At 40.1% G+C, this 144,179-nt stretch overlaps 3 protein-coding genes across 5 annotated transcripts; 2 read left to right on the top strand and 1 right to left on the bottom strand.

Annotated features, from left to right (window-relative positions):
• The first annotated feature begins 26,452 nt into the window (after nt 1-26,452).
• Nucleotides 26,453-94,590, top strand: LOC137078935 (pleckstrin homology domain-containing family G member 1). Of its 3 annotated transcripts, XM_067446785.1 has the most exons (19): nt 26,453-26,627; nt 32,283-32,419; nt 59,227-59,687; nt 70,120-70,220; nt 73,144-73,213; nt 77,057-77,103; nt 81,779-81,929; nt 82,056-82,187; nt 82,816-82,998; nt 84,985-85,080; nt 86,335-86,421; nt 87,023-87,056; nt 87,158-87,244; nt 87,348-87,386; nt 87,512-87,534; nt 87,629-87,799; nt 88,380-88,499; nt 89,811-91,665; nt 91,794-94,590. In XM_067446785.1, exons 3-19 carry the CDS (start codon nt 59,352-59,354, stop codon nt 92,771-92,773), a joined length of 4,512 nt encoding a protein of 1,503 aa, XP_067302886.1. In that variant the 5' UTR covers nt 26,453-26,627; nt 32,283-32,419; nt 59,227-59,351; the 3' UTR covers nt 92,774-94,590. The 3 variants fall into 3 exon arrangements, with proteins under 3 accessions (XP_067302886.1, XP_067302885.1, XP_067302884.1); XM_067446784.1 differs by lacking the exon at nt 32,283-32,419; XM_067446783.1 differs by lacking the exons at nt 26,453-26,627; nt 32,283-32,419 and adding an exon at nt 40,873-41,080.
• Nucleotides 94,591-108,075: 13,485 nt separating this feature from the next.
• Nucleotides 108,076-124,174, top strand: tcp1 (t-complex 1). The gene is made up of 12 exons (XM_067446789.1): nt 108,076-108,281; nt 112,783-112,868; nt 112,979-113,107; nt 113,373-113,470; nt 113,558-113,668; nt 115,127-115,308; nt 115,393-115,519; nt 117,180-117,355; nt 117,444-117,567; nt 120,100-120,292; nt 123,291-123,454; nt 123,743-124,174. Exons 1-12 carry the CDS (start codon nt 108,209-108,211, stop codon nt 123,954-123,956), a joined length of 1,677 nt encoding a protein of 558 aa, XP_067302890.1. The 5' UTR covers nt 108,076-108,208; the 3' UTR covers nt 123,957-124,174.
• Nucleotides 124,175-124,867: 693 nt separating this feature from the next.
• LOC137078939 (inactive serine protease 35) lies at nt 124,868-131,200 on the bottom strand. Its single transcript, XM_067446790.1, has 2 exons — nt 131,069-131,200; nt 124,868-126,969 (listed from the first exon to the last, which is right to left on the bottom strand). The coding sequence occupies exon 2, from the start codon at nt 126,957-126,959 to the stop codon at nt 125,715-125,717; it is 1,245 nt and encodes a 414-aa protein (XP_067302891.1). The 5' UTR covers nt 126,960-126,969; nt 131,069-131,200; the 3' UTR covers nt 124,868-125,714.
• Between the last annotated feature and the right edge of the window lie 12,979 nt (nt 131,201-144,179).

Below are 144,179 nucleotides of genomic sequence, written 5' to 3'. Positions count from 1 at the left end.
GCAGATGTAGGCTGAGCAACGGCTCTACCAAAGACGTACAGTGAAACATTTTATAAAGATGATTTACAAATCATCACCATCAGGGCTTGACATTAACTTTTTTTGCTCACCAGCCACCGTGGCTAGTGGTTTTCCAAAGTTACTAGCCACTCAGCATTTTCACTGGCCACAATTTTGCAGTTTGGAAATTACATTTTATGTGATTAAAGTTGACTTTGGCATGCCTAAATTACCTGATTTTGAGTCATTTTACTTGATTTTGAAGATTTAAAACCCTTTCAAACTTTCACATGCAGAGTGAGAGAGCCTACTCTACGTTAAATGAAGCTTCACTACACTGAAGCTTCCCCCCTATAGGAAATGTAGCAAGCTAAGCTACAGCAACTTGGCAAAAGTAGTTTACTATATCTAAGCAAGATTTTATTTATTTAATTTTACATTGAACCAACTTCATTCCAATCAACGCTATCTCTGTGATCAATAAAATTCGATAGACAAAAAAGCAGATAGACATGCATACTTTTTCAGTTAGGCTATTCAAAAATTGTCGAAATCGATTTGGCAACAAACACATGTGATCCATAATATTAACAAAACCACGTGTCGAGAGTGTGTGTATGCTCATCTGTAGCCTATGTGTATGATATGTGTTTGCATTTATGCTCAATTTAGACTTGGGCAATTAATTTACAACTCAACTCAGCTCAGCTCAAAGTAAGCTACAGTAGCAAAAGAATTAAGACCTGCTCCAAATAGTACCAACATGGCAAAAAACTAAACATGCCTATATTTGTGTGTGTGTGTGTGTGTTCTCCATGGAAAAGTTTCATTCATTCATATCAAGAGGTGGCCAGGCTGGACTCCGATGCTTTTAATAAGAGGTGTTTATTCAAGAGACACAACAGATTCTTTTAAAACTTGAAGACGATTTCTCTTTTGTCACTGCGTGGTTGACGCGTGTGCAACAGCGAACTGAGCGCTCAGAAACAAACGTCAACTACTAGATAGTGCGTGTATCCAGTGCACGCGACGAACCCGTCTTTCCGCGCTCATTGCCAAAGGAGTCCTTTGAAAGGCTCGCGCGCATCTGTGCGCATCTGCGCGAGGCAGAAAGGAAAGTAGAAAGTGAAGTATATCCGCGACTTGGCAGTTGGTTTCCAATTTGAGCTTGATCTTCAGAAATTTAGTGATGCTACTGCCCAACACTGACCAGGAGAACTGATTGTGTGTGTGTCAGAGCTTCTTCATGCTTTTGTTGTCATTAAGCGCGATTCCGCCTATCCCGCCTTCACTTACTGCAAGTTGATCGATAAAGAATTGTAAGACAATTTTAATTTTGTGATACGACAGTCTTCACATTTCATTTGGCTGTAGGCTGAAATTATATTCAACCCGCCAAAGTGGCTAGTGAGAGTGGCTACCTTACCCGCCACAGCTGAAATATACTCGCATTTGGCGGGTTGGCGGGTGTTAATGTCAAGCCCTGATCACCATGCAATTGGCCGTCGGTCCATTTGGCAGCATGCAAAACAACAGTGTTCAATGGATTACATAGGCTGTAGTCTCCAAAGTGAGCCAAGACCGCGACCTTTACAATCACTAAAGCTGACGCTTTGTAAGTTCATCGCAATCTCACAAAGTTCTGTTATAATCAATGAAGCTGCCAACATTGCACAATAAATCTCTTATTTACATTGTGTCTACACTTCGTTTGTTAATAAGAGGTTTAGAGCCTGCATGCAAAAGAAATATTTCATTTTTTGTAAAAGGCCCTAAAATGTTCCCGTCAAAACTTTAGCTGTGTATTTACACGGCAGTGTCATTTTGAGGACCATGCTTTGCAAGCTTTTAAAAACGAGTTTCGACGTGCACGTTTTTGAAAATAATACCGTTATCTTCCTTTTGTCCATCACTTGTGAAAACATGAGGTCATGCAGATCAGCACTGAATAAACCATTTTGAGCGGTGAGTTGATTTAGACTTAAACACCTCTGATTGGCCATTGCGTTCAAGAGATCAACAGCTATGTCTGTGATTAGCTACATTGTTCACCGCTGAAAAACAGGTTGTAAATAAATACATTTGAAGTTCTCCAGAGAGCAATGCATAAATGCAGTGGAGCGTTTGCCAAATCTTTTTTGCCAATATATTATAAGAGTCTGAACCGCGGGTGCTCTTGCTTGTGTTAACTAGCCAATCAGAGCTTGGCAGATCCGGACAGTTCTTTCCTTCTTTGTGTTTAATATGCATTAGACAATGGACCTTCAGCGGTCTGCTGAAAGCCCAAAGTATACATCAGTTTTGACGGGAACATTTTAGTGCCTTTTACAAGACAGTTTTCAACTAAAAATGAAATACTTATTTTGCCTTTTGGCTGTGTATTCACACAATGTGTCATTTTGAGGACAATGCTTTGCAAGCTTTTAAAAACGAGTTTCGACGTGCACGTTTTTGAAAATTATACCGTTATCGTCCTTTGTCCTTTTCCGTTACATGATGTCATGCGAATTATGTGTTCAGTCTAGGCGCATAGTGTTTCTTTACGAAGTGAAATCGTCAACTACTGGCCTGGCAACATAATACAGCTTTTCTGTGCCATTTTTGCAGATCTGTGTGAAAGGGGATCATTTTGTCAACATTGTATGTACATGTCAAATGCAAAGGAAGAACTTAGGGCTAGATTTACTAACAGCTTGCAGCAGTGCAAACCCTCTATATCCATTAAACAACTACTGTCAACTATTTATAAAGACACGCAGTAATAAATAAGAGCTGTAAAGCCATGGGCACAGTTATTTTTGCGGCTGATCTTAATACATATGCATTTGTAGGAGTGTCCTTTTTTGATTCAGCATTTATGGGAGGAGAGTTTTTAAATTAATCATGCAAGATGATTTACTAAGGTTTGCACTCGTCAATTTACTGGTGTTTGCGCCATTATTTACTGCCCAGAAAAGCATGTCTGAAACCAGACGCTGACTTGCGCTGCTTTTGGTAGATTGTGTTGGTCATTATGGAAATAATCTGGCTGCGTCTGTGTTCTTTAATTTGTGCGTCCACTAGATCACATGCAGAAATCAGCATGGGATGCTGGTTGCTGGTCTCCAGCATGGGAAGCAGGATTGCTGTTGACCAGCTACACCAGGTCAGTTTTGCTTGGGACAGCATGACTATTCTTATCCACCAGCTAGACCAAGCACTATACCAGCTCTAACCAGCATTGAGAGCTGTTATTCCAAACACAAGTTTGTGATACTGTGAATGTTCGTTGAAAGTTTCAGGAAACAATGGATGAACTGTTAGTAATGATGGATCTTGTGACCATAGTTGGCTAACGAAGCCTTTGGAAAAGGCACCCCTGGTTAAAAAAAAGGTTGATCTCTGGAGATATGTATTGATTGAGTGTGTGTGTGTGTGTGTGTGTGTGTGTGTGTGTGTGTGTGTGTGTGTGTGTGTGTGTGTGTGTGTGTGTGTGTGTGTGTGTGTGTGTGTGTGTGTGTGTGTGTGTGTGTGTGTGTGTGTGTTGAGTTTATCTTTAAGAGTGTATTAGTTACATTTTAGTTGGATTTTCTCAGAAAGAAGAACACTCTTACTCTGATTCTAGAACTGACGCTCTCTTTCCTCCTGTCTTTCGTCCTAGTTTCCTGTATTCTGTGACAGCACCTTGGGGAGTTATGGGGAGAAAGAGGGGCGAGGAGAACGAGAGCTTAGAGAGTAGCTGTATAGGTTGTATTTAGTCGCTAAAGGTTCAGCTGTCCTATATTAATGACACACTTGAGGCGAAAGATGAGCCGAGCAGTCTATCTGACGATCAGAGCCGTTTGGAGACTAGGAGCTGAGACGACCCAGTATGTGTCAGACTAAAGAGGTGTGTGTGTGTCTTGTGAAAGGGTGGACGTTACAGTTGTTTTCTGTTGAGATTTGGTTTCAAAGGCAGGTGTGTTACTGAGACCCTATTAAAGATACGTGTGGGTGTGGTCGTGTTTAGTTTAGCCTCAGGGTGCCACGTGAATGTCATCATGAACTTTTTGGAAATGAAAGACATAATCCAAACAGCTTGCAGGATCTGAAGATGTCATCTAAGGCTATGTTCAGACTGCAGGTAAATGTGGCCTAAATCTGAATTATTATTATTATTTTGGCTCATATGTGACTGATTTTCTCATGACAGTGTGAACAGCACAAACCACATGGAATCTGATCTTTTCGATTCTGATTTGGGCCACTTCCATATGTGGTCTTAAATCAGATACAGGTCAGCTGTTTTGCAGTGTGATCTCAGTCTGAACAGTCAAATCAGAATCCAATTGTTTTTTTACATCACTCTAGATCATGATTCACAATTCTAGGTCACAATTCTGCACTCATGGTAGTCACTTCAAATATTTTTATACCCAATTTAATCAAGACAGTTGTGAAAGGTAGTCAGTGGAAGGACGACGATATATTAGAGCTTGAGTTAAGTAATCAGATTACTTTTTTTCAAGTTATTTGTAAAGTAACGCATTACTTTACAAATTTACAGCAAAATATCTGAGTTACTTTTTCAAATAAGGAGCGCAAGTTACATTGATTTCCCATTTATTGACTGACAACTCTCCTCCTCATGTTGATAGAAATCATAATTACAGAGTTGTATTTCTTAAAATGAATAAAAGAAAATTGCAAACTCAGAACACTATGCAAACCTCAAATAATAAAATAAAACAAAACAATTTGTATGCATTTAATCTCACTTTATTGACCAATGTACTTGCTGCTAACCTTCGATTATTCAGTTAAACCATAAGCAAAAATGACATTAGATTTTTTGTTTTTATTGGTGAAGTAAGTGTTACATTTCCCTCAGCCTTATTATTTAAAATTTGGCCTGAAAGGGCCTTTACATTTGCCCAAAAATAAAACTTTTTTATATAAAAACAAGCCCATACCAGGTGAGAAAAAGTAACATAACCCATGTATTTTCTTAAAAAGTATCTAAGTACCGCAATTCGTTTTAAATAATTAATGCAATATTCTAATGGATTACTTGTCAAAGTAACGTTCCCCAACACTGGAGCTCATATGTATTACATTGACAGTTGCTGTATATTTTTCACAGTTTTCACACCTGGCTTGCTTGGAGCTTTTTTTTTGCTGAACTTTGTGGATTTTTTATTTAGGCAATCAGAGCCGCACAAATATCCACACTGAAAGAAAGCAATCTGACCCAATGGACCCACAAACCAAGCTGTATCATAATTTGGTAAAACTTTAGAATAATGATCCGTTATTAATAGATAACTATGCAGGAAGTAATGCAGGACTAATAAGAAGCACTACATTAACACTTCAGCTACTACTATTAACTAATATAGAAACAAACTGAACTAATCAGTAAGTAACATCGGATTTAGGAGATAGTTCCTTATCAAGTAATCAATAATTAATGACAGAGATTAGCCTCATTAATAACTGTTAACTAACTGACCAATTATTACATAATGTGTGTGTCTGACATGTAATTAATCATATTCTTTACTCTGAGTAAAGTCATAAAATGTATTACTTATTACTTTAAATGTTACCTAGTCATAATGCAGGAGCTACTAGTGATCTGGACCATTATGTTAAAGTTGAAAATATAGTTTTTCACTTTAAAATAAGGGTCCAGATCACTAGCAGTCCTTGAAGAATGATTGGGTACTTGAGTAATTAGTAATGCATTTTACTTTATTCAGAGTAAAAAAGGGCAATTTTTAAGAAATAATAGTGATCTAACAATGTTTTCCTCTTTAAAATAATGGTCCAGATCACTAGAAGTTCCTGCATAATGACTAGGTAACACTTAAGCAATTAGTGATGCATTTTATGACCACATTGAGAGTAAAAAAAGACAATTTCTCACATCTCAGACATGTAAATGTTGCAATTAGTAATTAATTAGTAATTCTTTAACATTTTTCCTTGTTGACTATTAGTTATTAGTGACACCATTCTCATTCAGTCATTATTAATTACCTAATAAGGAACTATCTTAATCCTGAATTTAATATTACTTACTGATTAGTTTGTTTCTGTATTAGTTAATAGTAGTAGCTGAAGTGTTAATGTAGTGCTATACTTATTAGTCCTGCATTACTTCCTGCATAGTTATCTATTAATAACGGACCATTATTCTAAAGTGTTACTCATAATTCCTAATGGTAAATGTGTTAAAAGCAGCCATTCTGTGGTGAGCACATTAGTTATCACAGTTGAAAATCGAAGATCTTAAAATGTCTGATTGATCTTCTCTGAAATGCTGTCCCAAAAACGCTTATTGATTGTTTTGGGGAGGGGGGTTCTTAGCATTGTGTCTGTCAGCCAGCCATCAGCAATGGATCTATAGGTCGGCTATCTGTTCAACCCTAATCCATAACATAAACAGGTGCATTCTGACTAATGATGTGCAACTCTGGAACAGAATATCTAAAGGGGTCCATCAAAAAACTCTTACCTTAAATGTCACTTTTCAAGATGTTCTCATGTGTTGATCGTCCCCTCAGGGTAATGCTGGGAGCACCTGGGTCATGAACTGGGTTAGTAACGGTTGTCGACCACTTTCTTCTGTGGTATGTTTACAGTACCTTGGTTTTAGTGTAGCTTGCTAACATTAGAGCCAAAAGCTAACAGAACCATGTTTGTAATTTTATAGCTGTTGTAATTAGTCATTCATCACTTTGTTTTTGTTTTTTAAAGTCATACATACCACATTGAACTCCCCACCCAGAGGGGAATTTTATTGCTCAATCTGGTAAACCTGAGACATTGTTGAGATCCAGCGGTGTAACTAGGATCTTATGGACCCCAGTACAAAAACGCATGACTGAAATGACATCATGCAACAAACGCTTTCTGAATAAAAATTTCCCAAGATTCCCTGGAGCATGTGTCACTTATGCACTTGCACAGGGAGTGGATGAGAGAAAGCGGTGAGAGTGTCCAAAAGTTGAGAAATGCTAAACTGTATGCAAATGTTAAGTAAAAATAAGCCTGGTAGCATGAACATTTTAAAGCATGACAATTGTCACAGAGTTTCTGCTGGATTTTGTGCATAAGTATTATTTACACATTACTATATTTAAGGCATTTTGGATGCATTCACTGTCACTAAACTAACTGGCTTACCAATATTGTATTAAACTAACACAGTATCTTCAACTAATCATGTGTTAATATAATGATTATATTGGACGTGTACTGAAAACCACTAAAGCTTATTTCCATGCCAATATTTTCTTGTCATGGGCTTGGGACAATTAGCACAGACATGTTTGGTGGTCTGTGCATATGATCCACTTGTTCAATGGGGAGGTTCGAGTGACCCTAATTAGAAACAAGGCTTCATTCACCCAAAAGAAAATTTACAGTCTGAATTGTTCAAACCCTTCTAGTCGCTGTCTTAAGTCTGGTCTTGTCTGGTCTACAGCTCTGATAGATTATACAATGAAGATCTAAAACATGGTTACGAGTCTTACAATTTTATTTAGCAGCATACGTGTTCAGAAATATTACGATAAGGGACCCCTTGTTCTGTGGGCCCTAGTGCAATATCCCACCTGCACTGCTGGTAGTCATGCTACTGTTTAAATCTCTCCGGAAAGAAACTTGTAGCAACAAGTGACATTAAAGTGATGATGATTTCATGCTCTGTAAAACAACAGCTCCTAAATGAAACAAAACACACAAGAAATATGAGATCAGAATAAGAATTATAGGCTGTTTAATGTGCAGAACAGCAAGATGACTCACAGGTTCACCATCTGTGTCTACACACACACACACACACACACACACACACACACACACACACACTGCATGTCTGCACAGCATGCGGTGCTACAGCAGATCTGCCTGAAGCAGTTCACCATGTTGATCTGTGTATTCCAGGATATAAATTATACTCAACCTGCAGTCACAAATGCATTGGATCTCTAAAACATGTGTAAGCAAATATTTATACTGGAAACAGCTCCACCAGTTAAACTGGACAATGTCTAGAAATAAATCCCTTTGAAAGAAGAAGCCCTGTGTTTTTGGCAATACTTACTAAATAATAACATTCTTAAAATTTCCTGGCTGATGAATTTTACATGATGGTTTTTGACAATGCACACAAGAACCAAAATAGTTTACTTGAGGGTGGGTTTCTTAAAGGGACATTTCTCCCAAAATGTGAAAAAAATTAAAAATGTCATAATTTATGGGTCCTGCACACTGTGCGATTTTTCAAAATCCTTTGCGAATGTCCCTTGTCAGACTGTACGAACATGATCCCCGATGTAAGCCATGTCACACTGTAAAATCTCAGTTGTCATTAATGTCAGACTGCACGATTGTGAAGGTGCGCTAAAAACGGACGCGGGCAAGAAAACTCACCCGGAGCTTTATATCATCAATGAATGACGCGTTGGGTGACAGTGAGCTGCATTACACGCGGGATTGAAATGCTGGCTACAAATAAATCTCTAGCTCTCGTTTTGGTCATAGTTTGTCTTGAAAAACCGAGATATTTGACTGTCGTCGTAGGAGAAGTCACCCTGCAAGATTCTGTGCCAAATCTTCTGACACTGCCAGAATTTCGTCTGAGGTAAAATTTGATCGCAGCGCTCATTAATCGGCGGCCGGTGAACATGTCAAACTAACGACCAAAGACGTCAGATTTTAGCCTAGGATCTGAGGAATCTTTTAGGATTTGCTAAATTTGTCTCAGACAGCCAAATCGTGGGCAAAATCTCACAGTGTGCACCCGGCTTTACTCAACCTCAAGTTGTTCCAAACCTCATGTTGTTTTCTTTCTTCTGCTGAACACAAAATAATATATTAGCCGTTCATTAACCAATGATGGTAGCAGACAATTGATGACGCCCACTGACTTCCATAGTAGGAAAAATTACTGTGGAAGTCAATGGGTGTCTGCTACCATCATTGGCTAATACCTTCTTTTGTGTAAGAAGAAAGAAACTCATATTTGAGGGTGACTCTGAGTAGTAGTATTTATGAGGATATACTGACAGAAATGTAATATACCTAACTATGTTTTTAGTGGTGTATAGAGACATTACATACTGAAGCGTTATGTTTTTATTAACTTAGAATGAGCCATTTCTATCCCCAGAAAATACACCGCGGGTCCCCGTACAGTGAAGTCGCCATTTTGCGCTGCCATGTTTCTACAGTAGCCCTAAACAGACAAACTGCTAGAGCGCTAGCTACACTCTGCTGTCTCCGATGACGACATCTTAGTCATGTGTCGGACCTGTAGCTTCTCTATGTGCTTTGAAATGGAGGGGTGAAAAAATGGCACTAAACTAAATGCTGCTAAAATTTACACATTGCTGGTAAACACCTTAAAACTACTATTTTTTCGTCTGTGGCGATTACATAATAGGTAGCTCTGAGGCTCCCCCTTCTGTGACGTGGTAATCTTCATTGGTTCATTTCTTCTGTTCAGTCTGTCCAGGTCAGACGTCCACTAGTAACTTGAACACACTGAAGAGCTGAATTATAGCAGAAATTGAAGTTGTAATTCCAAAAGCAAGATAATGACACTGAATTTATTGATTTATTTGCTTTTTGCTTGCTTTAAAGCAATTAATTGGATAAAGTGGTATATAAACCAAGACGTAACGTGACTTTACTAGAGTGCCGAATTGCAGACTGGTGGAAAAATATCCACATCGCTTTGATCAGATGCTTTCTTTACTGCTGTTTTCTCACTGCTATACTTTTTTGTGTGTTTATTTTGTTATTCAAAGGAAAATGTGCAACACAGATTAACATTATCATCTAAACTCTACTCTCACCAGTGTATCTGTGTCTGAAGTTCGCTAACAGTATACTTAATTTAACCACCTAAGGAATCATTTATAACATTGTAGCACCCATCAAGTAATGCCTGCCACCCACAGCATCCCGGTATCATTATGGCAACTTTTGCTCTGGTAAATGCATTTACATTTTCTTCTAAATATGTAAACCTAGTTGTCAGATTTAAGTGTTAGTCTTGTTTTTTCTTTCTTCTTTTGACTGTAGAAGAAAGTCTAGAAAGACTCTTTAAATACTGTTAATGAAATCTTTGGTACATATGCTGTCTGTTTGTCGCTCAGTTTGCTGTGTCAGGACATTCTTTACATTCTGAAATATTCATACTTTTAGCTCAACAAACATCTGGGCCCTGTTACTGCTTTGTGAATGTGTGTACATGTCTAAAAGCAGTTTTGACACAGATAACCCTCCATTAGTCAGACATGTGCTCTCCTGTTTAATGGTTTTGGTCGTCCAGCCAACAATGAAAGCAAAAAACCAAGCCCAAATGAATTACAGAGTTTCTCTCTCTTCGTGTTTTCGCATTTCTGATTTGCTGGGACAGGGAGAGACTTGTGTGCATTGTGAAGTATTCACAATTTTCATTTTCAAAATATTTTATCTGAAAGATCATAGCCTTGAACCACATTCATCCTTGTTCATAATGTAGAAAAAATACAATAATTTGCTTATCACAGTATGTTTAAAAAAACATTTATGCTATGATAAAAGAGAAACTTTCACTCATCCTCACCTGAAAAAGATTAATTCATTGAAATTGAGTAGCACGGCCATCCATAACTTTCTAACATCAAGCATTTGAATTTGTCAATGTCAACATTTTGGACTTACTATGGTTAGTAAGCAACCCTAACCCACCCAGAACACCCTAGAAACTGCATAGTTACACATAAAAAAAGAACACAGAACGTAAGCAACTGCACAGCAACACCCTGACAACCAACCACAACTTCCTAGCAACTCACTAAGAGCCGCTAAGAATCCCTTAGCAACCATAGAAACTTCCTTGGAATAAGCCTTAACACACTAGCATTGTTGTGCTGCATTCCCTTTCGAAAGGGAACTCGTGCTGTGTCCCCTAAAGCAGTGGTTTTCAAACCTGTCCCAGAGGCACCCCAGCCCCGCAGTTTGTGTCTCTCTCATTTATCACACCCGATTCAACTCACCAGCTCATTAGTAGAGACCCCAAGGACTAAATTGGGTGTGTCTGATGAGGGAGACATACAAAATGTGTAGGGCTGGGGTGCCTCCAGGACAAGTTTGAAAACCACTGCCCTAAAGGGCACTATGGGGACTGGTGTCTGAAGAATGAGTATGAACATGACAATGAACTTGACATTAGCAGGCAGCAGCCTATGACGTTATGGTGCGACCGTGAGTATAAAAGGGCAACTGTGAAATACGTCAATCCTCTTTCTTGTCTTCATGAGACATGTTGGTTTGTACATGAGTAAGGAGCATGCGCGTTTAGCTCTTCAAGGGTTAGTTCACCCAAAAATGAAAATTATTTCATTAATTACTCACCCTCATGTCGTTGGACACCCGTAACACCTTCGTTCATCTTCGGAACACAAATGAAGATATTTTTGTTGAAAGCTGAGGGCTGAGAAAGGCTTCAGAAAGGCCTCCATTGGCATTCAGTATATTTCCACTGACCCACTCACAAGACCCATAAAGGCACTAAAGACGTTGTTACAAAGTCCATCTCACTACAGTGGCTGTACAATAATTTTACAATGCGACGAAAATAGTTATTGTGCGCACAAAAAATCAAAATAACGACTTTATCCACCAAGTTATTGATGTGAACTTGACGCATGTGTGAGAATATGATGCAGATCCGCCGTTCAGATACATGAAAAGGGGGAGTGCCGTTATCAAGTGAGTTCACGTCCGAGACCTACATGGAAGACAATAGCTTGGTGGATAAAGTCATTTTTTAGATTTTTTTTGCACACAAAAACTATTCTCATCGCTTGGTAAAGTTATTGTACAGCCACTGTAGTGAGATGGACTTTGTAACAACGTCTTTAGTGCCTTTATGGGCCTTGTGAGTGGGTCAGTGGGAATGTACTGAATGCCAATGGAGGCCGTTCTGAAGCCTTTCTCAGCCATCAGCTTTAAACAAAAATATCTTCATTTGTGTTCCGAAGATGAATGAAGGTGTTATGGGTGTCCAAAGACAAGAGGGTGAGTAATTAATGAAGAAATTTTCATTTTTGGGTGAACTAACCCTTTAAGGGAACTAAATGCATACAATGTGAGGATTTCCCAATGAAAAGCTCAGTTTGCACTGTCCCTACTTTCGCGGGATGTGGGATGCGTATTTGGGTGGAATGTTGTCAACTCTTTGAAGAAACTGGATGCGCTAGGAATGATGTATTCGCAAGACTGACTACAAGCTTTATCCCTTCTGCTCTCTCCTGAGGGATAGTAGCTAGCATTTGCACGAGTGTGTTCGGCTCTCAAGGGAGTTTAAGGCACTCATAGCTATGCATTTGTGTCTGTCTCGTATGATTTTCTTTCATTTAGTTTCACTAGTGCGCTTGACTCTCGAGGAGGTTAAATACATGTTTTTTGTAATGTGGTCGCAGTAATTAGTTCCACCTAGGTTTGACTCTCTCCTGAGGGATGATAGTTAAGCGCCTGCATTCTGCGGTGCGGGTCCCGTGTCTGCCATTACAGTGAGGCGGGATTAAGAGCAGGGGTTGTGGGGTTGTTTGGTACTATACTATAATGAATCTAATTCTGAGTAATTAGAGACAAAAGAGTGTAGTAATTGTCATTATTATAACAATTAGGAGTTATGGAAAGTTATGCCAGCACCAATGACTGATTAGATTTGGTTTTGCAGCATGAGACAGACTTTATGGAAAATACTTCTATCTGGACATAACTGCCCTGCTCCTGTGAATAACAGAGCTCCACCTGGATAGAATTATCGAGTCATTAGGCTTTCTGTAAGCCTCCTTGGAAAGCTGCTCCTGAGCGTAGAACGTTGTTAGGCTTCCTCTTGCTTTAGAGCGCTATGCTGTGGTCTCTGTCCTTAGAGCTCAGCTAGGCAGTATGCTAGGTTGTAGACTCTCTTTAAACCACCTTGATTCTTCTGGGATGGGAGCATCATCAGGCCTCCGCTCACTATAGAGAGCCTTTCTGTTTAGGCCTCTGCTCCCCTGAGCTCCGCCTGCTTACTAGTGTCAAGATGCTAGGCTTTTCGTAAAAGTCATTGGATATAGCTAGGCCTCCTCTCTCTCTCTCTCTCTCTCTCTCTCTCTCTCTCTCTCTCTTTCTCTCTCTCTAGAAAGAGTCATTCTGTTAGAGGCCTCCACTCCCCTGAGCTCCACCCAATATTGTCTCAAGCTGCTGGCTCTATATGATGTAGCCACCTAGTAGGACATAGTGCTAAGGCCTCCGTCTCTTATGCTCAGCCATAATCTAAGTGGTTAGGCTCTTACTGAGCCTCCTTATTATCTGTGAGTGTTGCTTGGCCTCCTTTTGTTATAGATAGTTAGCTTGCTGAGACCTCCACTCCCCATAGCGCCACCAAGATAGCAATTGTGAGTTCTAGGCTCTCTATGAGCCTCCTTTTATGCTATCCTTAGCATAGAACGTAGTTAGGTCTCTTCTTGACTGAGAGAGTTGTAATGCTGAGGCATCTTCTCCTAGAGCTTGGCTAAGCGGTAGGTTGGTAGTATCTCAGATAGTTAGACTCTTCGCTACTAACCTAAATGTGGAGTGTTTCTAGACTTCCTCTCATTATTAGTGCAGTTAAACTGAGGCCTCGGCTCTGCAGAGCTTCACAGGCCAGTTAGACCAAGTAGCTAGCTCTTTTTAAGCTTTTGGCTACTGCCTTTTGGTTAGAGCATTGCTAGGTCTCTTATTGAGCCGCTATTCTTCATTGCTGTCTGAACATAAGTCCAGTGTGTTAGGCTCTCTCTTTGCGCCTCCTTCGATGCTGGCCTGAATAGAGAACATAGTTAGGCCTCCTCGCTTGTAGAGTCATCCTGCTGAGGTCTCTGTTCTTGAGAAGCTCTGGTCTATTGCAATATTCCCTCAAAGATGTTTGTAGAAATAACAAGCTCATAACTTGTCTGTAAGGTGTCTTATAGCTCAGGGTCTGGCCACAGGGAATTAATTGAAATGCTGGTGTGCATCTTAGGGATGTGGGCTCCTTTGTGTCTTTGACTTATGTCAGCCCATCAAGGCACTCATCCCTTCAGCATGGCGGCATGGGTTTGCGTAGCTCGAGTTCCCTTTTGAAAGGGAATATATCTCACGTTACTCATTTAACCATGGCTCCCTGAGAAGAGGAATGAGATGCTGCATCCCTTTGCCGTGCTTCAAGTATTCCTGAACGTGTCTCCTTCGGACAAGAAATGAATGACATATTTTATACTCACGGTCACTCCAGTAGTGACCTCATAGGCTGCTGCCTGCCAATGTCATGTTCATTGTTGTGTTTAGACTCTTATTTCAGTCACCATTCATGCCCCACAGCGTCCTCTAGGGGATGCAGCGTCTCGTTCCCTTTCTCAAGGAACCATGGTTACATCCGCAACCTGAGACATTTTGTACAGACATCAATTACATTGTCTAATATCTAAAATCTAGTTAATATCTCTGTGCACAAGCAAACTTCATAGAAAATCCAACCAGGAAACTCCATTGCAGTGTCCAGTGATACATTTGACTTCAGTTATATTTGGGTTATATTTTAGAGACTGTGGTTTTAGTTTTAATACCAAACATATGGGATCCCAATACTGGCTTACCCACACCATTTTTATAAGTGTGTTAAAAACCGCTGTCTATTTAAGCCTTTGTGCCTAAAATTAGCTTTTTATGTGCTCTCTGTGTGTAGCTCCTGTGAATGTGTCTATTGCACTTTCAGGGTAATAATGTACAGCAGTGTGATTGTAAAGCTTTGATGTATGCAAGTCAATATAAATATTTTTGAGGTCATAATATCACAATATCCATTAATTACTATATGACTGAAGTCTCTCATTAATGACATCACATCTTGTTTACTTCCCAATCTCCAGAGATCCGGAGCAGGAAGTTGGGAGCTTCCCGTTGCAATGTGAACGTGCTCTTGCGGTAGTCACTTGGCCTGTAAAAAGAGCACTTAAGCTTAATGCTGATTGGCTTTCAAGAGTCTTTCTGATGTGTAATCAATGAGTCACTCAATGGCTCATAGCCATTCAGAACAAGATATCTTTGATCCCCCTCCCACCACAATGGTCAAGTATTCAACAGTATATCTATATTTTAGCTGGTCACATTATGATGGATTTCCTGCACATGATTTTATCTGAAATGAGTGGCTTATTTATTTTAACAAGCCAGTCACTGAAAAATGTGTGACGTTATCGGTGGACGGTTGAGTCATTTAATCTAAATGATCTAAACGTTTCTAAATGGTAGACAGTAACAATATGTCACGAATCAGGACGAGATTCAGTTGCAGACACAAAACTTAATTTATTAACAACAGTACTTGCACACAACTGGGCAGATCAGTAGAACAAAAGTTATCAAGGAGAACAGCAGGGGGCGCTGGTAGCTCGGTCCCGTGCGGTCTTCAGGAAGGCCGAAGAAGCAACCCGCGGCGTAGATCGGAGCGCCCGGGAGGGCGGGGCGAAGCGTCCGGCAGCGAGAGAGACAGCTGGTGGGCGAGGAGCGCGGGCCTGACGCGAGGCGGCACAGAGCCGAGGGCGGCAGACAAAGCGGGCAGGAACAGCGCGCGAGCAGTCTGGGGCGGCAGGAGAGGAGAGAGAAAACTAAAAGCAACTCAAACAGGCACTGGAGCCTCAAAACGGGACACAACACGAGCAGTTCCAAGACAGGACAGGAGAAAGGCTGGCCGAATCGCAAGGTAAACAAACACAGACAATCTGGCACAAGACAGCAGACACGAGAGGATTAAATAGGGGAAGTCAGATTGATCACAGGTGAGAGCGGTGCGTGATAGTGCTGATGGAATAACAAGGGGGTGGGGAAAACACCACACTGACGGCAGCGCACATGGTGAACTGTCAACACAAAACAACGAGACATGACAACATGAGACAGATCAGGTCGCAGACATGACAGTACCCCCCCCCCCAGGAGCGCCCCTAGGCGCCCCAGGGAGGGGCTCACCTCGTCGCCGACGGAAGTCCCTGACCAACGTCTGGTCCAAGATGTCCCGAGCCGGAACCCAGCTCCTCTCCTCCGGACCGTAGCCCTCCCAGTCCACAAGATACTGGAAGCCCCTGCCCCGGCGTCTGACATCCAACAGTCTCCTGACAGTGTAAACAGGAGCGCCATCCACTAAGCGAGGGGGAGGGGGGGCAGGGGAAGAAATAACAGGATTAAGATGGGACCTAAACACAGGCTTGACCCTGGATACATGGAAAACAGGGTGAACCCGACCAAGAGAAGGAGGAAGCTTGAGCCTAATCGCCACCGGATTCAGAACCTTGGTGATGCGGTATGGCCCAATGAACCTGGGGGCCAATTTACGAGAGGCAACCCTGAGAGGCAGGTCCTTGGTAGATAGCCATACTCTTTGACCACACACATAACGAGGTGAGGGAATCCGATGACGATCGGCTGCTGCCTTGGTCCGTCTGGAAGTCCGGGCCAGGACCCCCTCAGCCCTCTTCCATGTGCGGCGGCAACGCTGGATGAAGGCCAAGGCGGACGGGACCGCAGCATCGGGTTCCTGTGAGGGAAACAAAGGAGGTTGGTAACCAATAGAACACAGAAATGGGGACATACCTGTCGACGCTACAGGCAGGGAGTTGTGGGCATATTCCACCCACGACAACTGTTGGCTCCAGGAACTAGGATTCTGGGAGGTCAGGCAGCGGAGAGCTCTCTCGAGATCCTGATTAGCTCGCTCACACTGCCCGTTGGTCTGGGGGTGAAAGCCTGAGGACAGACTCGTAGAGGCCCCGATCTGTCGACAGAATTCCTTCCAAAACCGAGAAACAAACTGTGGCCCCCTATCAGAAACCACATCAACCGGAAGGCCATGAATCCGGAACACGTGGTCTATCACAGTCTGAGCAGTTTCCTTGGCAGAGGGGAGTTTGGGCATGGGGATGAAGTGGGCCGCTTTGGAAAAACGATCCACTACCGTCAAGATGACAGTGTTGCCTCTCGAGGGTGGCAGCCCAGTGACGAAGTCAAGGGCCAGGTGTGACCAGGGACGAGAGGGAATGGGCAAGGGTTGGAGCAGACCAACGGACGGGCGGTTAGAATTCTTGTTCTGAGCACAAGTTGAGCAAGCCAACACAAACTGCCTGACATCCGGGGCCATGGACGGCCACCAAAACCGCTGGCGGATGGCAGCCAGTGATCTCCGAATTCCTGGGTGACAGACTAACCTGGATTCGTGGCCCCACCGGAGGACTTCAGGGCGCAACGCAACCGGCACAAAAAGCCGACCCTCCGGACACTCCTCCGGCACTTCTACCCCTCTACCGGCCTCCCCCACTCGCCTCTCGATGTCCCAGCAGAGAGACCCGACCACCACCCCCTTGGAAAGGATGGCCTCAGCCGGCGCCCCCTCCCCAGGAACCTCGAACAGACGAGAGAGGGCATCAGGCTTGACATTCTTGGAGCCCGGCCGGTACGAGAGGGTAAAGTTGAAACGGCCAAAGAAGAGTGCCCATCGAGCCTGTCGTGAACTCACCCTCCTGGCCGAACGGACGTACTCAAGGTTCTTGTGGTCCGTCCAGACCAGGAAGGGCTGCGTCGACCCCTCCAGCCAGTGACGCCACTCACCCAAGGCCAACCTGACTGCCAACAGTTCCCTGTTTCCAATGTCATAGTTACATTCAGCCGGGCTCAGCCGATGGGAGAAGAAGGCACAGGGATGCACCTTCCCATCCTTGGAGCACCGCTGAGACAGGACCGCGCCTACCCCAACATCGGAGGCATCCACCTCGACAATGAATTGTCGATCAGGATCTGGAATAGAGAGAACAGGAGCAGAGATGAAACGGGACTTAAGGACATCAAAGGACTCCTGAGCCTGACTATTCCATCTGAACGGTACCTTGGTGGAGGTGAGAGCCGTTAAGGGTGCAGCTACCTGACTGAAGTTCCTGATGAAGCGCCTATAAAAATTGGCGAACCCCAGGAACCGCTGCAGCGCCTTGCGGGTGTTGGGGACTGGCCACTCGGCTACGGCCCTTACCTTGGCGGGATCAGCCCTGATCCCATCCGCTGAGATGACATACCCCAGGAATGTAACTGACTCGGAGTGGAACTCGCACTTCTCCGCCTTTACAAAGAGCTGGTTCTCTAACAGCCGTTGAAGGACCTTGCGAACGTGCTGAGTGTGTACCTGTAGAGAAGGGGAAAAGATGAGGATGTCATCCAGATACACAAAGACAAACTTATTTACCATGTCCCTCAGCACATCATTGACCAAGGCCTGGAAGACAGCTGGAGCATTAGTCAGACCAAAAGGTAGGACTAAATATTCAAAGTGTCCCGTAGGGGTATTAAACGCTGTCTTCCACTCATCCCCCTCACGAATCCGTACCAGATGGTATGCGTTGCGGAGGTCTAACTTGGTGAAGACCCGAGCTCCCTGCAATAACTCAAAAGCAGACGACATGAGCGGTAGGGGGTACCTGTTCTTGACAGTAATGTCGTTTAACCCTCGGTAGTCAATGCAGGGCCGCAAAGAACCATCTTTCTTCTCAACGAAGAAGAACCCTGCCCCGGCGGGCGAGGAAGAGGGGCGGATGAGGCCGGCACTAAGAGATTCTTGAATATACCTGTCCATGGCCTCTCGTTCAGGACCAGAAAGGGAATATAACCGACCCTTGGGCGGAGAAGTGCCTGGGAGGAGATCAATAGCACAATCATACGGCCGGTGGGGCGGTAGGGACATGGCTCGGGACCTGCTGAAGACCCGATGAAGATCACGGTACCCCGCCGGGACTCCGGTCAGATCTGCTGCCTCCACCTGAGAAACAGGACACACAGAACCAGGACAAGAAGCAGGACCCAGACAAGACGCTAGACAAAACTGACTCCAGGCTAACACAGAATTCCCAGACCAATCCACGTGAGGGTTGTGCTGCACCAGCCACGGATGCCCCAGAATGATAGGAGCACCCGGTGAATTCAGTAGGTACAGCTCAATACCCTCACGGTGATTGCCTGAGACAATAAGACTTACACGAGGAGTGATGTGGGTAATGGTGGAGATAAGCTGGCCCGCCAACGACCACACCGGAATGGGCAAGGAGAGGGGGATAGCTGGAATGCCCCACTGCTTAGCAACCGTGCTGTCCAGGAAATTGCCCTCAGCCCCAGAGTCCACGAGGGCCTGGCAGGAGCTGGAGAAGCCTTCATGCTGGATGGAGACGGGTAACAGCGTGCGAGAACCAGGGGTATTAACACAAGGAGATGCGCCCACCAGGAGTCCCCGATTCACTGGTGGGCTTTGGCTTTTAAAGGGCACTTTAGAGCAAAATGCCCAGGCTTCCCACAGTAAAGGCATAAACCTCTAGCCAGACGATCCTGCTTCTCCTGAGGTGTTAGACGGAGACGGCCCAATTGCATGGGTTCAGGGTCTGCGGGGAGAGGTGAAGACTGGACAGGGGTGACTTGAGAAAAGGAGCCCTCCCCCAACCTCCAGAATGGGTTACCAGACCGACGTTGGCGGTGACGAAGGAGTCGAGACTCAATACGAAGGGCCAGGTCGACCATAGAGTCCATGTCACTGGGCAGCTCGTGGGTGGCGATCTCGTCCTGGATGCTGTCATCCAGTCCGTCAAGAAACCTGGCGCGCAGGGCACCCTTATTCCAGTCGCAGGAGGCCGCCAAGGTTTGGAACTGGATGGCGTAGTCAGTGACGGAACGACCCTCCTGCGAGAGCCGGACCAGCTTGGAAGCTGCCTCATCACCCCTTGCTGATCGATCGAACAATTTGATCATTTCTTCACGGAAGTCTTTAAAACAACGGCAAAAGGGTGCTTGAGCATCCCAGACGGCTGTACCCCACTCACGAGCCTTACTGGTGAGCAAAGTTAAGACATACGCCACCCGGGAGTCTTCAGTGGCGTAGCGGCGGGGCTGCAGTGCGAACACTAGGGAGCATTGGGACAAAAAAGCCCGACAAGAGTTAGGATCCCCGTCGTAAGGTGGTGGGCTGTTGGCATGGGGTTCGGGCTCATGGTGAGGAGCGGGTTGCACAGGGAGGTTGGGCGGTTGAGCCCCCGCGACTCCCTGCTGGAGCTCTAGAACACGTGCACTGAGATCGGCCACCTGAGCAGTCAGAACCTCTACCTCCCGTGAAGTGGTGGTAAGCTGGGTAACTTGCTGGCCTAACAGGACACCTTGCTGGATGAGCGCTGCGCGAACCGGGTTGGTGTCTGCTGAATCCATTGTGGCCAGATTGTCCTGTCACGAATCAGGACGAGATTCAGTTGCAGACACAAAACTTAATTTATTAACAACAGTACTTGCACACAACTGGGCAGATCAGTAGAACAAAAGTTATCAAGGAGAACAGCAGGGGGCGCTGGTAGCTCGGTCCCGTGCGGTCTTCAGGAAGGCCGAAGAAGCAACCCGCGGCGTAGATCGGAGCGCCCGGGAGGGCGGGGCGAAGCGTCCGGCAGCGAGAGAGACAGCTGGTGGGCGAGGAGCGCGGGCCTGACGCGAGGCGGCACAGAGCCGAGGGCGGCAGACAAAGCGGGCAGGAACAGCGCGCGAGCAGTCTGGGGCGGCAGGAGAGGAGAGAGAAAACTAAAAGCAACTCAAACAGGCACTGGAGCCTCAAAACGGGACACAACACGAGCAGTTCCAAGACAGGACAGGAGAAAGGCTGGCCGAATCGCAAGGTAAACAAACACAGACAATCTGGCACAAGACAGCAGACACGAGAGGATTAAATAGGGGAAGTCAGATTGATCACAGGTGAGAGCGGTGCGTGATAGTGCTGATGGAATAACAAGGGGGTGGGGAAAACACCACACTGACGGCAGCGCACATGGTGAACTGTCAACACAAAACAACGAGACATGACAACATGAGACAGATCAGGTCGCAGACATGACACAATATTTTGTAATGTTTTGACTAAAACACTAACCAGGTGTGATAAGATTCCAATGACACGGAATGTGTACATTTTAGCCATGCTTGACTTCATGCGGAGCTGTGCAGACTGACTACAATGCAGACTGTGCAGGTTGCCATCTGACTTGAAGCAGTGCATGTTGGTCAACATTTTTTGAGAGCAATTAATGGCTTAGGCACTACAGTTTCTCCAAAGCAGATGTACGAGCTCTGATAAGGACTCTATTATTTTACGGCTATTTCGCAATTGCCCAAACTCACTGTCAACAACAGCATGTTTAATCTGACACCTTCAATTATGCTAAAATTTGCCCACAAATTTTTATAACTGTTTAATTCTTTTCATCTTAATGTTGTATTGTGTCATGTTTAACAAAATAAAAGTCCCAGTCTATTAGTATTTAACCTATAATATGTGACCTGAACTTTCTTACATATAGACACTTTATTTAGCGGGACATCTGCTGAATGAAAAGAGTTTCTGATCGCAATGTGATGTTTCAGCAGCAGCGCGTTCAGATAATTGACCTAGTCAGCTGGAGAGGAGGCCTATATATAGAGCTCACTTACCTCTGTCCCACAATAGTTTTCCAGCATCCTTCCACCATCCCAAATCCTCTCTTTTGATTGTTGCTATCCCAGTCAGGGATATGGGGGGAAGTACTCTGGGTTCAGGCCAAATTCCAAGCCCTGAGGCCTCCCGTCGGACAGCAAGGCAAATATACATAACTTTATTCTGTCTGATTATATGTAATGTGTATATAAAATTATTTTTTCAGCAGCAAGGCTATCTTTATGGCAAATACAGAATAAACAACAAAAGTTATACAATTAACAAAAAGCTATATAAAATATTTAAGGTTAATACTAGACAGAAATTCTAAAAGGTTTCTCTGTTTAATATGTTTAACAGCCATTTTAGTTTGAAGGAAAGCGTGATGGTTCTTCACCTTTTAATTAATAGCCATTTGTAAGCCAAAGAAGGAATTATTTAATGTAACTTATTTTTTGTGGCATTCATTCCATTCTATCTGCCATGTTATTTGTGAAGTATAATTCAGTATTTTTTTTTATTGGACAAATATCATATCTAATCCACATAAATAGAAACCATCTGACCTCCACTGATCCAACACATCCTCTCAACACCCTCTCTGGTTGCCTCTTTCTTTTTCAGGTCTGTTAAAGGGCACGCTAGAATAGAATGTCCATCATGCATTGGAAGATGAAGGGTACCACTCAGTCATTCATTATGCCTTTGGTATGCCTAATAGCCTTTTCACCAAATCCATTCCAATGCACTCAAAACCATCTCACTTCTACCTCCATGGCAGCCCGGTGGTACTGATCTCTTATGCGTTGAGTGTGTTCAAGCTCAATCATATTCTTTGTTTTTGTAACTACCAAAAGTCGTTTTTCCTCCCCCGCCACTGGGCAACAAAGTAAAACAACCATTTTCCACAATGAAATATGGGGTGGAATGAGGCCCAGGGTATCCAGCAATTCCTCAGTTGTTCACCTTCACATTGCACATTGCTTCACATTGCGTGAGTGAATGAGTCCAGACCCCAGGATACCCTTTTAAATGATCAGAGTATATAAATGGGGTTGGGGTTTTTAACTCAACAATCCCTTTGGTGGGGTGTCCATCGTGGTCGTTGTCTGTTTCCACTGTGCCTGACAGTTCAGTGATCATAACAGGATTTGGATGAACTCATGCCAGGGAACACAAGGGATTGTCCTCCATCACCTTCTCAGCTACTTGCATTGTAGTGTATTGTCCTGACAACTGCCTTAGATGACCTAAGCGGGTTAATTGGGCTGCCTAGACGCAAACTGTGATGTGAGCTTCATACAACCATTCATGGAAACGCTGTCCCGCACACACCAGTGAAAGCTCCAACTTTGCCTGGATCTCTTACTTCAGAGTACTATAAGGAGTTATAGGAACTAGCCACCAGGTTAACTAAAAGTTCCCCTATGGCCATTTTCCTGGTTGCCTTCACACCACGAGTAGGAACTCTAAAGTGACGTAAACTGCACTTATGTTTGTGACTTATATTTTGACAGCTCTGAAAACACCAGAGCCTGAGCACACAGCACTCTTATTCTCCGTCTTCATTAGGTCCCTGTATTTTGCATGCATTCTGCCAATTAGTGTACACTTTTGGTAGCTCCTATTGTACTGGGTTAGACCCTACTCTTAAGTAGGAGCTAAATAAGTTCCCCCAAAAGGAGTTCCTACAAAAATCATTCCTAGTTCCTGTTCCAAAATCCAGGTACTTTCGCCAATAGTTCTAGGAAAAAGAAATGGTTCCTCCGGTGCAAAAGTATAGTCATCATTATTGGGTGGGAATAGAGAGTAGTAGGCACTCTGCACTTGTCCAGTGAGAAAGGGTACTAGTATTCAGCCTTTGACCACCACTTCAAATGTATGTAAGTATGCTTCCATATTATCTTGCTCTGTCAACATTGAAAGGACTGATTAGCTCAGGCATGGTGTTTGGGTATTGCAGTGTGAAACACTGTTTCTAATCTCCTCCGCTCTCTCCTGCCTAGTGTCCATCTGCTCGGCAAACTTCTGCTGGTGGAGGATAATGTCAGCAAGTTGCCGGACGATGTCATCTATGTTAAGAGAGAGAGCTAATCTGTGATGAAAGAAAAATTCTTTGTGATTTTCTTAATATGTTCTCACTCTTTACATTGCTGTACAGACACATTAGGCAGTAGAATTGACTCCAGATGGCTCTTAATTAGAAAAAGGGCTTAGCATATAAATGTGATTGGTGGCGGCAGTGCTGGCTGTGGCTTGTGTTGCGCTGTGCTAAACTTCCCCTAGTAGTAAACCAATTTTCTCATTATCACTTCCCTAGGTACATGATGGCAACAATCTTGTGCTGACTGGGCTTACTCATCACTGGAGTCTAGGGAGGACAGAAAGAAGATAACAGTATTAGCTTGAAACTAACCTCTTTCTTCTGTTTATATGCTTTCGCCTGATGCCCGAACAACAGGTTCCGCCTTGTGTTGATGGGATGTGGCCTAATGCTGATTTTCAATGCATGTGAGATGCTCGCCCTTGTTAAAGATTATTGATATAAAAAAATGAAAAATACCAGCGCAAAGTAGGGTCGTCACTCCCGGACAACTGACAATGGGCAAAATGGCGGGATGGGAGCAGAGCAAAGAGGTGACGTGATGACTAAATCCACCTGCCTCTCAAAGTGACCATGCCATTAATAACAGAGAACTTTAAATGTGCACTATGTAGTATTTTTTGTAAAATATCCAAAAGACACCAGGCTAGTGTTATATATTTTGTTCAGTTGAGTACTTACAATATCCCAAATGTTTCCAACTATTTGTAAATTGTGAGAAAATTGCTATTTTAACTAAGGACCCGGGACGTGTTAGCATAGCGTTTGAGGGAGTCGCCTGCCAATTGCATCATATCTGTGCTACTCTCGGTTTTATTCTGCAGAAGCGCTTTTCTCTTAGCAGTGTGAACATTTCACAGCAGCGCCGAGCAAACGCACAGAGGAACGTCATAACATCATTTTAAACACACTTAAATGTATCTAATATCATAAACAGAGCGGCTTTACCTTATAATCAGGACCAGAAAAGTGGAAATAGTGCAGGAGCCCGGTGACTGTGTCCCATCATAATAAAAGTCCTGGTGTTCGCGAGCCGTGTGTTTGTATAACAATCGCTCCAGCGGCCGTGCTCAGCCCCACAACACTCGGTCCTGCTATGCTTCACACTACAGTAACGTTAATAACCGCATCTATGAAAGTGATTTCTGCCCGATTCCTATTTTCCACCGGCTGTGAAGTGAAGACCACATGTCCCAAGAGACTGCGTTCAAACTTGGCGTCATCAAACTACACCTTTGTTTTGAATAGGCAATTCAAAAAACTAGTGGACAAAAAGTTGCATAGTGCACCTTTAAGGCTTTATATAATGTAAACAAATGAGTTAGCAAGATGGCAACATAAGTTAATCTGTAATTAATTTAAACTCTACCTGTTCTATCTTCATGCAGCAGATATTCTCTGGCTCTGTAGGTATTATTGTCCGAGTTCAATTTGAACTAAACATCATTCGTTTCAGGCATGTTCTTTTGTTGTTTTGCACGAGTTCTTGAAGCTCCGCCAAAGAACAGGTAGGGAGCCCCAGCTCATTTGCATTTAAAGGGATATACACAACAACTTTATTTTTAACAGCCTATAAAACATGATACGTGGTGCATTTTGAGTTAAAACTTCACATAAACACTCAGAGACTTATTTTAGAAAGGGGCATAATAGGACCCCTTTAAATTTAACTCAGATAAATTTTGAGCAATTATATCCATCCATAACATGAGTACTTAAATGTATTGGTATTGGAAATACTAGTCTTGATAGTACTTAGTAAAAAATATGCTTTTAAACAAGTATTATTAAAAATATATGTATGATGTTAGTTCTACATTCATTTGGGAATTCAATGTGTAAATAATATATTGATGTAAAAATGTATCTGTGAATAATTAAAAGTTTTAAATCAATTTACAGCTTTAATTATCTTTATGTTTCCCATGTAGGGTGGGCCAGACCTTACAATAACACACAGTGACCTGAATCTCACACAAACTCAAACAGTGTTGCCCCTGTGTGCCCTGTGCGGGTGTGTCTATGTGCTTATGGCATTTTTACAAGGACATTTATTATTATTTATGCTGCATTGTATCTTTTGCCATGAATAAGGTCATAAATATGCTTGGTGTGCATGTGTGTGTGTGTGTGTTTTATTATAAAACTGAAGTGTGATGGAAACACTTAAGTCTCAGGAAGCAGGAATGACTGTTGGACTGTACTAAGGGACTTTCCTCAAGAGTGTGCAACGGTTATCGAAACAATGCCCATGTTTTACACCATGATAAAGTTTTGTGCTTCATACAATTTCGCTTATTTCCTCTTGTTATGTATGAGGTAACGTTTTTTCTTCTCTTCTGTTGACTTAAGGTCAACCAAGTGCCTGGTTCCTACATTTACATCCTAAGCGTGTGTGTGTTTTCAAAGCACCTGACTGAGTGCCGAGCAGAAATCCCATCTCTATGTCTATCTCAGACTGTTTTTAGATCTATTTCTGTATTTGTAGCCTCTTTAAAGTGACCCAGTTGTGTGCATGTGTGTGTAGAGAAGAGGACAGCTCGCCCTTGGCTCTTTTCTCGCTTTCTTAACCCCTCCGTTTCTCTCCAACTTTCTTTCTCTCAAACTCTTTCTTGTGTTCCAGTAATGTTTTACAATTTGCGTTGCCCGCAGCATTAACCATGATCCAGTTACTGCATCCACTAAATGTGATTGACTGTGTGTGTGTCTTGTGATATGATGGTGCATCAGGAGAAAGATCATCAGATAAATGCTCTCCCTCTCTCTCTCTCTCTCTCTCTCTCTCTCTCTCTCTCTCTCTCTCTCTCTCTCTCTCTCTCTCCCCCCTCTCTCTCTCTCTGATCTCATAGAGGTGTGGACGCACAGCCTGACTTTGAGACTCAGACTCAATTTGTGTGTGTGTGTGTTTGACAGCAAGCAAGACTGCTTGAGCCTATGGACATGGAATTAAACTTACAAAGGATTTTACTCTCAAGAAAACTGTGTGAATCAGCCCAAAGGGCAGGGGACAGTGGCAAAGCTGTTTAAAAGGTGAGTTTATGGCTGCTATTTATTCACTCGCAATGATAACGACATTTATTTAGACTAAATGTTTAGCGACTCCAACCAAATACTGTTTTTGTATTGTAATGGTGCTTGTGCAGATCGATGTAGGACACTTAGAGAGATTCCTTAACTTTGCATGTTATCAGGTTCTTGCTTTGGCCATGTTGTACTGATATGTGTAGCTGTATGAGTATTCATGTGTTTTTATTTGTGTTGGCAGATGAATTATAGTATTAAAGAGCTTTAAGATGTCATTTAGAAAGCTTATTTCATAAAGCAATTTATACAGGATCCAACTGGACACAACATATGATACATTTAGTGATGATTATTTTTAAAATGGATAAATATAACTTTTTATTACATTTATTATACATTTTCTAAAAATAAGATATCTTGTCGAAATAAGATAAATTCGATAAGATATCTTAATTGATATCATATCGAATTTAATAAATGTTTTGTCATGAAATAACTGTCTTCTGAGTTTGTGTGGTTGCGTTCTCTGGAGTTTCACAAAACCAGTCTAATTGTATCAATATGAAAAATATTTCAAACGCAGCATTGTTATGTTAGCATTTACGGCTGTGTACTTACAGTGTACTTACATAAGAATGTACTGGGTAATATATATGGTAACTATGTGGGATAAGGTTAGGCTCAGGGTTAGTACATAGTCATAACCCAGTTGTTACAATTACTATAATAAGTACATATGGGGAACAGGACTAAAATAAAATACCGTTTCTACTTATTTACTTAAAGTACTGGAAATGTGCTGACATCATTAAATAAGTGTGTGAATGGGCTGCCTGGTTGATCTGCTGATGTACACAAAGTCAGTGTCAAATTATTGTTATATTCTTAGCTCTGTGATGTTTTTTAGATTTTTCAGTAACACTTTATTTTGCCACTACATACTATGTACATCAACTGGGTAATAACTTAGGTAACTAACCCTAAACCTAACCTTAACCCTTGTAGTTACATTTTTCACGATTTTAGTGGGTAAGTACATCACAAGTACATTTAAAGTGCACATACTGTAAAATAAAGTGCAACAATTTTTCATTCGTCTTCAGCACACACACATTTTGTCCATATTAGTCAGAGGAAGACCATTTCCACCTCCTGTTGACTGTTCACCCAGCATGATCATCTGAGGCCAAACAGCACTTCCTCCAACACAAACACACACACACACACACACACACACACACACACACACACACACACACACACACACACACACACACACACACACACACACACACACACACAATATCCATCTTATTACATGGCTACCAAAATAAATTGATTTGATTTGAAATGTCTGTCACAGCTGAAATTAAACTAGCACAGTTCAGTCAATTTAGCAATGTACTGTATATGATTCTACATGCTGCAGAATCAGTGTATGTGTGCACTTGTGTTGCTGATTTTTGAAAATGCATGTGTTCATTTTTCTACGTGTGTGTGAAGGTGTGTGTGTGGTGGGAGCTGTTGACATGTTTTAGGGATTGGGGTCATGGACGTTGGCTTTTATTCATCATCAAAAAAACATCTGACATTCACACAAACACACACACTTGAGCACAGTCATGCAAAGACAAACAGAAAGACGGATGCATACACAGTCAGCTGATGAAATGTTGTCTATTACAAGGATGTATCTGAGAAAATTTGCTTTAGATTTGCATCTGGTGGAGTGTGACGATGCGAAAGTGAGGGACCAATTCATTTATTAACGATGTGTGGACCTCACCCCTCAGTCATAACAACAGCTGTCTTCCTGGCAAATCCCCCCCTCCCCCGCCCCTCCCCCCATCTGCATTGTTTGTGTTTTACTTTGATAAGTGAAATGTGAAGGCCAAGTATAAAAACCGATAATCAAAAATTGTCCTCTGCATTTAACCCATTCAAGTTAGTGTGCATACGTTAGGAGTGCTGTTGGCGTTATTATGCTTGTGAATCTAGGAGAATCTGATGGCATGCATATTAGTCTATAGGCAAGCATTTTTAAAAATGTCCAAGAGAGAGCCAGTGCTATACTTCAATACTTCATGGTTCTAGTAAGAACTTGAGCTGCTGTGTTTTGGACTAGCTGGAGTTTGTTAATTAAGTGTGCAGGGCATTACCCAGTAGAGCATTACAATAATCTAGCCTTGAGGTCATGGACGCATGAACTAACTGTTCAGCATTTTGCATTGAGGGCATATGTCGAAATTTAGATATATTCTTACAATGAAAGATTGCGGTTTTACAGATGCTAGAAAACATGGCTTTCAAATAAAAGATTGGTATCAAAGAGCACACGCAGGTTCCTCACTGACGACGAGGGCTTGACAGAGCAGTCATCAAGTGTTAGACAGTATTTTAGGTTACTACTTGTGGAGCTTTTATGTCGAATAATTAAAAATTCTTGTTTTATCTGAATTAAGTTGCAGGAAATTCCTCCATCATTATATCAGCTATGCATTCCTTTAATCTTGTGAATTGGTAAGTTTCGTCTCGGAGAATATCGTCAGTATAACAATGAAAACTATTGACATGCTTCCAAATGATATCTCCCTGGGGTTGCATGTACAGGGTGAAAAGCAACAGTTCTAGTAATGAGCCTTGTGGTATGGGGAGGTTGGGTAAAGTAATTATTACCGGAGCTTCTCAGTCATTTTAGTCCCATCCAAATGTGCCATCTCAGTAATCATTATGGACCACATCAGTAGATTACAGTGACCTTCTGTAAAAAGGTCAGTAAAAATTACCTCAGATCATGCTAATCCAGTGAGAATAGACCTGTAAGCATGTACAAAAATAATATTTTCCTGTTTAAAAGTAGTTTTCCATGGTTTTTCAAGTATATAGGTGCTTGAAAAAGCTTTCAGTTGCGTTGTAGGCGAGTCTATGACAAACCTCAAGTGTTTTCTGCTTACCATTCAGATCAAAAAGAAGGTTGAAAGCACTTATCAGAGGCACAAAACTTATTTTAGCTTTAGGTAGGAGCCTATCACCAACAGAATCCAATCAGAATTGTATTTATTTATTTAATATATCGTTTAGCCTGACCTAATTTATATGTACCGTAATTCCTCAAATAGAGACTGGGGTCTTTGTTTACCTGAACTGCCGATGGGAACCGGCTTTTATTTGAAGCAGGCTTTTATTAGGGGCAGGCCTGTATTTCTAATTTCATCTGTTTGAAAATTAATTGGTTTAAATTTGGGTCAGAATTACGGTAGCCTAATCGGTAACCACAATTGAGTCAGTTTGAAAAATGTAAAATGTTTATTCTGCGCTTAATTTCTATATAGGTTGCGGTTGCACGTGAGCCTCTAACCCAACGGATGACTCGGTGCTTTATTGTTGCACGTGAGGAAAAAAAAGCTTCCTTAAGAATAGCTGTGTAGGCTTTAAGAACTTTTTATTTTAATATATCTCTTTACATACATATTATTTTCTACTTTAATTGACTGCATTTATATAGCGCTTTTATCCAAAGCACTTTACATTTTTGCCTCACATTCACCCATTCATACACCGACGGCGATGTCAGCCATTTAAGGCGCCATCCAGCTCGTCGGGAGCAGCTGGGGTTAGGTGTCTTGCTCATGGACACTTCGACACTTGGTCAAGTGGAACCGGGCATTGAACCACCAACCTTCTGGTTTGTAGACAACCTACATGAGCCACTGCCGCCCCGCTAATGATTCCAATAGTTTGCACGCACTTTTCTCAATCCATCATGGAGATATAACATTTTGATTTTGCATTTGAGGCGTGTAGCCTAGTTCATATGACCACTTTACAATAGTTCAACAATATAGTTTATTTTGTATTTTAAGTTAAATGCAGAGAAGAGGGTCGCATATCGGACGCAAAGCTCAGCACCACGCCATGTTTTTAAAATTCGAACACATTATTTTCAATGAGTGGTACGCACACCGGCGGCGGCATTCGGTGCCTGTTAAATCCTGCCGCGCCACAGAGCGCCATTTCAAGGTCTTATATAAAATGTATAGGCTATTATATTTCCTTTAGATTGTCAATTTACATACTGAATTCACCATGTGCTCAAAGATACACTCATCGCGCAGCTCTTCTGTCAGAAGTCGATTTAAACGTTGAAGCTACGCGTATATAATGTGCGTGTCTGGTGTGAGATTCTGAGACGTGGCGCTGCACGCCGCTGAGCTTCGAGGCTTGGGTGCGTCTTGGGTGCGTGAATCAGCTCCCTAGTTCAGTAGTCAGGGCACTGATCAGGATAAGTCAATGGACTGACTCCCTCATCAGTGCCCTGACTACTAAAGGAGCAGATTGAGATGCACGCATTGTGAAGATCGATATTTCTAGCCTTCCTGACACAGTATTTTCACAGATGTCGCATCTCATCATCATCATAGACTACATTAGCCTATTTAAAATGGCACATGCATCCGTTATATTCTCAATTTAATTTACAGAGCAATCCCTGCAAAGTTTTAAGGTTTACTATAGAAGAGACCAGGATTAGTGTGTGTCGCGCTCGCAAGACTCGCATCGAGGCGCGTGGCATCAGGATGATTGGTTCGCTCCATCATGATGACGGTCATCGGCCATCACGACACAATCCTACTGAAAATTACAATGAACTTGAATGCACATTAAATGAAAGGCATTTAGGAGATTATCCACACCTTTTCCCCCGGCCTTTATTTGAGACTGGCCTTTATTTCTTCGTGCTGACCACACCCTTGGCCACTATCAGAGGCACGGCGTTTAATCTTAATTTTTTAATTAAGTTTTTTTTTTTTTTTTTCACTCCGATTTTTCAATTATTGTACTTGCACTCTCAATTGCCTACTGTTGTTCTGTCTACTCTGTTTGTCAATTAGCTTTATTGTTGTTTGTTTATTGTAAAGTGTCCTTGAGCTCTGGAAAGGCGCTATATAAATAAAACATATTATTATTATTATTAATCAACTACAGGCTTTTATTTGAGGAAATACAGTGTATATATATATTATTAACACTCACCTAAAGGATTATTATACACCTGTTCAATTTCTTATTAATGCAATTATCTAATCAACCAATCGCATGGCAGTTGCGTCAATGCATTGAGGGGTGTGGTCCTGGTCAGGACAATCTCCTGAACTCCAAACTGAATGTCAGAATGGAAAGAAAGATGATTTAAGCAATTTTGAGCGTGGCATGGTTGTTGGTGCCAGACGGGCCGGTCTGAGTATTTCACAATCTGCTCAGTTACTGGGATTTTCACGCACAACCATTTCTAGGGTTTACAAAGAAAGGTGTGAAAAGGGAAAAACATCCGGTATGCGGCAGTAGCGGGTAGTAGCGTGGATGAAAAATATGCTCTCTCGCTCGCAAGGTGGACGAGCGAGAGAGCAAGCCACACCGGTCTCAAAGCCTTTGAGGCAGCTCGGAGGCATATAAGGGCAAGAGGTCACCAGACCTGGATTTGACGTTGAGTTGTGTTTACCTTTTATTATGTGTGTGCGTGTGGCAGTTGTCCATGAGGGGCTGCCCACGTTACTTTCGTTTTGTTTGGTTAAAGTCTTTTAAATGTTCGCCGGATCCCGCCTCCTTCTTCCCCTCCGAACATACTGTATTAAAATTTCTATGTCCAAATTACCATTACAGATACACGCAACAACGATATGCCATTTGACCCATCACGTCACCACCACTGCGACATTGAAACGTTTGTTGATGCCTCTCGTCACCCAGAAGGAGCGAGCGATGCAGGAGTAGCAATGGATGAAGTAAAAGTAAAGTTGGTGAGTGGGGTATAAAAAATTGTTGACGAGTCTTTAAAGGCAAAACCTGTTGATGTTGAGAGCGGTGCAAGATAAAAAAAAAATAATAAAGCATTTTAATTGAAATTATTTTAGTATGATTTATCGGGGGCACGGGTCAGGTAACGGGCCAAATATTAACTGGTCTGGGCAGGTGCGGATTTAATTTTGATATTTTTACGGGTCACTGGTCGGATCTGGTGCTAAACCTTGAGGGTACGGGCGGGGGCGGGTCTCCAAAAATTGACCTGTGCAGGACTCTGGGATGGGCTACAACAGCAAAAGAGTCAGAATTGGGCGTCACACAGAATTGGTCAGAGTCAGAATTGGGCGTAAACAGAATGAGTATATATATATATTGTGATATCAGAAAGCAACTTAACACACACATGATGAAATCAATGTGACAGCGGAGGTGACAGCGTTGTGTAAATTGAGTTCTTCTGCTAGTTTTACAGAGATTTCTTATCCTGTGTGAGTTATCCATTAATATTACAGATGTCCTGTAGTAGAATTACATCACTTCTGCTCTTATAAAACGAATCCAGTCAGAATAGGGCTAATGTTTACTTGGATACGTACCGAGATAGGCATATAAGAACAATGCCAGACAAGCACAAGAAGACGAGAAAAGTTCAATTTTTGTGCGCTGTCTGAGACACAGCTTTCTGGGCATGAACTTTGGATGCGAGTAATGCTTTTGCGTCTTCTTGCGCTTGACTGTGTAATTTACCAAGGCTTAAAATTTGGTGGCAATGCAGCATTGGTCCGTCAAACTTTCCCGACCTGTCTTTTGCATTGTAAATTGCATTGTAAGAATAGTCACATTTACATTATTTAGCTACTGTTAAAAATATTTATCTTGTTCATTTTTGTATTGTGACGCAAAAGCGAAAAGAGCATGTAAATGTGCAAATTGGCCTGTATAGGTACATAGAGTTTTGGTGATGTTTGTATCTGAATGAGAAAATAATTAATGTCATTTGAAAGATGTCTTCACTGCATGTATTTTGAGCCAAAGCAATGATAAATTATTTGCAGTTTAGCCCAAATAGACTGCTGTTGTGATCATTGAGTTTGTGAAAAGTGACCTAAATATTGAGAAATTTGTCCTAGAAAAAGTTTTTACTATGCCTTTTGATCAATGAAATGTGCTCTTGCTGAAAAAAAAAAAAAAAATGATTGATCCCAAAACTTTTTAACGGTACGCAGAAAAAAAGTTGTAAATAAAACAAAGATTATTGCAAGGTAACAAGAAAATACTATTCACATGTTTCAATGTGTGAACTTTACCACACTTTATATTAGGTGTCCTTAACTATAGGTACTCACATTTAAAAAAAAGTACAATGTTGTGTTTATATTGTATTGCAGAACACTTGCTGATATTGGGGTGGGATACAGGTAAAGTTAGGGACAGGTGTAAGGGAAGGGTCAACAGTATAATTACAAATGTAATTATTACAGATTACATGCAGGTAATATTACAAACATAAGTACAATGCAAAAACATGTATGTACACTATATATGCATTGTTTCAAATTATTATTATTTACATAATAATTACATGGTGTCCCAGACCCTGACGCCCCCCACTCCTAGATAACAAACAAGAATAAAAAATAAAATAAAATAAAAAATAATAAAAACAAACAAATAAATAAATAAATAGATAAATAAATAAATACATAAAATTGTATCAAATTATTAATTTAAATGTTAGTACATAGTAGTAAGGCCACCTGATATAAAGTTTTACTTGCCATTTAGTGTTTTTTGTTGTTGTTTTTTTATTAGCAATTTCTTGGTGAAAAGTATTTTTGAGAAATTAATTTAAATTATATTATGAGATTGTATTGTTATTTTGTTAATTCATGATGCTTAAAGCATTAACCATAGTTCACAAATGAACCCTTTTTGTATAGTTTCACCATAATTTTGTATTATAGTAATTCCTTAAAGGTGTCATGAACTGGCTTTTTGTATTTTTTATACTGTTGTCTGAGGTCAACTAATGATGTTTGTGTGTTTTTTACATTCAAAAACATCATAAATAATAAGTAATAGGCTATTTTCTGCACTGGTTTTGAGGCTCTCTCCTGAACGCTGGGTTTTGATGGGCGTGACGCACTGGAGACTTGGAAGTAAACGCCCACGGCTAGGATTGGAGAAGATTTTCTCGATCACAGGGCTCGTAAACGTCTTTATCAAACAAACACAATGATTTATTTACTTTTCATCCACCCGTGATTAATTGGACTATTATTTTTATATTACACATAGCCCGCAAGATCAGACGATATAAGCGCGAACGGCACACACACACACACACACACACACACACACACACACACACACACATACACGTTCGGCGCGTTGCCCTTCAGATGTCGAATCAAGAGAGAGAGAGAATAGCAGAACAAGAACAGAATATAGGGAGGAATAGTGAGGAAACCTCTGGCTATCTCTCCCCCACCCCTGACCTAAATTAGTCCCCCATGGGTTGAGGCTTTTTGGGGGGATAATAACAGTTTAGAGTCTGCTTTAGACAGTACTACCCCCCCCCCCACCCCCACCACAAGTGTGCTAAAGATATGCTCTGTTAGACACATAATCAAAACGATCTATAACAATGTAATAAAAACAGGTTTTACTCACGTACATGTGTTGCACCATTCCTGTCCGATCCAAATCCAGCATCGACCGGAGATTTGTTTACAAAACGATCCCGCAGTGAACCGAAGTGAACATGTCTTCCCCATGTGAGCTGGAACTTCATTAAAAATAAAGTTCAACCACTCATTCCTAATATTAGGATCAGAAGGAAGCTTATGCAGCGACTGTGTTCTTCCACAACCAGGAATAGCACAATATCCTAATCTTCCTCGGCATGTTTATTGTTGTTGACCGACTGCATGAGTCGGTGGGCGGGGCTACTAGATTAGACGCGCTGTAGATTCTGTAGAGGCGGTGTTTCGTCACGCACTGACGTCAGTATAAAGCACAGGACCTTTGCTGAGCCTGGTGTCTATTAAAGCTTTTTTTTTTTTAAAGCTTAAAGCTCGTTTTTTTCTAACAAGGAAATTTTCAGCTCTGAACCTTAAAATATATTCTTATATTACCATGAGCTTTTATATATCAAAAGCTCAAGCGAAAGTTGATTTCTCAATTCACCACCCCTTTAACTTTCCTACCGAATACAGCATAATCCTGTTGAAGAAAATGTGTTTGTGTTTTCACCTCATTTAATATCTGCAGCAGTGCTGTCATCTCCCCCTCTGTTGTAACATAAGCTTTGGTAATGTGATATGCAAACCTTTTTGGAGTTATGCAAATGTCCAAACTATCCTTTAAATAATGCAGTCCTAATATTGTGCTGTTTATTATTTTATTATTACTGTATGTTTTTTCACAAACATCCCTTTTAATACAATATCTGTTGGTGTGAATATTACAGAGTACACAATGCCCTTAGTTAACACTAAACGTGTGTGAACTACACATGTAAGCACATAAGGGTGAATGGGAGCATGTGTGTTTGTGTGAAATCTCACCCTCTTCCTGTTAGCTAGGGGGGTTGTTCAGTTTGTTTGAGTGATCAGGGATTAGACTGCAGCTCCAAATTCTGAAACTGTGAATGGGGCTGGATTTGGGTGTGTGAGAGATACTTTAATCCATCAATTCTAACTGACAACAAGGTCTTATAGCTGTTACAATGGAGTACACACACACACACACACACACACACACACACACACACACACACACACACACACACACACACACACACACACACACACACACACACACACACACACACACACACACACACACACGCACACACACACACGTTTGACCAGGTTACAAATACTGCCAGTGAAAACTGAGGTGGTTCAACCATGTTGTGTGTGTGCTGTGTGTGTGTGTGTGTGTGTGTGTGCATGTGTGTGTGCGTGTGTGTGTGTGTGTGCGCGTATGTGTGTGTGTGCGCGTTTGTGTGTGATGAGCTGCATGATAGAGCTGAGAGGTGGTCACTCTTTAATTTGGGTCACTGGATATGAATAGCCCTGCTGAATGAGGATAGTCAAACTAGTTACTCTGTGTGTGTGTGTGTGTGTGTGTGTGTGTGTGTGTGTGTGTGTGTGTGTGTGTGTGTGTGTGTGTGTGTGTGTGTGTGTGTGTGTGTGTGTGTGTGCGTGTGCGTGTGCGTGCGCGTGCGTGTGCGTGCGTGTGCGTGTGCGTGTGTGTGTAATGACATAGGTATGACATAGGTATTACAAGGAGAGGGTGTAATTGGCCATGTCCCCACTTTTCAAAATGCTTTTAAATCAAACAGGATTCATTTTTTTTAGAAAGTAAAAATGCAGAATGTTTCCTGTGATGGGTAGGTTTAGGAACAGGGGCAGTGTAGGGGGATTGTAAATACGGTTTGTACAGTATAAAAACCATTACGCCTATGAAACGTCCCCATATGTCACAAAAACAAACGTGTGTGTGTGTGTGTGTGTGTGTGTGTGTGTGTGTGTGTGTGTGTGTGTGTGTGTGTGTGTGTGTGCGCGTGTGTGTGTTTAAGGTGTGTTAGAGTCACTTGTACTAGCATGTACCTCTGTTATCTACTTCTGGCTTAATCTCTTTTACTCAAGCCAATTCTGAATGAACTCAAAGCCACAAATCTGTTTACTTCACACATACTAATTATCCAGTGAAACCCTGAACATTACTCAAACTTTAGTTAACTGTCCGCAGACCAAAGACATCGATGTGACGCACGAGAGAAGTACAGAAAATGATGTGATGCTGATGTTTGCTTGTTTGTTTGCTTCATACCCTCCTTCAAAAGCTCCCTTCTCACCTTTTTTTCTGGTGTGTTCATTTGTCAGTTTGTTTGCATCTCTTATTTGCTTGCTTGCTTTTCACTGTTGTCAGTTTGTTAGTTAATCCCATTTTTAAAAATCTGGCTAAAATGTATTTAAAATATTTGCTAAATGTATGCTGTAAACAGCACAGCTTAAGAATTTATTTTTAGTTTAAACCGTCAAAAGGCCAAAATGTGTCACAAAATTAACTTTAAGGAGCAATGAAGCATATTTCCAATCCTAAAACACATTTTAGGAAAATGCAAAATATATTTAGCAAAATATAAATAAAGTTGTCAAAAAAATTGGCAAAATATATATGGAAATATAGGTGATTAAATGTAATATTTGGAGTTCAGTCTGGAAACTCTAAATGGCTGTTTGGTCATGGATTCTGCTTGCTATTTCATCATTCAAACAATTATCTGCTTAAATTAAAGGTAGCTGGACTTGACAGTCACCCTCACAACTCACCAAAGAACCAGTGGTCCATGGACATTGACATGTGGCCAGGAATCGGGTTTCATGACATCTACTGTATATGTACCTGATTTCAATGCCGGGGAAATAATCAATGCCTGTGAACGCCTTATCTGCTAAACAACACTATAAATGCGATTATTGCTTTTCTCTGCGTTTAAGCTGAGAAAAAATGCTGTCACTTTGCTGCAACAAAGATGGCAGTAATTGCACTCATACTCTTTTTTGTTTGTTTTTTAATCTAAAAATGTATTAAGTTTATGTAGGGGACGAAATATACAGCTATCTAGATAATAAGATATAATGAATGAACTAAAATAAGTGAGAGATGAATGATTTGATAAGACTCATTGGAGGACAGACGAGAATCTCCCTGGCTGATGGTGTTTGATGAAGTGGCTGTGGTGTATTGTTTGTTTCAGCTGAAGCTCCTATGAGAACGGGGGGAGTTGGAGGCCATCTTTATGTGGGGCTGTTCTCAGCTATTGATCGGGCCTGAACCCCCTACTACTGTTTCAAAGAATGTGTGTGTGCGTAAGAGGGTCAGCTCGCTGTGGACAAGCTGACTAACGCAATAAAAATTCATGTGCTATCATTTTCTCTCTTTCTCTCTTACCTGAGCTGTAGTCCAAATCCTATTGCGCTGCCTAGGTAGACGACATTTTAAACCGTGCTTAATGCCGAGTATAACATATTAATGCATGCCTTATGTATTTGTAGAGAAGACAATCCCAGAATACATTTGTGAAAAAAAATGTTTTATTGCAGAAATTATATTCTTTAAAAGAATATACTTAAGTAAAAAAACTGACTGTAATGTTTTCCAGATATTTCAGTATAGTTTAAATTTATATTATATGCAATAAGCGGAACTTTAGAGTGTTTTTTTTTTTTTTTTTTTTTTCGGACACACTTAGTAAGTACATTTTTAAGTAAAACTACAACAATATTAGAAAGTGCAAATCATAAAAAAGTGCATGAAACCATCATAAAAGTGTACTCTCTTTAAGTACACTTAAGTTGCCTTTCACTTCATTAATACTATCTGCAAGAACAGTTCTTTAAGATTTGAAATACACTACAATTGCATATTCAAAACAATTAAGTGTACTTTTTTTTAACAAAAAGTATCCAAGTTGGTGCACTAAGCAAGAGAAATGTTAAATATGATTCATTCAATCATGACATTTGTTGATAAAAATTGTTCAGCATATAATGAAGAGTTTTTTTTCACATAATATTTGTGTGTGAAGTGTATTGTATGTTTATTAAGCAGTTTTCTTAGCCTAGAAATCTAGATGCGGCAGCAAATCTAATCTGCCGCGAGTGTCGTCTAGCAACTCTCAATACCCTTCTGAGCTGTAAAAGCCAAACTCTGGTCGGGCCAATCACATCGTGTATAGAGTTGGTGGGCGGGGCCATAATGACGTTGGCCGAGTTGCGTTTGCGTGCTTCTAGTAAACACAGAAACTGGCGAACGGCGGTCTTTCGAATCAGCTCTGACCGCTACTCTGGAAGACTTGGAGTTAAGCTTTTCTCTGAGAAAAGGACATTGAAATCATTTTTTAATTGAAATCAAAAATCAAGAAGGGAAGATTTGTTCTGAGTTTTGCCAACCGGGTACGGAGAAAGTTTAATCTGTCAGCTAGCTCTGTTTCACCTTCGTTGCTCTGGTTGGTGTAGCGCTATCCTATCGCGTGCAGAGAGAGTTTGAAAGACAACCGTTTATCCCGCCCCTCGGATTGAGCCCTGTCATTGGTGAGTTTCCAGACCAAACATCTTGATGTGGGTCTGGCTTGTCAGGCTACAATTTTCTAAATTTGTTTAAGAATTTATACAAGATTCAACAAACTTTTTGGGGGGAATTTTTCAAGATTTTATATTACTTAAACATCCAAGTTGATTTTACTTAAAAATTTGAGGCAGCAACTTTATTTTACAGTGACTCACGAGAGAGACTATTCACAATGAGAACAGAGCTTGGCATTGGCACAATTTTTAAAATGTGTTAAAGCACTTTGTAAATTTTAGAGGCAACGAGCGGAAGCACGCTTTCGAATCACATAGAGAAGCTGGTGGCAAACACAGGACCAAATGAGGTCATCTGAGACAGCAGAGAGTGACTAATGCTCTCTAGAGTGTAGACAGTTTGTCCGTTTAGGGCTACTGTAGAAACAGGACAGCACAAACTTCACTGTAAGGGGACCCGCGGCGTATTTTCTGGAGATAGAAGTGACTCATTCTAAGGTAATAAAAAAACAACGCTTCATTATGTAAGGTCTTCATACACCAAACATAAACATAGTTATGTATATTATATTGCATTTCTGTCAATAGATCGTCTTAAATACTAGGCACTGCACCTTTAAAGCAATGTAAAACGTATTGGTCATATATATTTTTTACAGTTTAGTACCATTTGTATGACGCAGTGTTGCCTATACAGCATGTAGTGTGTTCTACATCTATCACAAGTGAGGCCCCATTTTACTTTCAAATTTGACCATAAGTAGAGACTTCATCAGAGCCAAAAATGCTTTGCAGTTATTTGTCTGTCAGTGTTATCAGTGAGCATGTCACAGTAAACAATTAAAGACTTCATGAAAGGAATATTTTACAATTCCCATCCAAAATGATACAGTGTCATACAGCCTCATTAATGTTTGGAATGGCCATGATGATGTCAAACTTTTGCCGTGCCAAAATACAAATACTTAAAATAAGGCACATGACATAAAGTAAAACGAAATTTCCCGGAGCTCACAAAAGAGAAAGTGATAGAGAGAGAGAGAGAGAGAGAGAGAGAGAGAGAGAGAGAGAGAGAGAGAGAGAGAGAGAGAGAGAGAGAGAGAGAGAGAGAGAGAGAGAGAGAGAGAGAGAGAGAGAGAGAGAGAGAGAGAGAGAGAGAGAGAGAGAGAGAGAGAGAGAGAGAGAGAGAGAGAGAGAGAGATTTTGTGGAAGTCTGAGCTGCTAATTTGTTGCAGTGGGAGAGGGAGGAGCCACAGGGAGGGAGATTTGGGAAGAGAATCTAGAACTGCTCAATGACAGGCAGACCGTCAAGACCGTTGCAGTGCGGCTCAGAGCCTATGAGTGTGTGAACCAAGGATTTACTGAATGTGTGTGTGTGTGTGTGTGTGTGCAGATACCCTCAGTATCACTCACACAGACGGAGCAATCCTGTGTGTCTCAGGGAGAATGTAAAGTGAATTGAAGGATTAAAGGAGTGTGTTTTGTGTGTGTGTGGCACTGGTCTGGAATACTAAGTGGATATGTAATCAAATCTGGATCGAGCTGCAATGCCTACGGGTAAGAGATCACTCTTTCAGTAAGCATCATAAACAGATGAAAGTCTTTGTTGTTACTGTTATTATTTTGGTGTGTGACTTTTGTGTACATTTGAGATCTTTATACATGTTGGTTATGTGTAGAATCAGATTATAGGTGTCTTTACGGCTTGTAATGTCATGTCAGCTTTTGAAAGTTCAGCTCTTGAACAGCTCTTGTCAAAGCTTCAGAGCTGGTGTGAGTTAAGTGTGTGAATGCGCTCTCTGTTTAACTGTGTGTGTGTGTGTGTGTGTGTGTGTGTGTGTGCGTGTGTGTGTGTGTGTGTGTGTGTGTGTGTGTGTGTGTGTGTGTGTGTGTGTGTGTGTGTTTGGCAAGTTGTGAACTGAGAGTATTTATTTGGCTTGGTATATTCTGGTGGGCGCGTGTACCAAACAGAAGTCCTCTACACAACCTGAACTGACTGAGATGTCTGTAAGTGCATATGTGTGTGTGAGTGTGTGTGGGGGTTGGTTTACTTAGCTGTACTTAAGGTACAAATTGTCTCCAGACATTAGCTAGATCAGAAAAACCTTTACTTGAATACCTCGCCAAAATGAAGGTTTGTATAAAGTCACAACTTAGTAAGTTTGTATTACTTCTAAATTCCATCTTTGATTCACTGTGTTACTTGCCATGTCTTTGTAATTATTAGTGCAATTTACTTGTTATTTATGAGTGAAAATGTAAATCCTACTCCATTTTCTTCAGTGTAGATGTGTGTATTGTATTAAGTAAGTGTATGTTTCGATTATCCTGTTGTTGTTGTGAGGAAACCTCTGGCTCTCTCACCCCCACCCCTGACCTAAATTAGTCCCCCATGGGTTGAGGCTTTTTGGGGGGATAATAACAGTTTAGAGTCTGCTTTAGACAATAACCCCCCGACCCCCCCAGGACATCTGTCCCTGAAGCAATACACACCCCGGGACACGACCCAGCTGGAGACGGCGAGAAAGAGTTTGAAGCGTGTGTTTGAAAGATGACATAGAATAATTAATTTTGCATGAACTTATATAACAATTACTAACACTTAAGCAGTCGTCCTATGAGGGTTTACCCTTTCTTATTTAGAGTTTCATGATAGCTATTTCACATTCAGCATTTTCAAAGTACACTGTCAGATAGAAATGTACAAAGATTTTACCTTTAGGACTACAACACCTTGTCACTGGGCCAGTACCATTAACTCTTAAACTCCTTCCTTGGGTCTTTAGTGACCTGGGACGTCATTCACTGCCCTTCTCTTCATTCATTTTTTAATTTAGAAATCAACCTTCTTAGTATTCATCAGTTAATTCATTATAAACAATATAACAAGAACAAAATTAAAAAAATTATAAAAGAATGCCTGTTTTCCCAATCATTTTTTGTAAAAAAAAAAAAAAAAAAAAAATTGTATAGGGTCGCTAACGACCCAAGGTGTGTAACAGTGTGTAATTATAGTGTCAACTATAATTTAATCTGTCATGACTGAATAAGTGCATCTCATCTTTATTCCACAGTGTGGTAATGTCTAATACACAATGATGAAGTGACGTTTCACTCATAGTTACCGCAGGCAGTAAACAAAAGAATAGGAAGAATCATCAGCAAAACTTGAAATGCCTCAGTGATTTACTGCAGAGCAAAATCTGAACGCAGTCAAATATTACTGTCACTGTCACTTGATGGTGGATCTGGTGAAGAAGCTGTCAGCGATCCAAATGTTGATTTTGTTGAAAACCCTTCCAACATCCAAAAGGTAACAAAACATGCTTTATTGTATTATTCTGTAATTGTCACACTAATATCAGGAGAGTTTTATTATCAAGACAGGTAGAGATCAATCTGTTTTAGATATAGATCCAGGTCACTAAAGAACCTGGTTATGTAATAATGATTGGTGAAACATTCATGCATTTAAGGGCTAAAGGGACAACTTTGTACCTCATCTACCCCTAAAATGGTACATACCTTAAGGGTACATATCATAACTCTTCGGTATTAATAGAGGTAGATTAGGTGCAAATGTGTCCTTTTAATGGCACTGCACCAGTGGCAAGCTGTTGTACCCCTAAATGTGCAGTTTACTGAAAATCAGACAGTTGCAGAAGTCTGTTTATTCACATTCTTTGTTCTGGGGTTATAAATGTGTGCCGTATATAAATGTCAGGTTTCTCTGAAGCAAATCTGTCTCAGTGAAATCTAATCTGTGGGTAGCACTGGGGCAGTAGGTCACAGGCGGACATTCACTCCATATATGTGTGTGTGTGTGTGTGTGTGTGTGTGTGTGTGTGTGTGTGTGTGTGTGTGTGTGTGTGTGTGTGTGTGTGTGTGTGTGTGTGTGTGTGTGTGTGTGTGTGTGTGTGTGTATTAGTGTGTTCATTCATGCAGGATAAGTCCCTTTGTCACATTCTCTTCTTTAAATGCATTCAGTCCTCTTAGAGAACCTTTTACCAACCTGTCAGCAATTGATTGTTATACATGTGTAATTATCCCATTGTGTGTGTTATACATGTGTAATAAAGCAAGTGTGTTATTTTATCCGAGAGAGGCAGAAAAGTGAATCATACATGTTAATGATATCACATTGCTGCTGTCTGGGAATAGAAGCGCATACATAACAGACCATGATCCTCCAGACAGGGCAAACACAGTTCAGATGTCATACCGGACAGCAGCGCTTTGCAGATGACTGCATAGATCATTAGAGTAAGTCTGATCTATGATCAGCCATCCATCAAGAGCGTGAATGCATCTGTCTTTCTCCCGTATGGAATATTTTTTTTGTGGTTGATAAATTGATATTTAAGATTTTTCTTGGACTGCAGTCAGGCTGTTTTGTCTTTCCCCATTCTTTGATGTGTTATAGTAGATAAAGTGTCTGTCTGCAAGTAAAACATATGGGGGGAAGTATAAAATAACTCTTTCTTTCTACTGTGCATCAAGGTTTTACATATAACTTAAGAGATGATGAGTTAGAATGCCTAACTTTAAAAACATTCTATCAGCTCTTCGATTGGCCTGAGGACTTTTGAGAGATAAAAGTCTGGTTTGATTGCAGGAAATGGGCAGTGAAGAAGGGCTATTTATAGAGATGATTACTCTGAGTCATTATGTTCGATTGAGAGATAAAAGCAGATTTTTCTCAGGGTCTGAAGAGGAGGAGAAATTTGGGAATGGTTTCTGCGTGTTACGAATCCGTTACAGACATTCCAGCTCCAGAAATCGTGGTGGCGTTCCAACATGTTTCAGAGACCAGAATAGACCGTCTGTTGCTTGCGCGAGTGTGTGTGCTGCTCTCGTGCTTGAGAGAATTAATCCCGTTGGTTATGGACACGCAGCTCTTGGCTGCAAAACACACATTGTCATGGAGATATCAAGACCATGAGAGCGTTGTCTGATTCTGTGCATGTGTCTGATTCTTTTCAAGTCCAGTGATCAGAGATCTCTTAAAGCAAACGTGACAGTGTGAAATCTTTCTGTTTGCATATGTTTTACGCTGTAGGATTCACTTATAATGAATACACACAAATGTCAGTGTTAAAACCTGAAAATGCACTGTGTGGTACATCATTTTAAACATACACTATACTGTTAAATTAAGTATTAGGAAACCACTCCAAATCATTAAATTCAGGTGTTCCAATAACTTCCATGGCCAAAGGTGTATCAAGCTCCTAGGCATGCAGATGATTCTACAAACATTTATAAAATAATGGGTCTCTCAGGAGCTCAGTAAATTCAAGCATGGTTCCGTGATAGGGTGCCTCTGTGCAATAAGTCCATTCGTGGAATTTCCTCACTACTATATATTCCACGGCCAACTGTTAGTGGTGTTATAACAAAGTGGAAGCAAATGGGAACAACAGCAACTCAGCCATGAAGTGATAGGCCACATAAAATCACAGAGCGGGGTCAGCGCATGCTGAGGTGCGCATTGCGCAGAAGTCAACAGCTTTCTGCAGTCAATAGCTACAGACCTCCAAACTTCATGTGGCCTTCAGATTAGCTCAAGAGCAGTGTGTAGAGAGCTTCATGGAATGGGTTTTCATGGCCGAGAAGTCCATCAAGCCTTACATCGCCAAGTACAATGCAAAGTATGGGATGCAGTGGTGTAAAGCAGGTCGCTACTGGAATCTAGAGCAGTGGAGATATGCTCTCTGGAGTGACCAATCACGCTTCTCTGTCTGGCAATCCGATGGATGATTCTGGGTTTAGCAGTTGCCAGGAGAACGGAACTTGTCTGACTACGTTGTGCCAAGTGTGAAGTTTGGTGGAGGGAGGTATGGTATTATGGTATGGAGTTGTTTTTTATGAGTTGGGCTTGGCCCCTTAGTTTCAGTGAAAGAAACTCTTAATGCTTCAGCATACTAAGACATTTTGGACAAGTTCATGCTCCCAACTTTGTGGAAAGAGTTTGGGGATGAACTTGCAAACGGACACACTTATTTGAGGCCACATAAGATAATGAGTTCTTTAGAATGAATATTGACCCTATCAGTCTGAGCGGATAGACAAGTCTAACAGAATAAGCTACAAGGCTTAGAGCAAAAACAAAAAAAGAAGTGAAAACTGATAATTAAAGGAAAAAAATCATTTACTTACTGTCTTGATTTTTTTTTTTCACAAACACAAATGGAAAACGTACGTACCATAAAAGTACCATAAAAGTAGTCCATAAAATGCATGTGTTATTACAAGAGCCATATTATATCTTTGTGTGAAGATCGAAGTTCACTGATAAGCTCCCCGTCTTCTCTAGCTACCAAATATCATTTACATTATGAAAGGATACAATATTGGTTTGTAAATGAGTAACAGAATTTTAATTTTTTGAGTAAGCCACTATAAATCAGAATGTTGTAGGTAAACTTGTTATGTCACATCACATCCACTGATCAGACATAACATCATGATCTCCTTCCTAATATTTTTAGTCCCCCTTTTGCTGCCGAAACAGCCCTGAGCCATCGAGGCATTGACTCCACTAGACCCCTGAAGGTGTCCTGTGCATCTGACACCAAGATGTTAGCAGCAGTTTCTTTAAGTCCTGTACTTTGCAAGGTGCGGCCTCCATGGATCAGACTTGTTTGTTCAGCACATCCCACAGATGCTCAATTGATTTAAGATCTGGGGAATTTCGGAGGCCAAGACAACACCTCAAACTTGATGTGCTCCTCAAACCATTCCTGATTTTTTTTTGTTTGTTTGCTTTGTAGCAGGGCGCATTATCCTGCTGAAAGAGGCCACGGCCACCAGGGAATACCGTTTAAATGAAATTGTACATGGTCTGCAACAATACATTGGTAGGTGGAATGTGTCAAAGTAACATCCACATGGATGGCAGGACCCAAGATAATCAGAACATTTCCCAAAGCATCACACTGCCTCCGCAGACTAGCCTTCTTCCCATAGTGCATCCTGGGGCCATGTGTGCCCAGGTAAGCGACGCACACACACCCGGCCATCCACGTGATGTCAAAGAAAATGTTATTCATCAGACAAGACCTCCTTATTCCATTGCTCAGTGGTCCAGTTCTGATGCTTATGTGCCCACTGTTGGTGCTTTCGGTTGTGGACAGGGGTCATCATGGGCACCCTGTATGGTCTGTGGCTATGCAGCCCCATTCACAACAAACAATGATGCACTTTTGATAGATACTGACCACTGTAGACCGGGAACACCCCACAAGAGCTGCAGTTTTGGAGATGCTCTGACCCAGTCGTCTAGCCATCACAATATGGCCCTGTTCTAACTCTCTCAAATCCTTATGTTCCCTATTTTTCCTGCTTCTAACTCATTAAATTTGAGGACAAAATGTTCACTTGCTGCCTAATATATCCCTCCCAATATCAGGTGCTGTGTTGAAGAGATAATCAGAGTTATTCACTTCACCATAATCATAATGTTATGCCTGATCATTGTATGACAGCAGAATTTAATAAAAACTTGCTAAATGGACCATTCAGAAGTCATCTGGAGTCAACCATCTTTAATATGTTTAATATTAAACTTTGATGTTCTCGCAAGCTTCTAATTTCAGTTCCTGCAATAGTTTCCACTGGTCAGAACAGAAATACACACACATTCCCTGCAGATGGACGTGTGTGTCGAAGCATGACTTACAGTTTGATTTTAATGTAGGCCTTCCAGTTAGCAATATACAATAAATAACATTAGTTGCTCAATTCAGATACGTACATCTGATTGAGATATCTGATAGGCAACCATTATTTGACATGTTTATGAGTGTGTGTTTGGGAATGATTATGTATGCTTACTGTACAGTATACGTGCGGGTAGGAACTGCTTACTGTGCATAATGACAGGGCGGAAATGCACAGAGCCTGCAGTTATACAACTGTCAGTCTACAGCTCACACACACTATTTCACTGTGTTTAATGTATATCTCTCTGAAAATTGGTGGAAGTACGTTTGTTTATTTTTTGAAAATTGGTGGAAGTACATGTTTGTTTAGTTTTTTTTCCATTCATTTAGCTTAGGCTAGTGTTATAAGTACCTTTGATCACACTATGCATCCATCCATCATTCCATCCATGTTTGTCTGTCCATCTGTCTGTCTAAAAATTAAGTTAATATGTTTCGTTTTGTGACTCAATGTTCATGTGATATTTTATTTAAAACTAATTCTCACTTAGTGTGTGTGCGCAGCAAAGTGTGTGATAGACATCTTGTTTACTGTGAATTAATTATAATGCACTGTGTATGTATATCTGCATTATATAAGTCACCATGATATCAGCCATAGAAAACCCCTTACTGGTTGACCACTAGTGTGTTTTGAGTAAAGATAGAATAAAAATAGGTTTAAATGGGACGTACAGGCCTCAGGAAACGCTCAACTGTACAGCTTAGCTCACAGCTGGATGGACTTCAGCTCAAAGTCTGTATTTAAAAACTTTATTGACATCTTGCTATATATAAACACACACATGCACGACTTAAGTTTGGGACTCTCTCAAAATCTCTTTCTCCCTCTAGTAAACTATAAAAGCTCTGCATTCACAGGCCGCCCGGCCTGAACTCCTTCAACCCTCTGAATGTGTGTGCAACTGTAAAACGTGCACCATTCATCTGAAGAGGGCTGTTGGGGGGAACTATTTGATCTTGTCTGTCTGATGAGCAGTCGAGAGCGAGGCAGAAAGTGTGAGTGAGTGTGTGTGTGTGTGTGCGTGTGTGTGTGTGTGTGTGTGTGTGTGTGTGTGTGTGTGTGTGTGTGTGTGTGTGTGTGAGAGAGAGAGGTCTTTGTCCTTTAGTCTCCTCTGAATTATGTCATGTTTGAGTCTCCCAGCAGTAGCACTCAGAGGGGGGCAGACAGGAGACTTAATCGGCCTTAAACCCCCTTAGTTATTCTCTCCCCCTTCTTTATCCTCCATCTACTATTCACTGGGAGGAATGGATGTGTGTGCGTGCGTGCATGTGTGTGCGTGTGTGTAAGCCAGCACTGTGATATGAACAGAGTGGGAAATTAAGTCCAGCTGCCCACCTTCTGATTTTACCTCCGAGTCACACTGTGAGCAATGAAGCTCCCTAAGACCTACATAGAGCTTCATAAGGCTTCAGCAAATAACTTAACAAATCCGCACACACATGACTAAAATAATAAATAAAGCCCATAATTGTGGTAAAGATTTTTGCGTGCTGAATGATTAAAAGGGTGAAAATATCCATAGACTTGTTATTATATTAAAGCAGGGAACTGGGCCAGAATATCATGGAGAATTAAGGTGCGTTTCTTTGACGTGAAGCAACAACCTAGAACACCCTAGAAACCACTTAGCAATTTGAAGTCAACACACCCTATCGGACACATAACAACCATCAAGCAATATCCTATCAATCACCTAGCACTGCCCTAGCAATCACCCAGAACACCTTGACAACCCTCTAGCAACCGCCTAACATCCAATAACAACCATTCAGAGCAACCTACCTTTCCATTTTCCAGCAATCATCTAGAAAACCCTAGAAAACAACTAGTAATCCCTTAGTAACACCCTAGCAACCACCCAGAACACTCAAGCAACTACTTAGAATCAAACAGGATGTCTTAGCAACTATGTAACAAGCAACGGATATGTTACAATACCATAAACTATATTGCTATACTTGCACAGATCAAAGGGTCAAAATAACAAAAGATCAGTGGATATCAGATTTAGCTGTGATTTAAACTGGTGAAACCCAGAATCCTCTGCAAAACAAACCAAAGTCTTCGTGCGCTGATGTGTTTGGTTGCAATGATCAAAGTGAACATGATCTTTTACAAATGTCTTTACATTTATTACACACACACACACACACACACACACACACACACACACACACACACACACACACACACACCACCTTGTTTTCTTCTTAAACCATTGCTTGGTTTCCGGTTACCTCTGAGCTTCTTAGCCTTTGAAGTTCAACAGCACACGGCATGCTTGTTTATAGTGTGTGTGTGTGTGTGTGTGTGTGTGTGTGTGTGTGTGTGTGTGTGTGTGTGTGTGTGTGTGTGTGTGTGTGTGTGTGTGTGTGTGTGTGTGTGTGTGTGTGTGTGTGTGTGTGTGTGTGTGTGTGTGTGTGTGTGTGTTCGTATAAGGTTGTAAAGGCATTAGCAGCTGTTTTTTTACAGGGTGTATCACTGACACTGACGGTGTGGATGAAAGAGTGAAACATGGACAAACAAAAGTAGTTCCAGTCATGTGACAGTTGGAGTTTCTCTGGAACAGGAAAAGCAGTCTATACAAATGCACATAAAGAAGCACAAGCTACTGTCTGTTTCTCACTGCTGTTCAGTGATTAGTTTGAATGAGCTCAAACTGTGTGTATATAGTAAAGTAATCAATTATATCATGACAAAAGCCCCATTCAAAGCCTCAAAGATTCACATCAACTGAAATGGAAAATGTTTTAGAGAGGGAGCAAATGTCTACACTTTTAAGTTTCGAGTTAAGCTTGGCTCGGACCAGGCAATCAAGCCAAGTGTGAAAGTACCCTGAGGAGCTGTTTTCATGACACCATTTTCAACTTTTGGTTTGGTAAGGCTGTAGTATGCTGCAATTAGTATTCCAAAGATACCCGGATGTTGTCTGGCTATCACCAGACCAAGCTCAATCTTTTAAGATTGAACGTTGGTCTGGGAGTCTGCTCTGTATTTTCTACAGCACAAGAGGCGTGATAAACGAGCATAGTTCAACTGACTCTGTACTCAATTGGAAAGTCCTTCAACCAATCAGACCAACGATCCATCGCTTCTCTGTCCGTCATTGTGTTAAACCCGCCAATAGCGCACCAGGTAAATAAGCCGGTTTGTGATTGGTCCAAATATGTCCTAAAGCTTGCCTACTCTTCTGCTTCTTTTTCATTGACAAAAGATGTCCATGATAACTGCGTCATGTTTGATCTGTGTTTTGCATCCTTTGGACTTTCAGTTTCGCTCGGTTCTCAGTTCAGTTTCCTGTGTTCTTCTCTTGCCATTGTTTTTAGTTGCCCTCTTGCGTCTCACCTGTGTCTTGTTAATTACCTCGTTTAGTCCCTTGTGTTTCTCTCTATCACTCTTTTCCAGTTATTCTTTGTCAGATCTCGTATGTTATGAGTAGTTGTTCTGTTCTACGTGTTTTCATTTTCTGTATTCTTGAAAAGTGAGTTTGAGTTTGTTTTCATTAAAAGAACTGCTTCATGTCTTCATTCAACCCCAGCATGACAAACCATTGAATCGTGATGGTTTCATTTGCCATGTTTTGGTTTGGATTGGTATTGGTCTTTCATGGCTTTCCCCTCTTATGGTTAGGAATGACAGCAAATAATCTGGAGAGGAATGGGAGTACTTCACCTTTTCTCAATGGGCCGTCTGGCAAAACTAATTTTATTAAAATTGTTAACAGAAAAACAAATCCAATGTTTATCCAAAGCTTATCCTTAACCACAGCTTATCCTGTGATAATTAACACAGAACAGCACCATTTTCTAGCTCAGCTTCATGAGATTGGGGTCACGCCGCCCCATGCATCCCATTTCTCCTAGCTCCTATCAGTCCCCTCACCTGCTAGAAGCCAAAAACAGGGGACTGATTATGTTATAATACTATCACTGTACAGGCACAGTATATCAGTACTGTACAGATAAAGAGTACAGGTCAAGTTAATCAAGATAAAATCATAGTCAAATGCAACCCTACTTAGTTTATTAAAAATGTTCGTCTAATAAATTTGAGCTCTTTTTGTCTGTGACCTCATTGAGAGATTTGCTTCTGACCTGATTATTGAAACTTGTAAATTCTGTTGTGTCAGACATAATCCATATGTTGTGAGTGTGTACTGCTAAATTTACTGATAAGCATACTAATATTTAATGTCATTTCTATATAAACTTGTATGTCATGTGTTTAAATATATTTGTAATTACACATTTGTAATTAAGTTGGAGTTTTGTACATTTAAAATGTATCAACTTTAAACGTAATATCAAATCACACACTGCAATTAAAATTACAATCAAGTACTTAACATGTGCCTTAGTATGTTAATCAAAACATCATAACAAGTGTACTTCTTTAAAACATGACAAGATTAATAAAACATAATTATTTAAAATGTACTTTAAAATGTAATTTGACAATGTTACAACATGCACTTTTCAACAAAAAAAAGTGTACTTGAGTGTGTTAAAAAAAATTCTAGGGTAACAGTGTGCTAGTGCTAGTTACTTACTTAATAACTATAAATGATACATAACTACATTTTACAATTTAAACCTAAATCATAACCATAACCCTTTAGTAAGTGCATGGAGTTAATTATTAGTGTGCTTTCTTTAAGTACACTACACTTAAACTTTTATTTAGTTATTATATTATATGCGTTAAAGTAGAGTTAAAAAAACAGTACAAGCTACTTGTTCAATACAATAAGATAAGCATTTATTTTTCACAAGGATATCTTTTTTTATTTTGTGGGGGGTTTTGTGTGTGTGTGTGTGTGTGTGTGTGTGTGTGTGTGTGTGTGTGTGTGTGTGTGTGTGTGTGTGTGTGTGTGTGTGTGTGTGTGTGTGTGTGTGTGTGTGTGTGTGTGTGTGTGTGTGTGTGTGTGTGTGTGTGTATGCGTGCGTGTGTGTATGTATGCGTGTGTACATTTCTCCTGAAGAGACATTGCATTTGACAGGATTGTAAACTGTATTTTATAATGCTTTTTACAATAAATACAGGTCTACAATATGGGTCAGAGCATCTCCAAAACTGCAGCTCTTGTGAGGTTTTCCCGGTCTGCAGTGGTCAGTGGGAACAGTGGTGAACCGGCAACAGGGTCATGGGTGGCCAATGATCATTGATGCACTTGGGGAGTCGAAGACCCATGTGGTTCGATCAAACAGATGAGCTTCTATAGCTCAAATTGCTCAAGAGGTTAATGCTGGTTCTGATAGAAAGTGTCAGAATACACAGTGCATCACAGTTTGTTGTGTATAGGGCTGCAAAGCCACTGACCAGTCAGGGTGCCCATGCTGACCCCTGTCCTCCGCTGTAAGCACTAACAGTGGCGCGTGAGCATCAGAACTGGACCACTGAGCAATGGAAGAAGGTGGCCTGGTCTGATGAATCACGTTTTCTTTTACATCCCATGGATTTTAGTATTGCAAATAGATTTCAAACAGAACTACAAGAGGTAGACTAAGGAAAGCACTGCATACAACAGACAAACTCATGCGTGAACAGTGTACAAACACACCCACAGAAGTTTATTTTACTTGAACATGACCCCACCAACCAAAAGACACAATCAGCAGTGAACCTGATGCATGAAGGCTTTAACATATGCAGACACAATCCACTAGTTCAAAATGAAGTAAACACGCAACAAAGGCATGTGTATTTACTTCAGACTGTATTTGTTGGTGGCCACATCTCATTTTGTGCTTGTTTGTCAAGTGAATGTGGGTCAGTGTGTGAATTTGGCATGCACAGGAATTAACCAATCAGAAGCTTGCTTAGACAATCAGAAGCCAATCATGTGGCTTTTTTCTGGAGCCCTAGATAATATAGATGGCTCCGTGTTGAGTGAGTAATGACGGTGATTATTCATAACTGGCAACTGAGAAGGAGACATGTGGTTGAGTGCAAGACAAAAAGAAAGTCTTAAATTCCCTGGAATCCTTTGGTTTTGTTGTGAGAAAGCGATTACTTGTTGCATTTGACTGGCTTCCATGATGTGATTTAATGCGAATTGTATGAAATATTGTAATTCAACACTTTACTTTGTCCCATATGTACAGTATATATTACCCCTTTCCACTGTCGTAATCTACCTATTGTGTCAACGGAGTGTAAAAATTACCGTGTTACACTGAGTTAATTGTGTGTGCACACCTGTGCTAGTGTGTGTGGAGTGGGTGTGTCTGGATGGTCTTACGGTGTTTTGTTAGCGAGTCTGAGAATAGACAGTCCACAACCACACACGTGCATGCGCACACACACTCACACACACAGACTTGTGCACACACACACACTTGCACACACACACACACTTACACACAGATGTGCACACAAACATAACACACTTGCACACACACACACGTGCACACGCACAGACACACAGAGCTCTCTTTCATTTCACCCAGAGAGTAAAATGTCTCCATTACACGTTAATCTGCTCATTAAAGCCTCTCTCTTTCAGTGCTGGCCTTTCTCTTGTATGAAAGGCTCTGTATGTATGTGTGTGCATGTCTTTGTGTGTGCGCGCATGTGTGTGTTCCCATGGCAATTCACTTGAAGTGATATGGTGAGTGCCTGTCAACTGCTGTTTTAACACACAACTGAATCATGCCCAACTTGAGAGACACATGCAAACACTCTACCTAGCAGTAAAATCTCTTACAATTCAATAAAATAAACACAAGAGTTTGCACATTTGAAGATGTTTTAGGAGTTGGTGTGCGGTTGCTAGGGTCTTTTGAGAGGTTTCTAGGGTGTTGCTAACTGCGCCAAGTCCACCCTCTAGTCACCCCCAAGGACATTTGCGTCCCAATTCACATACTATCCACACTAAATAGTATGTGAAAATAGAATTAGTATGTCCCAAATCGTAGTATGTTGAAAAGAGTATTCCAAAGATCCCTGTATGGTTTACTATTTCCGGTCAGAAGTGCGGATCGGCGCACACTCTAACGGCTGATGTTGCCCACAATCCATTGCGAGTTGGACGAGGATTCGATTAGAACTACAAATGCAGATAAAAGTGTTAAAATAAACTACAAACATGACGGATGTGCAAGTCCGGCGGTTAAGTAGAAAGGTTTAGACAAAGGGGTTTGAGTGATCAATTATCAGTGTTTAATCTGATGAAAAGATATTTATTCAGTGTTGTCCACATTATATTTCACCTGCAGCAGCATTGTGAACTTTTGTAATGATACGTTTGTCCATTTACTTTTAAATGCAACATTATATTTAAACTGCAAGCACACGCGGAGAGACCCACCCATGGCAAATTAATATGCTACAACATTTCTCTCCGATATGGTAGGAATTAAACTTAAAGGGGGGGTGAAACACTCAGTTTCAGTCAGTGTCATGTCAATCTTGAGTACCTATAGAGTAGCATTGCATCCTGCATATCTCCGAAAAGTCTTTATTTTTTTATAATTATATAAGAAAGATGCGCTGTTCCGAGTCTTTCCGAAAAAAGCCGAGCGGGTGGGGGCGTGTCGTGTGAGCGGAGCTAAATAATGACGTGTGCTTGCTGCTGCTATTGTGTTGAGTCGAGTGCGTCGTAAAGCTGTGTCATCCCTAACAGCGGGGAAAAAACTTTATTCAAAATAAAAATATGGCTTTTAATCAGATACAGCCATACATCTATGATCCGGAATCAGACCCAGAGGCTGCAGTTGAACAGGAGCAGCAGCAAAAACGACTAGAGCAGGACGTCTCTATGTGGTACGATATACACTAACTATATAATATGCTTAGCGGCTTGTGTTATTTACATATTTATACTTGAATTATATCGTCGTATTTTTGTCTTTGAAGGTGTACATGTGGGAAGTGCAGTTGTGCACGTGTGTTTGTGTGTTTACGCGTGGTTTGTGTAGACAGGCTAAGTTAGTGTTTACATAGATAGACACGGAATAGTAGCGCATTTGAATGAAGAAGCGTGCTTATTTAGTTCAACATATTTCCCCCCTCTTTGTGTATTGTTGAGTGCTTTTACAATACACAAACATAAAGTTACACATATAGTGGCCAGCTAAACAAATGTACACGCACTACACATCGCATGCTCCATTGATCAATTTCTATATATAGTAATATATATAGTAACTATACGTGATCATGTTTGGGCTACTTGATGAGCATAGACACAGACATTTGAAGCAGTCTAACTCACCGCCCGCAGTTCTAACGTTGGGACCTTTATCGTTGGGACTGCTCCATCCTTCAGCATTAGGCTATTGGAAAATCCGGCGTCATGCTGGGCCATGTTTATGAAACAGTCGCCACCGAAATGCAGCGAACAGATATAAACATTCGCGCAACTCAGTTGCTGATCCGGAAAAGCAAATTACATCCACTGTTGCCTTACCGCGGGGTTTTGGGGGAATCTGTGCAGGACTGTCTTGGTCTGGCAACCAAAAACGCACTTTTTGATGTCATTGTTAATTGTGCACATTACCTGTGCAGCGCAGCCTACGAGCGCTTTGATGGGCATAGCCTGTTGCTTTCGCTCTCTCCCTCTCTCTCTCTCCCTCTCTCTCTCTCACACGCTTCCGGTAGAATTGTCCGTAAGGCCCATACAAGGAAATTCCGCCCCCACTAACGTCAATGGGGACGCATGATCGCAAAAAACTTGCCGAAACTTATGACTAACCGGAAGTAGTATTTTTGACAAAGAAATACTCCCATCAAACGTCCACCTTAACTTTTGAAACTTTGTCCATGTTTAGTATGGGATTCCATGTCTTTAACAGTGTAAAAAGATCAGTATGCATGAAACAGCATTTCACCCCCCCTTTAATGTGGAGGATTTTAACTGTGACGATGATTGACAGGGCAGTTTAAAGTCCCCAAAGCTTGCATAATCTTCTCCTACACACTCAAAAGTACATACTTTTTCTTCACAAAAAGAATACTTTTAGGTCGTAATAAGTTAAGAATTGTGATGCAGCATTAGTCTCATTTAGACATTTGAGTCCCTCTCTAGCCACCACCCAAACTACCCTGGCTATCATCTAGCATTATGCTGAAAAAAACATTAACAAGCACATAAAAGCACCAAGTTTCCACACAATTAAAAAAAAAAAAAAAAATAGTTTTTGTTATAACTGGTGTTACATTTCTGAGATAACAGGCAATCTTGAGGTGTAACACAATACAACTCAAGTTATGTAATCAGATTACTTTTTTAAATAGGCTAACTAGTAAATACTTTTACTTACAAAAGTAATGCGTTGCAGTATTACGTTTTGCTGTAACGCAGTAGTGGCATAATCAATTTTTAGTAATATTTTACTCTGTAGACGACATTTTTTAGAAATGCTTGCACTACAACACACTTTTAGCCCAAAATATAACTGTTCAAAAACAAACAAACAGCAGTACCACGAGACACGAATAATAATAATAAATGCAAGAAATGTACCTGTTCGTGGTCAGTCAATAGTCAGTGTGGTGTCCAAGTTAGTAAATAAAGACTTAATGAAAATCCCTTTGTATTGTGTGATATAGTCCAGTGAAGGCGTGTTTAGGGCGGGTTTTACAGGAGTGCCGCGACGCTTATTTCGGCCTCTGTACTCGCGCTGGGCCAGTGGAAAAGCGGGTAAAAGGCTCTGTCGTTTCAAAGAATAGCACGCGTCAAACACCTGCCCAAAAGGACAAGGCGCGCGCGCAGTCAGCGGAATAACAAGTGCTGCGTCCCAATTCGCCTACTTATACTACGTCCTAAAAGTATGTACTCTTTTTGTGAAGAAAAAGTATATACTTTTGAGTGTGTAGCAGAAAAGTATGCAAGCTTCGGGACATACTACTTCGCCATCTTTAACGGACTCTGTCGCTTAGTTACGTGCATCCCGTCACCGTTTATCTGCCCTGTCAATCATCGTCAGATTCGTCACAGTTCAAATCCTCCACATTCAGTTTAATCTCTTACCGTATCGGAGAGAAATGTAGCCGCTCGTTGATCTGCCATTTGTGGGTCTTTAATGCAGAGACTCTCCTCATGTGTTTGCAGTTTAAATATAATGATGCATTTAAAAGTTAATGGCCAAACGTGTCATTACAAAAGTTCACAATGCTGCTGCAGGTGAAATATAATGTGGACAACACTGAATAAATATATTTTTGTCAGGTTAAATATTGATAGTTGGTCACTCAAACCCCTTTATCTAAACTTCTCTACTTAACCGTCGAACTCGCACATCCGTCATGTTTGTAGTTTTTAACGCTTTTTATCCGCGTTTGTAGTTCTAGTCGAATCCCCATACACCTCGCAGTGGGTTGTGGGCAATATCAGCCGTTAGAGTGCCCATCGATTCATACTTCGAATTCGGACCGGAAATAGTAAACCATCCGGGAATCTTTGGAATACTCTTTTCAACATACTACGATTTGGGACATACTAATTCTATTTTCGAATACTATTTAGGATGGATAGTATGCGAATTGGGACGCAGGGAAGGTTACTGGGTGGCAGAAGAAGACGAAGAAGACGATCATTCACGAGATGGAAGTATAGGCTACGCATTACCTCGAGTTTGTCAGTTAAGGACAAGAACAACACAAAATGTAACAGTCAAATGCAACCTTTGTCTAAAAACTGAAAAAACTATCGACGTGACAGCACTAGCAAACAATGTCGTTTTTTGTGTTGTGAACCTCTTGAATTCAAAGAGAATAAAATAATGGCAACAATAAGAAAATAGCAAATGTGCATCTTGCCATAGCATTAGAGTTTATACAGTTCTGTTGTGTCTATGAATAGATATTCCCAAATAGTCACTTGGATAGTTTGCGACTCTGTGTCATCCTTTCTTGCATTGTCGTGAGCCTTCACTTTGTCAAATATATGCTATATTGTTAGTAGCCTGGATAGCCAACAGTCATTATGCTACATCATATCGCCTTCTACTGGATTATGCTCTAGCCTACATTTTGTTATTTTAGGATTTTAAGATCTGTAGGTGAAAGTAAATCAAAAGTAATGTAGAAGTAATGTAACGCATTACAATTCTGAGATAGTAATGTTGTAATGTAAATAATTACTTTTAAATAACAGTAACAAGTAATCTATAATGTATTACACTTTGGAACTTGCACAACACTGCTAGTAAAGTAACGCATTACTTTTAAATTTACAAAAAAGTAACATTTTCAAATAAGAAATGCAAGTTACTTTGTTTTCCATTTATTGACTGACAGCTCTTCTGTCTACATTTTAAGTGTGAACATGATGGTTATTATACTTCTAGACTAAATGTGATTAAATTAACATTAGTCATCTCTCTTGCAAAAAATAAATAAACATAAAATCAGTAGGTTGTTCCTCAAAATGTATAGTCAGTGAAATGAAAAATCTGAATACCTTCAATATGAGAAAATAACCAATAATTAAAAGTAATGCAAAAGTAACACATTATTTTTCTTAAGAAATACCTAAGTAACTTTCCCCAACAATAATGGGACAGGAGGCTAAAAATAGTTATAGCTACTAGTATCTAAAAGAAGGTTAAAGTTTAGCTTTCTCCTCATTTGTCAGAGCATTTTGTCTGCAGAAGCCAAAACTGTTTTGAGTGAGTGTATGTTCATGGCGATTACCGCACAGGAATGCCAGAGATTGCTGTGGGTTTTTTTCAGAATGTTTTTGTGTACGTTTCCTCTTGAGGGAACTGAATATGTAATTGCAGTGGGTTTGGGGGTTGTTGTTTTTTTTTTTGTGTTTTTTATGCAATGCTACAGTAAATAATGCTGTTTACTTTCAGATGTTGTAATGATATTTTCTTTTCTCAGAAAGAATGTGAAATGTGTATGTTGGTTATATCATTTAAACATATAATTTAAATTGATTTTTCACATTATAGCATTATTTAAAAACCTATGGCATATAGAAATGTTCTTCAACATCGTCTAACACTTTGGAATTTTTTATCTTTCAGAAGATTACCCATTCTCCACTGATGTTTTACCGCCACTCCCGGAGGTCCCTGTTGGAGGGGCGGTCCTGAGCCAGGTGGGAGGTCCCATCAGAAACTCTGCTCTAAGATATTGCTCCTCACGCAGCATGGATTCCACACACTGCAACGACCGGCCGGTGAGCTACGGCTCCACGTCTTCGTCCGCCTCCTCCCGTGACAGTCACTGTTCTCTGGGGGGTCGACCAGTATTAGGCTCCGCCCCTGAGCGGGATCATGATTCTGGAGCCATCCGATTAGAGCTGGTGCCTGCCCGACAGCTGGAGGAGGAGGAGACAGAAATACAAACACCTACACCGACCAATCAGGGGGATGCGGATATTCAGTCACCAGAAGGACGCAAAGTGCAGTACGTGGACCGAGTGGTGGAGGAAATTCTCGAAACAGAAAAAACATATGTCCAGGACCTTCGCAGTATAGTCCAGGTATGAAAGACACGAAGCTTCTTGAGCATGACATATAGCCGATCACTGCATCCGAAATCGCTTACTGTATAGTAGTTGCTACATTTGGTTTAAAACTTTCTTCAAAGTGCAGAATGTATATTTACAGCTAGTGGTTGAAATGAGTACTGCAGCTCAAATTCAAACTATTTTAGAGAGTTGTTTTCTCCGACCCCTCCTCCTCAAACTCGATGCTCACACTGGTTGTCAGATTGAGGATGCAATAGGAATGAGCGCAATTCACAATGGAAGATGTCGAGCCTTACAATTTAATTTGATTTACCCGCCTATTATGCCTCTGGTCATGCCTAGGCTTTTTAGGTTGGGGATAATCTGCAATACTTCAGCGCGGGAAAGATTAATCTGGATTTAAACTGGGTAATTAATGTAGTAGAAATTATTTTTTGAATTTGGTGCTTTCTAGACTGAGATAAGACAGAAAATATATTTTTGTCTCATGGGGATGAAAGACAACAATTCCCACAATGCTTTGCTGCCCTACGAGGCCATTCCCAAAGCTACCGCTACTGAATCACTGTGACTGGATCACTTTCACTTTCCCACAGCGTTCATTTTCACAAAATCAGTTCAGTTAGAGAACAGACACTACAATAAAAAACTGAACGTGTCTGTTAAATAAGTGATTTAGCCGCTGAGGGAGTGTCACAGCACTAACGCTGCAGGAGTCAAATTACACTGCGATGAATGAGCTAAATGAGCTCTCCTGATGAGAGCTGAGGTAATCGCGTCCGTGTTCGCAGCATAGATTCACAGTGCGATCATTCAAATATACTCCAGGGTTTCTACAGATAGAAATCCATATGCTAATCGCTGAAGTAACCCTTTAATATCTTAAACATATTTACTAAGGTAATAAAATGTCAAATACATGACATCCACTCAAATGACCTACCTGAATGCATCCACACAAGCAGCATCCGATAGTTTGCAGTTTGAACAAATCAATGGCGATGTCAATGAGTCAATGACCCATTCATAAAGACAATTTATTTGTTACTGAATGAATGAAGATAGTGAAATGACTCACTCATTGAGATGTTGAGATGTAATTGAGAGTGACTTGCTTCCACCTACTGGTGGTTCTAGTTTAATATTTAAAAGTATCACTGTCATTACCATAATTTCATATATTCATGCAAATCTCTGAACAGCATAAAACAAATTGCAACCGTCCACCGCTCACCCCTCTACGGTGGCCCAGTAGTGCAGCCATACTAAATCAAACCACAACACAATGAAATCGCCACAACACAATGGAATTAAACCACAATGCAAAGAAATCGCACAACACAACGGAAACAAGGCACAACACAACCAAAATGCTACCGACTATGAGGGGACTCTCGGAGTGCAATGTTACCCCCTTGGGCTAACTTTTTTGCACTCCGAGAGCCCCCTCGAGGTCGGGAGCATTTGCGTTGTGTTGTGGCGATTTCGTTGTGTTGTGGCCCGTTTCCGTTGTTTTCGCTGTGTTGTGGCTCGTTTCCGTCGTGTTGTGCCTTGTTTTCGCTGTGTTGTGGTGATTTCGTTGTGTTGTGGCTTGTTTCTGTTGTATTGTGGTGATTTTGTTGTATTGTGGTTTAATTGCATTGTGTTGTGGCACGTTTAGATTGTGTTGTGGCGATTTCATTGTGTTGTGGCACGTTTAGATTGTGTTGTGGCGATTTCATTGTGTTGTGGCTCGTTTTCGTTGTGTTGTGGCTTGTTTCTGTTGTGTTGTGGCTCGTTTCCGTTGTGTTGTGGCTTGTTTCCGTTGTGTTGTGGCTTGTTTCTGTTGTGTTGTGGCTCGTTTCCGTTGTGTTGTGGCTTGTTTCCGTTGTGTTGTGGCTCGTTTCTGTTGTGTTGTGGCTCGTTTCCGTTGTGTTGTGGCTTGTTTCTGTTGTGTTGTGGCTCGTTTCCGTTGTGTTGTGGCTTGTTTCTGTTGTGTTGTGGCTCGTTTCCGTTGTGTTGTGGCTTGTTTCTGTTGTGTTGTGGCTTGTTTCCGTTGTGTTGTGGCTCGTTTCTGTTGTGTTGTGGCTTGTTTCCGTTGTGTTGTGGCTTGTTTCTGTTGTGTTGTGGCTTGTTTCCGTTGTGTTGTGGCTCGTTTCCGTTGTGTTGTGGCTTGTTTCTGTTGTGTTGTGGCTCGTTTCCGTTGTGTTGTGGCTTGTTTCTGTTGTGTTGTGGCTCGTTTCCGTTGTGTTGTGGCTTGTTTCTGTTGTGTTGTGGCTTGTTTCCGTTGTGTTGTGGCTCGTTTCCGTTGTGTTGTGGCTCGTTTCCGTTGTGTTGTGGCTTGTTTCTGTTGTGTTGTGGCTTGTTTCTGTTGTGTTGTGGCTTGTTTCTGTTGTGGTTTAATTCCGTTGTGTTGTGGCGATTCTGTTGTGTTGTGGTTTAATTTAGTATGGCTGCGCTACTGGGCCACCGTACCCCTCCCTTTTGAAACACATAGAGAAGCTACAGTGGCCGACACAGGACAGATGTCATCGTCTTAGACAGAAGAGAGTGAATTGTGTTCTTTAGAGCAGTTAGTCCGTTTAGGGGTACTGTAGAAGCATGGCAGCTCAAAATGGCGTCCTCACTGTATCCTTGGAAATAGAAATGGCTCATTCTAAGGCAAATAAAACATAACGGTACATAATGTAAGGTCTTTATATACCACTGAAAAAAATTTATATTGCATTTCTGTCAATAGATCCTCATAAATATTACACACTGCGCCTTTAATTTATTGCTTTATTTATTATATCAATAATTAAATTGGAATCGAATTTTCAGAATTTGAGAAAACCTGACAATAAAAATAAAAAAATAAAAAACTCCCCCAAAAAATTCCCATTATTAATATCTTTCCACCATCACATATTTTTTGTTATTAAATCTTTTCACTAAGGCATGCTTTCATTGATGAAATCAAAAAAGCATTCAGTATCATTACCAAACATGTTTGACGGTACTTTTATCCTTTCTTGTTTTTGTTTGTCATATTGTCAACACATTAGGAAAACTTTTAAGGAATGTTCACGGTGCTCTTTCCAAAAAGGAAAGGTTTTAAGTAATTCTTTAAACTTGTGGTGTTGTGTATATGTATGTATAATAACCAATTACATAACCTGGTTTGACACATCTTGATAAAGACTTAAAATTCAGTTCTTTGGATTATACTTTTTTTTAATGTCATTTTAAAGCTTGATGGCTTTTAACATTTTCTCCAGAACATTTACTTTTGTGTTCTATTGAATGACGGGATGGCGAATAAATAAAGACACAACATTTAGTTTTGGGTGAACTATCCAATGCAGCACCTTATGATAGTGATTGTCAAGTGTGTGGGTTTCCTAAACTTGGGATCAAACCTTGAACCTTTGTCCTTAACCATCAGGCTACGAGTCCCTGTAAAGCATGAGTAAGGGAGGCATGTGTGTGTTTCTTTGTGTATGATTTATATGACTGTCAACTATAAAGTGCACATGGCTGTCATTTGACCCAGAGAGCGAAGGGATGAATGTTTAACTCTTCCTCTCACCCTTGCCCTGATTTTCTCACTCTTTCTCGCTTAATGTGGGGATGGAGAGTTTGAGGGGGTCGCAACCCCCTTCCCAACCTACTCCTCTACACATACACATTCACAGGCCCCCTGGCACTAAGAGAATGATAGATGTTTCCAGGAGAGAATGGAATAAAAGGAAAGCAGGCAGGATGGATGGAGAGGACAGATAAAGGAGAGGAAAGTTAGGAAAACAATTTTAAAAGAAACACAATAGACTGCTGAAAATATGCGCGAGTGTGTGTAAAGTGAATCTCTGTAGGCAACATATTCTCACTTACTAATTATTTCTTGTTCTTTTGTCTTGGTTACAACATTTTTGTGAGCTAAAGGATGTTAAAAAAAAACTTTAGATTGTGCACTGATAGCTGGTTATTTCTTCTGATCTATAATTGTTACCTTGTATGTTAAATATTTTATGTAATTTGATGATGTTTTCTTTTAGAAATAGCAATGTAGTATTCTTCACACTGGTCTCCCACCTGATAAAGTCAAAGTACATTGTAACCTTACATAAAGGAAACATAACACACACAGTTTCTGCCAATCTCATGTTAATCTTAAGTAACTATAGAGTATTTATAAAAGACAGATACGCTGTACCGATCCTTCTAAATACAGACTGCTGCTCTGGAAAAACAAAATGCATCCACTGTTTCCTTAATGCTGGTTTATTTGGGAAGCTGAACAAGGTTATCCTTCCCTCACAAGCAAAAACACACTTCTTTAGGGACGTTGTTGATTTCATGGTCTAAATATAAAATGACTGTGCTGCCGACGGCTCCCGTAACCCGAACAAAGCTCAGTGATGGGCACGCTCTTAACTTAAAATTACCTTGAGATAACAATAATTGCCAGACCCCTGCAGAACCATGATGGACCCCCTATAATTTAGGGCTGTTTCGAATGCCATTTTTTGAGCTTCGAAGCTTAGGTGGCAATCAATATCGAATATTCGAAGCTTCGGTGGGTGAGGCTAAATATATAATAATAGTGTCGGTTTGCATTTGTATCATCTTTCACGACTTCACGTTTCACTCTTCGGCATCGTAAATGTTTTGCGGCAGACCCAGTGGAGTGCAGTGTTGCATTTGGTGCAATATGATCAGGTGGCACACATTCTTTAAATATTAATAAACATTTAATAATCTTTTAAATAGAACAGTTTCCGGTACGCATTACACGGCAGGTTTATGCTCTGAAAACGGACAGTGCACAAGTGATACAAAACACTGTAGTGTAGTCAGGCTCCATTATCTTCATTAATTCAACAACATTAACGGGCCTCATATCCATAGCGACAAACTCAACTATGGCATCTGTTATCTCTCTCTTTCTTTTCTCTGTTAACGGTTTTCGGAATTCCAGGATCTGCTGTGAAGGTTTGGGTTTTGTTGAGCATGTTGATGGCTGCGATACCTGTGGATGTACCTATAAACAAATTATTATTAGCCTGTGCTGCTGTATGTTTTTAAATAGTGTCGTATTTGCAATTAGCCTATTTATCATAGCAAATTAAGCGCATAAAAGCAGTTTTTTTATGTGTTTTTTTTTTTTGCCGCGTGCTACTTACAGAACTCAGGTGATTTTTCAAACTTGTGGTGCTGTGGTAGGCCAGTTTCAAATCGCATATTTGACACACTACCTTTGTCTTGTCATCCTCACTTAATTTAAAGTGCTCCCAAAGAGCTGAGGTCTTGGGCATTTTGTACCTATTAAGTATGAGATTAAATAAATCACTACGTTCGCCAATGGGTGGTTCAAGCATGAGTGAGAATGAGTCCGCGACGGAAGTACGTGTAAAAAAAAAAAAAAGAATATTCGAATCTCAAAACTGAAAATCGAATGCCACCTCACCGAACGAATATTCGAATATTCGATTATTCTAGTACAGCCCTACTATAATTCAGGTCCTGGTTTAACAAATTTTATCATGTTTATATCCAATGTGCAGAGTTTTGCTCCCTTTTTGCAAAGAATGTAAAAATGTGAGCATATTTTGTCTCAATGATTCTCGCAGTGAATCAGACATGTATGTGTTGCTATTGTTAAAGGAACCCTAGAATGAAAAATTGAATGAAAAATTGAGTTCAGTACATGGACGTCATATACAGTGCGTCTCAAAAACCATTAATTCCTCCTTCATATGTAAATCTTGTTTGTGAAAAAAACCACGGAAAAACAGGCGATTCTCTGCATAACGGCACCTGTGACACAATCGATAGGATCATTAATATGTACGCCCCCAACATTTGTGTACGGCAGCGCATGCGTCAGGCAAGGATAGTGAAAATGGCAGATCATGGAAACAGATGTTAAGTTCCAGGCTGTGCAGGGGACGGGGGGACTTTTCATACCCTTCCCACTGAACAAAACTGTCAACAGGCATGTTTATCTATAACCGGATAGCGCAAAAATGTAATTAAAAGTTGTTCGTTTGCTCGTCCCATTTCACCACGGACAGTTTTTATAACCTGGACAATAGCAGGCTTCACTCAGCGTCTGATACTGGAGAAGCGGCAATTCAAACTATATCCCCGCAAGCAGTAAGTAGTGATTTTATCCACTTATTGACTGTCAAACAATTTCTGATTAAACTGGAAGTTTCTTAGTGAGACAACATTAATGATAATATCCCCTGTGTTGTCTAGATCCAACGATAGATGCTAGTACAGTAACAATAGGAAACTCCAAGTAGTATACATCAGTATGACAAATGCCAAAGTTAATATTATTTCCTGCCACTGTTGTCATACAAATCTACAAAATACAACCGTAGATACCTATGGCAATCCCTTTTGTCGGATAGAATTATAATTTAGCCTATAGACTATTTTCATCAACAACACATTACTCAGGAGCTAACTAACATTATAGTTTATTTGCTTACAGATCGCTCACTTGATGCTTTTAGCTAACGTCATCTCCACCACTTAAGTTGAAACGGTAGTAATTTGGCAAGGCATCGTAATTTGTTTAAAAAATAAATAAAAAAACTGTAGGCTACTGAACTGTACAAACAGCATATTTGTCCACTAACGTTACCCAGTTCACTGTTTAGAGTTTGTGATTCAAAGTGAAGAAGGTTTCATTGTAAAATCAAACGGTGACGCATTAGTGATTAAAATGTTTTTAAAATGCTAAAAACAAAGTTGTGACTGACTGCTGACTATATGAGTTAACGTGTAAAGTTAATGTTATATACTAGTTCCATGTAGGCTGAAGTTATAGTACTGACGTTACGTTTTGCAGGTCTTACTGAAAATAAAGACTAAACTTACTACTCAAAAGCATCCATTTCCAATCTCAAAACAATTGCTTGTTCCTCAAAATCTTTATTTCGTCAGAAACAGGATCAAACATAAGGTTGACATTGGATTGACAGTATACGGAAGATGTGTTTCTGTCACTGAGCTCCGCAGTGAAACCAATCAGAGCCGAACTCCACATTAATATTCATGACCCTTCCAACTAAGGCAAAAACAGAGCATTACATCCTAGGGCAAATTTCTGGGGATGTAAACGGACCTGTACAACTTTATCTGGACAATTTTAAGCCTTAGATAAGTCACATACCCTATATGTAGATATCAGAGAACAATTTGAAATATTGTTTCAACTCATTCAAGGGCACCTTTAACTTAAGCAAAATTATTTCAAATTAGTTCTCTTTCATTTAAATAAATGCAATAAAATATAAATATTTAATGAAATATGACATTTTAGAAATTGCCTTAGCAACTAAGAATAAAATAAGTTAAAATGCTAAAATTATTAAAACAAAAACTGAAACTAACATACAGTAATTGAGTTGTTGTTGTTGTTATTGTTGTTGTGTTCCTGGAGTGATACCATCACATTATTTTTCAGTTTTGAAAATTACACAAGCTTTACATCTGCGTTTATTTGTGAGCAGGGTGTTGACACAGGGTGTGTTTTAGAGTAGACACAGAATGGTTATTTTACACTGCCTGGGGGTGTTCAGGTAAAGATTTCTATCAGAGTGAAAGAATCACTTATCTCGTCTGTCAACCAAGGAGAGAGACATTCACATATAGGGCAGAGCAGAAGACACAGCATAAATACAGATTCTGACATGCTTTGTTTGCTTATATTTTTGTGAAAGCCCACTGGGGGATTCTGTAGTCCATACAATTTGTTCCTCTATCTGTAAGGTTGTGACACACTTCTTAAGCCGTCTTAAAAGAGCAAGTGGCAACGAAAGCCGTCTATGCGACTGTCAACTAGCACATTCGTTTTGGAAATAACTGTCTATATCAGCGAGTATCAGTAGTCTAAATTCATCACTCAAAAAGAGAAACTGAAACTATGACTGCAGATATGCAAATCGTAAACATAGCAGCACTTGGTTACTATTTTACATATCAGTCTTGCTGACACCTTTTTTAATCCAGATCATGTTATTATGAAAATATTTGTGCACTGCAATGCTCAGGCAATGCTTCAGCCTCTGAAATCATAACAAAAGGTTTTATGGGTTAAAGTATAATTTAATTAAAGTATAATAACCTCAGGGAACATTTCAATAGTCTACAAACAACCTTTCAGTTACTACAAAAGTTACATTATTACTAATTTGTACGACCTCAATCGTATGAATTCATACAATTTGTCAAAACCGAAGTGACGGGTAAGTTTAGGGGCAGGGTTAGGGTTAGGTCATTCGTACAAAATCATAAGAATTGGGCAACTCTCCAAATACGTATGATTTTGTTGGGTTGGATTAGGATAGTACTCATGCAAGTGAATTGCTCCTTGAAGTACTGCGTTAGCTAACTCATACATTCTGATAGTAATTAAAATTAAGGATTTAGTTCATTAACTTTTTTTTATTTTGAGTTCTTGCTAGTCAAATAAGTTATTTATTTTACTATAAATCAAATAAGTTGACAGAACTCATAAAAGTTGATTTTGTATTTAAATATTTTGCTAGCTATTACAAACTCATTCAGAAAATGCCAACTTGCTAATTTGCTAACATGTTAACAATAGCATGGTATACGTACTGTATCATGTTAATAGATGTGATTATTAATGTTACTGTAATGTGAAGCAGAGCAAGACCGAGTGTTATGTGGAGCTGAGCAAGGCCGCTGGAGCGATTGTTACGCAAAATACAGCCTGCATGCAATGGGATTTTTATTATGACGGGACACAGTCGACGGCGCCATTTTCGCTTTTCTGGTCATGAGTATGAGGTAACGCAGCTCTGACATATGAGGTAACATATTAGATACATGTAAGTGTGTTTAAAATGATGTTCTGACGTTACTCTGTGCGTTCACTCAGCGGCTGCTGTGACACTTGTTCACACTGCTAAGAGGAAAGCGCTTCTGCAGAATAAAACCAGAAACAGGGTAACACACAATTGACAACTGACGCAATTGACAGGCGACTCCCTCAGACGTCCCGGTTCATTGGTTAAAATAGCAATTTTCTCACAATTTACAAATAGTTGGAAACATTTGGGAAATTGTACAAACTCAACTGAACAAAATATATAACACTGGCCTAGTGGTTTTTGGATACTTTACTGCAAAAATCCTACATAGTGCACCTTTGGGTTATAAACACCTTGTGAAACTTTTTAATTGGGTGGCTATTATCCCTCTATATTTATGACAATATCTTGATCATGCTTAAGTCAAACACAGACTTCAACATTCAGCATGCAAAACACAAGAATGGTTACAACAATGGTAGCTATACTAAGTCAAGATAGCCTGACGTAGTCATACTCAAGATTCTAGTCTGATACTACTCCATTGGGCTGTCCATTATGGGGCGTTTCAACCGAACCAGGAAAGAAAATGCCTCTGCCCTCAATTGGATAGACCTACAACCAATCAGAGCAACGGAGTAAGTGACGTTTGTTGAGCGTTGCACAGTTGTCAACAGAACTCAACTGCACACACGCTAAAAGAAGTAGAAGAAGAAAATGAGTGTTAAGCTTGGTACATACTTAATGCAATTTTTTTTTCTACAAAAAGAACATGACGAAAGTTTGCTCTGGCCAAGACATGCCATACTTTACGAGAAAAGCAGGCGCCGAAACATGTCCGTTTCTCCACATTATCCCCGCCTACTTTAAATTTCGGACCAATTACACAATCATTCTCAGAAAATAGTTCTAGAAAACATTTCTGATTAGATGATGTGACAAGAACAAGCTGCGACAAACTTCCAAACCAGACCTGCGGGAACAAAATGATGTCATTTTTTCCCTCCGTTTTTGCGGAGTATGTAACGGCCCTAAATGATCTTTGCCCGTGTTGTAAAAAGAATGTAAGTATTTTGAGCGTTAAGGTTTGCAGTTTAGTCAGAGTGTGTGTTTTCACCTTACAACAAATGCTTATGAATGGAAGCTGCATTCATTGCAGAGACAACAGCAGATTTAGCACTTTTTCCCGTTAGCTTCAATATAACAAAAATGCTCATTTATCTTTTTATGTATGTACATGTACTGTGTCACACGTATATCACAGAAAACTGAAATAATTAATGTTTAAGGTACATTTCCATAAGAGGATTCACATAGATCATTCAAAAGATGACTTTATGTATACTTTTTGCATAATGGATATGGCAAATACCATTCTTTGATGCTTATATGTGCATCAAAGTGTCGCTCCCTAAGTGCTTTACATAACTCGCGGACATAGCTAATCTGATGTGTGTGTTAATATCAGATGTGAGAGCTGAAGCAGGTCTGCCTGTCTGTCTGTCCAAATACGGCAAACCCTGAAGAACTCAAAGCCGGTCGGGGGCAGGACCCTGTTTGATGCCAGGCGGGCTGCCCATCTCACATGACCGCTGATGAGATTATTCATCCTTTCATCTGTTTCTCTACAGGACTACCTGGACTGCATCAGCAACCAGTCACTTCTGCTGTTGGGAGATGAAGAGAGGAATTCTTTATTTGGAAATATCCGGGACATCTACCGTTTTAACAGGTACACAGACACATCCTGCTAGCTTCAGTGACACAAGCATCCGTTAAGAGAAGTGTAAAAGAAAGGCCACTTTCCATGAAATATTAGGTTTTAAAAAATGTGCACATATTTTAGATAAACAAACAATTAAACTATCATACTGTGATTTTGGCCTGTTCCACAACAGCTCTCATCATTTCCACCAAATCAGGTAACACTTTATTTTACAGTGTCCTTGTTACAGATGTCCCATGCAGTTACTATAATGATAAATTATGCATAATTACATGCAACCAATCCTAAACCAAACCCTAACCCTATAGTAAGTACTATGTATGTGGCTACTCAATGGTACTTAAATGTATAATTACACTGTAACAGACACCATCAAATAAAGTGTACCCTTTATATAAGGTGATGTTACATTGTACTTACTCAAATAAGTGCTGAGTAATATTAATGCATGCACTTACTATAGTGTTATGATTGGGGTTAGGGTTTGGTTTAGGGTTAGTTTCTTGTAATTATGCATAATTTATATGTATTACTTGTAACTGCATGAAGTAACGTGCAACTACTTAACCTTAAAATAAAGTGTTACTTTAAAGGTGCACTAAACGATCCTGGGTGGGGCTAGCTAGACCCTCCTCCCCTCCGTGCTTCCTGAAACATGACTGGAAGCCCTTCTGCCACCCCAATTCGCACCACCTTTCGAAGGCTTTTCCGATGTAAATTCGGGACTTTGCGCATTCCTTCTCCTTTTCCCTTTTCGTTCTTCATCAGAATGGTTTCTCTTTGGTCGTGTGTCGGCCATATCAAAATCATATCATTCGAACTTCCCTCTGCATGCGTCTCTCTTCTACACACTCCCCTTCATGTGCACGCGCACTAACCCTAAACCTTCCCCCCCATTGTCGGTTATTGGCTGGAGCATTGTTTATTATGTTCCGTGGTCCGGACTGCCCACGTTTGTTTTTGTTGCCATTTGTGGAGCTTGTGCTGACTACAGAGACCGTGTTTTTTTTTTTTACAGTGGGTTCAGGGGACAGGCAGCTAGCAGATAGTGAGGAGATGTTTGCTGTATGTGACAAAAAAAATTTGGCCTAAAAAAACGCGTGACATCGCTTATAGCACCTTTAAAATCATACATCAATGTCACAATTTTAATAAAAATAATACTCCAATTCTCACAATAGTTATTATAATCATGCATATTAATTGGATATTGGATGTTTATTAGTACTAATAAAGCACATAATAATGCCTTATTCTGCATGACCTTATTCTACATCCCTTAATTCAACCCAATACCTAAACTTAACTACCTTAGTAACCATACATAAGTATTTTTTTATACATAAAATACATTCAAAAGTTTTTGAGGCAAAAGTCACAGTTAATAGTGAGAATTGGACCCTATTTTAAAGTGTGACCATTTAATAATTTGCTATTCAATTAATTGACTTTTTTAAAACTATTTTTAATAACATTTAGCTACCGGTGTGTGCAGTCCTGTTACCTCATAATATTAGGCACATTATTAAAAAAAACAAATCCCATTCAATAAGTACAACCACTTACAAATGTTTTTGAAAATTTCTTGAATTTCACGCAATATGTATCAATAACTACTTTTAAAATTTGATCCCAAAACAACTAATATCTAGTGAGTGATAGATTAAGATAAATGTACTCTGTTACTTGCAAAACCATTCAATGTGGTACATTTTTCTATTTCAATTTTAATTTGGTCTCTTTTATTATGATGTTTATTAATGTGTATTATTAGAACTATAGTTTTAAATTATAAGATGTCCCACACCTTGGTAACTTCAAGTTAAAGGGATAGTTCACCCAAAAATGAAAATTTGATGTTTATCTGCTTATCATCTTGGTAACCATCATCTGCTCATCTTGGCATCCAAGATGTAGGTGTGTTTGTTTCTTCAGTACAACACAAATTAAGATTTTTAACTTTAACCGGTGCTCGTATAATGCATGTCAATGGGGTGTATTTCTATGAGAGTAAAAAAAAAACACATAGACATTCAAATCCATATTAAACCCTGTGGCTCATGGAGACACATTGATGTCTTAAGACACGAAACGATCGGTTTCTGCTAGGACCATTACTTCCATCAAAGAAGGTCAAAAATCAGGGGCGAGCATATATATATATATATATATATATAATATATATTCCTCATTAGTGCCTGCGGTGGGAATAGTAGATGATATTCGTCTGATATGAGGTAAAAAAAAATAACAAACACTGTTTGGTTTCTCTCTGAAAAGTATCGTTTGGTGTCTTAAGATACCAATGTGTCACCACGAGCCACAGGGTTTAATATGGATTCAAACTTTTACGTTTCATTTTTGGGTGAACTATCCCTTTAAGTTGTTGACTTCATATTAATAAAAGTAAAGATAAAACAACAACTTATATATATATTTGGCCCTGCTTAGGTTGACTATTCCCTGGAGGTTAAACATCTCCCTTCACTGACAATTCGCCAAAAAAGAGCAACATGGCTTATTTTAGGAGTGCCTTTGTGCCCTATTTAGAGAAAGTGTCCTGTTGAGGGAAGATCTTCTGTTTTTGACTGTCTGTTGTTTTTGTCGTCATCTCTTCCCCCAGTTCTCTTACTTCGGACCACACACCCACACGTACACCTGCACATTTTTCCAGACTCACACCAAAATCAGCCCACACACACTCACTCGGTGTTACTTCATATGACTGCAATGCCAAAGTGACCACACATGCATTCACAATGCTGTTCAATTCATGGAAGTGGGTATTTCCTTTACAGCTCATGGCCTACAATGCAGCACATTGCTGGAAGAGATTTTCAATAGTTTACCACATAATGGCTAAGTCCGGCAACATGGATGTGAGAAATGCTTTATAATCAATGTGTGTGTGTGTGTGTGTGTGTTTTAGTGATCTGCTTCACGACCTGGAGAAGTGTAACGCCAACCCAGTTGCCATTGCGAAGTGTTTCGTAGCCAAGGTAAAGCTCTTATCTTTTCTTTGTGATTTTTTTCATCTTCACGTAGACAAAACCTAAACAGATCATTTAGATAACTCAAAAGTCCCCATTACATATTTAAGACTTTCTTACTTTCATGAAATACAAATGGAGAAATGATGACGAATGCTTACTCTGATATGCTCAAAGCTATCACATGGTCACACAGATTAACAAGCATCAACACTATTATGTGTTAGAATTAGTTTCCTACCTCAAGTGTCTCTATTGACTGGCGTAATAACACACACTTGAGGACGTGTTCGCTGTTTTATAGCTGTAATTAACAGCTGCTGGAATGGAACGGGTTTCTGTGGTTTTCTGTCCTGTAGTTTTGTGTGATAATTGCTTTGTTTTGTTCTGGTTATTGTTGTGCTAATGTGGCGTTAGCAGGGGGCTGACAATTTACACAGTGCAAATGGCCGAGAACTCAAATAAAACCCACACACCCAAGCCAGGCGTGAGCGTCAAACCGGCCTTCAGAGGTCTTCTTGTTCTGGTTATATGTTCAGGTCTGTGAAACACCGTTTGAGAATCAACAGCGAGATACACACATTGGTACTCTGATTGACACATGGTTTCCTCTCAGTTCCTCCGGCTCTCGTTGCATCCATACTCTAACACAGGCTTTCACTCAGACACACAACGATTATTAATCAAATGGTTCTGAGTTTATAAAAGGAATCTAAATCTGTGCATATGGGGACGAAAAGGTGTTCTTAGAAGTCATTCAAATCTGAAAAAACACTTACCTCAAGGGTAAAAATGAATAATCCATAAATAAGTAAGTATTTATTTTTTTTGTAAATAAATAATAGTTACGGTTAGTCTGTATTTGGGTCAGATGGATTTTAAAGTGCATCTATTAGTTAAGAGAATTAACTACGTCTATAATGTAAATATATTTTTTTTTATTTTTATTTTAATTACAGGGACATTGTGCCCATCATTTTGTAGATATAACTGTTGTATTTATTATAGAAACGCAATATATGATGACACTAATCCAAAGAAAGGAACATAACAAAAATAATTATCTTAAGTTGCTCATCTAGTTTATTAAGTTTAAGTTTCATCTAATATTTTTATTTTATTTTATTTATTTATTTATTCAAATTACCTATTTTTAATAGTTTTAGTTTTAATAACAGCAGTGAACTACAGTGTTTTATACTGAAATAATGGCAACATCTAAACAAACTGGTTTTATTCCAGTCATACATATTATTAAATATTGCTGAATCAACATTCACATTCATTTGTAGCACTTTATATGTTAAATCAGGTAGAAAAAAGCTCTTTAAAGCCACACTTGCAGATTTACAGCGTATAAAGCTATAGGGGTTTGCTTATTGGCCGAAGTTAGTCATCACTAACAAATAATCCCAGAAGTGTGTGTGTGTGTGTGTGTGTGTGTGTGTGTGTGTGTGTGTGTGTGTGTGTGTGTGTGTGTGTGTGTGTGTGTGTGTGTGTGTGTGTGTGTGTGTGTGTGTGTGTGTGTGTGTGTGTGTTTGTGAGAGTGTGTGTGTGTGTGTGTGTGTGTGTGTGTGTGTGTGTGCGCGTGTGTGTGTGCGCGTGTGTGTGTGTGTGTGTGTGTGTGTGTGTGTGTGTGTGTGTGTGTTTGTTTAAAGGCATTACTCAGTTCTATGCTATTGATATCACAAAGGAGCTTCAGGATTCCAGTAAAAGTGAGGGGTTTTATTACATCTGATTCCTATCAAAAGCTTTCCTGAGAACAATCTCTCTCTCTCTCTCTCTCTCTCTCTCTCTCTCTCTCTCTCTCTCTCTCTCTTAATGCCAAACGCTGACTGAGTGTATTTCTCTGAGAACAGTAAGGATCCTCCACCTGCTGTTTGCAGTTCAGACAGAAGCATATACAGCCATAAATATAACTCATACAACAAAGAGTGTCGATCCTGGATGCTGACTGGTCAATGCAGTGGCCCATTCGTACCAAAATGCATGATATAGTACAGCTCTCACACAAAACTAAGTTGACCATTAATAATAATATTGTAGAACATGTGTATGTCATGAAGACAACTATTGTTATCAAACAGTAAGCGCACATCTGGTTCTAGCAAACAGGAGAACATTTCCAATGGAGAACCTTCCACTCAGTGTGTTTTTGTGTGTGTTTCGGTCTCACAACATTTATGCAGGACACATTCATTAATAAAGCTACCTGTGTGTGTGTGTGTGTGTGTGTGTGTGTGTGTGTGTGTGTGTGTGTGTGTGTGTGTGTGTGTGTGTGTGTGTGTGTGTGTGTGTGTGTGTGTGTGTGTGTGTGTGTGTGTGTGTGTGTGTGTAGCGAGAGGGCAGATGTGAAAGCCGGCGGGGGCGGCGAGAGACGGGATACTAGAGGAAGAGGATAAATGGTTCTTTGATACTCAGACTCTCTGTACTTTTCCAAGTTCTTTGAAGTTCATATAGGCGGAATGAGAGAGCAAAAGACTCCAGATGAAGGAGGAGAAGAGGAGATTTAATCAGAGCACACTCACATCTAGCATTACTGTAAACATAACATCAGGACTCTTATTACAGTCAGTGCGACCGCTGTGTGTGTGTGTGTGTGTGTGTGTGTGTGTGTGTGCGCTGGCCCTGTGAACCTTGTGGTGTAACACACCATCCTGATGTGACCTTTCAGAGCAAGCAAGCTTATGTGCAAAAACAGACAAACACACACTAACACAGCCATCTAAATGTAGACATATCCTTGTGAAAAAGAAGTATACTTTAGCATACATTGCTTACTTAATTGCATTTATATTTAATATAATTAGCTGAACTTTGACCCACTTAAGTAGGACTTAAAAACATATTTATATGTAATTTTATAATTCTTTTGTATTTAAAGTGTAACGTTTACTTCTCCATCCAAGTGACCATCTCAAACATATTCTCAAAACTATAATTTTCATCAAGTGCCAGTAATATTTTACTGCGTTCAGTTCTTGCTCTGCAGTAAATTGCTGAGGCATTTCAAGTTTTGCTGATGATTCTTCCTATTCTTTTGTTTTCTGCCTGCGGTAACTATGAGTGAAACGTCACTTCTTCACTGTGTGTCAGACAGTGCCCCTTGTGGAATAAAGATGAAATGCACTTATTCAGTCATCAAAGATTAAATGATAGTTATAAATATACGTACTCTTACGCACCTCAGTTCGTTAGCAACCCAATGCACCTTTTTACAAAAAATGAATGGGAAAATGGACCTTCTTTTATTATTTTATTTTTTTCTTGCTATATTGTTTATAATGAATTGATTGAGGAATGCTAAGAAGGTTGATGTCTAGCTTTGAAAAAGAGAATGAGGTAGTGAATGATGTCTCGAGTCACTAAAGTCCAGAGAGCATAAGGGTTAAGTATTAATATTATATTAGTGATTAATGATTACAGACTTATTGTCAGTCAATTTCGTTTTGTGTGTGCTTTCATTCATCTAATTTAGAATTGATTTAGATATAAACATATATGAAGCTCAGAAAATATGGCACATAGAAGCTCAGCCAAACTTGCTTGGCACGCAAGAACAAACCTCAAGCATGTCAAGCAAGTATGGTTGACCTTGCATTTGCAATATTTGATGAGCTCTATTTATGTGTCTTATAAGTTTAGAACAATATGCAGGTGAGTAAATTATGACAGGATGTTTATTTTTAAGTAAATGAACCCTTTAAAGTATTAAACAAGTGTTCTTTACCGTCACACAAACCTTTCTGCATTATTTTTCATTAAGGTATTATGTTTATCTAGTCATTTTCCTTGGCTAACACCCATGCCTTCCTTTGAGTAACCAACTCTAATTTCCTTATTGTTTTTCAGAGTGAAGACTTCCACATATACACACAGTACTGCACAAATTATCCAAGGTATGAAATACGTCCTGTGGTTTGTGGTTGTAGTTCACTTCCTGTGGTTTGTGTGTCACCATCTTTCACTCAATATAGAGCTTTATAAGACTTCAAGAGCAATGGCAGTCTCGGATGCCTGTGTATGTGTGTGTCTGTGTGGAATGTGAGACATGTGAGAGTGTGTGGTCATATTATATGCTGTGTGTGTGCATGTGCATAACACCACTGGAGTCTAGGAGTCTGTTTCTATATGTTCACCCCTGAGGGAAACCCCCTGTCTGTCTTACTGTCTGACTGTCTCTCTCTATCACCTGTCCAATCTGGCCCTTTGTCTATTACATCTAAAGTGCACAAAGTAACCTTTTGCACATATTTTACCGATAAGATGAGATGAACACTACAATTATGATGGCCGCCAAGATGACCAGGGGTGTGCTTCCCTAAATCATAGTGAGCCAAATGGCAGAAAGTTGGATCATTACCATCATAGCTCAACAATTTGCGGTTGCCCGAAAACATAGTAGCAATGAACATTTATGAAGGCCCAATATATTCACTTTTCTTTGTTTTGTGGGTAAAAAGAAATTTGAAGTACTTGACCAGAGATTTACTGACTTCCACAGTGTTTAGATTAATGTAAATATGTGACTCTGGAGCACAAAACCAGTCAAAATTTGCACAGGTATATCTGTGGCAATAGCCAATAATACATTGTATGGTTCAAAATTATCCATTTTTCTTTTATGCCAAAAAATCTTTAGGATATTGAGATCATGCTCCATGAACATATTAAAAAAATGTCCTACTATATATATATTAAAAAAGTCCTACTATATATATATATATATATATATATATATATATATATATATATATATATATATATATATATATATATATATATATAGTAGGACATTTTTTTAATATTTTCATGGAGCATGATCTCAATATCCTAAAGATTTTTTGGCATATATATATATATATATATATATATATATATATATATATATATATATATATATATATATATATATATATATATATATATATATATATATATATATATATATATATATATATATATATATATATATGCCAAAAAATCTTTAGGATATATATATATATATATATATATATATATATATATATATATATATTAGTAGTAGTAATATGCATTGCCAAGGACTTCATTGGACAACTTTAAATGAGATTTTCTCAATATTTAGACTTCTTTTTTGCACCCTCAGATTCCAGATTTTCAAATATTTGTTATTCAGCCAAATATTGTCCTATACTAACAAACCATACATCAATGGAAATATTATTTATTAAATAAAAAAATGGCCTTTATACATTTATGACCTTAATGTACCATGGTTTTGTAGTCCAGGGTAACGTGTTGCAATCTGTACTCTCAAAAACTAAATAAACACAAAAAAGGACATTAGTGAGAAAACAGCAGTTCAGAAAGCATCTGATCATAGCGATGTGGAAAGAAATGTGCACCAGTTCAGCACTCCATAAAGTCATGTTTTAGAGTTGCATTGCATATTTTTTATTTTATTTTTTGCATTAGATTGCTTTAAAGCAAATCTCTTTCAGTTAGAAATACAATTTCAGTTTCTATAAAGCAGCTCCCCAGTGTGTTCATGTGTTTACTCGTGTTCGTCCGACCTAGACGGATTGAACAGAAGGAGGAAGCCTCAGAGACACACCTACCTATTACATCATAGCCACTGACCGATGGTATTTAAAAGGTGTTTACCAGCTGAACTCCCGAAACGAAGACCAAAAAAACTTCAATTTGGCCTGATTATGTTCTAAATGACGCCAGTTCGTCCTTGGGTTTTGCTTGACGTATATATCGGACCCTTAAGTAGCATGGCAAAGTTATAGTCACAAACAAATCATTTCTTATTAGTATATGGATTGAAATAGATCATGCTCTTGAGCAAAATAAGCTGATATGCAGTACAATATATAGCTTCTAGGGGTGGGTGATATACCGGTAGACACGATTAACCGGTACACATTTGTGGTCTCTTTCACGGTTATGCTTAGTTGCTGTGCTAAGCGGTCACAAAAGCTTATCGTTTACATGCGCTTTTAAGTATTGCGGATTAAAAACAAGTGTTTTTAAACCATTGAAGTGTAGTAAGCAGCGAAAGACAACTAATTTCACGATATGCACGCGCTCTCTTGGAGACGTGCGATGTGAAGCCGCAGCTTATAAGAGCGTGTGAGAAATGAACAGAGGGCTTTTTGTCAACTAATTCGGCTTGAACGGTTAAATACACATACCTATGTGTCAAAGTGACCATGCCTTTGCAAGTAAACATTAATTTATGACTTAAGTGAATGTAATCAGTTATCGTGTATTAGTCGCTGTTAAAGTGCTTGGCGAGAGAGCAACTTCACAAACATTTGTTTTGGTGTGTGAATAGGTGAGCAAATGAGAATCAGAGAGGGAAATATAAAGTGTAGGTCACTGTTTTTGTAGCTGAACATTGTTGAGGCCTTGAATAAAGGTTATTGGAGATTAATGTGAGTATATGTCAAATATATTTGCCTTTGGCTGCATGTATGTGCACGGAGATTTGAATCTATACACAAGCCTGAAATATGACAAAAGTTCAACAAAAGCATTGATATATAACTTTTTCCTAGAAAAATGTCACACACACCCACTTTTCTTTTCATTTTTATCAAACACACAGATGCAGACACACAAACACTGGTGCAGCACGTGCTGTCACGAGTCCTATTTCTTTTTTTTAGAGAAATTTAAAGTGACGAGCAGTAGTAGTTTCATCAGATGCTGCAAGGTGTGTATGTGTGTGTATGAATGGATTCTTGTCTGGGCCACTGAGACCCTCTCTCCACACCCTCACACAGCTGTTGACCCTAATCAAGGTCATATGGCACACTCTCCCACACACACACACACACATACAGTAACGCTCCTGAAAGCAATAGCTGTATCTCAGTGATACTCGGGTCATATTTCCCATTGGGACAATGTGAAGTCTGTGCACAGGACACTGGAATGCACACACACACACAAACACACACACACACACATCTTTCTGTCCCAGTGCTTCATGAGGCGTGGCAGCAGATCCAATAAACTGTAAAATCTGTGTTTTAACAGAAGGGCCCGACCTTACTCCCTCAACTGTGTATACATGTGTGTGTGTGTGTGTGTGTGTGTGTGTGTGTGTGTGTGTGTGTGTGTGTGTGTGTGTGTGTGTGTGTGTGCGTGCGTGCGTGCGTGCGTGCGTGCGTGCGTGCGTGCGTGCGTGCGTGCGTGCGTGTTTATGTATTCAGTAATATACTGTATATTGCCCCCAAAACCATTTTGGACCCTTGATCATCCAAGACTAGATCACCCAAAAATAATACATCTGAGATCAGTTACTCACGTCATGTTTTTCCAAACGGCATGGTTTTTTTTTTCTCCATGGAAAAAAAAAAGCCATACAATAAAAAATCAGGTGGGTCCAAAACAACATAGGACCGCAGTGACTTTCATGGTATATAGGAAATTAAACAGTCAGCACAGGTTTCCGACAAATAAGTAACATAAGTGAGTAAATGTTGACATAATTTTCATTATTGGGTAAACTAAGCCTTTAAGCCACTTTTGAAAATTTCTGAACGTAACTACATTAAATAGCATCAAACCAAGTGTAAGATAGTACATACACACGTTTCAAGCTGTACATTTCACAAAAAGAAGTTTGTTTGGTTTTAAATGGTAAAAGCGTGGAAAATTGGCAAATTGGAGGAAAATGGGCAAAATCCACAGAATAAGAGAAAAAAAATCTTATTGTGCCATTGGATATCAGAATCGGAATGCAAAACATCTTCATATTTATAAAATATCGTCGTTGAAGACTCTCTGTGAAGCTAAACCCAGACATTTATGTTTGCAAGCCACAAACTGGACTGATTAAACCTGCAATGATTAGTCTACTATTAAAGCATGGATTTGATGTAAACAATAAATCTTCATAATATTTACATATGTAGTTCATAAGGGGCATAATAGCTTTACAGTTACAGCATGAAATAATATTTAAATCTGTAACGATTTATATAGCATACATTTAAACATAACATTTTTAGGTCTATCTCACAATTCTGACTTTTTCCTTGTAAAAAGCAGATAGAAATTGCTTAAAATCAAAATAGAAATTTCAGTTTTATTGTGTGGCTTCCATAGATAGTCATTTTCTGCCACCAGGTAGCTCCGCCCACAAAACACGTCATCTGTGTTTGCAAACACCCAAATTGGTCTATACTGTTCAAGGGAATTGTCACACTCAGGTTGTGAATTGATGGATCCCGTTCATAGTTAATGTCATATGGTTAAAGTCACACATATGGTTACTTTGCTAGGGCACCTGTGTGAACGTGAGCAGAATCGACTTCATTTCAACAACAAAAATCTCCAAAACACCAGTTGATTAAAAGTTATTTTTTATCTAATGTCAATCAGACGTTTTAAATGCCCTTAAGTGGTTTTTAGCCATTCAGTTTTACATAGCGTTATGTCGTTTTTTGTTGTCAGAGATGTATATATTCAATAATATGTGTGTGACCGGATTATATTCTGCATATCTGCTGAAGTCTGTGAGTAGATATAAAAAATAAACATTTTAATTAACGATGTGCTTGTGTGCATCTGCAGGTCCGTTGCTGTCTTAACAGAGTGCATGCGGAACAAAACGGTGGCAAAGTTTCTGCGAGAGCGCCAGGAAAGTCTTAAACACTCCCTTCCTCTCGGCTCCTACCTGCTTAAACCTGTCCAGAGGATCCTAAAGTACCATCTACTACTGCATGTAAGCACACACACAGAAGGACCTTCGTTTACACACACAGACTGTAGCACACCTGTACATAAAGACGCACACATAGAGATGGCCACGGCACTGATCTGATGTCAGAGATGTGCTGGTGTCTTGCAGGAGATTGCCACTCATCTGGAGAAGGATTCGGAGATGTATGACGTGATCCAGGAGGCAATCGACACCATGCAAAGGGTGGCCTGGCACATCAATGACATGAAGAGAAAACACGAGCATGCAGTGAGGCTGCAGGTTTGTGTACCCTACACACACTCATATACACACTGAGCTGTAAGCCGAAGTAGAAACCTATAGTGTCAATAGTTTCTATTATCCATTTTGGCCTGTGATGCATTTGGGAAACTCAGTCCTAGAAACAAACAGGGGGTTATACAACTGGGGTGTCCTACTCTACCTCTGGAAGACAATCTTCCTGAGGGGTTAACCTTCATTAAACACACCTAAACCAGCCAATCAGGGTCTTCGGGATTACTAAACTTCCAGGCGGATGTGTTGGAGCATGTTGGACCTAAACTTTGTAGGATAGTGGCCCTCCTGAAGAAGGATAGGACACCCCTAGTCTACTATGACAGCACCACACAAGGCCACCAGCTAGTAATGCAGTTGATCAAACATTAAGACTCTGTCATTGAACAGAAAAATGGTCATAAATGGCCAGCCTGGATCTGTTAAAACCAACTTACATTAAGTTGCTTATAGCTGCAGGGTGCACGCTTTTTTATGGGAGTGTGGTAACGGATAATAGAACATTATGTTTGAGACTCATCAGACATAAGCGTCATTCTCAACTTGCCTGTCGGCTAAAGTCATGTACGTGGAAAGTAACACTCCTCTCCTGCTCTTCCTTTCTCTCTCTCAGGAGATTCAGAGTCTGCTGACTAACTGGAAAGGCCCTGATCTGATTGGCTATGGCGAGCTGGTTCTCGAGGGAACATTCCGTATCCAGAGAGCGAAAAATGAGCGGACGCTCTTCCTGTTCGACAAACTTTTGCTGATCACCAAGAAGCGCGAGGAGACTTACACCTACAAGGCTCACATCTTGGTGAGAGCCCATACACCTTCTAGTTTCACCTACTGGACAACCAGGTCAAGGTGGTCAAGCTGTTTTCCAGTTCACAATGGCTGCCTTTTTGCTGGTAGTTAGACTTTGCCACCGTGCTCTACCTGCTGATTAACAAATTAGACCAACTTGGACCAGCTTACAGTCCTTAAGGGCACTGAGTCCACTTCAAATGGTGGTAGAGGGTAATTGGGTTCAAATAAACCCAGCATATGAAACCTTGCATTGTTCATGATTGGTACAAAAGGAATCCAAACTTAGGCCCAATCGCAATTCTATTTTATACCCCTTTGCCCTTCCCTTCCCCCTTGAAAAAGAGCAGCTAGGGGTAGGGACCAGCTAGGCAGCTAGGTAAGAAATGGGACACCACTACTACACATCCTCATATGTCGTTGCTAGCTCATCAAATGAGATGCGCCAATGTTTAACACAGACTTCCAAGATGCCGTCGGGTTTCCTCAGGCACCCCTGGTTGATACAGGACATACAAGACGGGTGGATCATGTTACAATAAGCACGAAACTGTAAGCACTGTTCGTTTACATCGTATTTACATATTCATGGACGAAACCAGAAAAAAACATGCATTGATACCAGAAGTGTAGTAAAAGATAAGCAAATTTGTTGCTACTGTACTTTTATTTATGACATGGTATGCTGTTAAGTCAACAGGTATAAACAATATTTTGTGGGACTATCGTCAGTCAGTTAATGGTGTAACGTTAGCAAACTTTAACAATATTTTGCCAACGTTTCATTGAAGAACGTGACCGTGAATATGAAAACAAAATTGAATGTAACACAAAACTAATAATTATTTATCGTTTTAATCCTTAATAATGGCAAAAATATTTACATTTATTATCCAGGGAAATTTACCATACCAAGTGGGGGCTATCTGGCCCTCCCCCCTACCCCTACCCCCACCCCTCCAACCAAAAGAGAATAGAGACTCCCCAACCCCTTCACGTGGTCATACAAAACGGGTAGAAAAGAGAGGGCAAAAAGGTAGAAATAGGATTGGGCCTCACTCGCCCAAGTAAACTGTGAATGATGATGTACAAGTTGATCTTTGATGCTACTGGTCATAATGCGGTTCTCATTGTTGCTTGTCACCGAAATATGACCTTCAGAAAGCAGCTTGCATTCTTTGCATCTCTTGCAGTGTATCCTTGGCAAACACAAGTGACATTCTGTGCATCTAAAATTTGGTGGAAAATCCAAAGGCACAAATAAGCCATTATGTAGCTACTAGTAAGCAGCTGTAGATAGCTCTCACAATGATGAAACATGCCGTGGTGTGGACCCAAATAGTACTAGTGTGAAAATAGACCTGAAGGGGCAAGGGCAGAGGGGATGGAAGCAAATTCTGATTGGACTACTGTGTAACTGATCCAGTTGTGAAAACACTTTTCTACCGCTTTTGACCAGCTGAACTGTTCAAGTTTGTCACTGGGGTAGTACCCTCCAAGTGACACCTTTGTTTCTAACCATATCCCAAGAATAGACTACTCATCTAGAAGGTAAACATGTCAAAAAAATTAAAGCAAACACCTTGTAATCATTGCTTACTTTGCTTACATATTGGAATATCATACGTCTCGCAAGTTATTTTGGTAAAAACTACATGAAACCAAATTCAATGTTGTTTTGGCTAGAAGTGGGTTACTCATAGCCGGACTTTATTGTGTCTATAGTTAACCGAGACTAGGAAGAGAATATACTACCTTACTAGGAATGCATTACTACTCCAAAATATTAATATACACCCTTTGCGGGTTAAGAAGGTACAAAGGTGTTGCTTTGAGGGTATTACCTCAGTGAGAAGCCAATGTACCCTGTAAGGAACTGTTACAGTACATTTTCTTTTTTCTGACAGTATAAAAAGTTGTATAAGTTCATGGTGCTATACATTTTTAGTGACTATAATATCTGACTATGTTTATTCCCATCTCTACAATTTTACAGTGTTGTAACCTAATGTTGGTAGAAGTCATTCCTAAAGAACCTCTAAGCTTCAGCGTGTTTCACTACAAGAACCCCAAACTTCAACACACTGTGCAGGTAATTTTTCAAACACACACACACACACACACACACACACACACACACACACACACACACACACACACACACACACACAAACACACACACACACACACACACACACACACACACACACACACACACACACACACACACACACACACACACACACACACACGCCATGTAACTGAAGATGAGCAGGTTATGTCCAACACACAGTTGTTCTGCATGAGGCCAGGCTTCTGACAAATAGCCAATCACCGCGAACTTTACCCTAGTAAAACCACACCCATCTACATACAGGCTTGAGCATGTATGAATATACGCACACATGAGCGTGTGTGTGTGTGTGTGTGTGTGTGTGTGTGTGTGTGTGTGTGTGTGTGTGTGTGTGTGTGTGTGTGTGTGTGTCGACAAAATGTCCCCACAAAGATGGCAATATCCGAAATCCTTGTCCTTGTGGGGACATTTTTAGGTCCCCATAAGGAAAACAACTTATAAAACACACAGGAGTTTTTTTTTTTTTTTTTGAGAAAGTAAAAATGCAGAATGTTTCCTGTGATGGGTAGGTTTAGGGGCAGGGGCAGTGTAGGGGGATAGAAAATACGGTTTGTACAGTATTAAACCCATTAAGCCTATGGAAAGTTCCCATAAAACATGGAAATTCTACGTGCATGCGTGTGTGTGTGTGAGAGAGTCACAGTATGAGTCTCGCCTAAAGCCAGTGCTGTTACATCTGACCTGTATGTTGGAGCTGAGCCGAGAAGTCATAAATATGATGCAGTGTGTGCCACAGAACCAACAGAATGGCCATAAATCACCTCGTCTCCTATAATTGGGTGGCTCACTGTTATCTCAGCAGATAGTACATGTCCAGTCATATGGTCGTCTTTAACCCTAAGATGTTATGTAATAGAACATCCATGCAGCCTTCTATCCGTCCGTCCATCCATCCATCCATCCATCCATCCATCCATCCATCCATGACCCTGTGTCATTATAACAAAAAATCTGAAAGTTTACCTTCTTTTCAAATGAACTGTGTAAAGTGCGTCACTGCTGAGTGGCGGTTCCAGTCGATCACATCTGTATGTTAGTTACTGATTGTGCTGACGTTCACCCGGTTGATGAAAGTGTTTGTTTTGATTTTGATGATTGGTGTTGATGTTCTTTGATTGCGGGATGGCTCGGTCACAGTTGTTTTGTAGAGGTGTGTCAGTAAATTATCTTAAATTTGCAGATTGTGCTGATATATCGCTAATCCTCTTTCAGGCAAAGTCTCAACAGGACAAGAGAATGTGGGTCCTGCATCTAAAACGACTGATCCTTGAAAACCATCCCGCCAAAATACCGGCCAAGGTAAGAACGTGCGCATAGACACATTGTCCTAACTCTACTTCTGTTCAATGTGCTCAGTGATTAGGCAGCTGTGGCACTCATTTACACTCAACTATGTCATGATAAAGTAGTTCACATCTTAAATAGAATGAAAGAACTTCGAAGGTGAAGCAGAAGTTTCTGTACTTACAGAAGTGAAGGCATAACGCCACCCAGAGGGCATTTAGAAAAGGTGTACATTTCAGTTTACTCTTATTTAGGTATGCTTAAAGGTATACTGACTGTATACTCATTTAAATGATTTAACTATAAAGTCCAGATTTTTTTTTCTATGCACATTTAATTTACCTTTAATTGTATCTGCCTCATATTTTGCCTCAAGAATAAAAGAACATTTTGCATTAAGAACATGCAGTTTTTTAGAAACATTATTTTAATAGTTTAAATAATAAAATGAATAATTCGTAATGATTTTATTTTGTAAAAAATAATACAATTTCAAAATATTATAATTAGCATGAATTCAAGGTACGACATCAAAAATACTACACACATACTACACACTAATAAATACTTTGAGGAAGTATTTGAGGAAGTCAGTTTTCTTTCTGTCTGTCCACAGGCTAAGCAGGCCATTCTGGATATGGATACCGCAAGTAAGTATTATTTAAACTTGAAAGCCATATTCCTCTATATTTGGTACTTAATTTGTGTTAGCAATGACTTGATTTCATACACTTTTGTTCACTTTTTTCAGACCACCCAAGTTTAAACTACAACTCTGATGACAAGAGAGTGAACACTAAAGAGGGTCCCTCGCCCCGGAGAGTACGCAGGAAGACTGGTGAGGCCCACAGCACAAACAAACAAACATACATTTGTCATTAATTATCATTTTACTCATTCTTTTTGTCTGTCTTGCTGTACATGTCTTTCTGTCTCCTCAGAGCCCCTATCTAAGTTATTGAAAAACTCCAAACATATAAGTAAGTGGCATTTGTTTGAACAAATATGATTGAGAAAAAATATGCGTGCAAATAATGTTAATCATTTAGACATTGTCTTGATTGGTTGTTGTTTTTTCTTTCTGTCTTCCTTATTGTTGCTGTAGTATCCAGTCCAGATATTCAGAAGGTAAAGAACACCACACATAACATGCAAACATTAATCTAATGAGGAATCTTAAACAAGTAATACAAAAAATTGTAAATGTATTTGCTCCTCACAGCGCTCTAGTTTTGGAGTCACTCTGCTGTCACCCGTGGCCCATTTGGGTTCTATTGGCCGATCCCGTAGCCTTGTCAGCGAATCACAGGAATCTCTGGACCCTGGTGACCACAGTGATGTAGACGAAGAGCCACATCCACAGGATGCTGATGATGAGGATGATACTGGTTTGGTTAGTCTGGATTGACATTTGATGTTTTTATTTTCACTCGATTAATAATTACTTATAGGTCAGTTAAAATAGGAGCAAACAAGGAGATGCTAGTAGGTTAAAGGCCCCGATATACTTCAAGCGAAATCAAAAAATGAACTTATGTGACATTATTTAGAACAAAATCAGGCCAAAACAAAGTTCGTTTTGGGAGTTCGAATCAACTAACATTTACATATTCATCTAAACCTTGATCTCAGTAGAGTGGGCGGCATCAGATGTTCGATAACCGTATATCGCTGCTCACATATTTCAAATTTAGTTTTACACCTAAACAAAGAACAAAAAAGAACTTCACCATGGGTATATCATGGCCTTAAGGGTGTAGGATCTGATCTGCTGACATAATGATGAGAAACTGCAACCTCTGACATCAGGTTTTCAGTCTTTTTCATCACTATGGTCTTTTGTGCAAGGCACCTGACTCGTCATAGCCTAGCATTGTGCCTGCAATCTTTGCAAAGGACATGCACCTTTCTTATTTTCAAATTTAAAAATGATTATGAAAATGAAATCTAAGAGACAAATTTTGCACAACCAGAGCTCTGGGGGCAAGTTGAGAGTGCCAGGGAAGGGTAGCCGGAAAAGACTAAACCAGCAAGTGTCGGTGGACAGCATTGACCAGTGGAGAAACCACAACCTTACTCATGCAGACCTTCAGGTAAGGACATGGTGACACATGATGTGGCTGGGAAATAGTTCACATCACTACTTATTTTGTTAAATAATTATTTTGAGATTTAGCAACATGCCTCAAAGAATGAATTTGGCTTGCATGTACTTAAAAAAAGCAAACAGATCATTACACAAAGTATAGGTTGCTCCTATACTTTAAAAACTTGATAAAATCTCACTAATCAATATATCAACAAATTGTCGTTATCAATATTTGTGACCTGTGCTGGCAAAATGAATCACACTGAGCACATTTTCAAAAAACGATATTGTTTTTGTTGTTTTCACATTCTCTATTAAAAAAAACATTCTGATGTTTTTTTACAACAGTTAACCAAACGTTAACTTAAGACATAACAGATTTGCATGAATATGTGAATACGCGCTCAAAAAGATATTTTGAAACACTGTAATTCTGTGTATATATCGCACTGCCTGAGGCATCTTTAAGCACACGCTTCTGATCTGTCAGTCAACGCGAGGAAGATCATTTTATTTACATCAGCATGAGTTTGAAAATCACATTTCATTGGTTCAGACTTATGCCATTGAGAATTTGGTATGAATATTAACAAAGTTGGAATACTGTGCTTTAAAACAATTCCAAACTTAGGCTGAGAGGCAGCAGCAGTTGTCCAGAAACAAGCAGAGAAAATTGACAGTTTTAATGGACAAAGGAAAGGTACCCCTCTCAGAAAACGTACAAATAAAGTTACTTTTAGATATTTAATTGCTATGTGGAGCATTGGGGTTGCTAGACGACGGCTTAATTTTTTGTAAAAAAAATAAAATAAAAATTCAAATTCGAAGTGTAAATTTTTCACTTATTTGCCTGTAGCTCAAAATGAAGATGGATGCACTGTGCCATTTTGCCCACGATTTGGCTGTCTGAGACAAATTTTGCAAATCCTAAAAGATTTCTTTGTAGCCAGCATTTCAGTCCCGCGTGTAATGCAGCTCACTGCCCCCGAACACGCGTCATTCATTGATGATATAAAACTCTGGACGAGTTTTCTTGTGCGCATCCGTTTTTAGCATGCCTTGACTATCGTACAGTCTGACATTAATGACAACTGAGATCTTACAGTGTGACATGGCTTACATCGGGGATCATGTTCGTACAGTCTGACATGCAACATTCGCAAAGGATTTTGAAAAATCGCACAGTGTGCAAGACCCTTTAGCCTGAGCGCATTCCAACTCGTTTTGCTAGCACGGGTCACATTTTATTTTAGTTCTGGCAGCACTAATCTTATATATGTATGCTAAAAAGTTTTATTTTAAATTTTTCATTCAGACTGCTAAAGAGTCCCTGCAAAATAAGGTTATCACCCCCCCTATCCTACGGGTGACTGCACCTCCTGAATCAGATGGAAATGAATACAACACACGCAACATGCTGGCAACTGGACAGGAACCTTCTTTCCGCAACATATGGACAGACCATCGAGTACGGAGGGCTATGTTTCCCACTCGTCAAAAGAGTTTTCAAATTGATGATGATGAAGACATCTATCAGATGTTCCTGCCAACGGAGAATGAGATAAGCAGTCATGATGCTGAGAGTGACCATGAGACTGCTGACCATTCCGAAAGACCCTGTAGTTGGCATGTTGAACAGAATAAAGCATCACGCCTAGACCTTCCTACAAGCAGGAGCAGAATACTTCGCAGGGCCAGCAGTGTTGGAGAAAACCAAAGTGAGCAACTAAGTCCTACCAAGCGAGCCCTACAAGAGGAAGAGACTAACAACCAGACTGAGTCTTCAAGCAATGAAATCTCAGGGTCATCATCTGCCGAGCAGTTAACGATTGATGATATTGAAAATGTTTATGACAACATTAGCTATGAGGAGCTTCAGGCCATGGGGCTTATCCGCAAAGATCAAGTTAACCATGCACTCCCTGAGGTAGCAGAGGTCAAATCTAGGATAGCTCCTCAAGTTGTCATAACTCCAACTGAAACTGAAAGTTCATGTGAGAGCAATAGGTTTTCTGGTCAAGATGGGGAACCATTTGAGACATGTGAGCTGCAAATCGTTGAGGATGAGGAGAATGTCTACGACACCATTGTCTTTCGGGAGCCCCCAGTCCTTGCAGCTGAGATGGATGATGGAAAGCCAGACAGTTTGCAGACATCTGAGGTAGATCTCATGGCTAGCCAGATTTTAAGAGGGTTTGTATCTGAGGACAAAATCTGTCCTACAACTATGACAGAGGCAGATCAGCCCCACAATTCCTCTGCTGCATTTTCAGACTCAGAAACATCTCAGATTTCCACAACTGATCATACATTGGAGAAAGTTGATGAAATCTGGACAGATTTGGAAAACTACATCCGAAAAAATGAAAAGAAACCGGACAGACTTCCAGCTGCATTTCCTGTAAGCAGAACAGACAACGCATGTAAAACACAGAACTGTCCCCCAAAAACGCATGATTCCTCAAACAAAGCACAAGACTCTCCAAGAAAAACACACAACTCCCCAAGTAAAGTGAACGTGTTACAACAGAGAAGTAATGATCCCCAATTCAAAGCACCAGAATCTCCAAATAAGAAGGCTAATTCTACACAAAAGTCAAGTGATTCTTCATGTAAATTACCCTTAAAAACAATCCCTGTTGTTTGTGCTGCACCCGGATCACCCAACCCACCAGCCTCGAATCCCCCTCCAGGTTTCCAGATCCCCATCCTTAACACTCCAGACATGCTCCCAGAAACTAGGTTGGATGAGAATGATGGAGCCCCTTCCCTTCCTCTGCCCCCTACCCCTGAGCCTCAACCAGGCACAGTGAAGAGTATTCGCAATAAACTCGCAAGACTAAGCAGTGGAAGCTTCCGGATGGATGACGAGGACATCTCTTCACCAAAGGACTCAGAGCTGCATACCCTGTTTACTAGCTTGGACTCTGGATCCTCTAGTCTGCTGATGGCTGGGGAAGCTGGGGACCAGGTTCTTGATCTTGGGGAGAAGGGCAAAAACAGAGTGTTCCTCATGGCTAGACAGTACAGTCAGAAGATAAAAAGGGCCAACCAGTTACTGAAGATGAAGAGCATGGACCATGAACCCAGTTGTGCTAAGCTAAGGCTAAGCAAACAAAAGGACCTAGCATCTATATTGGAGGAGAAGAAACAAGGTGGCACTGCAATAGGTAAGACACTTTATGGATAATGTTATTCTTTCTTTGTTCTACAATGTTTTACTCATAGATGCAAAGATTAAACAATGTGGTACATTGGTCTATGAATGCCTATTTCTCTCTTTCTTTCTTATGCTTAGGTGCAAGAATAGCAGAGTACTCCCATTTGTATGAACATGTGGTTTTTAAGGGTTCCCCGACCACTCCTCCAGTGCTGAAGTCATCTATCAGTATTGCTGGCCCTCATCCACTTTACCCCAGCTCCAGCTCCTTATCTGAGAGCTCTACACAAGAGTCTGACTGGTTGAACTGCACCTATAGTAATGGGGAACTTGCTGATTTTGTGCCTTGGTCAGGAGAAACAGCAGTATGTACTTCAACCCCACAGAGAAGACTGACCCCTGCAAGTTCAACCCCTGCTTTGAAGAACCTCCCACCTACTCCTTGTACTCCACCCAATCAACGTTGGAGTGCTTGTGTAGCACCAAGTAAAGATGACTCTGATCACATTTACTCTTCAATTGGACCACGAAACACTAAGGTTTCTTCATATAATCGCTGCCAGTCCTCATCTTCATTGATCGACCAGGCTGGAAAAGAAAATGGCAGGGGTCTGTGTAATCAGGTGTGGGAAGTGAATGGAAAAGAATCAAGGACACAGATGCCTCGACAGCACAGCCTCCCAGAATGCCAAGTCCAAGGATCTTCAGACCTCTCATTGCCATGTGATATCACACTACGTGACTCCCAGCAAATACTTGTGCTGAACAGAAATGTGCCTCTGAATGCGCAAAGTGCCACTGAGAATTATCTGGCCAACTTTAAAGACACTGGAGATGATGATGATGATTATGTAGAGATCCGTTCAGAAGATGAGGGTGAAGAACAGAAGCAAGAAATAGCAAAGCCACACAGTCTGTCGGAAACCGCAGTGAAGTACTGCACCCCGCCTGAAGGTACCCTCGTAAAAGGACAGCAGGTTTCCACTAACCCTGATATGGCTCTGCAGGAATACTTGTGGAATGATCCGGATTGCAGCCAGCAGGACGCAAATCAGCCCACGATTGTCCAGTCACTGAGGGAAAAGTTCCAGTGTCTCAGCTCTAGCAGTTTTGCATAAGAAGAAGAAATGATGGACAACATGTCATGCATGTATGTTCTTTGCTCAGAACATACAAGGAGGAAATGACACAATAAACATAAACGTCCACATGGAACATGTTACACAATTTAAAGCACAACACTAAGCACATGATATATTTTAACAGTAATTCATTGTACTTTCTCAGTGCACATCATACAATTTGCAAATTATAGATTAAAGCATTACTTTGCTCATCTATACACTTGAACACAAATCCAAACAGGAACATTGTACACAACATATTTTAAATTATATCTTTTCCTTAATGTTAAGACCCAATAATTGTCACATGACTTCATCATCATGATCTGACCTGTACCATGACCTAAGTTTCAAAAGGAACAGTAATTAAGAAAAGAAAGAAAATGGAAGAAAAACACTGGCTACACTTAAATCATAGACATTACTTTCACTTATTTCTCTCTTAAAATGTTACAATATTCTCAAACTACTGGTTATAATATTCTAGTACATGTATATAAATGTTGTCATACAAGCTTTAAGATAAGCCACCTAAGGCGCACATGCCTGGTGACGTTAATTAAATTATCTGCCATAATTTCTGTGTATACATGTTGAAAGTTCCTTCAGCCAATAATTCAATATTTCCCTTGTAATGGTGTAAACGTTAGTAAATTTGGTTGTGTAGGTGGCTGCATCTACAGGAAACTATGCTAACATCAGCCAATGACCATTCAGTGTGTAATTTGTAATATCTGCATGCCACATTTTCTCCAGGCCAAGAATATAGAATCCATATATATTTTACTATGCTGTACATTAGATATAGATATAGATTTATCAGACTGGAAAGTCATAAGTATATTTAAAAGGTGATAAAGTTTTGTTAAAATCCTAGTTACAAACAAATTAGCATAGTCTTATCAGTAACTATGGAGTAAAATTGCAATACTGTTTTTAGATTGAATTTAATTTAGCATTATGTCAGGACCACCACTAGAAGATGTAACTGGCAAAAAACACATGACAATATAATTTATAGTGTGTTAATTTTAGGTTAATCTGTTCAGGGGACCATGTTGCAGAATGAGAAGTTTGAGGTGTCAGAAAAGTACTGTAATTTGATGTAAATTTGAGTTTAATATTATCTGTTGTTTGATAATTTAATTGTGTTTAGTGTTTAAAATATTCAGCATTGGCTGTCCCCACCCTGTCTCCGCATTCAAACTACACACTGTCTGTCATCCCAAAGATTTAGATATTTTTATTAGTGATTTTCACAGCACATTTCAGTTTATTTTTCTTATTTATTTATTCCCCCCACTCTGTGTTTGTCTGGTTGTTCAGCTGGTATGGTTTTGGAAAAAGGTTTATATTGTGTAGCTCTGTTGTTGAATAAGCATTGTTCAAAGATGTTACATTACAAAATGTTACAAAACAAAATGTTACAATTAAATAAGAAAGCTGAAACCAGGAGTAAATGATTTAAATAAAATTACTAGTGTAAATAAACGGAATATAAATATGGACGGAAGCTTTTAATGAAGTATGTTTCTATAGTCTCCTTTTTTTAGTTGTACATTTTGTTTCTTGTTTCACTGGTGGGGACTGTTATCCATTGGAATTGTTACTTTTGCACTTTTCCTCCTTTTAAACATTCTGTTTGTAAAGATGTACATATTTATGAATGTTGCCATTTACCTATTTTCATGATCTTAATTTAATTTTTTGACATTTGTTTTGTTTTTATATCTGCCTTGTAGTAACTGGTTGAAGATGTATTGTAGGCAACAAATAAACCTTGAAATAAAACAAAACTGCTTTTGCCTTCAGTTTTTGTTTACATTTAATCAGTCACCTTTTAACAATTAGGGAACAATTTAATTTAATTTTGAACAATAAGGAAATGAAGGGATGTAACAAAAGTCAGTTTTGGAAGGACGGAAGAAGACAGGGTCGGCTTTCAGGAGACTCAAAGTGTTTATTTCCAAACAAAACAACAAGACATTTGCGAAATTAGCATTTTGCAATACAACAACATTTTCAATAAATCAGTCCATGTGTCAGTCTACTCACTGTAGCTTCTCCCACAGCTTCCAAATCTCCTGCAAAGCCCCTTTCACACTGCAATTCCGGCAAATACACAGATAATGCAACCCGGCACTTGTTCCCGGGCCGCTAGATTTGGTCCATTCACACTGCCAGCGAAATACCGTAATATGTGCGCTTTCACACACAACGCTTAACGGTCCCGGGTCGAGTTGACACGTGACATTTGGATGTGACGTATAATGGCGAGCGATCTCAGCTTCAGCGTGGATAGTAAGGAGCTCCGTGGTCTCGACTTGTGTCCAGTTTGCGCACATTTCTGCTTGTTTAATTTTAGTTTCTTTTGTATACGAACACTCTCTGCCTTTAAAACACCGACTAGCTCTTCACTGCAGGGTTATATTATTGAAAAAACAAGCTCTAGGAGTCGCACGATAACTACGTACACGTTGCGGCATTAGTTTCGGCTTTTGTTCACACAGCGCTTGTCCCGGGTCGAATCCCGCAATGTTACTAGGTCCCCGACCCGGGTCGAATTCGGTAATCAATCCCAATACCGATTATTCGGTAATCAATCCACGAAAGGACGTGGTTGCTTTCACACAGAAGGCGACCCGGCAATGTTCCGGGAATATTGCGGGTCCGACGTGCAGTGTGAAAGGGGCTCAAGTCTCTATCCTTGAATATGCTCCTTGAGCTGATTTTATGCCATCTTCACGCCCATTACTGGAACAAGACACAGGTGTTATTCATTTGAACTTGATCCACTTATGTCGCTTGTCTCCGAACTCTCTCTCCCTTCACAGACCTCGCTAAACCACGCAACTCCCGGCACATATCCCAACCGCCCGACTCAGGCCGGGAAGCCGTCTGTTCTGCAGCCCCTCCCCTGGAGAGGAAGTCAGCCACAAACATCTGTGTCCCCTGTGGATCACCTTGAACTTAAAAGGCTGTAAAGCCTATATGCAATCTAGACTGAACAAAATTATAAACAGAACACTTTTGTTTTTGCCCCCATTTTTCATGAGCTAAACTCAAAGATCTAAGACTTTTTCTATGTACACAAAAATCTGGCCTCAGTAACAGTAAAAGAACTGGTCTGAGGTCCTGAAGCTCTGCGTTTGGTCCACGACCAAAGCGCAGTCAGGACAGAACAAAGCAAGGACTTGGTCTGCCTTCTCCTGGGGCAGCTAAGGGATCTCTGAAGGGAGTGGTGGGAACCTTGGGCACATATCCGGGCAGGGGTCTCAGGATAGTTGGCTGACCTGAATTCCAGGTGCGGTCCATCGACCGAAAATGCTTGCATGGTACCTTCTTAATGGAAGCCAGCACAGCCGGGAAATCGTCTAAGGTATCAGATATCACTTTCACAAGATTTCCCAAGATTTCTTATCTATAACGTTAAGCTATTTTTTGTAAAAGTTATGAAGACCTTTTAAAATTGTATTTTCAAACTTTGAAGCGTCACTAATATAACTCATTGTGTGCTTTCTTTAATGGTCGTAAAAAGATCTTAACGGGTTAGTTCACACAAAAATACAAATGATTTAATTAATTACTCACCCTCATGTCGTCGGACACCCGTAACACCTTCGTTCATCTATAGAACACAAATGAAGATATTTTTGTTGAAAGCTGATGGCTGAGAAAGGCTTCAGAAAGGCCTCCATTGGCATTCAGTACATTCCCACTCACAAGACACTAAAAACATAGATACAAGCCCATCTCACTACAGTGGCTGTACAATAATTTTACAATGCAATGAAAATAGTTATTGTGCACACAAAAATCAAAATAACGACTTTATCCACCAAGTTATTGACGTGAACTTGACGTGTGAGAATATGACACAGCTCTGCCGTTCAGATCCATGACCCGGAAGAGGAGGAGCGCCGCTACCGCGTGAGTTCACGTCCAAAACCTACACGGAAGACAATAACTTGGTGGATAAAGTAATTAATTAGATTATTTTTGCGCACAAAAACTATTCTCATCGCTTTGTAAAATTATTGTACAGCCACTGTAGTGAGATGGACTTTACAACGTTTTTAGTGCCTTTATGGGTCTTGTGAGTGGGAATGTACTGAATGCCAATGGAGGCCTATCTGAAGCCTTTCTCAGCCATCAGCTTTCAACAAAAATATCTTCATTTGTGTTCTATCCACAACTTTCCTGCAAGTCTTAGTGGGCGTCGCCATGACACTCGATACTTCCGGTTGACGGCATCTCAGTTCCGGTTTAGCACACATAACAGTTATGCTGCGTTCATCAGACGCGAGTGACGCGAATAAATAGCGCTATTCGTGCGAACATGGACGCATGAACATTTTGACTCCATTCGCTTCATTCACTACACAACAGACGCGAATTTGCGTCATGTGAGGGGCTTCTACCAGGCAGGGGCAGTCGTCAGAAGAACGAGCCGAGTTGAGGCTGCTCTCGCTAGGGTTAATGAGCGCTGAGCACCTGGGTCTCTCACCTCAGAAACCTACTTGCTTCCATAAACCATGCAACATAAACGGACCCGTTTGACATGTTGCCTAGCACCATACGCACCCATTCAATGCCCAACGAGCTTCAAATAAACTCAAGAATTGTGATGTAGAAGTAATATTTATATTTTAATATTTGTAATTGTTGAAATCATGTCAGACATTGTCAGTAGACTTTTTTTTAATCAACATGAAAAAAATGCATGCACTTCAATTAATTTAAGTGCATTGTAATACAAATTAACATTTAATTGCTGTAAATTTAATTATTGAGTTTATATAATATATTAGTTTAACCTAGCCTGTTTAAAATACTGCAGTACAACTGTATAATTGTTTGCAAGGGGTATATTGTTTGCAAGGGGTATATATTGTTTTCAATAATTTACAGATTTATTGTGTAGCAAGACCGCTCTAACAACCTAACGTTAAATAGAGACATGCACTAACGCGGGACCCAGCACAACCGAGTGCGGCGCGGGATCATAGTTGATGGTGAGATGCGGGTGGCAAGATATTATTGTGTGCGTGTCGCAGGAAAATAAAATTATTTTGCGGGACTCCCGCAAAGTGGAAATATCTAACAAAATAAATAACTAGAAACAAATAAACCTTTATTTATAATAAAATAAAATCAATTTACAGGCGCATGGACGGAAGGTAATTCTTGCGTGGATCATAGGAACAGCCTACCACACAGTGGCAAAATGTGTGCACCGCATAACTCAGGTAAAACGCTTAGTGCTACAGATATTAGTAAGTTCTTGTAAGATAGTCAGATCCATGCGACCATCTGGGACATTTGATCATTTTGCCTGAAGCGTTGTTGTAAAAGTCTACTCCTGAATCCTCATAATACAACCAAGCGTTTATCTGATAACAGTACAGACTAACGTAAACCGGAAGTTGGATACCGGCGTGTTCTACGTTGCCATAGCGATTAGGGGAAAGGTTAGAGTTCGGGAAAGTTGTGGATAGATGAACGAAGTTGTTACGGGTGTCCAACGACATGAGGGTGAGTAATTAATTAAATAATTTTCATTTCTGGGTAAACTAATTATTTAAATTTACCTTCATAAAACCAACAGAAACCCTGCTCTTATTGGCCTGAAAAGGGATAAAAGAATACATATTATACAGACATTTGATATTTAATCTTATTAGATGACTAGTTTATAAGATAATTTCTACTCTTGCATCATCATCAACAATAACCCTGGAAACTCCAAGAAGCTTTTCTCCACTATAAATCACATCCTCAAACCGCAAACTCACTCTTTTTCAGAAGCCACAGAAGAGAGGTGCAATAAGTTCATGACCTTTTGTAGGAACAAAGTAGACAACATCCACTTGCTTCTGTCTAGCACCTCCGCTATGCCTGTCCCGTCTGTTGATCCACAGCCAGGGACCTTCCAACATCTCTGCTGCTTCTCCATCATCACACAGCTCGAGGTTGAGGACATCATCAGAAAAATGAAACCATCCACCTGTGCACTGGGTCCTTTTACTTCAGCCATGGTAAAATCTAACCTCTGTGTCTTAAATTCATTTATAACCAAGATTATTAATAATTCCCTCCAGGCTGGCCTTGTTCCTTCATCTCTAAAAACTGCTATCATCAGACCACTTCTAAAAAACCTACTTTAGACCCAGATGTTATTGACAACTAGGCCCATATCCAACCTCCCATACCTCTCTAAGGTGCTGAAAAAAGTTGTTGCTGCACAGCTTCAGGTCCATTTGGAGCATAACAATCTTTATGAGAAATTTCAGTCTGGTTTCCGCTCATGACACAGCACAGAAACAGCTTTGGTCAAGGTCACAAATGATCTATTGATGGCGGCAGATGCTGGTTCCCCATCCCTTCTCATCCTCCTGGACTTAACTGCAGCTTTCGATACAGTTGACCATAACATCCTCCTTTACCGTTTACATTCCACCATCGGTCTCTTTGACTCGGTCCACAACTGGTTTTCTTCTTGTCTCACTGGGAGAACTAAATATGTTGCGTTAGGAGAAGCTACATCCCTGTCACACATTGTCATCTGCGGTGTCCCTCAAGGCTCAGTGCTCGGACCCACCCTGTTCATCCTCAACATGCTCCCCCTTGGCCGTCTCATCAGCCGGCATGGGATTTATTTTCACTGCTGTGCTGATGACACTCAACTTTACCTCAGGACAAGTTCATCTCCCTCTGCTGACCTCACACCATCCACTTTGATCACTTGCCTGGATGAGATAAAGGTGTGGATGAAGCAAAACTTTCTGCAGCTAAACAGCTCTAAGACTGAAGCTATCCTAGTCGGCACTCCATTTCAGGTCCAGAAGTCCGTTTTCAATCACCAGCATTGCTTTCTCTGATCAGGTAATTCCACTTTCCACTTCAGTCACCAATTTAGGGGTCAGATTGGAATCGCAGCTTACTTTTGAAGCTCACATCAAACACCTGTGTAAGACCTCCTTCTTCCACCTCAGAAACATTGCCAAACTTCGTCCCATACTAACATTGGCAGATGTGGAGAAGCTTGTCCACGCCTTTATCTCCTCCAGGCTGGACTACTGCTGATATGCGCTCCTTATCGGCATCCCTAGCAAAAGGCTGCAGTATATTCAGAACAGTGCTGCTAGGATCCTCATGAGGGTGCGCAAATACGACCACATCACCCCCATTCTATAATCACTCCACTGGCTTCCTGTGTCGTTCAGGATCGAGTACAAGATCTCTCTCCTTACGCACCAGTGCATCCATGGTGATGCTCCCTCCTATCTTAAAGAACTCCTCACTGCACAAACAGCCACTCGTAACCTCCGCTCTGTTTCTCTGTTTCGTCTTAAAACTCCCTCGACCAATCTGCGTACTATGGGAGATCGGGCCTTCTGCTCTGCAGCCCCCAGTCTGTGGAATGCTCTCCCTGACCACCTGCGGACCCCACAGACTGTAGATGCTTTTAAGCGTGGTCTTAAAACCCACCTTTTTAGCAGAGCTTTTAATTGACTTGTTACTTCTTTATTTTTTCAGTTTTATTTATTTTATTTTATTCATTTACTTATTTATTTATTGTTGTTGATTGTTTTTAATTCTGTAGCACTTTGAGATTTTGTTTAATATAAAGTGCATTATAAATAAAATGTATTATTATTATTATTATTATTATTATTATTATTATTATTACTAGTTAATTGCATTTGATAGATTTTACGTTCAATAAAACATTTGCAATGGGTTTGTAAATGGGTTTGTAAATGGGTTTTACATCAGTTCAGAAGGGGGGAGTTGCAGGTATGCCTGGATGCTTGGAACACACAGGTGTGGTGACACAGCTTATCAGAGAGGCCAGAGAGAACAGGGGCAATCTTTCAGTGCTGTGGCTCGATCTGGCAAATGCATATGGCTCAATACCACACAAACTTGTGCAGCTCACTCTGACAAAACATCACGTCCCCACCAGGGTTAGACACCTCATCGCTGATTATTACAACAACTTCAGGATGAGAACCTCATCAGGGGCAGTGACATCAGGCTGGCACAAGATTGAGATCGGTATCATAACAGGCTGTACCATCTCCGTAATTCTGTTCTCCCTGGCCATGAAAATGCTCATTGCTCAAGTCTGCTGAACCAGAGTGCAGGGGGCCCAAGACGAAGTCTATACCAGCATGGCATTCTTCCCAGGATCCTGTGGCCACTCCTCATCTATGAAGTGCCAATCTCGACTGTGGAAACCTTAGAGAGGAAGGTCAGCAGCCACCTCAGAAAATGGCTGGGGCTTCCAAAAAGTCTAAGTAGCATCGCACTCTATGGGCAGCGCAACAAACTGCAACTGCCACTCAAGTCCTTGGAAGAAGAGTTCAAGGTAACGAGAGCCAGGGAAGTGTTGCAATATAGAGACTCAAGAGATGCAAAGGTGGCAAAGGCTGGAATTGAAGTTAGGACTGGCCGGAAGTGGAAGGCTGAGGGGGCTGTTCAACAAGCAGAAGCAAGATTACATCACAACAGGCTGGTAGGAGTGGTAACAAGAGGCAGGGCTGGACTGGGTTCCTTTTCAACTCCCCATATTGACACCACCAAAGGGAAGGAAAGGAGTCGCCTAGTCCAGGAGGAGGTGAGAGCAGTGGTCGAGGAGGAGAGAACCTGCAGGACAGTGGGAATGAGGCAACAGGGTGCCTGGATACGATGGGAGAATGTGATTGAGAGGAAGGTGACATGGGCAGAGCTGTGGAAGGCAGAGCCACAGCGGATCAAGTTTCTCATCCAGGCGGTTTATGATGTGCTTCCCAGCCCATCAAACCTTCATATATGGGGCAAGGTGGAGTCACCAGCATGTCCACTGTGCTCCAGGCGTGGAACACTAGAGCACATCCTGAGTTGCTGCCCAAAGGCACTGGGAGAGGGGAGATATAGGTGGAGACATGATCAGGTGCTGAAGGCCATCGCTGAAGCCATTGCTGCAGGAGTCGAGTGGGCCAAGCGCTCCTGTCTCTCCAGAAGTAAGAAAGCCATCATCTTCATCAGAGCTGGAGAGCAGCCAAGACCAGCTGCAAAAACATCTGCAGGCATCTTGGCCACTGCAAGGGACTGGCAGCTGCTGGTGGACCTGTAGAAGCAACTCAAGTTCCCCAACCACATTGCAACCACCACCTTAAGACCAGACATTGTTCTCTTGTCTGAGTCCACCAAACAAGTGGTTCTGTTGGAGCTAACAGTCCCTTGGGAAGATCGCCTGGAAGAGGCCTTTGAAAGGAAGCTCACCAAGTATGAGGGACTGGTCAGTGAGTGTCAGCAAGCAAGATGGAGAGCAAGGTGTCTCCCAGTTGAAGTCGGAAGTAGGGGATTTGCGGCCCGATCCTTGTGCAGAGCCTTCAGTCTGTTAGGCATTGATGGAGGGAGGAGGCGAAGAGCCATCTACAACATCACCGAAGCAGCAGAGAAAGCCTCAAGATGGCTATGGCTCAAGAGAGGAGATCCATGGGGGCAAAGTAGCTAGATTTGCCAACTGGACACAAGCTGGGGTCTGATCAGCCTCAGCTGGGTCGCCTGGATGAGGGTGTATGATGTTGAAAGACCCGAAACACCCAATGATTCCAGGAACATCACTGAAGATGTGTCCAGTAGCATCATTAGATGTATTTGCACAGCGTAAAAGTTTTTATCATAGACTGTAAAAAAATATGGTTTTATGCATGTTTGGCTTCAGTTTTTGTTACATTTACTAGCGTACCGTGGGGTTTCAGTCAGGGCCTTCACTAACGGTCAACACTCCCCACGCCATAACAACACACACACACACACACACACACACACACACACACACACACACACACGATTAACAAGCCCCACGCCGTCGCCATAACAACACACATACACACACACACACACACACACACACGTTTGTTTTTGTGACATATGGGGACATTCCATAGGCGCAATGGTTTTTATACCGTACAAACCGTATTTTCTATCCCCCTACACTGCCACTGCCCCTAAACCTACTCATCACAGGAAACATTCTGCATTTTTACTTTCTAAAAAAAACCTCATCCTGTATGATTTAAAAGCATTTTGAAAAGTGACATGGCCAATGTCCTCATATTTCACCCTCTCCTGTGTGTCATAATACACACACACACACACGCGCGCGCAATATACAATAATGCACTGTACGCAATACTACTACGAACTTTGCTTTCATAGTGTTCGTTGGGAAGGGGTCAAGCAAAAAGTACACGCGAGACAAAAAGGCAATTTGACTATTTATTGATGATACTGCACTCACGTGTCACCGTTTAGGCAAATGGTGAAAAGAATCAAAATCAGCTGGCACAAATACTCTTAAACAAACAAAAATACGGACCAACAGAACATCCAAAGAAACAGAAAAAACACTGCTTGTTAGCTAACATTACCGGCTTGACATCAGGATCGATCATTCGCACGCAGCCTGTCATCCATAGACAGTAAAAGAAATGGACCGAGCGATCCCATTACGTCAACGGCGAAATAATGAAGTCCACCTAGGGGCACTCACTTCCTGATGGCTGAGCGAACTGCGCAGGCTCAGACTGAGCTTGAGGACGTAGTTGTGACGTGAGCCTCCTGTCTGACAGCTGTAGGTCTTCTAGTAGATGTGGAAAGTGAAAGCTGAATCACGTTGTTTAAATATTTTCTCCCGTTGCTTTTGGCTCACTATGGGCTTATCCCCATTCTTCTCCCTTGACTTTATCAGACTAGTCTCCAGGACATGTCTCCACGTCCCCCAGACTGTCTCATAGACAGTAAAAGATTGCCTGCGAGCGTCTCCTCATGTCTATACGGTAATTTCTCAACTGTGCGACAGAGTCGCGTTGGTTATGACGCAATAGTTAGCCTATTTTTACAAAAACAGCTTCTACGGGGCGATAGTGTAAGATACAAGGTAATGGAGCCTTTTATTCATTGTCAAGTTTCTTTAGAAATAAACAATGGACAAATGGAGTCTTTAAACGTCTCAGATCTAAAGTTTTTTCACTGTCAAAGTGACTCAAAAATGAATGGGAGTCAATGGGATGCTAACAGCAGGTGATGGCTTGGTTAGCAATGGCCGCCCCTATGGGTGGAACGCTTTCCGAGCGCTAGATTACCCCCTTGCTGTCATCCCGGGGCGGCCATAGTTTATTTCACACAGAATTCTCACAACCCGCGAAAAGTTCAGACGGCTGATGACATCAGCAGGGGGTAGCACACCGACACATCGCTGGGCCTCTGGGCCGTTCTATCACTACACATCAAATTTTGATTAGCTAATGACCCACGTCAGTCAAAGCTATGGTCCAATGGAAAATAGCAGCTTCAATGGAAGGCAAGCGATTCTACTAGTGCTGGTCCTCGGGGCTGTGATGCGTTTAGATGATGACATATGGAAAATACACCAAAAATAAATACATTCTTTCTGGAAATATAATCGTAACTATGTAACTTGCACTTCTGAAAGGCTGAGGAGCCACTCGTGTATATATATATTAGGGCTGGGACAATGCGTCGACGCAAAAAATACGTCGAAGCAAAATATGCGCGTCAATTCGTCAGACTCAAAATAAAGATGGTGGCGCCGGAGAGTAGTAGCAACCATAGATATACATAATAAAGTATATTATGTAATTAAGTATATTATTTATTATGTATATCTATGGTAGCAACACGAGTGGCTCCTCAGACTTTCAGAAGTGCAAGGCTTGCGGGTTGGCGCGCGGCACGCACGGAGCAAGCGCTCTTAACACAGGTGCGCATGCACGCGTTTTGTTGTCACTGCTACATAAACAAATTTCTGCACACAGGAAGACAGATGTTTAAATTAAAGGGGGGGTGAAATGCTGTTTCATGCATACTGAGCTTTTTACACCTTTAAAGACTTGGATTCCCATCCTAAACATAGACAAAGTTTCAAAAACTAATGTTGGACGTTTGATGGAGTATTTCTGTGTTAAAAATACTCCTTCCGGTTTCTCACAAGTTTCGGCGAGTTTTTTTCGAGTATGGGTCTATTTGACGTTAAATAGAGCGGAAGGTCCTTGTATGGGCTGTACAGGCTCTTCTCCCGGAAGGGTGCGCGCGCGTCACTAGAGGGAGAGAGAGGAAATGCACGCTGTAAACAGTCTCTCAGCTGCAGATCCAGTCGTCCGTGAACACTTATGTGCTCCACTTTATTCCTATGGGTGACGTCGAGCGGCTTCAGCACAGCATTGCGGGAAGGCAGCGCTGCATTTGAACCGATTTGAACGCAGAAATGACGGGAAGCTTCAAGGCATCGCTTCAGTCGCGTCGCAAAGTGGATTTCCACGGTCACTGCTGTCACAGGACTTCACCAAATCATACCAAAGAAGTGTGTTTTTGACAGAGCGGTCCTGCTTTGGAAGATGCCAGGGAGTAAATCAACTTCAAATGTCTCTGCTATTGGCTACCGTCGCATGAGTAAACATCAGTAAACGATACGATCGCGTGCTTCGTCATTCAAATGCGCTAACGGTTACTCCATTGTTGTTCTGTATAACGTTACACTATTCTGACTCTGACGTGCAAAACCGTTTTGCTTGCTACCTCTAAGGTCTAGTCACATACAATAGTCCATAAACCGAATCATGTCCTCATAAACTGCACACAAAGGCCCCTAAATACAGTACATACCACAGAGATGGACATCCTGATGTTGCCGTTTCTCCTGTTCAATTTATTTCAGCCTCAGATTTGATTGTGGATCATTATCTGTATTAGCTGAGATAGATGGGTTTCTCCACGCTTGAGGACGTCACCGCTTTGCGCGCTCATCACTCTTTAGCTCCGCCCACACGATACGCCTCCAGGCGCTCGGTTTTTTCCGGAAAGACTCGGTACAGCCCATATTTCTTTTATAAATATGATAAAACTAAAGACTTTTCGGAGATATGAAGGATGCAATACTACTCTATAGGTACTCAAGATTGACATGAGATTGACTGAAACTGAGTGTTTCACCCCCCCTTTAAGTTACGGTACCGACATCCAGTTATGGTGTCCCGCCTTTATTTTACTGTCTATTAAAGTCTGCCGTGTTTAAGTTACGGTGTAGCCTGTGTACTGCGATACATGTTTTCATAATGCAGAATATTCACTCAGCGCGCTGTCAGGCAGTTTGGGGCTGCCCGACTGTGTGCACTCGACAGCGTGCGCTCACGCATATAATCAGTAGTAACAGTTCGCAATTATATCCATATATCCTACCTTCTTGTAAACCCGATAAAATCCATGGCAATGAACGTCATCGGGGATGTTTAATCCACAAGCATTCTGAGAATTATTCCTACTTGTCGTTCACATCAATCTAAAAGTTGTCCTTTTAGGCTATAGGCGATTTTCATTCAAAGATGTAAAAGTAATTAAGCTATGTAGCCTATTGTATCATTTTTTTTTACTAGATAAAAACATTAAAAACATATTGTAATAAATAATTACTCTGTTTAGCCTATGAATGGGCAATCCGATCCGGTCAGTGCTGCCATTAGAGCGTGATAGCCAAACTTAACCCTTGATTAACCAGCGGCACTGTTTGCTATTTATCTTATTCCAATCCCATGCATTTTTACATGATTTGTTATTTGTTCTATTTTTTATATCTTTGCATTATATATGCAAATGTTTACTCATAAGAAATAATCTTATCTTGTTCATATAATTCAGTGTCACCTATCAAACCTGTAAGTTTTGCTGCACACCAATGAAGATACTCTTTACAAGACGTATTGTGTCCTTAATATTGGCATCAGAATGCAACCAAAGCACATGATGGCAATAAGAAGATGGCTATAATTAATTGTAAATCATCCAAAATAAATGCCATGATCATTAGATTTTATACAGGTGTTACTATATTGATTTTGTAAATGGTGATCAGCAACCAAATATTGATAATATGGAAGTTACTGCCTTTTGCATTGGCATGACTCCACATTTTTTGCAGACAATACAAAGGCAGAGTGCAGTAACTTCAAAATAGTGTGTGTGTGTGTGTGTGTGTGTGTGTGTGTGTGTGTGTGTGTGTGTGTGTGTGTGTGTGTGTGTGTGTGTGTGTGTGTGTGTGTGTGTGTGTGTGTGTGTGAGCCTGTTTATGTGGTTTATGAGGACACAAATTTGTATAACTACATGGGTATTACACTGGTATTACACTATAAAGGTGGTTTATGAGGACATATCAAATGTCCTCATAATTCAAATGGCCTTAAAAACATACTAAATGATGTTTTTTTGAGAAAGTAAAAATGCAGAATGTTTCCTGTGATGGGTAGGTTTAGGGGCAGGGGCAGTGTAAGGGGATAGAAAATACGGTTTGTACAGTATAAAAACCATTACGCCTATGGAGAGTCCCTGTAAACCACATAGACCAATGTGTGTGTGTGTGTGTGTGTGTGTGTGTGTGTGTGTGTGTGTGTGTGTGTGTGTGTGTGTGTGTGTGTGTGTGTGTGTGTGTGTGTGTGTGTGTGTGTGTGTGTGTGTGTGTGTGTGTGTGTGTGTGTGTGTGTGTGTGTGTGCACTTTGTTATGATTTTATTGAATGCATTGTTCTTGTATAGTCTTTTACTTTGGAATTTTAAGAGCAATAAACATATATTGCAATGTTAAGGAATTATTATTTTTTCATTCAGATAATTAAATCAACATGTATAAATTGCTATTAGGCAATTAATGGGGAGATAATCGATAATCGAATGGAATCGTAACCGAATCGGACAGGAAAAATTAATCGTTAGATTAATCGATGCATCGAAAAAAGAATCGCTAGATTAATCGTTTAAAAAATAATCGTTTATCCCAGCCCTAATATATATATATATATATATATATATATATATATATATATATATATATATATATATATATATATATATATATATATATATATATATATATATATATATATATATATATATAATAATGATTTTGACAGGGCCAGCAGAGAAGGCCCTGCTGGCCCTGACAGCCCACAACTGCATTTACACTGTTTTGGCCAGCAGGGATCACCAGTGAACGATTCGAATCATTTTGCCAAGCGTCACAATGGTTGTAATAAAAGAACTGCCGCTGCTCTACCAGTCCACTAGATGTCCCTCATTCTTAGTAAATGCTCTGACGAAAACCATAGAATGAATCACCATATTCAAACAGGGAACTGTAGTTTTTTATAACTTTCACGGTCTTTGGCTTAATCCGCGTGGTATATAACTCTTTAAAGACATCAGTGTGTAGAGTCGAGTATTTGGAGGGGTTAAGTGGTTCATGTTTGCAAGTGTGAACGGAAAGAAAGCTGTTCATCTAGACTGATCTGGAACTTTCCACATGCGCCCCTCCCGCGCGCACCCTACCCATAACCCACCGCGCGCATCTCCATTCTCTTCTCCCGTTCAACATGTCCATGACAGAGGGTCCGTTAACCGTGCTCGGCCACAGGACGAGCGGCGAGTCCGTAAGGGCTCAAAACGGTGAGTTTGAATGAGCGCATATTAGCCCGCGATACAAACAGAGAAGCGCGAGAAACAGGTCCGGTGTTGCGATGTTTTTAACGGAAGAGCGGCTGCGGCCGGTGTCTCGAGCAGCACGTGCGGCTTACAGTGCGTTTAATACTGGATCCACAACAAAAGACGTGGCTGATAGGTTCATTTATTGGGTCTGCACGTTGTCGGTACTGTGATTGTGCTTCTCTAGGCAGTAGATGATCATCACTGACACTGCGACGCATGTGCACTCTATCAGACAAATTAATACATGTGATAAAAGTTTGAGTGATGCCATGATGGGTAAAAAGCTTTGCTTGCACCACACAATACAGTAACCAGGAAGAACCAGATGTAATGCATGCATATCTACATAACGTTACATGTATGGCTTTGCTTATTGAAGACTTCTGCTATTGTGTGATGCTGCGTCCACGCCCCGTTTAGTGTCATTTAAAGGGATAGTACACCCAAAATTATACCATCATATTAATAAATTATACCATCAATTATACCATCAATTATACCCCCCCCCCCCCCCCCCCCAATCCAAGGTGTATATGAGAGATTTCTTTCAGACGAATACAAGCGGCGATAATAAAAAAAAAATACCCTGCCTCTTCCAAGCTTTGTGAATGGTAACTTAGATTTTGATTCCCATAAAACTGCATCTTTTATCCATCATAAAATGCTCCATACGACTCCAGGGGGTTATAGTGGTGGAAATTTTGATTCTTTTAAGAGAGTCGTTCATTTTCAGTTCGTTCACCAAAATGATTCGTTCAGTAACATTTTTTTAAAATATTACATAAATATGACCGCAGGTGACGAAAAAGAGTGTTTTATGTGTAATGTCTTAAGTCAACGAACGTATTTACTTTAAAAAAATGATTTGGCTTTATTAAAATGTACATAATCAACTCATTAAATAAAATAAGTCTAAATAAGTGGTTCAGATGACCAAAGCATGTTTTCTTGCATGATTAACATTTAATTGTTTGGTCAGACATTTAGACATTCATATATCTGGGATTATTGTAAACATGGGGTTATAAACATGAGGTTTGTCTATAACTGTGCTTTGCATCTGCTGATTGCTGAACGAGACTGATCACGCATGCTAAATGACCGAGGTAGCCTAGTTCGTTCACAAACTAGATCTCTCTCTCTCTCGTTCTGAGCTGGTTCATTTCGTTCACAAACGAGAAGTACCAGTTCGTTCACGAACGAGATCTCTCTCTCGTTCAGACTCAAAACAGCAACTCGGTCAGTGAAGTTCGTTCAGTAGCTCAGAATGCTATTTACTGACGTGACACACGAGATCTCTTTAACCATAGGCCACTGTCACATTTTTTATTTGTTTTAGTTTTTAGAGAAGTGCATGACATGACTCAAACGTAATGAAGAAAACGGTTCAAACATAAAATAAAATGCAAACACACTTTACTCTGTAGTAATCATTTAACCATCAACCTGCATTATTACACTGTTTTCATTACAGTGGGAAAGTGTACATTTCTTTTGCTGCAAATATGCCACCTACACGAGCCGAGCTGTTCGCTATCAGTATCCTTCAACAACTGGTTCATTTCGTTCACGAACGACATTTCTCGTTCAGAGTCAGACTCAAAGCCTCTCGGTCAGTAAAGGGCGTATTCGTTCACTGAATTCAACAAATCACATGCTCCGTCACATCTCATACTCGAACGCTATTGGCTTGAGGTTTTGTCATTCTTTGACTGAATGAAACAGTCGACAGAGCTGCGCATGCGCTCGCTGCTAATAGCGCCACGCTGCGGTGGAGGGAGGAATTTCAGTGAACGAGAAACATGAGTCAATAGACTACGTGAACGAGAACGATTCGTTCAAAAAGAACGATTCGTTCACGAACGTAACATCACTAGGGGGTTAACAAAGGCCTTCTGAAACAGTGATGCGTTTTTGTAAGAAAAATATCAATCTTTATAACTTTGTACACTATAATCAATGGCTTCCGGTAACGCCTGTACGCGAGTCGATTTCTGGTGGAAGAGGGTGAGTGAATTATGGCATAATTTCCATTTATTTTAGTTCATACATCTGCCATGTAAGCCTGGTATGTATTAAAGGGTTAGCTCAGCGATTAGCATATGTCTTTGTATCAGTAGAAACTCTGGAGTATATTCGAATGATTGTGCTTGTGATCGTGTTTACCTCAGCTCTCATCAGGAGAGCTCCTTCAGCTCATTCATCCCAGTGTAATCTGACTCCTGCAGCATTTGCGCTGTGACACTTCCTCAGCGGCTAAATCACATATTAAACAGACGCTTTAGTTTTTAATTGTATTGTCTGTTCTCTAATTGAACTGATATTATGTAAATGATCGTGGTCGCGGTGGCTTTGGGAGTGGCCTCATAGGGCAGCGAAGCATTCTGGGTCTTTCATCCCCATGAGACAAATACATTTTGTCTTTTCTCCGTCTAGAAAGCACCAAATAAAAAAAATATTTCTATTGACCCATTAATGACTGCCAAAGTACCCCTTTAAAGGCACAGTATATAAGTATTCGCCACTAGAGTTTTCTTATTTGTAACAAAAGCTTGATGATGCTTTGAATGAGTGTGGGATCATGGGAGTTGTCTTCAGCTCCACAGCTGATGCAAAGGCATCCGACTTGGGCAGAAGTCATATTCAGGGATGAGCAAAGTTATTAAAGTTGTAGTAATGGTATGAAGCTGGACACGCCTAGTCTCAGCCTCAGACCGTTGGCTGAACGTCTGCATATAGCGCGCACAACTGAAAACACTTCAAGAGTTTTGTAGTCATCATCTGATTGGTTGAATTCTACAGGATGTGCGCGAGTTGTTTTGCGTTATTTAACGGTCTGCTAAATGCTGGATTTTCTGAAGTAGGTGAAGGTCACTGCTCCATTGTCTTTAACGGTCTGCATGAAAACAAATGCAGTGACGGCAAACTCTGTCGATTACAACTGTGACAACGAACACTTACCAGGATCAACCAAACGCTGAATTTTCTGAAGAATGTAAAGTTTGTGGCTCCATTGTTGCAGTAAACTTGCACAAGGTTCTTAAATCAATACTCTATAGATGCACGCCAGTCTGTTATTGCAGGGACATCGACTTCCCTGGGATATCGGGACATCGATTTCATGCCCCTGTGAATGGTTACTTTAAATGTCAGTCAAACGTCTCTTAGGTGGTCCTTGACCAATGAGAGCTGTGATAGTCCAGATCTCTACCGAGAGTCTGAAGCTCTGGCTACACGAGACCCTTGTGAGTGATTCACGAGTTCACACTTACATCAATTAAATAGAGTAAAGATTATGTGTATTTGGCGTGCTGTCCGGGGAGGGCTCCGGGCTCGGAAAATTTGCCCGAACCCAGAGTATCCCCCCCCGACATGGATAGTTTAGAACTAGATTGCAATTTGTGATTTGTTTTGATATTTATAGCAGTTGATTTAAGTAAGTGCGGAGAAGGGGTGGTGGCGGGATGCTGAGAAACTGTCAATGACAGGAAGGTAAATCGGCTGTCTATATACACCTCCTATCATTGATTAACTGATTAGTTTAATGTGCTCTTGTGTTCCAATTGGGTTAATTATCTGAGCCTGCTCCACCTGTTTAATTAGATTTAATTGTTTGCACGTGCTTCTCCCGAAATTAGTTTGTGAAACTTCAATTGTTTCTGAAAGACACCTGCACGCTCACCGATCTCAAGACTAGCAGAGCTTTTATTATGCTACTGCTACAGTCACCGCTTCTGCTCTTTTCATAGCGTATATGGGGTACATGTTTAAAACAATCATACTAAATACTTTTGAGGGTGTTGAAAGTTATGTATTAACGGTACTCTGTGGCTGATATGAGAGACGTATTGCACTTTGCAGTATCTAGCTCAGTATTGATGACTTCTGTTGCTTAATGACATGCAGTTCATTTTGTAATATATATTGTATCATGGAGAAAGCTCTGTCTGATTATGCTTTGTTAGACACATGACAAATTAGCGTCTATGAGGCGTGGTAAAAACATGTTACTTGTGGTAAATCTCAAACAGTAATGTTAACCTAGTAAAGATATATAACAATTCTGTTGATGAATGTAACCAGAAAGTTGCTTGTCTGTATAATAAAATGTGCTTTAATATATGTGTTGTTTCTATGGAAATAAAGGGTAGTGTGTATATGACGTCATTGACAGGTGATGCTAAAAAAAATCTGTGTTTGAATATTGCTGGAAACTTGTAGGATAATGTAAGTACACAAGTCAACAAAATATATAACACTGTTCTAGTGGTTTTTGGATATTTTGATCTAAAAAGCTTACATATTGTGCCTTTAAATGACTTAGTCACGTTTCACTAACCATTTAACTTTGCGTTAAAAACATGCACGGTAACTGTTTCGGAGTGCAGACAACACTGAACTGTCTGCATCTTGAGCAGAAAAATAAAATTCATATGCTGATGTGGTTTTTGTTCATTTGCAGTCATGGCCGCTGCATCCATTGCTAACATCGTCAAGAGCTCTCTCGGCCCTGTCGGACTGGACAAGATGTTGGTGGACGACATCGGTGTAAGTTTAAACTCGTTTCCCCCTGTCAGAGTAATGTTAATCCAGATCCGGTGTCCACACAGATGACATGTTTCAGTGTGTTTGTTAATGCTGGCAGATCTGTGTTTCAGGACGTGACCATCACCAATGACGGGGCCACTATCCTGAAGCTGCTGGAGGTGGAGCACCCGGCGGCGAAGGTCCTCTGTGAACTAGCAGACCTGCAGGATAAAGAGGTTGGAGACGGCACAACATCAGTGGTGAGACATTTGTTACTTCAGGCTTTAGACAGTGTCTGTTCTATATAAACTTTTCCTGTTATAGTACCATCCATCTGGGCTGTGTCAGTGTGTGTGGCTATGCTAACAGGACACAGAATCTGTCTGTTGCAAACTGTGGGACATGCAGGTCTTCCCCTGCTGCTTCCACATGTCTAACAGTACATTAGACAATGTTGATTCAATTTCAAAGGTTTAGGATTGTATTGTAGAAACCACTCATCTGTGTGTGTGTGTGTGTGTTTAGGTGATCATTGCCGCTGAGCTTTTGAAGAGTGCCGACGAGCTTGTCAAGCAGAAGATTCACCCCACCTCCATCATCAGTGGATACAGACTGGCCTGCAAGTAAGAGTCACTTCCTGTACCGTTAATGTTTAAGCATGAGTCAGGAGGACATTTGCATTAATCGGTCTGATTTGCTGTGGTTCATAGGGAGGCGGTCAGATACATCAATGAGAATCTGACCATCGCCACGGATGACTTGGGCAGAGAGTGTCTCATCAATGCCGCCAAGACGTCCATGTCTTCTAAGATCATTGGAGTGTATCCTCTGTGTTGTGCTGTTCGCTGTCCATTGTGTGATTTTATCTTTTGATAATTATTTATGCAAATATTTAACGCAATTAGCGCAGCATCTGTTTTTTTCCTTAAAAAATCGTATTCATACAAATTATTTTAAACCATTCAAGTGAGATATAACACAGAAACAACGCAGTGCGCATATGTGAATATTTTGTCTGTGTGACACACACACACTTGTGTGGAGAGAACCTCTTCAGACAGCGGTTGAACAAACTAAAACACACAATTATGCCAAAATACTGTTTTTGTTGAGTATGCTCTGAAGCACTGTTTTAAATGAGGTAAATGAAGCCTTAGAAGTAAAGTGAGGAAATCCGGGTCATGTGCGTCAGCTCTTAAAGTTAATGCAGCCTAATAAACCTGCTGCTGTCTGTCATTAATGTTAATCAGAAAATCACTCATTGCTCACTTTGATGATAATCTATTATTTTAGAATTTATGCAGTGAAGACTTAAGTGTTTGATAACTTTATTAAATTTCTATATATTTCCTACCTGTTACACCTATATAAAAATATTAAAGCACTGTTTACAAGGTTACATGGGTCAAAAACAATGAAAACTATATTTTTGTGCATTTTGACAGTGCAAGGAAAAATCTGAACTGGTATGACAACATTGAGCCCTGATATATTGAAAAGCAGGTAAATGTAGCATTTATTATAATGGGCTTATGTAGAGATTGTTTTAAGTTTACTTCCAATAAACATTGTATTATTTAATGCCTACTAAATGTTACAAATTTTTAAATTTCAATTTATCAAAAATTTAGAAAACAAAATCTGTTCCATAGAGACATCAATAGCAGTATTGATATCAGTGATACTTTCCTTCATTCATCAAAAGATGACATTTAAACAAATATTTAAAATATAGACTACTGTCTTTGTTGTTTTCACATTAATTTGGAGATTAAATGTGAAATTATTACAATATAAAAATATTTAAACCGTAATTGTGTGATTAATCAAGATTAATTACAGAAAAAATGTGCGAATCATTTTATTTATTTATTTAAAATCGATTGACAGCACTAATATATAGCTTTAAAAGTTGATCTATAAAGTTAATGATATTAATAATATAAAAAAAAAGTATAACACAGTAATAAAACACAATACAGCAATGTTAAAAATGTAATTTATTCCTTTGATTTATGTGTATAGGATACTTGTGTTCTTTTATTTAATTTCTGCTAATTACATAATTGGATTACTATCATGGTAGTGTCCCAAAAAAAAAATTTGTTACGTCTAGTTCTTGGTATCAAAAAAACTATAATGCAGTGATACTTTTTTTGATGCTTAAACATCTGTAAGGGAAAGTAGCTTACTATAAAGAGAGTGTTTTCCTTAAAATGAGGTTGACATGCATGAGTAATTGTTTTAAATTAAGATGTTGTTCCTTGACATTGTGTTAGTGATGCTGATTTTTTTGCTAATATGGTGGTGGATGCTGCCCTGGCGGTGAAGTTTGTTGATGGTAAAGGGGTGGCTCGCTATCCCATCAACTCCGTCAATGTGCTGAAGGCTCACGGACGCAGCCAGAAGGAGAGTTTCCTCGTCAACGGATATGCACTTAACTGCACTGTCGGATCACAAGGTCTGTTTGTGCTCTGCTGGTTTTATTGCCGTTTACATAGTGTATGTTAGTGTGACTGTGGTAAAATGTCTTGTATTTGTTTAGGAATGGTAAAGCGCGTGTCCAATGCCAAGATAGCCTGTCTGGACTTCAGCCTGCAGAAAACCAAGATGAAAATGGGTGTTCAGGTGCTCATCAATGATCCAGAGAAACTTGACCAAATCAGACAGAGGTGAGGTCACATTGTTATATAAAAAAAAAAAAAACAATATCCCTCACTAAATAGTTTGGGTCTATAAGAATATTTTATTTTGTGTTTATTTTTTTAAAGAAATTCTTTATGCATTAAATTAATCAAAAGTGATGGTAAAGACGTTAATTTCCCCCAGAAATTTGAAGCAGCTCATAAAGGTTTGATAAGTAAGGGATAATGTACACCCAGCCGGTTGTTATCGCAGAATAAACCCTGACAGAGTGATCGCGTCGGGGTCTTGTATCACTCTGAAGGGGTTTATTCTGCGATAACAACCGGCTGGGTGTACATTATCCCGCTTATTACACGGCTACTAGTCTCAAATAAATAAGTATTAGACATAAAATATTGTCTTAAAATTAAATATTTTATTAGCTCTTACGCAAAGCTTCCGCGAACGAAAACAGTTACAACCTGCTTTAAGCCTTTATCTATTGCTGAAGATTTGCCATATGCCCTTGCTAAATGTTGAAAATGAATGCTGAAAGGGTTAGTTCACCCAAAAATGAAACCAAGCCTATGATTTACTCACCCTCAAGTTATCGTAGGTGTATATGACATTCTTCTTTCAGACAAATACAATCGGAGTTATATTTAAAAAGTCCAGGCTAACGTTAATCCAAGCAGTAGCCTAGTTGTAGTTGTGTTTGAAGTCCATGAAAAATGCAGCTGTCCGTCAAATAACGTGCTCCACACGACTCCGATGGGTTAATAGAGCCTTCTGATTCGAATCGATGCGTTTGTGTAAGAAAAATATCTATATTAAAAACATTATAAAGGAAACCTGCCTTGAAGTCTTCCATTTAAGCCACAAGATGGCGCCAGCGTTAAGCATAGAAGTAGTACCGGTCAAGATAACTCGTAGTACCCGTATGAGCGGGTGTTATCTGGAAATAACGTACCGCTGGAATGTGCGATTGACCAATCAGAATCAAGCATTTCACAGAGCCGTGTAATAATTGCTGATAGTGGTCGATTGTTTTTTTTTTTTGTTAGTTTTTTTTGTTGTGTGTTTCAATATTTTGAGGTACAATTTTACATACACTGGAAACATCAGAGACTTATTTTACATCTTGTAAAGGGCATTATAGGGCACCTTTAAGCTCACATGCTGAAGATGGATTTCCATGCATTCATTCACTGTCAACTGAGACTTGTTACATTTACATTTATGCATTTGGCAGACGCTTTTATCCAAAGCGACTTGCGTTGCATTTAAGGTACACATTTTGACATTATTGTCAGTTCTTGCTTTCCCTGGGAATCGAACCCATGACCTTGGTGTTGGTAGCACCACACTATTGGTTGAGCTACAGGAAAGCACATAAGCTGATCACGTGAGACGAATGTACGCTTCGCTTTGAAACATGCATCACAAAAAAGCACATTTTCATAAGGCCATAAAGCCATATCACGCTTTTGATTTTAGTTTGTTTGACAGATACTTTGTCAAAGCAATGCTGCAAAATTCAACGTTAGAGACCTTTTATGTTATGAGAAGTTTTCGGTTTATTCTGAAACTGTGGTAGGACAAATGAGATTGGCATGCAGCCAGAGTATATGTAATTACACTGTCACGGTATAATTTACACCTAATTTCCTATTGTAATTCTGTGCCTCTTCTGCATCTGTTTCTCAGGGAGTCGGATATCACTAAGGAGCGAATTCAGAAGATCCTGGCGTCTGGAGCTAATGTGATTCTGTCCACTGGAGGCATTGATGACATGTGTCTGAAGTACTTTGTAGATGTGGGAGCCATGGCTGTGAGGAGAGTGCTCAAGAAGGACCTCAAACGCATCGCCAAAGCAACTGGAGGTCAGCTTGACTACACTTGCTTTTATCTACATTTTAAGCTTAAATTTAGGCCTTATTTAATGTCAGTATATCCACTTTTCCCCCATAGCCACTGTTTGCTCGTCTCTGTCTAACCTGGAGGGAGAGGAGACGTTTGAGGTGGCCATGCTGGGTCAGGCGGAGGAGGTGGTGCAGGAGAGAGTGTGTGACGACGAGCTCATACTTGTCAAAAAGTGAGATCATGCTCCTTTTCTGTTATCAAAAGGACAGAGCTTATCACTGATATTAACTAGATTCTGAAGAGGCATGTTAAGTATACCTGCCTCCAGCCAAAATCCACACAGCCAGTGTAGTGAACGTGTGGCTCATGAAGTCACCTGCTGGTTCCTTTTGATCATTCTAGCTTATTATTATCGTTTAAACGAACGCTAAATGTTTTTATCTGTATGTCCTAAGTTAAAGAAATGGCATTTAAACAGATTTTCCCAAAAAAACACAGAAGATAAGTCTCAAAAACTTTTAAAGTTAAACTTTGTAAAAGTTTTAAAGTACAATTCGTATTGGTGTAAAGTCACATTTTGTTATGCCATTCAGAAATCATGTAATTTAACAGTAAATAATGATGAATGGCACTAGAAAATGTTTTATAAACGGTTTTATAAGCCTAAACGAATTTAAAGTAAAACTGAATTAAAAACTGAATGGCTGTGTTGGGAATGCACTACAAATAAACTTGTCTCATTACATGTAACTTTCACAGCACAAACTACACCGATCAGGCATAACATTATAACACACCTAATATTGCGTTGGTTCCTTTTGCTGCAAAAACTGACCTATTTCCTGACCTATCGAGGCATGGATTACACTAGACCCCTGAAGGTGTGCTGTGGTATCTGGCACCAAGATTTTAGCAGCAGATCCTTCAATTCCTGTAAGTTGCGAGGTGGGGCCTCCATGGATCAGACTTGTTTGTTCAGCACATCCCACAGATGCTCGATTTGGATTGAGATCTGGGGAATCTGGAGACCAAGTCAACACCTCAAACTTGTGCTCCTCAAACCATTCCTGAACCATTTTTGCTTTGTGGCAGGAGCATTATCCTGCTGAAAGAGCCACAGCCACCAGGGAATACAGTTTCCTTGAAAGGGTGTACATGGTCTGCAACAATGCTTATGTAGGTGGTACGTGTCAAAGTAGTCCATATGGATGGCAGAACCCAAGCAATGCACATGCTCCCGGCCATCCACGTGATGTAAAAGATAACATGATTCATCAGACCAGGCCACATTCTTCCATTGCTCCGTGGTTCAGTTCTGATGCTCACATGTGCTTTCGGCGGTGGACAGGGGTCAGCATGGGCACCCTGACTGGACTGTGGCTATGCAGCCCCATACTCAATAAACTGCGATGTATTGTGTATTCTGACACCTTTCTGTCAGAACCAGCATTAACTTGAGCAATCTGAGCTACGGTAGCTCGTCTGTTTGATCGGACCACACGGTCCAGTCTTCGCTCCCCACGTGCATCAATGAGCCTTGGCCACCCATGAGCCTGTCACCAGTTCACCATTTGTTCCTTCCTTGGAGCACTTTTGATAAATACTGACCACTGTAGACCGGGAACACCCCACAAGAGCTGCAGTTTTGGATATGCTCTGAACCAGTCGTCTGGCCAACACAATTTGTCCCTTGTCAAACTTGCTCAAATCCTTACAGTTGCTTTTTTTGTTTTTCTGGTTCTATTAACTTTGAGGACAAATTGTTCACTTGCTGCCTAATATATCCCACCCACTAGCAGGTGTCGTGATAGAGATAATCAGAGTTATTCACTGCACCTGGTCGGTTGTCAAGTAAAATATACCGGATCGACAGTATATTTTTTTTTTCCTACCTCAATTAATGAAAAGACAAGGGTCAGACGTGAGTCTGGATTTAAGAAGAGAAATGTAATCTTGTGTGGTTCAGTGGAATAAATAAAAACAAGTAATAGAATTTTAAAATAAAAATGTCCAGGCCTAAATAAACTCCTAAAGTTTTGAAGAAAAAGTCATGGAAATTTGTTTCGCATTTGTATTATTTGTATTCTTAATTTGTATTATTCATATCTATATAATACAATGTTTTATTCATAATATTGATTAAACAATCTGCATGAAGTAGGATTTTAGCAAACTCACAGCTCGTACTTGATATTAAAACAAACAGCAAGCAAACATATAGCATTAATAGTAATTATATTTTGTTAAAATTGCTATGATACATTTTAACATTGATTTTTATTATTTTACATTTATACAGACTTTCACCTACATTAGGTTATGAATATTTGCCTCAGAAGTAAAAAAGTATTGTTAACAGTGCATGAAACTGGCTTAATCTAAATGTATGGGCTTTGTCCCAGTATCCCCAAAAAGCAGAAACTTTACCAAATGTGTTTGTTGCACCTGTTGGAGGTGCTGTTGTCACAGTGGAGCAGCCCTGATGTACAACACACACATTTACTTCAGCTGTGTGACTTTTAGCTTTGGCTGACAATACTTAAGGTTGAATGATAAATATGGCTGCGGTGTCGGGTTGGTAATGCTAGAACTGAAATGTTGTTTGTGTATATTTGTGGGATTTGCGTGCGTTGCTTTGGTTAGATAATGTGCATAATTTGCACTTAACTCCACTGCATGAGACCTTGTAGAAAAGTTTTGCATTGTAAACAACTTTGATTTATAAACTTTTCATGCCTTTTTTCTTTCCCTCTTTGTATTTCAGCACAAAGGCACGTACATGTGCCTCTCTCATTTTGCGCGGGGCGAACGACTTCATGTGTGATGAAATGGAGCGCTCGCTGCATGACGCCCTGTGTGTGGTGAAGAGGGTGCTGGAGTCCAAATCAGTGGTGCCAGGAGGTGGCGCTGTAGAGGCTGCACTCTCGATCTATCTGGAGAACTATGCAACAAGCATGGTGAGGACCACATCTTTTACAGCTGCTGTTACACATTTATTTAAAATGTTCTTCTTACATGTAGTGTTCTTCTTACATATGTAACATGTACTTACCATAGTAATAACAGTAAATGATACATAATTACATGCAACTAATCCTACCCTAACCCTATAGTAAGCACATGTTAACTAATATTACTCTGTACTTTAGTATATAATCACCCTGTAACAATAACACCTTAAAATACTGTTATTTACTTTTATTTAAAGATGTGTTTGCTACACTGTAACTACATTTAATACTGAGTAACATTAAGTACATTAGTGTTAGTTGCGTGTAATCTATGGTGCATTTATAGATGGCATGTGTGGTTACACGGTGAGAGTCACGAGTGAGGAAACAAACACACACACACACACACACAGCTCTGCTTGACAGCTGCATCCATTCTGCTCTGAACAAACATGACTAATTTATTATTGAGAATTATTAACCCTCACTAGGCCTGTATTTGATCTGTTACAGACAGAATTAATTTGTTTTCTCCATCGAGAAATAGATGTGTAGTGCAAGGTTTTCTCTCGTCTTGCAAAACCTGGAAAATTGATGAAATTTTCCAGGTTTTGAAAACACAGAAAATTACAGAAAATGTTAAATGTCCTGTAAAATCTTGTTGTCATGGAAATTTATTTAAGAAGTTTCTTTAGACGAGTTCGTCACTGGCCCAAAACAATTACCATTGGATGCAGAAAGTGTGATGTTCACACATATGAGAGTAGTATTTTCGACGATGATTAATCTTGTGTTGCCACTTGCAGCGGTTAGATAATGTTATTATTCGACATTGGCATATACGACAGCACGTATTAATTCCTGCCAATATTCAGTAACTTCACACAGCCATTGAAGAGGAGTGGACCAACATTCCACAGGCCACAATCAACGACCTGATCAGCTCTATGCAAAGGAGATACTGACTGGTTTTTGATATTAGAATTGCTTAATGTAAACTGAATTTTGTTATGAAGTCTGAATTGCATAATATAAACTGCCAATTGTATTAAAGTTAGAATTGCATGATTTTTATATTTTAAGAAATGTATTTTGTATAGCGCCTTTAAAAGTTGCTTTCTCAAAGCTCTTCACATTACAAACAAGCACAACAATATATATTAAAATAATATAAAAAAGTAAAAACAGTAAATAAACAACAAATAAAAATTTATTAAAAGCAATCCTAGAAAAAAAATGTTTTAAGATGTGTTTTAAAATTGAATTCTTTGGTGTAAACAAGCTTCCATAGTCATAATGTTTGATAAAGAGCTCATATTAAAAACTGTTTTTACAGTTAAGTCATTGCAATAAACTGTACGCCTTTTATAGACTTGGAGAGCAATATTTGGCATGATCCTTGTTTTCTTTTCTTCCCGTCATAGTAAAATAAAAAATGTCCTGAAAAATTGTCGCTGAAAAAGAGTGGGAACCCTGGTAATAATTCATCTGTAAACCTTTCACGGACCTACTGTTAGCTCTAAAGCTAAATTAAAGGGTCATGAAACCCCCCTGCTGCAGCGGTGTTTTTTCACACCTTCAATTTGAAAAGGCTTGTTAAAAGGGGAGTGGTCGACTGTGAAAAGGTGGGATGGTATTGTGTGGAAAGAGGGAATGGTTTGCATAAATAGGGGAGTGTCAGTAGGTTGATTAGCGATACTAATAGCAGCAGTTACAGCGGTTCTGAGACATGTTCTTGGTTCACGTTGGCATTGTTTACAACAGTGAGATTAAATGATGGAGGAGTACAGCGAATGAGAGAGCTATAAGTGGCATGCAGCAGAGATCGCAAATCATTCAGCAGTTCATCTTACATTCAGTTTGGCAAGATGAACAACGCGCCGACGTGATAAGAGAACGTGAACCCCAACATGCGATGTGATAGATATGTGTAATTCTAGATCGGGGTAAAAGCGAAGGGGTTTGAGGCTAGTCTCGACCGCGCATCTGAAGCACAGAGCGACGCGCGCTGGGTTGCCGTGACGATCCGGGCTGTCTATCACTCGGCAGCTAAATCTATATTTGTCCAAATATGCAGTACACTGTTTCACTAAGAGCCCGAACACATGCGGTTTAGTGCATGGCTGTGACCACAAATAAAACGGAGAAGACGTGGCTTTTGTTCATTATCCTACAGATTACAGATTGGTTATTTTGCACTCCTGACATAAATTAGATAGTCAACGCTTGCAGGTTCGGCGTGCGATTGCTCAAGTTAATTTTACTTTACCGAGCCTTTGTAGCAAAGGCTTCCACAGACGGCGCTGGTTACAACTCGCTCGGCGCCCTTACGTTATTTCGTATCAGCACAACGCCTAGCTTTCCTCCGTGACTTTTCCGCACGCTGCTTCCAAAACTTCCCCACCATATCTCTACAATAATGATGTAAGACGAGCCTGACAGAAGTGACTGTCTCATGCATATTAACTAAATTATATAATATATATCGAGAATCGCTCGGAGCGGTCGACGTCAGCATGTGCCCAGCAGCCCATACTTGGGCCGAAAAGGCCGCGCCGACGTCACCATTTGTGACGTTGCTCCGACTAAGCTTTTCAAACCGGAAGACAGAAATCACTCTGAAAAAAGCAAAAATAACTATTTTCACATATGAATACCATTAATGAGTACCCTTAGTGTTTTCAATGATGTGCAGCCTATACATATCTGTTTACATCTCAAAAAAAGTGTTTTGGGGTTTCATGACCCTTTAAGCTTTATATCTGAGATATTTATTTTATTTATTTGCTTAATTCTCAATGGACCATTAAATCCATGATCCTGAAAAGAATAGTCTATGTTATAATACAAACAGTAGTTGAACCAGTCTTTTTACACGTTTCAGTATTCTGGGGGGAAATCAGGTGGCCATTAATGAGCACTGTTGTTAATTCACAGTAATAGTGCTTTTTTTTATTATTTACTTGAAGTTGTGCATATGCATATAACAATTGTGTGTTTGTAGGGTTCCCGTGAGCAGCTGGCTATTGCTGAATTTGCTCGCTCTCTGCTCATCATTCCTAAAACTCTGGCAGTCAACGCTGCGCAAGACTCCACTGACCTGGTGGCCAAACTCAGAGCCTTCCACAACGAGGCTCAAGTCAACCCTGAACGCAAGAACCTCAAATGGTTGGTGTCACTCTCTTCTCATCACACAGGGAACCTGTTCAGGTCTTAGAAATACGACTGCACTGTTAAACATGCAATCAGGAATAAAAAAGAATGTGGTGTCTAGAAGTAAGGTTTAGGTTTACTTGCCTAAATTGCTTTTCCAATGGTTTTGTTGATTGATGGGATTTTGACAATAATCTGGAAGTTATGTGGCCTATTATGGATCAAACTGAGAGCCAGTGCAGTTTAAAAATAGATGGATTACTCTGTTTAACTCTGTTTATTTGTGTGTGTGCGCGCTCTAAGGATCGGGTTGGACCTGGTAAATGGAAAGCCAAGAGACAACAAGCAGGCCGGAGTGTATGAACCCACAATGGTCAAAACCAAGAGTCTTAAGTTCGCCACAGAGGCAGCCATCACTATCCTTCGAATCGACGACCTTATCAAGCTCTACCCTGACCAGAAAGAGGGCGGGCCCTCCTACCAGGATGCTGTCCAATCAGGCTCTCTGGAGGATTAAAGTCCAGCTGCATCAAATCATCAGTTGGCTGGTTCTGGTGTCACTCCGCTCAGCTTTGTATTTATATTTGGATCCAACAGATGAGCTGTTAGTGTAGAATGTGCACTTTGTTTATGTTACTTATTTTTTGCCAACATGGCTTTGTGTCATGTGTAATGTAACATGCTCCTTTTCTGCCATTTCAAAAATAATAAACCAGAATGGTGTAAAAAGGCAAATTGTTTGACATTTTGTTGTAAAAGATATTTAAACCATGTATTATGAATCAAAACCACAGAAGCTGAGTTTACAGTACATTTATGAATTGCTATTTTAACTGAATGGACATAAGACAAAGTCATTTAACTTTAAATAAATACAAATACAATAAGACCAAAACAATCACCCCAGTTAAGAATTACCTCCTTTTAAGCCATGAGTGTCTGAGCTACTACTTTCCATGCAGCAAAACCGGATGGTGATTTATACTGGCAGGCTCCAAAAAGTATTGTACAAGTTGCTGCCTTAAGTACTATCAACTTTGATGTTTAAGTCTTATGAACATAAATTGCATTAAACTGACTTTAAAAAGAGTTGAATCTTATTGAAAATTGCTCAACTTATTTAAAGCAATGTAAAAACTGCAACTTATATTTTTTTTACTTACAGTGTTCTCAGTTCCTGGAGGGCCACAGCCCTGCAGAGTTTAGCTTCAGCCCTAAATAAACACACCTAAATCCAGCTAATCCAAGTCCTTTAGGCTTATTTGAAAACTAGAGGTATGTGTGTTTGAACAGAGTTGGAGCTAAACTGAGTTTGACACCCTGGTGTAGATCATATATTTACATCACTTTATTCTCAAACTTTTAAGCTGTTATTCACACATCTTAATTTTCTCAGCGATAGCATGAATCACCATCCACTTTTCTTTAGAAAACATGCAACTGAGTTACACATTTGGGGAAACTTCAAGAACTTAAACAGGAATCATACTGAATGTCAAGTTGTTTTGCTTTTTTCAGTAGTTAACTACTTGGCCTCAGATGATGATGTTGGCATTTAAAGCATAAACATGGCCTGAACATGATGTTGCAAAGTCTCAAATGTTGGCAACAAAAACAGAAATAAATATACAGCATCCAAATTCATTTTGTGGAGAAAAAAAGCTCCATTTGTGCTACACAACTACTCGCCACTGACTTTCCGTTCGGTCACAGATATGACCAGTTATAAAGTTGCATCAAGACCGTCCCAGCAGTCTGGAGGACTTAGTAGCCGTGTTTCCACTGTTGGGCTAAAAGATAGCATGCTAAGGCAAGTCGCATTTTCACTGTCCCTTCCGGGGGCTGCATTGGGGCCAATGGCCAGGGTTTTTTTGACCTGCCAAATATCTTGTTCCAAAGTAGACCAACTGAGGCTTGAGGAGTGATCCTGAGCAAAGCCATCAATTCTGTAATCTGAAGTAAAGACCAAATGGTCACTTCTGTCCTGTTCATTTTGAAAATGAGCTAATTTTGTGTCAGCTGGTGTAATGGTGAGGTGATGTAACGGTCTATGTAGGGCTTGTTAAGGGCAGTTTGTTGGGTAGTGCCACAGGGCTACTGGCCTGACAATGAAAACAGCGTAATTTTGGACTCAATGCTTGAGGTCTGAGCCTATTGGCCTTGCCCGGCATGTTGTTAGCCCTGACTCACACAGGCCCGAAAGTGGAAAAGTGGCTATTGGCAAGTTGGATGTAATAAATTTAGGTACTTACAAAAAAAATTGTAAATTCAATTTTCAGGCCAGTTTACATTGAGTAGCATCTCCATGGATCCAGTGGCATATCTGGGCATACTTGTTGGGTGTTATTCTGACTGCCACATTATAGTCCTTCTGTATCCCATCGACATCCACCCACTGGTGTCCAGAGAACACACCAATTACCTTCCTCTTCCACTTCCCTTTTCCTGCGTGATCGCGTAGCCTTACGTACACCCCGGCTCCACTCGATCCCTTCTGCGCGTCACAGTACTGGTACATTAGGTCGTTCGATTCCTCTAAAACTGAACAGAAGCGGTAGACCACTTTCCCTAATTGGTCATTATCAAAACCAGAGAAATGGATTCTTCCAGCTGGGATGTCCTTGACTACCGGAATGACACCTAACTCCATGAACTTCATCTTGTGGGGCCGTTTGAGCTCCAGAAGCGCGTAATCGTAGTCAGCTGAGACCTCCTTGCCTGCTCTCCTCATCCAACCTGTTGGCACTTGAGTAAGTTTGACACGTGTCCACCGGAACACTGGTTGTCTGGAGTCTGTGTCTCGCCTAAAGCGGTTCTTCCTTTTCTGCTTGTGTTCTCCTTCAGTGGCTACATCTTCACTTCCTCTTTTCTTTTCTCCTCCCCTCCTGCCTCCTCTTTGGCGCCCGCCCCTGCGTTTGGAGCGAAGCTTCATGATACCAACTCGGAGCCTCTTGGTCCCTTTCAAATAGACTTGTCCATCATGGACACAGTGGGCGGAAGTCAGTACATGTCTTGGAGAAACCAAGATTCCTGAGCAACCCGTAGAGAGCTTGACTGAGGCAGAAAATGGGTAATTGGTGGTGAAGTGTTTATCTGTGATCACAAAGCGCCCGTCCATGCCGTAAACATGCCGTTTTCTCCGTGTAAGGTGTCCTGTCTTGCAGACAACGGAAGAGGATGTGTTTCTTAATTCAGTGTCCCCTTGCAGTGTTACTTTGGTGAAGATGCGTGTTCCATTCTCATAGATTGTTTCATAAGACAGTAGTCGTTCCAGTTCAGCAGGCCCCGGTTCTGGCAGCTTTCGTTGGCACTCAATCCCACACATCACTCCTGGCTCGCTTATGTCGTCGGCAGTGAATTCTGGGCTTTGAAGCCGCACTGTGCTTTCGTCCAGGATCACTGGGACTTTAATCTGTGTCAAGTGGCAGTCATCTTCATAGTTTGTGGTAGAAGCACCAGTGGAGACCAAAGATACAGCCAAAGCAGTCAGACTGAACAACAAAGATGGAAGGCCTGTCATTTTGCTCTACCTAAAGGTAAAGAGACAAGAGTTCAGGAGCCAATTAGATAAACATAGCCATTATGTGAAGACGGTGTCATAAGAAATGGCAGTGTTGAAAGTAACACATTACAAACAAATCAGATTACTTTTTTCAAGTGACTAGTAATGCACTACTTCTAAATTGTCAAAAAAAATATCAGTTACTTTTTAAAATAAGTAACACAAGTTACATTAGATGTTACATTACATGTTAGATCTGTCAGTCAATAAATGGAAACATTTATTGACTGACAGATCTCCTGTCCACATGTTGAGAGAAATGCATCGAGTTTAAAAATTATGGTAGACTAAATATGAGCAGGAATTTACTCTTCTCACTTGCAAATTAAAACAGGTTAAGTATTTACTCAAAATAAAATAAAAAAGTAAAATGCAATCTCAGAATATTACAAAAACCTACAATACATATATTTAATTAATTACACAAAGATACTTAATGTATTTAATCTCACTTTATCAATCAATGTGTTTGCTGCTGACCTTCAATGATCGACTTCAACCTAACTAAGCAAAAATGGGTTTAGATAAACATCACATTTGTGTTTCATTCTTTTAACACTTTTATTGCTGAAGTAAGTGTTGAACTTTCTTCTCCTGCATCCTATTCTTCATTCCAGAATAGTAGAGCTGCTGAAAGGTTTTATTTATTTATTTTTTCAACTACGCTCTGAATTTTACAGGTTTGAATTTGCATTTATTTCAGCCTGGGGCTTATTCATTTCACTATTGGTGTGAAAAGGCCTTTACATTTGGCAAAAGTAACCCTTTTTTTATTATTATTAAAAAATCAAGCAAGCCCAGCCCATGTTTCAGACTGAGGTCAGAAGGTCTGTACTCTATCCCGGCTTTCATTGGTCAAGGACCGCCCAGATGCCGCCTGATTGACATGTAAACACAGTTCGTTTTGTTCCGCGTCATGTTTAGGGTTGTGAAAATGTTAAGTCGATGTCCCTGCAATAACAGACCGGCGTGCATCAAAAAAGTATTAATTCAAGAACTTTATGCAATGGAACTGTGAACTTCACATACTTTTGAAGTCGAGCGTTTAGTTGATCCTGGTAAGCGCTCATTGTCACATTTGTAAATACAACAGCGTTCTTCTTCCAACAGTCCGTGGACGTGACATCTGAGGCTGAGACAGGTCAGGTGAGGAAAAAGTAATGCAAGGCATTACTTACCATAAATGTATATATTGAATGTCTCTATGGATAAAAGCACCACCCAAATGTGTAAATGAGGATAGAAATAATAGGTAGTTGAACTGCATTTTATCTAACTGTAATGCAGTTTAAATGATCTCTCTGGAAGAGAAAAGGATTAAGCTGATTAAAGGCAAATAGTGTGCGAAGCCAGCAATAAAATACTCCAGATGGTGCTTTAAGAAGGATGTCATTAGCCACATTTCCACCGCAGGAACTTTCCCCAGGAACTAAGGACTTTGGGGGTGGTGCTCTATGTGTTTCGACTGCAGGAACCAGTCTAATTGAAGTTGCGGGTAAAGATTTCCCCCTCAGAAAGAACTTTTGGGTCTGTGAAAATGTTCATATTATCAAAACGTTAGTTGGTACGAAAGAAATGTACACCTGCTCCCTACCGCGTGTAAATGGTTTTGTGTTCTTTTAGGCAAACTGACGACACTGCATTTTGATAACACTATGTAATAATATTTCATGAGTTTGTTTGCCCTGTTTTTGTTTGTATTTTCTGTAGCTGAGAGTTGAAAACAGTGCTTGTCACAGTGGAGGAGGGGCAAGACAAATACTACCAACCATCATCCTTGTACAACGACTAAACAACAATAGAGAAGTTAATATTGCTGGTTACTGCATTTTTATATTCAGAAATATTCTTTAAAATTAGATACTAGTAACATTTTACTGCCATGGCTATTCCAAATCATTACGACCAAAGCATCTCAGATGAAAAAACGCTGCGACTCCAATGGATGAGCGAGTTGACTGGCCTGTGGAGGAACTTGACTGTCCTGCACAGAGTCCAGACCTCACCCCGATAGTACACCTTTGGGATGAATTAGAGCAGAGACTGCGAGCCAGACCTTCTCATCCAACATCAGTGCCTGACCTCACAAATGTGCTTCTAGAAGAATGGTCAAAAAACATAATAAACATAAACACACTCCTATACCTTGTGAAAAGCCTTCCCAGAAGAGTTGAAGCTGTTATAGCTGTAGCTACAAAGGGTGGGCCAACTCCATATTAAATCTTACGGATTAAGAAAGGGATGTCATTAAAGTTAATCTGCATATAAGGGCAGGCATCCCAAAGCTTGGGCAATATACTGTAGGTTATTTACTAAAGTATTTGGTTGCAGAACCTTTAGCTACAATGACAGCCTCTCTAAATGTTTCTTGTAGCCATACAGAAGTTTCTTGCACCTGTCTACTGGTATTTTCAATTTCTACGCACTCAAGCTCTTTAAGTTTACAGGAGTACTTTTTGCAAAGGCACCCTGGTCTCTCTAAAGTTTTACAATGGGATTTAGGTCTGGCTTTTTCAGCTGTTCTTTGGTGCTGGTGGATGTATGCTTTGGGCCGTTGTCCTGCTGAAAGACCCAAAACCTCCTGCTCAAATCTAGTTTTTCTTTTGGCACTGTTTAACACATTTAATTTTAAAATGCTTAATGGTAATCTTCTGATTTCATCATTCCTTTGATGGAGTCAATTGTGACTCAACAAAATTCGCTCCCACACCAGGGCTTCATTTGGCCATCTGTAAACAAACGAATGCACCGCATTTCTAAAGAGCTCTACTTTGGTTTCATCTGTCCATAGAACATTATCCCAGAAAGACTGTGGCTTATCTATGAAAGATTGTTAGTATTGTCTTTTTCTTCAATAGTGGCGTTCTTCTTGGTCTTTGCTCATGGAGCCCTACTTGGCTCAGTGTACAGCGGTGTGTAGGGCACTGGCTGAAACCAGCTCTCCACATAACTTTAGGTTAGCCTAAAGCTCTTTAGATGTCGTGCTTAGTCTGCACCAACCTTTGCAGCCTTCCCTCGCTTCCCATCTTCTTGGCGCCACATCCTGGAAGTGCCTTAACAGTTTTGTGACTGAAACGTCTTGATTATGAATTGTTGAAACAGGGATTTCAAGATATTTGCCAATTGCTTTGTAAGCTTTGAGTTTGTTATGTTTCTGAACATAGCTCTCGTCTCCACTATTGTGAATAAGAAACTGCAAACAATCAGCCTTTTTGTTGTTCAATAACTGTATACATAAATTGGTTAATTTGCATTTTTTTTCTGAAGATGTTCTAAATTCTGTACTTAGAATTCAGGGGTGCCAGTGGGGAAGTTTAAATGTTTAAATTTATTCTGTGTCTACTAATTAAGCCACAACCTAAAAGAACAGAGAATTAGTCATATTGTTGCTGAATTAAACATGAATAATGCAGAGTAGACAAGGCTTGTGTTGTGTTATTGCTGAATTGTTATTGCTAATTCAGTGAATAGTGAGAGAGGGTTAAGAGAATCACTGATATTCATTTACGGTGAGCATGATGGGGATAGTTGTAACACACTTAAATACTTCCACACATGCTAGCCATGACAAAATTTGGTGTATTTGCCATATCTCCACTATATAGAAAAAAAGATTGACCATGTTGTCACACGCGTTACAATGTCATTATAGCCCTATTATAACATTTTAATCTTCATCTTTTGGGGTAGGCTAAATCATGAGGTAAACACTGTATTAAATGTACTAGAAAATAATAATTGCACTAACAAATAATTGAATGTAACTAGAAAATATAACTAGAAAAATTAATGTGGGGAAAAAATAATACTCTGATCCCTAAGTGGATTTACACAAACTGTATGTAAACGTCAAAAAGTGTTAGGTTGCAGCTCAACTATTAGTGAATAGCACTGAGTACTGACTAAATAATATTTTTACTTAATACAATAGGCTAAATACTAGGCTACTCGTGTAGTATTTAGCCTATTGTATTTAACTGTCTCCGTCTAAATTGGTACGTGTTTCGCTGCATGTTTATAATTTCCTTTTAAGTCCTTTCCAACAAATGAATGCAAAACGAACTCACCCTCAAAGTTAATGATGAGAGAAGAAAACTGCGAACGAAATCTGTGAAGTCTTCTATAACTGCATGTATCCAAGTGTTTTGACAAGGAGCAGACCGGATGGATGGATGTGTTGAGGAGCAGCGCGCGCTGACTGTGTTGTGACTGGGAGACACGAGACCGTTCAGTTCGAGAGAGAGAGAGAGAGAGAGAGAGAGAGAGAGAGAGAGAGAGAGAGAGAGAGAGAGAGAGAGAGAGAGAGAGAGAGAGAGAGAGAGAGAGAGAGAGAGAGAGAGAGAGAGAGAGAAAGCGAGCGCATAACTAGTTAGTCATTTGTGGCAAGCACACCCAGGCTGTTCTAACGAGGCTACGGGCAGCTTTGTATATAAAGGCTATATTTATATAGCTATAGGCTTTACAGCGAATAGATCGGAAGATTTATTTTTGTTTAGGCTAATTACTATAACGTGCATATATGCATGTCAGTAAATAAGGCAAAATACTAAATCAAATATTCTATTTAAAATTGTATTTTCACAATTTAGTTGATAATATTTGAATGAATGGCAGTAACAACATAACTATTCTTATAGGCTTATGAATATGTACATATTTTATTGCCCATGTTTTATTGAAGATATGCCATAATAGCAATAGCCTACTATGAATGCAAAGTAAATTATTTAACTCAACTAGCCTATAGGTTTAGAAGAAAGCAAAGATGTCTGAAATGAAATTAATATAAATACTGAATAATAACCCAATTAATTACAATAATTATTCATTTGTAAAAAAGTAACACTTGTAAAATGATGGCCTTCTGTGCCAATTAAGGTGACCCATCTTACCCCAAGGGTCTAATTTTATCTTTTTACTATAAAAACTATAACTTTTACTCCTCAAATCTAAAAACATTAATGTTCACAAATCGTCTCGGTACGTAACCCTCGTTCCCTGATGCTAAGTTGATGTCACAGATGTATTGGGATCACTTCAGGGAGGCCCAAGCATCTTTGAGTATACTCAGAACATTAATGCCCATTGACGTACGAGACGTGACTCAGCCCCCAGCGGTGGTGCAGCAACTGAGGCGACGGGACGTCTCTGGTCCCTCCAAAAGTCATGTTCAATGTTATGTCGCCGTAAAGACATATTGGGATCCATTTAAAAACCACCATACATACCATGGGTGCTCCGTCTCTGAGAAAGCATGTCCTTCCTCAGAGGATTGGGCCGGTTGGGCCAATAGGGTGCATAACAAGACCTGCTTCTCGTCCTCCCTGACTTTGCACAATGTCTGTGCAAGAAGGCTCTCTGGGGGAAATGCATATTTGCGTAGATCCCGGGGCCATCTGTGTGCCAGGGCATCCGTGCCGAGGGTCCCCCCATTCAGGGAATAGAACAACTGGCAATGTGACGTGTCTGGGGTTGCAAACAGTTTTACCTGTGCGGCCCTGAAGCGCCTCAAAATCAGCTGGAACACCTGGAGATGTAGTCTCCACTCTCCCGGGAGCACTTGCTGTCGTGAGAGCTCATCAGCTGCATGATTGAGCCGGCACGGTATGCGAGTGTCTTGAAGCGACCTCAGATGCTTCTGTCTCCACAGGAGTAGATGGCAGGTGGGTTGTGACATGCAACTGGAGTGCGGACCACCTTGGCGATTGATGTATGCAGCGGCCATAGTGCTGGACGTACTGCTAACAACTACAGGGCTGGGCGGTCCAGGTTGAGGCTCCTGCTGGGGCTTAGCAGGAGCGGAGGCGGCAGCAGGGGGACAGCCTTGGACATGAGAAAACAGGATTATCTGCAGCCGGCGGACGTTGTACATGGCCCCTCAGCCAGTGGCAGATGCATCCGGGAGAACACAGCATGCCTGGACACTTGGTCTAGGGCGACCTCTGCCCGTAGAAACAAAGGGTCTGATCACAGGCTGAAGGTTTGGAAGCAGGTCCTTGTGATTGCCCATCTTAGCCCAGTGGTCTAATATTATCTTTTTACTTCAAAATAAAAACTATAACTTTTACTCCACAAATTTAAAAATATGTCCACAAATCCCTCATTACCAATTAGATGCAAAAAAACGTTGATATTCATAATAGTTCAGTGTCTTAAAACAATATTTTCCAGAGACACAAAATTACATCAATTAACCTCAAAATTGCTTTGACTGACTAAATCTTACAAATGTTGATGTTCTGATGAAATTATTTAAAAATAGTGTAGCCATTCATCAAAAGTGCTGGGATGAGATTTTGTGTCATGTATGATCGATTTTTTATTATTTAATATTGAATGTGTGAGTCCAGGATGGCATGGTAAAATGTTCCTAAGAGGGTTTTAATGTGGCCTTCATATACATAGTGTGTGTAGCCAACTACAGATATTCAGTCATGGTGACTGAAGCTCAGCTATTTTGTTTTCTGTCCACTGTTTTTCTCTCCTTTTCATCTTACCATAATTTGCTAGATCAGGTATTTCTGCGGTCATAAAGCATGAAGATGCCAAAAAACTAATGTAGTGGTGTCCAGTGTTTGTCTTGACAATTAAATTCCGCCTTAGAGCCAGAGCCTGACCATGACTTGTTTTCATGTGTGGACTGTGGAGGTATGCAACTGTCTGACCACATCTGCTGCTTGCAAATTATCCAACCTATTGCCATCTCATCCTTGTGCAAATTCCCAGGTTAATTATGGTGTGTCCACTACAGCTTTGATTGAAGATAACAACCATACAACCCAACATACCCTTGTACACAGCACATACAATATACGCTTATAAATATGACTGTATTTAGCAAATATTTGTGTGCTTCAGGCATATCGCACAAGCTGCTTTACTCTACATACAACTAAATGTTATCATGACTTTCTCTGACGCACATCTATTTCCTAACTGACCAGAATCTTGTTGTTGACAGCCAAAAATCATCTCTGCATCAACAACACAAGTTTAGCTTAAATATTATTTGGTTAACCAGATCATAAAATATCATTAATGTAATTACCGGATCTCTCTCTCTCTCGCTCTACTGCAGAAGATATCAGTTGTTCTGTTTAATTTGACTGTGGTTGTAGACAGGTTGTTTTTCAGCCAAAATAAAAAGTGTAATAATTATGATGAGCCATCTGAAAGAACCGCACTGATGCAAAGCGCACAATCACTGGGCAAAAACACCATCAAACCTGCAAAGACAAAGCAAAAAGTCATGTCTATGTATGTGTGATCGGGTTGCTTTTGGGGGTTATGCAGAGGTTGTTATGACTAAGGTTTAGGGGTTGTTATGAGCTCAGAAAAAATCTCAGAGGAATAAATTGCTTTTCCCCTTGTGGTTTTATTGCTACCTTTCAAATTGAAAATATATTTTAAGTCAAACTTTGAAATAATAATAATAATACCTTTTATTTAAAGGCGCCTTTCAGGACACTCAAGGACACCGTACAGACAAGATATAAGATATAATAAAATATAAAGCAAACAAAACACAACTTACACATGAATCAATCAATCAATCAATCAATCAATCAATCAATCAATCATATCATTAAAAGCTAATCTAAACAGATGTGTTTTTATCTGAACTTTAAATTGGGAAATTGAATCCGACTGTCAAATGATTAATGGTAGAGAGTTCCATAACTTGGGAGCTGCACGACTAAAAGCCCTAACACCAAAAGAGCTCAGCTTGAAATTTGGAACAGCCAATAGTTCTGCCTTAGATGATCTCAGAGAACGAACAGGAGTATACAGATGAAGAAGGTCCGAAAGATAATCAGGTGCCAAATTGTTTAGAGCTTTATATGTAAGGAGTATAATTTTGTAATGTACGCGGTAACAGACCAACGGAAATGACAAAATATTGCAAAATGTTCTTCAAGGGAAAACACATTGAACATTTACAAACTCCAACCAAACAAAATAACCTAAAAGCTGACACTTCAAAAACCCCAGAAAATGAAAATGACAGTAATTGGCCATCAATGTCTTTAAAGTTGAACAATAGATTTGTGTAAGAAAAATACTAATAACTATATAATGTAAAATATATATATAGTTCTCCCAAGTTCTCCCACTTGGAAATCATGGAGGGGTCTGAAATTGTAATTGTAGGTGCGTAGGTCCACTGAGCGACATAATCTAAAAAAAACAACAACCCAGAAATCACAATATATGATATTTTGAAACTATTTATTTGTATGATACAGCGCTTAATCACACACTTGTAAAATTAAGCATATACGCCATTTATCTTATTAAACATCATTAATTGTGTCATCATTTGCTATATCCAGGCAAAAGAGATTTTCATTTTAGCTGAGTCAAGATACCAAAACAGGAACACACAGAGACACCAAAAAAACCCTCATAAATCAACCGCTTTGACTGCATAAAACCTACGATTACTAAACAACAAAGCACACATGACAAATCAAACATTATCCTTCCTGACGTGGAAACAACGCAAAATGTACTGTGTCTGTACATGAATGCAGCTTGCGATCAGTAATTGATAGCGTGCAGCCACACACAGACGACAGAGCTCTTGATTTAAAGCAAATCACACACTGGAATATATAATATACTAAAAACACAATGTAAGTCTCTATTTATATTATATTTTGATCAGAATCGGGTTAAAGAGTTATGCTGCATTCCAGTTGGTTTTTATCATGCCCTTCACTCGTTTGTATGAGTGCCCACTAATGGCCAAAGCTTTGCAATGGACTCAACTGGAATGACATAACCCTTGATCACTTGGAATCCACCATGGAGTTGACTCATTATCATTTATTCCCCTTACGAAATTGTTTAACGCAGCATTCTATATGTGTTTGGGTTGTTTTAAATGTGATCCCATAATAGTTGTTTGTGATGGGGTAAATTAAACGCAATAAGTAGTGACAGCAGTCAAAATCTACGGAGTGAGGTTCTGTCCAAGGCTGAAGAATCCTTTATTTGTGGTGGTGTTGTTGGTCCATTTCTATTCGGGATCAGACTCAGACATGTATGGGCCAGGGTAGTAAAGCCCAAAATCCCAGGGCTTTGTGTATTTCAGATGAGCTATTTTAAATATAGTTAAATAACATTGTGCTTAAATCCACTGGGATTGGGCGGGCCAAGTAATAAAAAATAACATTCCAATCAATCGCGGGTGGATGAGAACAAAAACACTGTTTTTGTTTTTGCCAGCCTTGTGAGACGAATCATTCCGGTTTCCATTTCCCTACGCGCTTTCTAAACAATTCCCACATGTACTGACAGGGGAGCTGGAAGCTCATTAAATATGCATATCTTATCCAATCCTAGCCGTAGGCGTTTACTTCCAAGTCTCCAGTGTGGTACACCTATCTAACAATTCAATATGATCTTTTTGATAGTAAAAAACACAGAAACGTCATAAGTTGACCTCAGACAACAGTATATATATATATATATATATATATATATATATATATATATATATATATATATATATATATATATATATATATATATATATATATATATATATATATATATATATATATATATATATATATATATATATATATATATATATATTTAAAAAAGCCAGTTCATCACACCTTTAAAATCTAAGGGAAACTATTGCTTTCCTCAGCAGACATTCAAATTTAAATTTTTAATGGATATGATATTATGGACATCGACCTGAACAATTAATTGAATGCAGGTATAACTCTACTCTACATAATACAATAATCTTCAGTGAAGCAACTGAACGTTCATTCATCCCTAGATATATGTTCATGTCATGGTTCAGTAATAATTTAGTGAATGAGTTGGTAACCAAAAACTTTTTTTGATCAACTTATTTTAAGAACAAAATCTTAAGAATCATATGCGAATGTGTGAATGATAATTTGTTTTTCCGATGGCACTATAGACAAGTACACAGGAATCAGCAGTTTTGCCCACATAGACAGACCTTCAAGAACCATTAACTGAACCCAGATTCATGAAAATCATTCAGGTCTCAGTTCCTAACCATGGCTCATGCGGAACTAGACTTAATTCAATAGACATAAACAGGTTTTGCAGAGGCTAGCAAAATAGCACACACAGATGCATTGACGCATACATCTCCTCCGGCTACAGCATAAATAATGATGTTTTTGTCTGCAACTGATTATGTCTTTATGAGCCTGTGAATTGTCAGTACAACGTTGCAGGTTCAATCAATCTGTTTAGAATTTTGATTCAAACAGCCAGTTCATAAATAGAAGGAAAATTACTCATATAATCAGAATCAGGAACAAGTGTGACTTGTTTATGAATAAAAGTTTGTGGTTTTCTCGTGCCTGCTTCTCTTGATTAAAATAATAGCTAAAACAGCTATTTCTCAGAAAGATTGCTTTCATCTAAAAGAGGACACATTCCTACAGTTGATTGTACACACACACACACACACACAAACACATGATTTATAAGCTTGTTTCCTCCTCAAGGTCAAACCTTGAGTTGTTTCCTTAAGGTCAGACTTTACTGGTATTACTACATTTGGTCCAGGACCACACGCACACACACTTGAAAAGTTCAGAAAACTGAGAGACCTGAGATATCATGATTTATGAACCTCTATTTGTGCTATAAATGAATCAAACTCATATGTTTGGTGGTTTGTATGAACCATATATGTGAGTAATTAGATCAGTGTCACCTGTTTCAACATTTGGTTGATACAGTTACATTTTACAGGAGTGTATTTATTATATATTTCTGTTGATTCACTAAAAGGTAAATTATGAAGGGATAAATTATGCAGGAAAATTATACACGCCTGCACAATAGCACAAAAGAACAAATATCTGTTTATCAGCCAGGAAAAACTAAACTCTGTCCAATTCAGATTTTCAAACACCAAAAGAAAACAAATGGATTTTTTGATGAATTCTCTCTCTCTCTCTCTCTCTCTCTCTCTCTCTCTCTCTCTCTCTCTCTCTCTCTCTCTCCTCTCTCTCTCTCTCTCTCTCTCTCTCTCTCTCTCTCTCTCTCTCTCTCTCTCTCTCTCTCTCTCTCTCTCTCTCTCTCTCTCTCTCTCTCTCTCTCTCTCTCTCTCTCTCTCTCTCTCTCTCTCTCTCTCTCTCTCTCTCTCTCTCTCTCTCTCTCTCTCTCTCTCTCTCTCTCTCTCTCTCTCTCTCTCTCTCTCACAAACAATTTTGAAGTTAAAGGTCACTAAAAGTCTATCCCATGCAAATGTGCATGTGCCTGGTGCAGATTATCTCAAACAAAAGCAATCGAGGTCAAACCGAGGAATCTGGTCATATAAATGTGACGCTTCCATATATAAACAAACACACACACACTGAACGTTTGAACCGGACATTTACAATATACTTGGATAAAACAGACAGTAAAAATCAAGACAGTCTTGTTTGCATGTTTGTTCAGACACTGTAGTCAATATCTGGTATAGACCAGCCTTAGGCGTCACATTATGGTTGTTTACTCAAGATGTTAGCCAGACAGTACAAGTGGGTGGCTCTTGACCAGAAGGATCAGCGAAAAGGTCCAGACCTTATGACCTAAGTCAAAAGTCTCCATGAGACTACATAGGAATGACTTACGAGTGCTCACATACAATTTTTGAGCAACAAAGCTTCCAAAATCAGTAATTTTCAATGAGATTTGGCGTAACTGACAGTGAATGTGTTGCAGGCAAGTTCTGTGATGGATCATCAGGGGAGGCAAGGTAGGCACAGCCTTCCCAAAAAATTGAGGTGAAAATGTAATGTAATGTAATGTTAATAAAATTCCCAGTTATGCAGTTCATGTCTCAGCTTTTGTATTTATTGTTTGTAATTCTACCTCTGTAAGTGTAACCACCGCACTCTTCCCAAAATGTGATAAATCTGATGAGATGTTATGGGACAACCACGTACGGAGAGTAGAGATCAGTGTTGTCAAGTCTGAGGTTTTGATGTCAGCTGGTTGAAGCGACCCCAATAATGTGATATATAGCCCCAGGAAAAAATTTTTTGCAGGGATTTTATCCCCTGGGGGACCCCCCAAAACGCAATTGGGCTAGTTTAGAGTAACAATTGGGCTGCTTTTGTTGTGAAAACTTGGCAACCTGGTAGAGATGCAACATGTCCTCCAAACCAATACGCCTATATAGGTCGTTTGTCACTTCCTTGAAATACGACCCATATGAGCGTTTACTAAAGTTGCGCCCCTATCGACAATATTTTAATTAATTAGGTACGACGCACAGGAGCGTTTTCTAAAGTTTTCCTCCTATTGACAGCAGGACACTTTCATTTTAAAGCATTTTTCATCATATTTGAGGTTTTGCATAGCTCAATTGGTAAAGCATTGCACTACACAACAACAACATGTGATCATGCATTGTGAGTTCGATCCCAGGAAACACGTGGGATTCATTATTTTGTGTATGTGTATCATTTTCTGTACATTTTCAGTCTAAAAGTGACCAAAAAATGCCATTTTAAAGTCCTTGGGAGGGGATCCGACTGCAGAAATGTTGTGTGCCTCTATTTAAAAGACCACCAGCCGCCACTGGTGACAGCAGTATATGTTACATTGCAACAAAATCTGTTACATTGCAATATTGTTACACTGGAATTATGCTGTATGCAGCAATGCAGTGACTACCAATATAATACCATCTGGATCCATTCTCTCCATCAGCAAGATGGAGGTAATCTTAACAAGTTAATGTTACTGTGTCTAATTTCACTGTTCAAAATGATTTGCCACATTAGCTTACCACTGGGGTACCTCAGGCCTCAGTGCTTGGTCCGCTTATCTTCTTTATCTCCATAACCTAACTGGGCATTTGTTATCTTCTTTATCTCCTTTTGCCTTGGCTATAAGTAAGCTTTTGCAGATAATCCAGAACATGGTCTTCAATAAACCGAATAAAGCTACTGTCAACCCCACCTGGTTTCACTTCACTAGCTACCTGTAGCTGCCCTTCTACAAATCCAAGCCTCTGATGTTGACCTTCAGGACTGCCATTGGAATCACACACTCCTCCAAACATGTAGACATTACCAAACTAAACAACTAGTTATTAATACAGTGACATCACTCTTTTCTGTCACCTGAGGTGCAGTGCTAAAATATCACAGAAACAGGGGTACGTGTCTTGATTCAGAAATGTAGATGCTTACACCAATCCTGCATTGTTGAGACAAACCCATAACAGTAAAGAGATAGCTCCATAGGCATAAACAAAACACAGCACACTGTTGACAGGAGTTTATTAACAGTTGTTAAATGATAAAGCATTTCTGGTGATTGTTTTATCAAAAAATAGCTAACATTTGTCGGCTTAAACTGTTGTCATCCATGTGTCTTGCCAGTCAGATGCTAACGTTTGTAATGGTTATCCCTGTTACATGTATTAATGTATTCTAAAAAATAAAATAGAAAAATTTAGACTTAGGTCAGGGGTTTTCAGATTTTACAAATCCAGGGACCCAGTCACCCCAAGGGGGCCTAATATATCAAAGAACTAGATTTTCTCAGCAGAACTTTTTACTACGTTTTTTTTTTTTTTTTTTTTGCAGGCTTAACCGACCATTACATCTCAATTCTATGTTTTGCTGTCTCCTCCACATAACCTCCCGCATAAATCCCCAGGGGATTTGCTCACAGAACTTGCGTACGTGGCCCAAAAGCCCAAACCATGACCAGGCAGATGACTGACACACAGACTCAGCAAGATCTGTAATTTGTCTCTCTCTCTCACGCTTACATTCTCTCTTTATTTCCACTCCAGCATGATCAACTGTGTGGCTGATGCACACATCAACACGTGTGCTTAATCACAGTTTAGATGACTGTCAGTGATGAAAGAGGAAGATAAATTAAAGGATCATGGTGATGAGAATGTTCTTTGTGATTCACACTAATGGCAGCGACCTCAAGGATTGTGTCATTATTGACATACAAACACTCACTCTCACATGTGCATAATAATTGTTAGAAGATAATTTGCTAGGTTATTTTTTACTATTGACATTTGTTTTTGCAAACATTGACATGCTGTCATTGAAATGCACTGTCCCAGTCGAAACAACTGTAAGAATTTCACGTTGTGTTCTAAGGGTGTGCTAAACTTTGGTTTGGGGTCTCCAACATATCCCTCGCCCTAAGTAGAAAATTTCAGCATGCAAGTCATCCTACACTATATGCACTAGCAGCACTACATACATGAACGACACCTCAAATCTAATTGTTGAGGGGAGTTGAACCCAGCGAGCAGGTTGAAAAAGTGAAATGCACTTACTGAACATTGTAGGACCCAATCTATATCACTGAGACTTGGGGTGAGCTCTTTTGATCAAAGCAAAAGATAAAAAGATTACCTTAGTAACCACTTAGCATCAAATCTAGCACAGAAAAGTACTTTGAGGTTTTAGACCACAAAAGTAATTTAATTGAATGACCTCCCTCCCTCCTCGGCACACACGCACACACACACATGCACACGCACACGTTGGCAGAATCTCCCCATTTATCAAGTTCAAACAAACACTCAAATGAGTACTCATTTTAGGACACAGTATCATTTCACATAATCACAGTTTCTCCATTTAACTCTCACCTCAGTTGAGATTCACATAAAACTCACATCTTAAATTTGAGAACATCTGGTTTTCCATCAAGACATATTTAACAGGAAATGTGGCTCAGCACAGTATCAAAAAAAAAATAAAAAAAAAAAAATAACTCTTAAACAAGAACATCCTTAAAACCAAGTACTGAAATGTATTAAGCTATTATTACCATGAAGAGCCTAGGCTTTTTAATACAAAAATCATCACCTTAGAATTATACGGTTCTATCTGACATTTTTGTCAATTTAGTAATTCACATATTCTTATATACTTATTAACATTCTGTGATGGTTTTTTATGTTCTGTCCATTTTGGGACTTTTTGTTTAGAAAAAAAAAAAAGGTTATGGTGCTGGTCATATAATTAGAATATTATCTAAAAGTTGATTTGTTTCACAAATTTCATTTAAAAAGTGAAACTTTTATAATAATTCATTACACACAGACTGATATATTTCAAATGTTTTTTTTTTTTTTTTTTTTTGATGATTATAACTGAAAGTATCTCAGAAAATTAGAATATTACTTAAGACCAATACAAAGAAAGGATTTTTAGAAATCTTGGCCAACTGAAAAGTATGAAAATGAAAAGTGTGAGCATGTTCAGCGCTCAGTACTTAGTTATGGCTTCTTTTGCCTGAATTACTGCAGTAATGTGGCGCGTCATGGAGTCGATCAGTCTGTGGCACTGCTCAGGTGTTATGGGCGCCCAGGTTGCTCTGATAGTGGCCTTCAGCTCTTCTGCATTGGGTCTGGCATATCACATCTTCCTCTTCACAACACCCCATAGATATCCTAGAGGGTTAAGGTCAGGCAAGTTTACAAGTCAATTAAGAACAGGGATACCATTGTCCTTAGACCAGGTACTGGTTGCTTTGGCACCGTGGAAACTTTACACTGGACTGCAAGCAATGTGGATTGTGTGTCTCTCCTCTCTTCTTCTAGACTCCTGATTTCCGAAGGAAATGCAAAATTGACTTTAATCAGAGAACATAACTTTGAACATAACGTCTTTAGCCTAGGTGAGAGGCTTCTGATGCTGTCTGTTGTTAAAGAGTGGCTTGACACAAGGAATGTGACAGCTGAAACCCATGGCTTGCATACGTCTGTGCGCAGTGGTTCTTGAAGCACTGACTCCAGCTGCAGTCCACACTTTGTGAATTTCCATCACATTTTTGAATGGGTTTTATTTCACAATCCTCTCCAGGGTGCGGTTATCCCTATTGCTTGTACACTTTTTTCTACCACATATTTTCCTTCCCTTTTGCTTCTCTATTAAATGTGCTTGGACACAGAGCTCTGTGAACAGCCAGCCTCTTTTGCAATGACCTTTTGTGTCTTGCCCTCCTTGTGCAAGGTCTCAATGGTTGTCTTTTGGACAACTGTCAAGTCAGCAGTTTCCCCATGATTGTGTAGCCTAGAAAAATAGACTGAGAGACAATTTAAAGGCCTTTGCAGGTGGAGACACCAGGTGTCTTCAATATTGAACCTTTTAACAATATTCTAATTTGGGATTTTCCTTAGTTGTCAGTTATAATCATCAAAATTACGGAATTAGTTAAATAAATCAACTTTTTGATGATATTCTAATTATATGACCAGTACCTGTATACATAGTCGAATGGAATGCAAAAAAGTTTAAGCACAATTTCTTAAAACTGCTCAGAATGCAGATAGAACCTTACAATTCTAAGGTGGCAAAATAGCAATATACTACAACCACTCAAATTCAACGAGATCGGACAAAGAACTAAAAATAAAAAAAAGACACAGGAGCAGAGGCAAACTGAAACAAAGCAAACAAAATCAAAAAACAGAATGAAACCATTACTGTAGCTCCCCCTTCTGGAAGGTGCATCCTTGCTCTTTAACAAGTACACCTGAGAAGGGATGGAGGACGTTTTGGTGGAGGGCATGGAGCTGGTGATGAGCAGGCAAGAGGAGTAGCTTTTGGCAGGCTGAACCTGGAGATTAATTGATGGAGGCAAGGTGTGTGGTAGAGCTGCTAGCTAATGGGGCTGAGGCAGAAATGGGGGCTTGGCAGACCGGGGAAGTGACGGGGAGAGTGAGGAAAGGAGAATCCCAGTGGAGCTGGAGGGGTGGAGGGTTGAGGAACACCTAGAGACCCAGATGTCCATGACAGAGGCAGAGCATCGACGGAGGCTGATATGGAGGGACAAGGGAGCCAGTGAAAAAGGTAAAGAATCGAGGGTGGGGACTTGGGTGCAAAACCCCAGATCTCTCAGGCACAGGTCAGCTCCTGGCTCTGAAATGGACTGAACAGCACGCGTAGGCTTTGATGTAAGTCGGCTCTGGTTCTGGGAGGAGCTTGGTGGGCATGTTGGGCTTATCGGCTGTGAGAGGCAGGTCGCTGTCCCAAAGCATCCAGCCCATATAATCCAGTAAATTCCAATATTCTGGGAGAACTGGTGAGTCCATATCTATTATTCTTATGGGTTTAATCTTCTGTAACACGTCCCATACGGAAATGCAATATATGTGTATATATGAAATATCAATATACGCGATAT

Source organism: Pseudorasbora parva, chromosome 6 (assembly GCF_024679245.1).
Source record: "Pseudorasbora parva isolate DD20220531a chromosome 6, ASM2467924v1, whole genome shotgun sequence".
Classification (NCBI taxonomy): Eukaryota; Metazoa; Chordata; class Actinopteri; order Cypriniformes; family Gobionidae; genus Pseudorasbora; species Pseudorasbora parva.
This window is presented reverse-complemented; position numbering and strand designations above follow the sequence as displayed.

Coding starts and splice junctions, on each gene's coding strand:
- LOC137078939 (XM_067446790.1), bottom strand. CDS start 126,959: ATGACAGGCCTTCCATCTTTGTTGTTCAGTCTGACTGCTTTGGCTGTA.
- tcp1 (XM_067446789.1), top strand. CDS start 108,209: ATGTCCATGACAGAGGGTCCGTTAACCGTGCTCGGCCACAGGACGAGC. Junction 113,669..115,126: donor TCTTCTAAGATCATTGGAGT/GTATCCTCTGTG, acceptor ACATTGTGTTAG/TGATGCTGATTTTTTTGCTA. Junction 120,293..123,290: donor AGAACTATGCAACAAGCATG/GTGAGGACCACA, acceptor GTGTGTTTGTAG/GGTTCCCGTGAGCAGCTGGC.
- LOC137078935 (XM_067446783.1), top strand. Junction 81,930..82,055: donor AGTACCATCTACTACTGCAT/GTAAGCACACAC, acceptor GGTGTCTTGCAG/GAGATTGCCACTCATCTGGA. Junction 87,800..88,379: donor ATGAGGATGATACTGGTTTG/GTTAGTCTGGAT, acceptor TTGCACAACCAG/AGCTCTGGGGGCAAGTTGAG.